Genomic DNA, 144,179 nt, shown 5'->3' with positions numbered 1-144,179 from the left:
GCTTGAAGACTTTTAAAGTTCAGCCCCGTTTCCGCGGGAATTTCTGCTTCTCCGCCAGAAATGCCTAACTTTGCAAGGTAAAGAAAGAGAGAGAGAGAGAGGAGGGACACTGTCTGTTATCTGTTTTAACCTCCGCCTTCTGTTACACTTTATTTTCCTTTTTGCAATAACCATTGCAAGCCTCCATCTCGGGAGACGCGCTTGCAACGAGAGAGGATGCTTTTAAGCCACCTGAGTCCCAACCTGCCTATTTTCTTTCGAGTTTATCTTGATGCAACATTTTTTTAGCCTTTCTTCTCCGCCCTTCCTCATTCTCCGCCCTTTGATTCGAAGGTCCGCCTGTCAGTCAGCAGCTTGACTTTTGCCTCTCCCCACCTTCCTGATGGAGTGTTGATGCCCCGCCTTCTTCCTCTGCTTTTGTCCAGCCTTTTTGAAATAGGCTCCGATTGGGTCGATGACGTGCTTGTCCTGCCGCCGGTCCAATCGCAGCTGTTTTGCTTGCCAACGAGCGAGCCGGGAACTTGCAAGTACGGTAAGTGTGCGACTGTAGGAAGGGAGCGCAGTAGCTTTTAGGAAGAGGCGGCATGGAGGGTCGTGGGAACGCGCCACGGCCTTCATAGCCTAGGAGAGCAGCCAGGCTTGGCTCCGAAAGTGCGGGAGAACATCACCAGGGGGATTTTCTGGGAATGGAGGCGATTGGAAAAAGGGCGGATGTACTCCAGGGTTGATATTTCTAAAATACATTTATAAACACGCGCAGAAACCCAGATTTAAGTGCCCCGTGAGACACTTAAAGGAGGCTGTCATCACGGACCCAATTTGGCAGCCATCCTCTATATCTCGTTCAGAGCAGGGCTTTGAAAGGAAGGGATTTGGGTTCTGAGCCCTTTGCTTCTCGGATTTTGCCATGCACGATTTCCAGACGTCCAACTTCTACTTAAGGAAATTCCCATATAGACTGATGGGAACCGGAGTGGAAGTAACCAGGGTAATCAGTAAAGGAACTCAAATAACTACAGACCAGCTTGATGAAGCTTGAATCAGCCCCAGTCAACATAGTCATTTTGACTACTAGGTAATGGGAGCATAACTGGGGAGCACTAGTCTATAGAAAGTTGAACAAAAACGTGTGTGTGTGTATATATGGGGGTGTGTATGTGTACATTTATTTTCATACACCCCCACCATGAGAAAGAGCAAAATACTTTTGATACAACAGGCCAATGGATGGATGGATGGATGGAAAATTTGAGTCCCCAATTCAAACTTTAAAAATATAGGATTACTTGTGGCTTGGCTATATTATATCAAGTTTCAAATGCAGGCATTTAATTTGTTGTAGTGTTTTGAGGTAGTTGCTTTTTCAGAGTTTATTATCTTGTTAATTATCTACATTAATTAATGTCCTTCTTTTAAAATCCGGATGCCTGCAGGCAAGGCTGGGTGAAGTATTGTCATATGCTGAATCTAATAATTGAACTTTTACATGAATAAAAAATTGCAGTGATTGTAATGGCAGTTCCTAAGCACATTGACTTGGAAGAATAATAGTGAACTTACTTCATTAAAGAATAACATTTGAATTATATACAGTATCAAGGATGAATACTACATGAATACAATTCTTTTACAAATAAAGTCAAATTGCATCACTGTATTTCTTTTTCAGTTCAGAAAAGGGCTTATCCATAGTTACTCCAAACTGTTGAATTTTAATGTATGTAGTTCTCTTTGGATTCAAGTAATGAATAGATTATGGGAGCTAGCTCTATAGAGCACACCGTGATTCTTCTATTAAATGTGATGCATATATGTTCTTTAAAACAAATTTCTGAGTGTGCATTTCTTTGAAAGCAGCATATTAAACATAGAGAGGGTACTGTGTTTATACAATCAGGCCTACCAAACAAGGAACCCCAGGATAATTGGTAAAATTTGTAGATTTGTAGAATATTAATGTTTGGCTTCCCTTTTGACAGCAAGGGCATAAAGAAGAGAATGGCTGGTGACTATGATTTTTTAAAAAGTCTGCAGAATAACTTGCAAGAATTGAACCATCTCCGGGCAAAATACTTAACATCAACGAAAAGTTCATCATCTGTTGGGATTAAGTTGTTGCTTTCTGATCAACAGCAACTGCCAGGGGAGAATATGAACATCCAGTCATTTGCTCCTAGAAAAAGTATTCGCCATCGTAATCCATATTGGCCTGATGAAGAAATACGGACTTTCATTGAGATCTGGGGTGATGACCAAGTCCAAGCCTCCCTGGCCACCAACTTTCGGAACGAGGCACAGTATGAGTGGATCTCTGATAGGATGCGAGAATATGGCTATGACCGGGATATGAAGCAGTGTCGCTTGCGTGCCAAGGAACTTCGACGAGGATACAAAGCAATTGTTTGTGGAAACAACTCTTCTGTGAGCGGTCAACGCGCCTTGCCATTTTATGATTCTTTGAACAGTTTCCTGTGCATGCACAAGGGTCTTGTGGTGTCCAAAGTTTCTCTATCTATAGATAGGAGGAATCATGAGGTCCAAAAATTGGGCTTCGAGCAAGAAAAAAATGAAAAGTTAAGTGTTGTCTTGGTTTCTGATGATGATGAAACATCCATCCCAGAACCTACAGATGACTCCAATGGCTATTTTCAAGATGCACGGATGGATTCCGAACCTGTAAATGCCCAGTCTCCAGATGATGAATGGGAACCGCATGAAGAAGATGGCCTTCTTGCGAGAGATGTGGCTTCACCTAGTTTCCCTAATACAAGAGGAGATGGTCATTCCATCAGCTCAGGTGAACATTAAGAATTAGCACCATTTTCAGAAAGACGGGTTTTCTGGTATGATTTAAGCTAAATTAAATTAGGGGAAGCTGTGCTTAATTTCTTTAAAGTGGATAGGGAAATACTATCATTTAATGTTGCATAAAATTTACTGACTTAAGTGCACAGGTTTGAATATTGCTTACTTATTAAAGTTTGCATCTGTTCAGAGGTTGTTTCTTTTCCTAATTTGACTTGCCCCCAGGTTAAATATTAATGAATTCTAGGGAGATTAATGTGGATTGTGGATTGTCTTTGATCACTTGATAACTCCTATTCCTTGTTTTCAATGTAGGCCCATCTGGCACTTTTTCCAGGGCATCCCTGGTTGATGCTGACAGAATAAGCAACAACCACTGGAATAGGAAACAAAGGAGACAAACTGAAACTACTTCAGACATAGTAGATGCCATTTCCCAAGTGGGTGACAGACTAGTAAATGCTCTGTCTGATTTGCACTCAAAACACAGTGAAACCTCTGAACTTGCACAGAGTAGAGCATGTGATTCCCATAAGGAGGAATTTACCATACTTGCCAATCATGTAAATCAGGCTGCTCAAAACATGGACAAACTGATTGCTCTCATGGAAACGTCTACCAGACGGATAGCAGAGGCCATGGACAGACAGACGGTTGCCTTGGAGAATCTGGCACAATTGTTTGCTGCAAGAGCACCAGCAATTTCAGTGCCCTTGGCATCCCAGGAGCAGTCTATGATGGTGTCTTCTCCCAGAAATTGTGTATCAATCCCATGCCCCCCAGCAGAATTATACAATACTGTGAACACTTTAACAGGAAATTGCACTTCTAATCAGAAAGCACAAGGTTTGCTTGCTGAAGATTCTCAACCAGTGGCAAAGAAAATAAAAACAGAAGAAGACTAATATAATTTGCTCAGAAATCCTCAAATGTTCTGTTCTTCTCTCATAAGATGAACATTTCTCCTTATCACTTATTTTTACATGCAGTTGGGGGAAAATAAGGAAAGTGGATGGTATAAAAATATTATGACTTATTTTTTTAATAAAAAGATTTATAGCTAGAGCAATATATTTGTAGGTGTATTTATATATAGCTTGGAAGGATGAATGCTGCCCATTGTGATGAAATTGTACAGTTCATTGACATTCCATTCTGTAGTTTGATTTTTGTTCTGCCGCTTAAGTATGCAACAGGCTGTTGTCCTGTGCACACTTGGACATAAGATATGTAGGTTTTATTTCAGATTGTGATTGCGGTCAGGATGTTGGCTTTGGACCTGAAGAACATATTCAGAATTTAAGCCCAGCCATGAACATAGTGGATGTTTTTTAGTAGATTCTACTGAGGCACAATTTTTTTGATCTCTAGATGGGTAATACAAATGACTTAAATCATTTGCTGATTCAAAGATAAACCATTTAAAAAGTTGTGAATCATTGTGCTCATTTTTACTGGCATAGAAGATAAGAGTAGAGAACTCTTTGTGTGCTATATAAATCCTGTTATTAAATCAATGAGATATACTACTACTATTGGGCTATTTTTCTCCCTAATTTCACTGAAGCCATGTGCCAGATAAATTAATTGGTAACACAAAATTTACTCCATTATTTTTACATACACTTTTTAATATTATTGTGCTGCTTTTAGAAAATTGCAAGCCAAGCCCCTCAAAGCCGTATTCATGCACCTTGAAGCTGAAACGAAGCCAAATGCATTGGGAAAGGAAGCATAGTTCCATGAGATCTATGCGATTGAAACACTTGTCCTGTTTTAAAAATGAGGAAACGATCTCATTAGTCGTTGAACACCATCTCCCATCACCAGCAGCCACCACATCCCATGGCAGGGCTGTTGAGAGATACGTTCAAGAGCATTTGAGGAGCCAGCTAACTTTCTCACCTCTGGACTGAATTCAGCATTTGTTTCTAATAGCAGCAAGCAAAGGGTCTTGGGCAAATCACCAGGAATGACAAACATCTTATTTCTATGGTGGATATAAAAAATCTATATACCCCTGTTAAAATGCCAGGTTTTTGAGATGTAAAAAAGTCAGACCAAGATAAATCACTCGAGATTTTTTTTGACCTTTAATATAACATATAAGCTGTACAAATCAATTGAAAAGCAAACAAATCTTTTTTGGGGTAATAACGAAAAATTAACAATGACATGATTGTGTAAGTGCATAAAGTGGCATTTTAACAGGTGTGTAGACTTTTCACAGTGCTGCTTCATCTAACTATTGCAAAGCTCTTCGCTTTTTGGGAGAGAACCCTATTGTGACTTAATGAAATAAGTAAATGTATTCTATCATTCTTTAGGTAAGGGAGCCATTTTTAGTATATTAATCTCGTGATTAATACAGTACCCTGAATGTCTTATTGGAGAGAGTAAGAATTATGGGGATGAGAGTATTTCCTGGTAAACATGTTATTTTAAGATATTTTGAGTTACACCCACTATCTTTTACTGTGGATTTCGTTGGTGGGGGCTAATGGGAATCAGGTCAACATCTGGAAGACACAAGGTTGACCATCCCTGACTTTCCCCATAAATGGGAATCTTATTAAAAGCTTTCTTTTCCTGAATTTGGGAAACTAAAATTGTACTTAAAAGAATATCAAGGCCTAATTAGTGTCATTTTTCAGACAACTAATTCAAGCAAAGTTTTCTCTTCACTTTTGTTCCTTTTTCAAATAAGATGCCAAAATTGCTTTCAGAAACTTGGCTCTTTTTGAGGAATATAATGCAGTCTTCTTCCTTTTCCTTCTACAGCTGTTTGGTTATGTGCTATTCCTCTAGCCTCCACTTTCCCCACCCAAAAAAACTATTCAGCGGCAGTAGGATAATTAGACATAAGAATAATTGTCCACTGATGGAATCTTTTTTCTCATCAACCTATTGCCTGACGGGGATGGGGAAGACATTGATTTTGTCCAAGTATGCCTTTCTGTAGAGTGCAACTTCATTTTTCCTCTGACATTGGAAACTCTTTTTGAAAGTCTAGTTACCTGAAGGGACAGTTTTAAATGTAACCCAAATGTGAATTCTGTAAGACCATAAAGATTAAATATATTCATTTTAACATAACCATCATAGCTCCTACTTAGATGTTGCCTCAGATGTCTTTGAGGAGGCCATTTTTGTTGCATTTCAGGTGCAGATTGTTTAGGCTACAATCGTATTTGACCTTTAATTGGCATGCTGAGGGTTGCTCTTGAAGAAGTGAAGAAACAAGGGAAAGAAAACAAGTCTTAAGCTAGAGTAAAATGAAGTAGACGTACATTGGATATGATTACATACATTCTTTTCCTCTTGTCATCTTAACAATCACAATTTGGTGGCAATTTTTGGAGGCATTCAATTGCATACAGAATTGTTGCAGGGCTGCATGGAGTTTGGGGTTGTGCTCTGATTAGAGAAAAGTTTGGAGTTATCACAAAAGTTGCAATATAGTGTAGAATGCTTTTCAGCTTGTTGTCTCCATCCTTTGTTCTCCAGATTTTTCCCTCAAGACTTATTTAGCATGATGTGATGAAAGGCTGATATTTAATACCTTGTTTTTAAGGCAGGAAGGAGGGGTTGCCTTTCTGTTTTGTTTTGGAGGAGTGTTTGCCTTATAATTTGTACTTCTGGAAATCTTAGGTTACCCCTCCAAACATCATGATTTCTCTCTTGTATTTGTCATTGGTTTCATGTTTATTATAATCTTGTTGGCAATGACTACTTGAATGTATTATTGGAGAGAGTAAGAATTATGGGGGTGAGAGTGTTTCCTGGTAGAAAAGAGAATAGAATATAGCATATATATATAAAACAATTGTGTGTGTGTGCGCGCGCGCACTATAATTGTCACCTGGGCAACAAATTTGGAGAAGATTGGCAATGCTTTTCAAGTCACTTCTATTTTAAAAGGTATATCTTTTTTTCTCCTCAAATGCCTATTTGAAACCAGGATGTGACATCTATTACATAAACTCAGAGTTATATATTTCCTATATATTTATATAATAGTTTTCTATTTAGCTTTCGGAAGCTTTCACTTTTTTGTATGCCTAATGTATCAGTAAAGTTGGATAATAAAAATTGCATTGAAGTAGCAAATGATAGTTTATTAAGATCAGTTCATATGTTCATTCCAAAATAAGTTATTTAGATAATTTGAGTTTTGTTGAATGCACATAGACCTAATGTTTTATAGGATTGTGATTTCTAGTGTGAGACAAGTTATTTAAAATATGAATGCAGAAAATGAGCAGAAGAGAATCATTTGAAAACAATTCCATTGCAATTGAGGTTGCTTTTCTCTTGGATTTATCTAGAGAAGAAGAGCAGTGAGCGATCTAAATACCGTTTGTGAAATCAGCCTACGGATTTCAATTAAATCTCATAAAAAGTAATGCTTCTAAGGGAAGAAAGAACATTTAACTTTGTTTATAATTAGGGTATAAGTGCAATTAAATCTACATATAATTCCCAATAACAGCAGTATGTTTTTGTGCAAGTAATAATCTACATTAAACTAGGACCTAAATTAAATTAACATATTCCTAATAAGTATTCAAATGTTATTTCGTAGCAGTTTATCAGGACATTGAATAGCAAGGGTTAATGTTAATTAAATTTGAAGGCTTAAAAACCTTTATCAGAACAACCTTTAAATATAATTCAAAAATCACTATTTTAATCCATGTAGACTGTCAAGGTATATGAGAAGCAGACATGGTAATTACAACTTTCCCACTGCAGCATTCTTCATTTTTTATATCAAATTTACTTTGCAGACATTGTAATATGCAGTTAGGCCAGTTCATCTTTAATGACTCAAATCATTGCATTTCTATCGGTATACGGAAAGTGTTTCTGTATTTTATGATCTGGGAGTTTGGGGCTGGAAGCTTTCTTGAGTCCTTTTGCTATCCAGTATTGAAAAACAGGCGGGAGTATTTTTCTCCTGACCACTTCAATTCACTGATCTCCTCCTCCTCCTCCTCCTCCTCCTCCTCCTCCTCCTCCTCACAAGAAAAAAGGCAATGTAAATGCTGAAATGAGCAGGATTGTGCATCTTCTATATTTTGCCCTATCTGCTTGTTGTCTCCGCTTCTATATTGCACAAAATTTAAATTCAGACAATTCAGACAAATACAAGGTAAGGATGTCGAATCATCTGGGTCACCCTGCCAGATTTTTAATTTCCTGGCTTGACCTGGCTGTTCCAGGATTTCTCTAGTATATCAAGTATAAAAAGAAGAGTTGTTTTGCTGAGCCAAGAGTGTATGCAGCAGGGTTTTTTTCATTTTACTAACACTTTTCTACCAAAAACAATGGCATGCCGCAGACCAGGGGTTCGTGCCTCCTGGTATAGTCCACAAAGATTTAGAAGGGTACATTTATTTTTAAATTGTTTTGAAAGATAGTTCTCACTGGCCTGGCTAGAATAAATATGTTCTGCCATGATGGCCTGCCCAGCAGATTGTAACTGATTTACAGGTTGTACTTTATCAAAAACACTGAGTCAGCCCATCTCCTCATATAACTACATTCATAGGACATATGGTTCAAGAAACCTAAAATTAAACACCCACCTCCCCAGATTTAAGCTTATAAAACTCAAGGACATCACTAAAGACAGAACAATTTTAGTTTTGCCCAGATTTTGCACCCCCAGAGGTTCTCAGTATATTCTCAAGCTGAAAAGCCTAAATCTGTTTTGGTGAATCCAGAACAGGACTTCATGTAGAATTCAGCTAGTCCAAACTAGAACAGATAGAAGAAAATTATTGGGTTTTCCCTTGTTACACATCCACAATCCTACAATTTTGAAGAAGATCCAAGGATTCACAACCTGTCAGACCCCAAAACCCTCATCTGCTCTCTCCTTCTATCCTTTTGCGTCCTGCCATTCTTGCTGGGGGGAGGGGGTGCATGGGGGATTCATAGTGTTAACTTTCACTTTCTCCTTTGGCCTCCTTTTGAGTATGGAATGTGTCTCCTTATCTAGGAGACAGTTACAAGGAAACGAAAGCTGGAGAAGACATTGAGATATGTGCCTACTGTGCTGGTCAGCTGTCCACCAGGCTACCTGTGGATTGGCTGGATTTCAAACGGACATTATGATTTTGATGGGAGGGGGCATATTGCTTGATTATATCGTTCACATGGGCTTTTCTTCAGATCTCACCTTAAATTGACTGCTATCACTAGTCCCTAATAAAAGTTTCCTTTTGAGACAATGCCTGTTTCAAGAGTTCTACTTTGTTGGGTGATTAGTTGAAGTGGGTCCTGACAGAACCCTTCAGCCAAATTTAGCCCTTCAGTAATATATGGGGCTGTACTCCAACATACCCTGACATCAACTGGGAGACAAACTCTGCACCAAGGGGAAAATCAAACAGATTCCTTGCAAACCTAGCAGACAACTTTGTCTCCCAAAAAGTAGAGAAGGGAACTAGGGGATTAGCCATTTTGGATCTAATTCTCACTAACAGAGATGAAATGATAGAAGGTGTTGAAGCCACAGGAACATTGGGAGGAAGTGATCATGCAATATTGGAATTCAACATTATGGAAGCACAAGTAATAGAACACAGTCAAACTAGAGTCTTGGACTTTAAGAGAACTAATTTCAATAAACTTAGGGCTTGGGAAGGATTCCATGGATGAGAATCCTCAAGGGGAAAACAATTCAAGAAGCTTGGGAAATTTTGAAAAGTGAGATAATAAAAGCCCAGTCTAGCACAATACCAACAAAGAGGAAAAATAACAGCTCTCAAAAGAAACCAGCATGGCTGCATAAAGAACTCTCTGATAAATTGAAAGATAAAAAGGACAAGTATAGAAAGTGGAAAGAGGGGCACATAACTAAGTCAGAATATCAACAAATAGCCCAAGCCTGCAAAGATGAAGTGAGAAAAGCTAAGGCTCAAAATGAACTAAGGCTTGCAACCAAAGTAAAAAATAACAAAAAAAGCTTCTTTCAACATGTAAAAAACAAGAAAAAAGTGAAGGAAATGATTGGTCCATTAATGGGTGAAAGTGGCAAGAAGGTGACAAGCAACAGGGAGAAAGCAGAATTATTTAACTCGTTTTTTGCATCTGTCTTTACACAAAGGGAAAAAAACAGACCAACCTACCAAAAATAGTGCCATGAAAAACAGAATAGAAACGCAAGTTAAGATAGGCAAGAAAACAGTAAGTGAGCACCTGTCCAGCCTAGATGAGTTCAAATCACCAGGACCAGATGGATTACACCCCAGGGTTCTCAAGGAACTGGCAGATGCGATCTCAGAACCATTGAACTATATTTTTCAAAGATCCTGGAGCACTGGGGAACTACCGGAATGGAACCGCATCTACATGGAGGGAAGTGTGTAGTGGGNCACTTTACAATGCCTTGGTAAGGCCACACTTGGAATACTGCATCCAGTTTTGGTCACCACGATGTAAAAAAGATGTTGAGACTCTAGAAAGAGTACAGAGAAGAGCAACAAAGATGATTAGGGGACTGGAGGCCAAAGCATATAAGGAAAGGCTGCTGGAATTGGGTATGTCTAGTTTAATGAAGAGAAGGACGAGGGGAGACATGATAGTAGTGTTCCAATATCTCAGGGGCTGCCACAAAGAAGAGGGAGTCAAGCTATTTCCCAAGGCACCTGAAGGCAGGACAAGAAGCAACGGATGGAAACTAATCAAGGAGAGAAGCAACCTAGAACTAAGGAGAAACTTCCTGACAGTTAGAACAATTAACCAGTGGAACAACCTGCCTCCAGAAGCGGTGAATGCTCCAACCCTGAAAGTTTTTAAGAAGACATTGGATGGCCATTTGTCTGAAATGATATAGGGTTTCCTGCCTGAGCAGGGGGTTGGACCAGATGACCTCCAAGGTCCCTTCCAACTTTATTATTATTATTATTATTATTATTATTATTATTATTATTATTATTATTATTATTATTATTATTATTATTATTATTATTATTATTATTATTATTATTATTATTTGTAGGATTAGGGCAGACAAAGTGGATAATATCAGCCCCCAAAAGTAAATATGATCTGATTCTAAAGCATAACTCCTATTGCTTCTGATATCTTAAGTGTTTTTCCCTCCTGTTAGAATGAAAATTAAAATTTTGATAACAGTTTTGGGAGGAGTGCTTAACATTGCATTCAGGTTTTCCAGTGTCTGTTTCATAAATCAATTTAGATTGTAGTTGACGTCTAATGACTTTATGAATATGTTAATGAAGTTCTCTTGTGAATAATATACAAAGTGGTTTGCCATTCCATTCTTGGATTTTTAAAATTTTTTCAGTCTACATATGATTTGCTAACAAGAGCTGCCTAGATTCCAAGTCTAAACGAGATCAGCCAATACTATCTGCTGAGATGGTTCACTGTGTTAATAGTGAAATAGATTTCACAGTTGTTCTCTGGCACACAATTCTGAAAAAATAAGGATTATCTACATATCCTCCTAGACAATGCTTTTTTTGGAAAAAAAAAAAAGTGCCGGAACTCACACATGTCATACAATCCGCCTTGCCTATCCTACAAGGTTCCATCCAAAAAAGGTGCCGGAACTCTGTTCTGGGCATTCTATGACAAAAAAAGCCCTGCTCCTAGATACAAAGTATTAGTCCTGTACCCTGATGATCATGAGGAAAAAAATGGAAGAATACATAGTTGACTAAACCTAAGACCATACATGTTTGATCAGAAACAATCATTAAATGTACACAGTGATTATTTTAAGACATGACTAATGATACTTAATTAAAAAGCCATGTAGAACATTTGTTGTGCAAACATTTTTAATAAAAGAGGACATGCAAAAATGAATAAGACTCTCCATTCCAGACTAGCAAATATTAATGATGGGTAAATAGCTGGGAGGACATGAAAGTGAGACCAAAAGATCAATTACCAAGATCAGTTACTAATCATTCTGATCTATGTAGGCATTGTAGAAGACCATTCTCCAATAACAATGTTCTTGGACTGAGAAGAAAATAACGTGTCCTATTGACTCCTTTCCAAAAATGAAGTGAAATTTTTTCATGACCTCTCCATGTTGTTAGTCCAAACTCTATACATTGTTCTGCCAAATAACATAAGACAAGAGGGGGGAACCAGAACATCCAGCTACTCATTCCATTCCTCTCCAATAATGAGAAAGTTTTCTTTTTGCAGCTGCTGTTCAGTCCAGGGGGAGGGGATATATTTAAGGAACTTCAGAAACAAATTATATTTGTACCCCTGCATGCTCCAAAGCACCTTTGGGGTTTCAAATCTGAGGTTCTCCATAGTGTACTATCTCCTATCAAAAGTAGAGATAGGGATGTTGGGTAATAGGATTTTTAAATGATGTAATAATAAAATAATAAAAATAATGAAAAAGTTGGAAGGGACTTCGGAGGTCTTCTACTCCAACCCCCTGTTCAGATTGTCTACCAAAAGCCCTTGACATGGAATTAACTAGCATAGATTACCTAGTTTCAATCAGAAGGTGACATCTAATAATTCTAAATCCAATATTATGTTTTTGAAGTTAGGGTGAGAACCTGAAATCCCAAAATTTTGCTGAACAACTATTTCACTGCTAGGGATGCTAGATGGGGCTCTTAGGACTTGTGATTTGGCCTCTGCCAGAAGACTGCATATTCACATTCCTGGATTGTCATCTTCAATCGTTCTAAGTTTCTATCCATGAAGGAAGATAGGAGCATTGACCTGGAAGTTGTCTTGAATCAGGAAACCTGATATACAAGGAAGTCCCTAAAAATAATCGCTGAACATGCCAATGGACTGGGAGCAATAGCAGGAACAATGCTACTGGCACATCTCTGTAAAACTAAACTCCACTAATAAGCAGTCTCACCCCTTCTCTAGCCTCAATTGTATCATATCACCCATGGGTTTAAAATAGGCTCCAGAAAGATAGAAACTGATTCAGCAGCCCAAGTGGAAGTGCACCTCACAAAGCAATATGAATCTTAGGTGCCATTTGATGATAAGTATATGAAACTCCTCCTCCGTCTGTAGTTAATCATCAATGGATATTATTAGAAGCAATCAACCCTCTTTGCACTTTAACCACTGCTGTGGTTAAAAGGACAATAATCAGAATAGGACTTTGAGACCCCCAAAATAGTTTAGCTATGGTTTATAAATTAACTTGCTCTTTGGGCTAAGCTAATTTTGGTTCAATTAATAATTCAAGTGTAGGTATTTGGTGGCTTCCAAATGTTTTATTCTATTCTTGCCCTCTTCCATTCTTGGTCTTCATTCACCTGTGCTGGTTTTCTTCTCCAAGGTCATCTCTGTGGTTTTCTACAGCAACCTAAACCTCTCCTAATTAGTCTGCTACCACCACAAACTCTTTCTCTCTATGAGGGATCATAGCAAATGAACTGTTCTTTCTATTCTTTATTTGCAGGATGGTAAGAGCACTTCACAATGAAATATTTCTTCCAGTGTTTATCATCTTTTCTTCCAGAGAATGTCTCTGCAGAATAAAAATGACTGCAGGGTGAAGTGGGTACTGAAAAACAAATTAAAGTTTCTGTATTTGAGCAGATCCTTGGCAGCAATAATGTATTTGCATATCCCTATATTGTTTAGCTTCAGGCTGGAGGTTACTGAAGACCCCTTGGCATAATGTGCCAGGAGGTTTGTAAATAGTAGGGAGTAGTTAATCGTTAACACTACATAATTTTTAGGTTACACAAACAACTCTAGAAGTTTCTAACGGACTTTGGAAAACTACGTATACTCAATTCGTCAGAGAGTAAGATATTACAACCTCATCAAAGTAACAAGACTTTGACAGTGAAACTTTAGACACTAATCTATAGGACCCTTTAATTTATGCCCTGATATTTTTTGTCCTCGTTTTGAACTCTAATGTCAAACTTATGTGCATTAATTCTTTTGCATGAACTTTGACCTATTTGTCCAATGTAAAATCAAAAGGGACATTGCTGGTAGATGATGGTGCCTAACACATTGGAGAGAGAATAAGTGAATGCAGCTCTAATTTTGTGTGTGATGATGTTATCCATTCAGTTGTGTCCAACTCTTGGTTATTCTATCGGCCAGATCTTTCCACATCTTCCGATCTTGCATTACTGCTTTGAGTTTTTATATGCTCTGGCTGGTGTCAGCTTTGATGGTGTTTGTGTGTAATAGTGCTTTCGAATATGGAGGGAAGTAGACATCTTCAATAGGTTGGGTGCAAAATCTGGTTTCCACGTTAGCAACATTGCTCTATTATGTCATGTATCTATTATGTTAGGTGAGAATCTGTTTCCAAGTTCAGGATTCCTGAGTTTTTTACTTCAGCAGAAATACAGTTAAAAGCTTTGGAGAACTCTATATAGTTAGTACTACATAGTTAGTATTCAGGTTTTCTGGTCTTCAGGAGATCAGTACTGATCAGTCTCAGGAAGTCTTTTTCAGTACAACAGTTCCTTGAAATGTTTGTAGAAATGATAGTCTGGGGGGCATGATTGGAGGTTTCCTGGTATGTGTCAAATAATTGGTTGCTAGGGATAGTTTTTATTTTGATGGGTCTATCTTGTCTGTTTGTTCTCTGGGGCTTGGATGGTAGATTGTATCCAGCTCCACAGATTTGTTTATGACCCAGATATTGAAGTGCTGGGCTTCTAGGAATGCTCTGGCTCTCCTGCTGTTTGCATATTCAATTATTCTAGTCAAATGTATGATTTGTATGAAGGACATAGGTAGCTGTTAAGAATTTGAAATCCTGGTTCTTAATTGCAGACATGGGTTCTTTAATTCTTTGATGCAGCTGCATACTATCTGTTCTATGTAGTGCAGGTTGCAATCTTAGTAAATTTTTCATACAGTGTTCTGTCTTTCAGTTTGCATAGAATCAATTTATGGTGTTCTTGTAGGTTTCTGGTGTGGTGCCTAATGGATGCTGATGTGTTCTGGATTTTTTATATCATCATTTTAGGATGAAGGCCTCTTCCACATGTTTCCAACCAATACAATCCTGAGCTTTCTTTTGCCAATTGGGCCCGCAATACTTGCTGATCCATCTTGTTTTAGGTCTCTTTCATGGATGCTTTTTATCAAGTGGGATCCATTCTATGACTGCCTTGGTCCACCTGCCATCAGTTCTTCTTGCTATATGACTAGCCCATTTCCATTTCAATTCTTTAACTCTTTTGATGATATTGTATATACGTTCGTTTGTTCTCTAATCCATGTGCAGGTCTTTCTATCTTGTCTTGTAATGCCGAGCATGCATCTTTCCATGACTCTTTGCATCACTCGTAGCATTTGTATCAATGTTATATTTTTGTGTCTTTTGTGTATATTTGTGTCTTTCTGTTGGTTTCTTTCCCAGAGCACCTTTAAATGAAATGAGGTTGGGTCAATAATTCTTGAATATATTTTGTAGGTGGTTAAGTTCTGCTTTCCTGAGTGTTGGTGAACTGCAGTGCATTTGGAAAACAAGTATTGTTGTTTTAAACCAAACCTTTAAACGTTAAAAGTAGTTTGACAGTGGCTTCAGCTATATTCATCTTCATCCTGGGATAAAAAGAGTAACTTTTCTTCCTGAAGGAAATTAATGCATCAGTGAACCAGAGTCTACTGGAGTAGATGGCCAAAACAACTTTAATGAAATAGGTTTTGTTTTCCATTTTGCACTTAGCTCACTCAGAAAAACAATCTGCCATATTTTTGTATTAATCTGATAAATAAAATAAATCTTTATTAAAATATTCATTTAGTATTTCTGAATACACTCTTAGAATGTTCACTCTTAAAAACACATTCTGTAAGATGAAATATTTCTAAATGCCAATTAATATTTTTTTTAGCCTAGAACTACAAGTTCTAATTAAGTTCCAAATCATCCCTGAATCCGAAAAATTTTGATCACCTATCAGAATTTTTAAGTACTCAATTGGGCATACTCCCAAGGCATTTTCTGTAGTTTCAGAGTATAATTATCTTCCTTCATCAGGATGTTTTCAGATAATTTCTGTTCAAACTCCTACTTTTTATCATTATATTTATACAAATCTCTTGCTAACAAGGACATCCACAGAAAAGCATTTCCTTGTTTTACTAGACTCAGAAAAGTTCCTAAATAACCGAAGCCCTACAGGACTGTTTTAGTTTCAATTTTTTTTAAAATAGATGAAAATGTTAGAATGGCAGTAATAAAGAACAACTCAACGGCATCAACAGCTTTAAAAGGGTATTTGTGACTTTTTAAAGACTGCAAAGTGGCTCCAGCAAGTGTAATTGACAATAGTGAATAGATGCCAACAATGGCCATACAATTACAATTATACTGCCACCATAGTAATGTGCACCAGTTAAGACAAGAATTATTTCTAGGTATACCCTACACAAGGCTGGGAAAATATCATCTTGCAAAAGAAGCACAGCTTGAATCTTAGGAATGAACCTGAGATATACTTTTAGGGGAAAACAGTTGAAAAAGATTTAATAGCACTTCTTTCAGACCAAATGTTGCAACTGACTGTACATTTCAACATGCAGAGATTTCAGCAATCAGGTGACTAGGCTTTTGTACATGCCCCCCACACTCTGGAAGGAAGCTTCTTGATGAAGGTGCTTCATTTATGATAAAACTATGACCATAGCGATGCAAATTACTTTTTCAATTAAAGTTCATAGTACTTATCTTTTTGTAGACTTCCATGCCCCTCCCTAGTTTTGCAGGTCACTTGGGCTCCTATAAGTTGTATGACCTTTACAATACAGATCTGTTGCAAAACATGTCTTTTGTATGTGACCAAGAAATAATAATTTATTATACGACATATTTTGTCATTCTTTGCTGGTATGCCTTGTAATAGCAATAGTACTTAGACTTTGTGGGAAGAATCCAGAGAAAAATATATTGGGAAATATTGAAAAGGCAAAATATATTTCTCCAAAGGAATAATGGAGAAGATCTTTAAAAGGCAGAAACTTCTCCTTCCTCCCAGCCAGCAAACTCAGCAGAAACCAGCTTTTAGAAATGCAGTTTTAATAATCCATTCAGGAAGATTAGGGCCAGGAAGCTAGAAGCTATGAGATTAGGAAGACAAAGACCTCTAAAATCTACATACTGCACCCAAACTCTAAAAGACATGACCTTTGGGGACATAATAGGATTAACCTACCAATATCAAAAGGGCACACTCAGACTCAGGTCAAAGTACATGACCCAGGAAATACAAAACCTCAGACAGGAACAGGAAACAACCTCAAGAGCCCCAGAAGGTATAAAAGTCCACCACTTCCAGCAATATGTGGTCAGCTTTCCCAGAGCCACACTTCTGACTTGCCCTTCAATAAATTCCAACCTTCTTTCTAAAACAGTCTCCATTTTGTTTATTCCCAGCTTGGACTGGACCCTGATGAAGATTTTTCTTTCTACAGCTTGTATACCTCTTCATAGTGCTTTACAGCCCTCTCTAAGTGGTTTACAGAGTCAGTATATTGCCAACAATCTGGGTCCTCATTTTACTGACTTCCGAAGGATGGAAGGCTGAGTCAACCTTGAGCCGGTCACAATTGAACTCCTGGCAGTGAGCAGTGAGTTAGCTTGCAATACTACCGTACATTCTAACCACTGTGCCACCATATACCTTGGCTCATAACTTTAAAAATGAAATCTTGCACATTAATAAAAGTATTGCATTATTATGAATTTAGAAAGATTTACTGTAAACAAAAGGCACAATTTATTTTGGGGTCAACAGTATCTCCTTATGAAACAGCTTACTAGATACTAAAGCAGATAGGTGGTCAGGGAATCTCACATGCACATCTGGGCAGAAACAAAGTCATGGGCAATCTCAAAAAGACCTTCTAACAATTGTAATCATTTCAAGAGAAGCAATCCTTCACTGCATTTAATTTATGGCAGATTAAATAAAGTATAATTTTTGTTCTCATTCTTTTTCAAGACTGGTCCCAATATGCTAAGCAGAATATTGTCTGATGCCACAAAACACATGTATCTTGGGCTTAAGCCATGTATTCTTACTCGTAGTCATTTATCTGAAAACATAAAGTGGCTCATCTTTATTCCGATCCTCATTTGCAGGGATCCGTTAATGCTTTCATATCCTTGTTTGCCTTTTCCTTAAAGCTCTCACTAGTAGTCCACATTTATGGTTTAAATTTCTCTAGCATGCCTCACCTGCTCAACATTCACTAAAAGGTAACCTGTCCGGCAGGTATAGAAAACAAAGCTAGGCAGACTTCAGGCAAGAAATATTCCCATTAAAAGTTAATTGTTTTTGTTATTAGCCAGGCTCTCTGCTCAATCCCCTTGAAATTTGCTCATCAAGTCTTCCTTTATAAGCAATAAGCTCATACAGCAGAATATGTTGGTGGAATCAGATTTGCAGAATTAGCAATAGCATTTAATGCTCCCCTTCTAATCTTTTAATTAGACAGCTCCAGCCCAAACCACCCCCACCCCAATTCTTAAATATGCATTGATGTCAGCCAGCTTTCCAATATGCTGGACTTCAACTGCATTGTTGCCAATTAATGTTTTTAATAATCAACTGGCTGGGGGGAATGTGTTAACTGAAGCTCAGCATATTTGAAGGCCCATCCCATAATGGTAAGAAGTCTCCAGAAGCGCTAATACTCAGCCAAAAAAAAATCTCTCCAATTTTTCCCAACCTGATCTAGCATTTGCATCTTAAATAGACAGCAGGATTTCCAAAGGTTAGTCTTGTTTTATTTGTATCTTTTCCATTCCTTCAGAGCTATACAGCTTGCCTCACAACAGCCCTGTGAGGTAGGTTATGTACAGAGATAAAGACTTGCTCAACAGCAATCATGGCAGTGTGGATTAGATTGCATAAATAATGAAAGAAATCAATGATACTGCTGGTTTTGAGGGAAATCCAAAACAGATTAATAGCTTAACTTGAAGACTTACAATTGCAAGCTTGAATTTTCAAGAACTTATCAGGCATGATTGATATAATTCCACTATTTAAGATGATCACCAGGCTTTGCTACTCGGAAGAGATGCCTTGTGGCTTTCCTTATTTCTATTGACTAAAGTTTCTGCATCTCACAGAAATGGGAAAGGCTTTTGATTTTAACTAATGAAATTCCTATTTTCAAAAATGAGAACTTAATTGATTCTTCCCTGGAATATCTGTATTTGATACAATCAATATCAGTTTAAAGACTCTCCCATATTCTTAGTGGTGTAACGTCATGCTAATGTTCTTCAGATTTCTCTCCCCATTTTTCCTTTCTTGCCTTACAAAAAGTCTTGGAAATTCAGACTTCAAAGGTCCCAATTAAGATATTGATTTACAGATATCAAAGACACGTATAGGGTGACTGACATTTAAATGCAAATGCATATTTAAAATGTTCAAGTAGTTCTGAGAAAGGCTTTCATACTGACTGAGGTTCATATTAAACATTTTGCAGAGGCAAGCTTAAGTATCTGCCACTGATAATAGAGAAGCGGATGTGGATGTACAGCCTGTTTCCCTTTCTATTGCACCATGGACATCAACCTGCAAAACAGCAACATGACCTTTTGCCCTAATAATACAGGTTTGCAATTAGATTCAGGCACCCGGAAGCTGATTCAGTTTACAAATATGATTGATTTGGCAGGATCTCTCCAATCACCATGATACACTTCAAATGAATAGCACAAGCCCCAAACAAGGCACAGCTTATCCCAGCCACTGCTGTGCCTGCTTTACTGTTCACATCAATGAGACCCATTTCATTTGCAAGAATATACCAATGTCTTCTTCTGCAGCAAAACAGTGTATATGGCTTTCAGACATTGTCAGAAGTAAATTTACACTGGCTGTGGCTTTTCTTGTGCAGTATGTCCAATGCCTTCAGCTTCATATATAAGTATTCCCAAAGTCTCCTAAAAGAATGTGCACCCAATACATAGACTGTTTCTTTCAGATAGCTGGCTTGTTCCTTAGGTGCATTTATTTTCGGCTGAGCTAGAGCAATAATGTTGACATCAGCGCCTTCTGGTGGACCCCGGAAATATTACACAAAATAGGTTTGTATGTTGTGGCTTTTTAAGTAATTCTGGATCTTAGTAAGGAGCAACAGATGCTGACAAAAGGGTAAAGGCAGTGATTTTATTAGTTTTTAGCCAGCAATGCTCTGAGGAAGTGGTTTCAATTTTTCATAGCATATCAAATCGTCTTCTGGGCTCAGTCTGCCCAACTCTGCAAAGCTGAACAGAGTTGGTGGAAACTAACTAGATCCAGACATCCAGGGCTGTCTCATCAGTGTCAATTCATTCAGCTCATAGGTCCCTCTTGTAGGTCAGTTGAAGGCAAAGACAAAACAGTAGTTGTTTCCACAAATTACGCAAATTACCTAGGAGGTACACAGGGATATTTCTTAAGGCTGCCACATTCTTGGCATTCTGCTAGGCCCAAATTTTCTACAACCCACTTAAAATCAGAAACTTAGTACAATTCAAATCTCAGAGGTCACAAAAGAGAAGTTGCACTGAAAAAGTAAGTCAGTTATTTTCTCTTCCTCTCTTCCCCCATTTCCATATATATATACTGTATATATATATAAGCAGAACTACATATTATTAGGGTTCTTCAAGATAGGATCAATGTTCGAGATGTGTGATTATGTTTCAAAACACCCAGGACTTGGCGAGCTTTGTCTTGCATGATCAGCTGATCTTTGGAACCACCACAAGCCACAGTTTTCCAAGCATTGGACATCTGCAAAACAGAGAATACAAAGACATCCATTGTACATGCATCTAAATGAATACAGATTTGCAAAAGACTTAATTTTAATGTATGAGATTCCAACCAATTATGGATTATCAACAGACTGCAAAATTAAGTTGACCACAGCTACATAGAATTTGTAAATGTCCCAAAATGATGTTATTTCAACATATCCTTATTTCTCTAGCAGATAATAGCAAATAAATTAAAATAACACATTGAGAATGTAACTGCCTGCTTAAAGAAATAAAATGGTTATTTTTTCCTACAGAAACTGACTGTAGGAATATTTCCATTTTTAATAGGTTGTTATCACACAACAGATTTCAAACCAGACCACACATCAAAATGGCAGGAGAATGAAGCTTATGGAATACACAGTGGCGTAGAAAGAAAAAAATAAAAACAAAGCAATGCATTTGTAATTGACAGACATGAAATTATTAAACAGGAAGACAGAATTTTTGCCGTGGAATTTTTGCCCAGTGGCAACCATTATATTGTATATATTTTTTATTTAAAAAATAATGGCTGACCAAACTTTATAATCGGTTTCAAAGTGCAAAAGTTAGTTGACACAATGACAAACTGCTTCCACATTGTGGCATAGAAAACTTCAGACATGTCTATTCAAGGCCTCAGGAGACAAGGTAAACATGACTGAAAGGTGACTTTACTCTTGATTCATAAATTTAGAGATGGATCTTATAATCGTATAAGTTGCTAGGAGCATAGTACAGATTTTAGCATCCCATTTTTCAAATCCCTAAGATTGTGGCATCTAGCAATGTCCATGACTACCTATACTTACTAAAGTTGGTACCCTGAATTTACTTTGGTTTCTTCTGGAAGATGAAACCTTCTCAGTCTTTATGTGCACAAATCCTCTGTTGAGTAAACTGTTGTCATTCTTGCTGCTTGACAAAGAAAAGTTTAGGGACTGCAAAGAAAATTTAAATATCAGTCAACCAATGAGAAAAGTAAGTTGCCATGAAACATACTTACTGATTTCATTCCAAGCCATTCCTATTAATACATTATAAAGCAAGCAGAAAGCATGCATTTAATGTAAACAGGAAAAATGTTTTATTTGTAATACTTTACTGTGTTCAAAGTAATAATTCATCAGCATACAGATAGTGCTTGACTTACAACCATTCATTGAGTGACCATTCAAAAATTAGAATGGTGCTAGAAAAAGGGACTTACGATCATTTTTCATACTGATGACCATTGCAGCATCCAATTTGTCATGTGATCAAAATTTGGACACTTGGCAACTGGCATGTATTTATGATGGCTGCAGTCTCCCAGGGTTATGTGATCAAGTTCTGCAACCTTCTGACAAGCTAAGTCAATGGGGAAGTCAGATTCACTTAACAACCGTATTACTAACTAAAGTACAGTGATTCACTTAACTGTGGCAAGAAAGGTCATAAAATTGGCCAAACCTCACTTAACAACTGTCTCGCTTAGCAACAGAAAATTTGGGCTCAATTGTAGTCATAGGTCAAGGACTACCTTATCTACAAGAATAAGAAATTTCATAATTATTGCCGAGTAATGCAAAAGGTCACATTTGTGCTTTATTTCAGTATGTTAACTATGGAGATCAATTATCACCAAAGCTACGCAACAGTACTAATGAACATAATAACATAAACAATACTTATTACCATAATTCAGAATAAATAATCACTCTCCCTAGAAAGCTTCACCACATTGGTTGCAAAACTGCCTGGGAATCATAGAAGTAGCAGGCTATGTCTTCCTGGTTTAGCAATTCATAAGGTAGCCGGGGCTGAGTAACTGTGGTGTGCACTTGTATCTCCAGCTTTAAAAACTAGTGTAATCAAATGTATTAATATGTTGCTGAAAAGGGCACAATAATGCATTTGTTTAACTTGTATATTGCTTTAATTGGACAGTTTTTTCCCCATCCAACAGCCCCAAGGACCAAGTCAAGATTCCATTTCCCATTCGATCCAGAGTGGAGATAATTCACCTGTGCTGGCAGATTACCACACCTAGCAGCTTAATATAGATTTTAAATGAAATAGGAAAGAAAGCTATCCTCTGGTCTACCAATATACTGGAGTATCTAATGGTTCAGCCTCTTCTCCCCCACAGCTACTATTGGAATTGCCTATTTAAGAAGAAATGAAAGCACTACAACATTGTGCCTTGAACGCCCAATCCTTGCAGGCAATCCAAAAGTATGCTGTGGTTGATGGCACCAAAAGCTATTGGGAAATCAAGCAGCATAAAGACGATTACACAGAGCACACAAGTCTCATCACAGCTGAACCTTGAGATGCCAATGCCCATGCCCATGCCTGGGAAAACCTAAATATTTCTACTTCCCCCAGGTTCTTCTATAAGTATTGTATCACTTTCTCCACAACCTTCCCTCCAAAAGGGAAAGTTTGGGACTGGACGATAGCCCTCTAACACAGCCACTTCCAGACATGAGTTCTTAAGCAGAAGGTGTATCGGTACCTCCTTTAAGATGACTGGCATATCCCTCTCGCATAAGGCTTTTAAAATTTTAGAAAAATAACATTTACTAAGGAAGCTGCTGCCTTATTAAAAGTAATGAATTGAATTCTTGTGTTCCAAGGAAGTTTTTGATCAAAATTTGGACATTTTGCTATTTTAATGAAGTTCCACAATCATTTTTCTTCAATACCATTAACATTTGCCTGTTCTACTCTTGAATCTGCAATCTCCCACCTCATTTTTTTTTCCTACCCAGAATGTGTTTCTTATATTTTTGTCTGCAATAAAATTGAGCCACTTATCTGCAGGCTGAGAGATGTGGTTGCTAAAAGCAGCATGGGCCCAACACAGCTTTCCTGAAACTCTACGGAGGCCAACTATTTTGCAGGATGGATGATAATAAGCTGCTGCCTTCTAATTTATAGCATTATAGAAAAGCACATTAACAAGTCAAGTATCAATTATTACATCAGAATTAATGGTGCACAAATACACAGTAATTATTTTTTTTAAAAAAAATCACATGGGAGTTTGTTGTATTTTGTTTGTTTTTTTAAAAAAATATAACAGTTTCAAGGTAATTCATTAGCACAGACAGATAATACTTAACAGTTCTCACTAATATGCTTAAGTGCTCTTACAGAAATTGTTATCAGAAGAAAATGTTTCATTACCATTTCTGGCACTGAAAATTGCAGGGAAACACAATGCACTGGTAAAGTACAAGCAACTGCTACAAGAATAAAAAAACTATCAATTCTCAAAGTACCTAAAAAAAGGGCAACTTTTAAAAAAAGGAATAGCTCTTCTTCATGAAATGTTGCCAGGTTTTATGTAAAATATAGGTCTTTTGCCACTATTTGCAAAATCCCAGAACTGAAAACATTAAGAGTTCCCTAAAGCTAAACTTCTGTCTCATGAAACAGGAAGGGTTTAAAGTGTGTGCATATAATTACACCTATACAACAGAGATCAGTTGTGTAAGAACGTATGAAATTGCCTTCTGGAGGAACAAAGACTGGGGAGATACCAACTTTCCTATTGCAATGAAAGAATATTGTAGCAAGCAGGTAAGCAGAGATATTTTAAAATTATTACCAGCTACCAACTTACTCCCCAGCTCACCTGAGTTCTTTTGAAGCAAATAGGGTTGGCCACAGAGGAAACAGTCAGCTTCAAGTCTTCATCAATAACGTCCAAAGCAAGGGATTTCCTGACCTTCTTAATTGGACTCCTGTGCAACTGAAAAAGCAACGGAATCAGGATATTTAGGTTTTAAAAGGAAAAATAAAACAAAAGGAAAAAGTCGGGCACCAAGTTATGTCAGATTCTAAATCTGACTTGTAGCGAATTATTGCAGAAACCTAAACAATTTGGACATGAATTAAGTTTTGGAGAATTAATTTATTTGTACATTGTCACTAAGATCCTTTCAATGCCCGTGGGAGGCAAAACAAACCCAATGCTAATAAGATTTTCTGAGAAATATCAGCACACCAAAGTGCAGTAATAAGTCAAGCAAACCACGAAGATTAATGTAAAGCCTGCCAGCTCCAGCATAAATTACAAATGGACAAAACGTAACAAGACTTGTTCAACGACATAAACTGAGGACTAATTGCTACAATTTAGAATTCCTGAAATTCTAAAATAGCCAATCATAATGCATACCTTTTGCAAATTCCAAACAAGTGTTTTTACCAAAAACACATACTCGGTGACATCTCAAGAGCTACCAGATTTACAAGTTGCACTTCTATATCAGTTTTTATAACACAGAGATAAAAAAAAGATATAACCTAGTTCAAAAATACTTGGGGCATAACAGATTGATATGTTTTATAACATAGTTTTCTTTTCCCCTTTGGCTGATCTTCAGGTAAGTAAGAATCCTGTGATGCCTTAAAGTAATTTGCCAAGTACAACTCATTTTCACATGTGAAATGCAGCTAGGAGAGAGCTAGCACAACTAATTTGCTCACAGAACATGCATTCTGGAATAGTTCTGGAAAGATAAATTTCAACTATTTAAGAGTTTAAATTTAAGAGTTTTACCTAAAGACTAAGACTGACTAACCCAAAGTCAAAGAGTCATTTAAGAGGCTATACCGATGCAAACAGAAGCTCAATAAGCAAAACTTATAATCCACAATACTAGAAGAACCGCACAATAAAATAACTTAGACAAACACACACCATTCTATATCTAGTCTGCTACAGACATGGATTTTATAGTCTTAGACGGGGTAAAAAGGAAGATTTTTGCTATTTCATTGTATATTGTGCATAATGAATTATGTACTAACCCAGGTGTCTTCAAACTCGGCCCTTTTATGTCTCATGGACTTCAAACTTTAGTTTGAAGACACCTGCACTAACCTGTCAGCAGATCCCAATTGCTTGAGGTATAATTGTTCCTCTTCCCCAAACCTGGACAGGTAACCTGCTGCCCTCAAGCTAATTTCAAAAGCCTATTAAATGCAAAAGTCAGACCACATCAGTCCAAAACAGTTTGTTCTTTCCTCCCTGGAAATTATTGTTCAAACCATTTCTTCCCTGTCTCCAGCCTCCTTCTTGCTGCGCAGGAAAGAAGTTGGAGAGAAAAAAAGTCCCCGACAGATGATCCACAAAGGGCATCATCAGGAATAAAGATTCCATAAGCCTGGTCTTCAACCTGGCTAACTTCTGCAACAAGAGTTCTGTCATGCAAAGGTCTCACTGAAGATAGAGAAGTGGAAAATTAATGCTATACCATGAATTTTAAATCAAACACCCCATGGTGCAAGTAAAATGGTGTGGGTTTGCACTTGTATTTTTAAAAGTGGCATTATCTGGGAAAGCTCATTGTGGCATCCAACCAGTATGGAGCAGATCTGGCTCTGTAAACTTTAAAAGTTACAAGGACAAGTAAAAGGAAATATAACGTTTAGCAGACATGCTTAATCAGATGCTTACACCCTGTTTTCTTCTCTGTTTCTCTGGCTTCACATCATCTTCTATGATCAGTTCCATTCCAGTCTCACTCCAGAGTACTTCTTTCAAATCCTCTTCAAGATTAGGTGTGTGGGCCTGCAGTTTGTGATACAAAGTTGGGTGGGGAGTCAACAAGATGTGATTAATAGCAGAATCATGACTCAACATTTGGCATTTTGTTCTTTAACCTGAAGGAGCAGTTCCACCCATTTCTAAAATAGTAACTTTGCTCACAGGTATGCATAAACTTTATCTTATTTATTCCTAAAGGGACATATTTGGAGAGGGAAAAAACCTTTGATTTCCCCAAAAAGAGGGAGATAGAAGAAAGCACAAGAGATTATTAGGTGGGATGGGCAGAATTATAAAGAGAAAATTAAAGGGATTTATATTAAAATCTCCTACCTATAATAATTATTATTACATCTTAAAACCAAAGCAATCAACTTTTTTGATCATTGGCCTAATTTCAAAAAGCCTCTGCAAATAATAAGTTCAAGTCAATGCCTTATTCTGAGAGCCCACCAGATGGGGAGATATGTGGAATTTTGGAAATGATCACAATGATCATTTAGTTCAATTCCCTATAATAAGTAGGAAAATTATTTAAACCAGCCTTGAGAGAACATAAACATGGAGAGGAACCAAATTTAATTCACAACTGGAATCCGTTCCTTATTAGCCTTACACAAGAAATCTTTTTTAGCTCCATTTCTTGAAGTATATTAGGGGACTATTACTCCAGCGGGGATATGAAATGCAAACATAGAAAGAATCCATGAATTGGCTTAATACATACCAAAGGCCTTATTGGGCCATATTTCTCTAGCGCATTCTTAAAAGGAGTTGGCGTATGAGGTGTATTGTCTGCCGTATATTTCTGATCAGGAGTTACAAATCTGAAAACATACATGCAGAAGAGTAAAGCACTATCATTTTTAAATCCAAGACTGGATTCAGGTAAATGACAAAAGAAACAATGAAAGTACTATTAACTGTTTGGGACCTCAGCCTGAGTTGATTTAACTTATGAGGCAGGCAGGACTGCAAAACCTAACACAGCATCCCCTACTAGCCCACATCACCCAATGCATTTATATCTAAAGGATCTGTAAAGAAAACAAATGCTGACAATTTATGTATTTATTTATTAAACTTATTTACTGCCCATCTCACAGCAAGGCAACTCTTAAATCATTTGTAGTAAGATATTTCCAATGTGCATTTCATTTTAAAGCATACAAAAGTTCCTCTTGTTTCACTCTTATCTCCTGTATGCTTTGCCTAAATCTCCTGGATCACAAGGTGCAACTTGGGAGGAGAAAGATAGAAAGAAGACTTACACAGAGGTCTTCTGCAGTAGTGGGGTCTTGTCCCTGTGCAGTGGGGTTGTCACAATCACCTTCTGGCTGCAAACGGGTGTGGAAGTTAAGGAGGGGTTCTCCAAATCAAAAGTGTCTTGTTTTGTCCATAAATTCAGGAACTACATGGTAAAAGAAATTAATATTTTATTTTTCATAAAGATGGAAGGGATTTCTCAAAGTAGTTTGGTAACAGGATCGAGGGGGAAATGAAAATATTAATATAATTCCTCATCTTACAAGAACTTCAGGACTGAGCAGCAGGTCTGATCTGCAACATCCTGCTCATTCTCATACCTGCAAGATATAAATTCTACCATACTTTCACACAATGTATAATTTCAATCCTCAGCATCTCACTCTAGCAACTCTTCTCTGAAACCATGGAGATAGGTACAAATGTATAGAGAGCAGTGATCTGACTCACTATAAAGAAACATTTTCTGTTCCTCGTATGCAGCCTGTCACTTCTAAAATACCCTAAAATTCATCTCGCTTTCAATAGAAAGCACTCAAAAAGCAGAGGAAAGGGAAAAAGGAAAAAAAAAGTCCTTTATCTTCATTTTAGGTTCCATCATATGCTACAATTACTGATGCCTTTACACAGGTCACAGTGAGATCTGCTTTGTCTCTGTGCTAAAGTGATAAAGCTATCTGATGGTGAGTAGTCTATTCACAGAAATATCATAAAAACAGGAATATTGATCCTTATAATAAAAAACCTTTCCAGACAGCAGCCTCTAGAGCTCACAAAAAGAAGTTAGTTTGGGGCTTATTTCCACACATTGATGTGTTTCCCCTCCATACTAATCTGGAACAATTGGTATAGAGGACAACTGTTACTTAACCTTTGCCCTTTCTCAGGGCATGTTGTCTTGTTTCCCAGTTGAGTTAAAAAAACTGCAAATAAGCCAAACTTTTTAAAATAGAGGGAGAATCCTCTAGGAATGAATTGTTCCCTCTTCTTGGCCTCAGGCCTGGATTAAAAAGCTATAGTTCAATAGAAACACATTAACAATTCCTGGAGATATTATTTGAAATTCTGTCAGTCGGTATTGGATTTAATAGAATGGACTAAATCAACTTATGAATAAGAAAGAAAATATATTTTCAAAACATTTATCTTACTTTTAGACATGGGAACGGAGGTAAAAGTATATGTGTAATCCAAAGCTAAATTTAAATTCCTATAGCTTTTAATACCAAATTCTGATTTTTAACTGATATCAGGTCTGCAAAGAATGCATTTTCAAATCTTAGAAACCGATATAGCAGGAAGGCTCCCATATTGGCAATAAACCTGACACAGGATGTCAGTATGAAAGCACCTGGTAAGAGTTTTACAACAAACATCCAGTAGCATTTGCCTACGTTCAGTCATCTGTAAGCAAGATACTCAGGGCACTTTCTATCTTAAAAGTTATTTTTGAGGCCAAGCAAAAACACACCTAAGTTGCTAGTGTTGGACTCATGCATTCAAAAAAACGCAAAATTACAAAACAAGGCTGGAGAATAAATGCCTAACCCAGTGGAATGGTAGGAATACATTCTAAGAAGTCCATACAGATTTTACATATGGAGAAAATCTTTTGTAAGCAGAATTTCAAAAGGAAGAATTTGAAAAATCAAATCCCAAATTGTCACTGAAGCTATTTTATCAGCCTTACAGCCACAAGCGGTCTGTAAGTCCACACATCTTAAAGTTGCTGAGGTTGAGGAACACTTCTTAGAGGTAAACAAAACAAATATGATGCAGAAGAAAACAGGTGCCCTAAAGTGAGAATCGGGCTCTGATGTAAGAGATTACTAAGGGTAGTCCTTGATTTATGACGGTTTAATGACCATTCAAAGTTACAACAGTACTTAAAAAATATAACTCGCAACTGACCCTCAAACTTAAGATTGTTAGTGTCCCCGTGAGTCCTCTGATCACTGTTTCTGATCTTCCCAGGGGACTTCCAACAAGCAAAATCAATGGAGGGAGCCAGATTGTTTAATGCAGTGGCCCCCAAATTTTGGGGCACCAGGGACCGGTTCCCTGGAGATTTTTCTGTAGACCCGAGGGGGTGTGGTTTCATGTGCTACCTGCATCCCACGGATGGGGCTTTGCTTGTTTGTGCAGACTGGTTTCTGGCATGAGGACTCCTAGCTTAATGACTGCAGCAAAAAGGTTGTAAAATTGAACACAATTCATTTAATGACCATACTACTCAATGATGGAAGTTCCAGTCCCAACTGTGGTTTTAAGTCAAGGACTACCCGAATTGTAGAAAAATTGCCTTGGCTTGCAAAAAAATTGCCATCTATTTCTGATTTTATCAGGATATAAGCATGCCAATTTCTAACAGAACGGTTTTGTGTATCATTTTCATCTCATATCAAGCTGAACTTTCTTTAAACTGATGCCCTGTGATACAATTACAACATCCAAAGTTCCCAATCAGCTTGGCCAGTTTCTTGTCAGTTAGCCATTTTAGCCAACAATTCTGGAAGGTGCAGACTACATCAAATTTTAAAAAAAACCAGATAGGAAAGGATGACTGAAACAGCCCAAAACTCTATATAAATTATATATGGTAGTTACTGATAACTGTTTTTCATTACTCTGAATTCCCCCCTTAAGCACACATCCCACCAAATAGAAACAGGATGCTACCAATTGTCAAAATTGACCGTTATATCATTAAACAAAAGAGGGCACCTTGGCACAACTAGCCTTTATCTTGTTCTTTATATCTATCTCATTGCCAGTTCACACCAACCTACCTGGGATGGGGAGAATGGCAGAGTTTTGACGGGGGTGCTTTTAACTGGTGTACTCTTGGGTGTCATGCTGTTATAGGAATCAAGGAAAGAGAGATTTGTACTGGTACCACCCTCTAAAACTGGTGAGAGACTAATTTTCCTCTTTTTTTGCCTCTTGAGCACAGCAGGCGGTGTGCCAAAGCTCATGTCTGTGCAAGGTGAAATGGGGATGAGTTCACCCTTGCTGCCTTTGCTGAGATCCGAAATGGTGTGGCCATCTAAACGGTACTCTGTAACATTCTGTGAAGAGCAGTAGGGTTTTATAGAGGCTTGCTTCTCCGGACTGTTGCTGTTACTTGCAGATAAATCATCGGGTAGGTCAAACTGGGAGAGATCACACCAGCCATCTGGGTCCTGCCAGAATAGGAATGTTCAAAATAAGATCCAGGTCTAAGACAAGACTGCAGACAATGAACACAGGAACAGGTAAAAAGTTCTGCTAATAGCTTTGGATTATGAGATGCTTTATTATCAGCAGCCAAAATCAATCCATAAACCTCTTATGGAAGATTATAGACCACTTTCCCACACTGCTTTAGCACCTGTTGGTAGATTTTGAGCACATTAAAGGCAACTGGGCCAAATCACCCAGCCGGCTTCTCTGTAAAAGATGTAGAATCTGGATTTTCCCACTCATAATCCAGTACCTTAACCATTATATCACACTCAGCTTATGGAAATGGATATAACCAGTGGTCACATATAAATCAGCAAATCACCAATAAATCACAAAACATTTAAAATCAACTCAAAATCAGCAAAGATATACTGTTTAGACATTCAAAGATACATTTACACAAAGGTTAAGCCATACAAAATGGAAATTAGATTCACTACAATATGTATCATCCACTGAGCCCCCCCTCCACCAAAAGGACTGTTTCCTTCAAATAATCTTTCCTGCCCCATTCTCCTTCTACCCTTATGTAGTTCACTGGTTTTCAAATTTGGCAACCTTAAGATCTATACACTTGTAATTCCTTTGCTAGCTGCGGAATTCAAGGAGTTAAAAGTCCTTAATTTGAAAAACACTGATGTAGTTTATCAAAATATTCAATTAATTCATTTCTTACAGATTCAATCATGTCCAGAGCTTCTGAAATAGCTGGGGCTGCAGCAGTACACAAATAATTGCCTTCAACCACCCATGTACATGCAGAACTCCCATCCAAAGGATCATCTGACACCATGATTTCTGATGCTCCATTGACACTGGGATCCACTAGGCTTTCAAGCATTGGCTCAGATGGCAACATCTGCAGGTCTGCTGGCTCTTCATCAGCAACTTCTTCCTTCTTTACTTCCAAAGTCTGGACGGGCCAGTTGGTCAAAAAATGCTGCTGTGAAAGATGAGTGAAGATTTGTATCACTATAAACAAAAACATGTTCAAAGTTGTAGATTGTAAAATCAGAAGTAGGAAGAACACAAATAAGACCTACCTTCTTCTTATCAAATACAGAAAACATTTTTGTAAATCCAGATGTTGGATTTCAACTCTGTCACCACCAATATGGTCAAAACTGATAGCAGCTTCCTATCATATTTCTGAAGCTTCCTATCATATTTCTGAAGCAACAGTTACTTCAATGATTTTAATTTAATTTTCTTTCTTGCGTCCAAATTCCACCTCCCGCCCCAGTCCTTTACAGAACTAAGCCTTGCAAAAAGAAAGATTATATCCAAATCTCAGCATTCTGGAGATAAAATATTCCATTCTACCTGGAAATATTCTGCTTTCCCCCCCAAAAATGTAATCATTTAGAAATTCTGAGCATAGCTTGTAGTTTTCTGGAATAATTCTTCAAGAAGACAAAGTGATTTGTGATGTTCCAAGCGTGACCATTCATACCATGAAAAATACAAAATATCCCAGCAGTACTTTACAATTCTATCCTTAGAAATGTTGCATTTTGCACATCCATATTTCATCAAGCACTATGATACATAATCTTCAAAACAGTTTGTTATTCAAACGTTCCATAGGCAGCTGAAAGATAAATGTTTTGCACTACCTGATTTTCCCCTTCTGATGTATTTTGTCCATCCCTGCCTTCCACCTCCACCAGCAAATAAAGGGGTTTGGATTCTTTTGCTTCATTAAGAAAGCCTCCTGTGTCCACCTTCCTTTTGATTGTAGAATTCCAATGGTTTTTCACAGCATTATCAGTCCTTTAAAAATAAACAATAAATGCATGCGCCATCAGCCAGGAGAAGCAGCAGCAGCAGCAGCAAGCACTGCTATTCTGAAAGAAGGCTGCTTCAACAGCTTTTCAAACGTACCTTCCAGGCAGCAGCTTGGCAATCTCAGCCCACCGGTTTCCAAGTATCTTGTGAGCCTCACAAATTATGCGGTCTTCCTCTTCTGTCCAGGATGATTTCTTGACTTCAGGGTTCAAGTGGTTGTGCCAACGTTCCCGACATTGCTTTCCTAGACGGCCTTTCAAATGCTTGGCTATGAGAGTCCATTGCTTTGTGCCATATTTTTTCACCAATTCAATGACCTCATCACAAAAATAAAATGGTTACATTTAGTTTTATTTACTGGATGCACTTTTGACCCTTGACATTCAGCCATTATACAAGGATCCATGTGGAAAGATGCAGTTAAGCAGGGCCATGCATTTTTGATCCACTCTGGGCGATGTTTGCCTAAAGACACTCATTTTTGTTTTTAGGGTCTCTTTAGAACTGGAGAAACCAACCCAACTTGAGGATAAGGGTTTAATATCTTGAAGGGGCAAAATCAGCATTTTAAGCCCCGCAAGGGATTTCAAGGCATAACTCATTATCAAAACTAAAAAAAACTTTTGCCCAATATTGGGGATATGATGGAGGCTACAAAAGGAATCTTGGAGAACCCAGGTAGTTCAAACTGCAATAAATCTTTGGATTCTCTATTGTACTACAAAATTTTATATAATGTGAAGGAGGCAAAATATCTGAATTATATCTCTTATCTTCCAACGGGAAGTTGAACTCAGATTGACATCCTTCATACTTGTAGATGTAAACCCAGATTCCTTGCCAATGTTCTGGTGGAAATTCTGGACTTGCTTGCGAATTATGCCCAGCAATTCCTTCAGTTGGGTTCATACTGAAGTTCCCTATCACAAAGAAGATAGCATTTCAACTCCTCAGCTCCAGAAGTAAGTACTGAACAATGAATTACCTTCTGATCTTCTTGTTTAGTCCATGGGCCTTTTACAAGAACAGGATTTAGCACTCTTAGCCAACGATACTGACATTGCTGTTCAGTGCGGTTCTATGAGCAAATTTAAATAGGTTTATGTTAAATGAAACAGTAAGACAGACAGAAATAAAAATCAAAAGGAACAGAGACATACGTTAGCCTTTAACCAGCAGTTAAATTTCTGTAAATTTAGCTTCCTATTGTTTTTGTTGATAGGGAAAACAAGAAGAAAATCTACTCAACTGAAAAACTCCACTTACAGGAAAATGGCTTGCTAGGAATTTCCAGTCATGTCCAAACTGTGTCACCAGTGAATTCAACAGCTCATCCTAAAAAGAGCAAGACTGTTAAGGATATGTCACAACCTAACACAAAATAAGAAATAGAATCTTGATTTTTTTTATGTGATTTGCTACCCTTAGGTAGCAAGTTACACTGCTACCACAAAGTATACAATGCAACAGAAATAGCACATAGGATCTCGTAGAAGCAAATACTTTAAACTCTGATGTATGGAAAAATATAAAACCTCAATTGCCCCCTGCCCCTTCAAGAACTTTCAAGATCCCAGTACTTGATTGTCCATCCCCAGATTATACAATAAATCTTACAGAAATTTGATTCATATAATGCAGGGATTTTATAACAGGAAGCAGAAAAACTGGATAGGTCTATATAATTTATCAGGAACTAAATGCCTACTTAACTTTTGCCCTGGGTTTCACTTCATAGACAAATATCCAAAATTGAGATTAAAAACTTAAGCTTCAAACAGAAGGAAATACAGAACTCTGGCAAACATTTACTATCCAAAGAGCTGATTAATAAATGCATCTTTGGTACTATAGATAATCCTTGATTTACAACCAAAATTGGGACCAGAATTTCTATTGCTAAGCAAGGTGATTGTTAAGTGAGGCATGCCAAATTTTATGACTTTTGCCAGTTAGTGAATCACTGTAGTTATTAAGTAAATCATAATGATTGTTAAGTGAATCTGGCTTCCCCATTGAATTTGTTTGTCCAAAGCCAGCTAAGTCACAAATGGTGATCATGTGACCTCAGACACTGCAACCATCATAAATACATGCCAGCTGCCAATTGCCTGAATTTTAATCATGTGACCCTGGAGATTCTGCAAACGTTTTAAGTGTGAGGATCAGTTATATGTCACTTTTTCCAGTGCCATTGTAACTTTTGATGGTTGCTAAACAAAGAGTTGTAAGTTGAGAACCACCTGCTTTTTTCACTTATAATTTGGTCAATAACAAGACCTGTTTGGGTTCAGCAATGTACTGGTTTATGAGAATGTTAAGCCTGTTTTCCATTTACTAATTCAAAAGCAGGCTAGTTCTGTTTATTTACTATATTTGTATCCAAAGTTGTCAGTGGATCTTTTCTTATGCTTTCACCTCCTAGAGGCTCACACCTGCTTGGCCCAAGACCAATCTCCCTGTTTTTCTTTATGAATAACACAATACATACTTCTTCACGAGACCACTTGACTTTACATCTGTTATCCCTTCGATCTGTCACATCTGAATCCTGGTAAAGCAGTTCTTCTTGCTCTTCACTATTATAAACAGATTTTAAAAGAGAAATGTTATAATTAAGCATTTACTACAAATACTAATTCATTTCTATCTAGTTTAGCAACATTCCAGCAAAATCTTCACCTGTTCTTCAAATCACTTTACACAGATTGGTATCCCTATACACTGGACTAACCCATACACTGCACTGGAAGCCAAAGGGGAAAAAAATACATACACATTCTATAGCCATCCTGACATTTCAAAATGTCTTCACAATGAAGCTTTAGAAACACTGATCTCATTTGTAAATGTCAGTTCTCTTCATGCTTGGAATTTTCTCTTTGGAAATTTGCCAAAGTCCATGCCTGAACAGCTTCCAGCTTCCTATATTCTAACTTGCTTTTTATAACCAGAAACAGGATAGAAATATTGACCTGCCCAGAGTCCTTGCAACAGCCTGGGAAATAAGGTCAAGTCAAATTCATACCTATCATGAGATCAGTAGCTAAGATATTTGTTTAATTTGAGAGCTTGAAACGGAGCTCTTCGCATTAGAGTCTAATGTGCTAAATCCCTAGTGAGAGCATTTAACTCCTTGGGATTTTAAAAAAATCTTGACTCCATCATTACAGCACCTCTTGCAGGCAGAGTTCTTACTATCATTTTGGTTTCAACTGCTTTTTTTTTCACCATTTCATCAAAACCCTAAAAACTGTAAACTTGAATCTAGTTGCCCCAGGGCAGCCTTATTAAGGTCATGAGCTAAGGCAACATTTTCACTCAGGAGTCACTCTTTGGGGATGGAAGGAGAAGTAACCAGGTTTGGAGAGCACTTCCCTTCTCAACCCCGAGCAATGTTTCCTAGACAAAAAGGGCCCAACCTATTTTCCTCTCCCTTCCCTCCCCCCCGAGCCGCAGCCTGGAGGGAAAAAAAAGGTTCCTCTTGCCGCCCAGGCATTTCACGAGAGCCATTTTAAGCTCCCCACTCCCCAGAAGCGCCCCCCCTCCTCCCCAGCAGATTGGAACCCTATGGAAACATCTGCCACGTTTGCTCCATAGGTTCATTCTCTCCATGACCCACGGCCGGGAGGGGGAGGCGGGATAAATGGACGAAAAAGAGCAAGCGCTTTCGGGTTGGGTTGGGGGGGGGAGAAGGAGAAGAGGAAGGTGGGAATTGGCTCCAAAAAAGGCGGGAGGGAGAAGGACACCCCCCACCCCGTCTCCGTAGCCCTCCCAAAATGCATGGGCTTCCCGCGACTCACCAGCGAGCCCGACGAGACATTCTGCCTTGCAGCTTTGCAGGAAAACCATAAAACAAGCCAGAAGTTTATCGAATGACTTGCTTCAGCGAAAAGAGCCACCGGGACCCGAGGGGCTTGCCGCCGCCGCCGCCAGGGCTGCGGAAAATGCCGCTAAACCTTCCCAAAGCAGAGCGCGCAACTGCAGGCGCGCTCACTGGCTCCCGCCCGGGCGCTCCAAGCAGACTTTTCTATCTCGCGCCAACGCCGCCGCAACCAGCCACCTTTTCCGGCGTGGTGACGCTCCTGATGACGCGACCAAGATCAGAGTTAATAGGAGGGCGGAGGGCGGGCTGGGAGAAAGTGGCGCGCGCGGGCAAGTTGGAGTGTTCGTATTTTCCTTTAAGAAAGAACCAAAACATTCCTGCAATGCTTGAAAAAAAAAGGAATTACGGCCTCTAGTAGCAAAGCAGTCAACCAGGCATCTCTGTAAAATCCATAGCTTCAGGCGGCTAAAATCGGCCTGGTAGTACGTAGCATTGTTCTATTCAAAAAAACACACCCACAATCCTAAAGCGGCCGCGTTGATTCTAAGAATAAGTAAAAAAGGCAAAAATTCGCGTCGAAACAATACAGGTAGCCCTAGACCAGTGTTTCTCAACCTTGACAATTTTAAGGCATGTGGACTTCAACTCCCAGAATTCCACAGCCAGCATTGCTGGCTGTGGAATTCTGGGAGTTGAAGTCCACATGCCTTAAAATTGTCAAGGTTGAGAAACACTGCCCTAGACTTACAACAGTTTCATTTAATGATTGTTCAAAGTTATAATGTCACTGTAAAAAGTGACTTATGACCATGTTTCACATTTACGACCATTGTGGCATCTCCATGGTCACGTGATCAAAATTCAGATGAGAAGGAGGAGAAGAAGAACCAGATGCTTGGCAACTGGTTCATATTTATGACCATTGCAGTCTCCTTGGGTCATGTGATCATCTTTTGGGACCTTCTGTCAATGGGAAACCAGATTCATTTAACAACCATGTTAACAACTGCAATGATTCACTTAACAGTGGCAAGAAAAATTGTAAAATGGGGCAAAGCTCACTTAACAAATGTTTTAACTTAGCAACATAAATTTTGGGCTCAATTGTGGTCGTAGGTAAAGGACTATCTGCAGTGATGGGATTAAAATATGTGAACCACGTTCTCTGTGTGGATGCCACGTCCTGAAGTCCATTCTGGGCCTGGGCAACAAAAAATTAGTTACCGGTTGTGCTGAACTGGTGCGAACTGGCTGAATCCCACCACTGACTACCTGAACCTTCAGTTACCTGAGTATAAGGTAACTGCAAACTTTTGAGTATTCTGGAACATTTCATCAAGCAATATTCATAAAAAGATACTTGTAACTATTATTTCAGTACAGCAATGGCTAGACTTCCAAAAAGAAGTATGTAGCACTTATTAATGCTAAATAATCGGTAAACACTGTCCTAAGCCGTATTTAAAAAATGGTAGACTACCAACTGCTGCCTCCACTCATCTTGTGCTGGGTGGGTGGGGGGTGGGGTGTTGATGGAAGCTTTATCATTTACTATATTTTTCTGTATCTGTTGCTTTTAAAAATGGGTGTCTTTCAGGGGGGAGGGGTTTAATGCAACACAATGAATAACGTCATATTTTGCAAACACAGTGCCTGCAATAACATGTCATATTTTGCAAACACAGTGCCTGCAAACACAGGTTCTGCAATATGCTAACCTAAAACCCAAAATCACGTATTAGTTTAATGTGTTGTGTGAAACCAGGCACAGGGTTCACAATCACCTGATAGAAGAAATGATGACATCCCATTTCCCAAATAATACAAATTATATCATTTGAGTAAATAACATGATTTATATCATTTATACGATGGCATCTTATCCATGTAGTATCACTTGCCCTCCCTAGTTGCCTCCCTGCTAATAGTAGCTCAGAGAGCACCATGGGCTCCCGAGTTTGAAGCATAAGATCCATATAAAAGGAAAAATAGAAACGGGCTTGCTGTTTCAAGATACTTTAAGGACTGGCTGGTGTACTTTCAATTTTGCAGCTGAACAGGAAATGCAAATTGTAAATCTATTCAGATTCATTTTGATGGTTTCACCTACAACACTGATTTTTTGTTGTTGTTGTTAAAAACTAACCCTCTGCAATCCTTTAAGCTGCTAGAAAAAATACTTCTGTTTGTTTTGCTTTTATTTTATTCCCATTTAGCAGCCGTAATTGACTTTCACAAGCAATTAAAGTGATGCAGTAATCCCATTCATGATAAAAAAAAATTGGCAGTGACAGTTTTATACCTTATAGAGCAAAATAGGTTAAAATTGGGCTAAAAATAATAAAACACAAATAATAAAACACATTTAACACAGAGAAGTGGAAAATTCTTCACATAGGGAACATAAGTCAAATTCACAGATAGATGATTGGGGATACCTGGTTTGATGATGCAGTAGTATTTGTAAAGAAAATCTGCTAGGTTTCTATATCACTCAAAAGGCTGGAGTCTTTCTATTATCCTAGAATGCAGACACAGAGTGCTGCTCTTAAATGAGAAGCCAGATTTCACCTGAATGTTAAGAAAAATGTCTACGCAACAAGAATAATTTGACAGAAGAACCAATATCTCAAAAAGATGGTGAACTTCCTCCCTCATTGTGTTTTTAAGCGGAAAAGGGAGGTTCATCTATCACAGATGCTTTAATTTGGCTTTCTGTACAGATCAGATGGTTGGATTTAATACTTAAGTGATCTCTTCCACAAAGAATTAAATCAATTCAGCGAGTTAAAATTAAACATATGTGGTGGATGCTTAGCTGAGGAAGGATATTTTTTTTTAAGTTCAAGAAACATGACATTTTTGCTGTTCTATTTGTACATCAGGATTGCATGCTTCTGCATTAAAATCAGTACCAAAACTCCTATGTTGAGCCAAAGATGTACACAGCATTTGTAAATGATTGGTGGTCTCTAGAACTCCTGTGAAAAATCAGTTGGCTTCAGGCAGTGCTACTTTAGCGGTTTCAGATAACTGAGAGCTGCTTCCACACATTGTCATCTAGCTGGAGGGTGGAAGGGGGATGCTTGACATGGAAATGACCCACAGCAGTTCCTCAATAGCTCTTAAGCCACTGTATCAGTTTTTAAAAGTCTGAATAAGCAAAGGCTGTACTGACCTTGACTGAAATTTGCATTGTGTTCTACATGTTAATGTAACTCACTTTTCAGTATCTCTTATTATCTTCCTCATTTGGCACCAGCATATAAAAAAATAAGTTCTCTTCATTTTCTAGAGCCATTAAAATATTTTTCAAGAATTTCTGACTCTCCAGAATTAAGTCATGTAATTTGGATTTCTACATTTAAAAAATAAAGTTCCTGAATAGGTAATTCTATTTAAGGTCCAATGTGGTTTGTTTAGTTTTAGTCTAGTATGAGGACCTTTCTATAAGCTTAATTCCTAATTACTGTACAGACTGAGCCAACTGAGGTTTTCAACGAGACTTTATTTTAAAAAATTACCACAATATGTGAATCCAGTCAATATTACCTTAAGGTCACAATATCACAATTAAAAATAAGTTTTTCATTGTAAGAGGGTAAACTTAAAACCTTTGAATACAGAATGATATCATATATCAATAAAAAGCATTTTCTTTTTTAAAGCAGTAAGATCAATATTCTTTTTCACTATACCATGTAAATGTAATTCCTAAGTCCTGCAGTGTTTTGTAATTTAAAAACATCTATTCTTACTTGGAAAGTTGTTAGAGCAGAAATTTTCTATTGATTATGGGCTTCAATTGAAAAAATATATTTTAGTACTGGATACAAACTATATATATTTCAGCAATCAATATATCCAGCAAATGACATAAGAAATTGGTCTCCTACAAAAGTATGAAAGAATGTAATACTTGCTTTAGGAATTTAATCTTTTTCTCCAGAATAAGCCATTCATATTTATAGCCACTGGGTGGCAGAGATGTCCTTTTTTAAAATAACATTCCTATTATTAGTAATGAAGAGAAATAATTTCAGTAGCTAAAGATGGGGTTAGATTAGTATTTTAGGCAATGAGAAAAAAGTGGAAGGAAGGAGCTCAAATTGTCATTTTGATTTTGGACTTCTCAATAAAATCTGTAGACATCAACAGAGTGATTTTCTGATAAGTATCTTATACTAATGTAATAGGAGAACTATGTTGCTCTATAGTAGTCAAAAATGTCTCGTCAAGCTTATTCCAACTAACACATTTTGTTAAAGACCCAAGCTTTAATGAGCTGTAACTTCTTCAGGTGCATGAAGTAACTAAAATGATGTAGGTATTAAATTGGGGCAAAGTGAGGAGACAATGGGATGGGTGCACCATTGAAAGATCAGGTTAGACACAGACAGACCATCATGGAGAAAATTGCAAAGAGTTAGCAATAAAACTTAAGGACACATAATGTGGGGAAGAAGGAGGAAGCAGGCGGTGGGTTATGCAGATACAATTTACATGTGAGACACATCAATGAGAGTTTGTTGTAATAGAATTTTCTCTCTAAGCATCTTCAGGTGGTCAGAACTTTCCAGTCTTCCAAACAAGCTTAATTGGAAAATTAAGAAAGGTGACGCAATGTATGAATTAGCTTATAAGAGGAATCATTAGTTGTTGTTTCTTGCACTTTTAAGAAATGGTTGTTGAAGATAAACAGCCTTCTTTGTAATTTATTAATGCTTCCAAAAAACAGCTTTATAGTTTTATTAGAACTTAGGTAAGTTCTAGCTTTGATCATAACAGCAGGTCTTCCAAAATTTTAATAGTTAGCTTGTATGAAATAGAAGCATAAAATCTGCATAAGAATAGTCAGGTTTTTTTTCCTTTTCCTGGGCAGAAAAAGAATTGTAGCTTAGTTTAGAACTATTTATACTGTTGGGTTTTTTTTAAAAAAAGCTTTTATTTCTTAGACTTGCAAAGGAGAGGAATTTCTAAGGATTTTCAGTGGTGTCTGAATAGTGTCTCTTACCTGTATGTCTTTTTAGGAGAATTAGAGCTTGATTTTGTTGGAATGCTTTGCTTTTTTCTCAGAAATTGATGAAATTCTGTTTTGTGTTGTTTTTTTTAGTGTTTCCCAGAATTACAATACTAAAATGCTTCCTCTGTTTGCAATACTGTGAGAGCTGTGTATTCTTGGAGAAATAGCAGATGGTACAATGTAGCAACTGAATCAGAAAATGCCAGGTGCAGGTTAACTAGTTATTGAGCATTGTAGAAAAAAACATTATGAACATGTAAATAGTCTTGTAGTTATATTCTGCAATCACTTAGGGAAACTTCATATTATTTCTGAGTTGTGAAGACTAGGATTCTTGCTGACCACTGGATACTAATGATAACTGCTGCTTATAGTGTTCTACTCAGTGTTTTTTAATTCCATAATTTTAAGATGTATGGATTTCAGTAACCAGAATTCTCCCAACCAGCATTCCAGGAGTTGAAATCCACACATCTTAAAGTTGCCAAGGTCAAGAAACACTGGTCTAGCTTATAAACTACCTAGTGTAAAAAAGTATACAGGTAGTTGGGGAAGAAGCTCCTGGAGTAAAATGGAGCTTGTATGAGTTAGTTGATGTTGGAATGGAGAAACTGCATTTTAGTTTTGAACAGATGGATCATTTCATTGTGGCATTTTAACATATGCTGAACCCAAGACAAAATACCCATGACAGGAGGTATTCTATCAATATTAGTGGCTCTTCCTGTTGTGACTTTGCATGATGTATCCAGCTAAATGTTTATGGGATGGTATGTTGATGAAGATTCTCAGTCATCCAGGTAGAATTGTCTGGAAGTTGAGTCATGGCAACTGAAAAATATGTTTATAGGTGATTTCCTAGATTACTGTACATTTTCTTCAAAGAGAGGAATGTGTAGTAGTGTCCTTTCTATCACTTAGGAAAATATGTTTTTGCATGACATGGTTGTCTGCTGCTATCCAAGGCATGAGCTCCACATGATTGGAAGTCCTTCGGCAGATAAGATCCATCAGTCCTGACCATTGCAAAATTGTTTGGAAAGCTGCTACTAACTGGAGTTTTCGGTGATACAATGAAATTATTATGGCTGGTTGCACTTTCAACTAGATGTTTAGATTTGATTCGACATTTTTGTCCATCTATTGAATTAAAAATAATATCCCAGTCAGGGTTGGCATAGCCATGGATGGAATAGGGAAAAACTTACCTGCAGTCACTTATTCTGTGCCTCTTTAGCCATTATCACTATGTGGGTGATGGTGATAATGAAAAGTGTAATATCTAGTGAAATCTAATATTTTCTCTATTCCACCAGCATGAGGAGATAACCATACCCCTCTCCTCTTATGATTTGTTCAGAAGAATGTTTATTTGGGAGAAGTTTATCTTCAAACCTAGCCCTTCTACTATGGATACTGACCAGATTTAGTTGTTCACTTAATGTGCTGACCCCGACTGTTTATGGAATCAGGCCAATCATTTGAAAGACTGGAGAAGAGAAAAGGACTGGTTCTAACCTGTTGACTTTTCTAGTTAGCTTATATCAATCCAAAGCAAAGGCATATCAGTTTCAAATGGCTACTGAAGCAGTTCTTCTGTGAAATTGGAAAGCTTGGTGTAACTGAAGTATTTTATTTACCTGAGGGGAAGATTATGGTGTTTTTTTTCAAATAATTACCTGTGAATTGGGATAAGGAGGATGTGGAGTTGGAAAGGGATGGATGTCAAAGCTAAAATGTATGCCTCAGGTGTTGCTTGCCTGTTGAATATAATCCTTTTTGTAATAATTGAATATGCTCTTCTTCTCATTCAGTTCATTTATCAAGTTTTGTTCTTTATACTTTTCTTCCCAGTACAGCTAAGCCAGTCGCTTCTTCTAGCTACATCTTGGTTTTATTTCCTTCTTTTGCTGTTTCTTCTTGAAGATGGGAATAGATTGTGTGAATAAGAGAGATTATAAGTATAACATTCTATGTGGGTGGAGATTAACTTTATAAAGTTATCTTATCACAATAGTTTTTATGTTTTATTTATTTTGGTGGGACTGTTCTTTCTTTTGGAGGGTACCTTTTGGTATATATATGTATGTATTGGGATTTTGGTGAGAAACAAACTGGCAACAATACTGAAAAGAGAAAGAATTTGGGGACTGCTCAGGATTTTTGTGCTTGCTATTTTTATTCACTATTCCTTTTTATGATGAATGTTACCTTAAATTTAACATAATCTTCCTTTCAAGTAAATATGATATATACTGTCTCCTGTATTTTAAATTTTAGTTTGCAAACTTTTTTCAGGGAAGGGGGTTATCCCTTTATACTTTGATAAATACTATGGTCAAAAACTACTCTTTATGGCATTGTTATTATGGCATTACGCTTTATGGCATATTAAATAATATCTTGGCTAATGCATATAAACTTCTGAAAAATCATACTTACACCTATGCTAAACAACTTTTAAAATACTAGGGCTTGCACTGCTAGAATAACAGTAAGTTGGTTCTAGAGTTGGTTGGTTCTAGAGTGACAAAAGTACAATTCCTACAGTAATGGAAAGATGGTTTGTCACTTCCCTTCTCAATTTGGCCCCCAAAGTTGGACTAGCCAGGTTTATATCTAGTAAAACATTTTTGGTGACCAGTACAGAGAAAATGAAATTTGAAAAGTCCATATCAATGTTTAATGTTAACATGGTTCTCTTTGTTATCAGGTACTAGTAGGATTCTGAACTAGAAGATGTCTTCTCAAAGCTGTCATAATACTTTGTTCCTGAAAGATATATTAGACAATGGATTTCTGATCAGTGCTTCCAGCAATAGCAACTCTCCAGGTAGCAGCTTATTTCTGGACATGAATAGTGCTCCCAAATCAGAAGTGTGGGACAGTAAAGAGAGTACTCTAAATGTCAAGGTTACAGAATCTTCTTCAGCTGGTATGAAGGGAGAGCTGCAAACTTCGTGTGACAGTGGAACATCTTTTTGTAAAACTCCATTCCAATCATCTGCCTTTGACTTGTCTAATTTAAGTTCTGCTAATAACAACAAAGCAAATTCCTTAGTGAACACATTCCATGATACTAAGTCATCTACACCATGCAGAGAAGACAAGGCCTCTGTACTAACTGAACACATGGTATTAAAAAGTTCTGAAATGAATGATTTTGTGGTCTTCAAAAAGCCACTTCCCCCACCAATATGGGAGATTTCTGGAATACAAGCCACTGTGGATAATTCTCTGTGTCTTGAAGCAAGCTTAGAAGATACTGGCTCTCTGGGTTGCATGAAAACAGATACTCCTTCTCTGGAGATGTCACATTTTGCTATGCCGCCTGATCCATCTATGAAGCCAGCTGATGCTTTTCTTGCTGTCCTTTCTGCTGACAAGTGAGCCATTTAAAAAAAAAATAGTCTGATAAAATATTGTGCCACAAAGACATTAACTGAAAATGACTTCATTCTTTTACATTTAAGGATCTGTGCATGGTAGCAAATAATTTAATTTAGTAATTGAGCACCCAAATTTAGAAATGAAAGCCAGATTTATCGAAAAATGCAAAACAACTATCTTACAATATAGCCTTTTTGCCATTCTCTGTGCATACCACTGAATGACTTCTTCCACTATAGTTGTTATGAAGTGTTGAAATATGAGCAATGAGCTATGGAAAACATTGGTGTAAAAAACAGCTTCAATCTTAATCAGGTGAAATATTACTTCATATGCATTAGTAGCAAATCTGTTGTCTAGTCTTTGTGGGGGTTAATTTTGGGATTGTTGGTTGAAATCTGAATAAAAAATATCTTGCTATTCCACAGACTGGGTTGAGAGGCCAGTACATGTAGTCCTTACGTTTACTCTTAGCAATCACTGGAACTAAATCCAGGAATCTCAGCTGTGAATAATAGCTTATCTCAGTAATGGCTTTGGAACAATTTTTATTGCAGTAAATAATTCTCAAAACTGGCCTTATCCTGATTATTAGCAAGCAATCCAAAAAAACTTTTAGCTAAAGGAATATGTTAAGACAGATCACACATTATCCTTGGCCACAACGTGGTTTGATGTAGCACAATACATGGACCTAATTGTGGATTAATGAATAAATTATGATTCACATTGTATGAACTGTTACTGCTAAAGGGGTAGCAAACTAAATATTTTCTTAGGCTTCAGAGATTCGAGGCTGTTAGACAGTTCATATGAGGTTCTTTATGGGAGGAAAGGGCAAGCGTGTAGAGAGAAATAAAAGTACAAGGGGTATCAATGTTTGCTTTGTAACCCATTGAATTAAAATAGACTCTTAAATCCACGTACAATTATTAAATTGGATTAGCCTAGTAATAGGACAGTTATAACAGGTTCCTCTTTTTTCTTATACTTTTGGCAACATGGATCACTTGATGACATTGTCAAAACAGAATTTGTTTATAGTGTACAAAGATATATGGGGATCTTTACGCTTGCTGGAAACCTAAACCAAAAACTGCCTTTTGCAGGAAGCAGAATGCAGACCTTTGTACAAAGTTTTTTCCCCCTGCTTGTCCACCTATCAGTAGTATGAGTTGTTTCCATTTCCTTGAAATAAGTTGTTACAGGAGGCTGGGCAGGAATACATGAAATTAAGACTATACCTTGTTTCTATAAATAAAGTTACCAAATAGAACAAAAGCACTGCTTATGTGTGGAAATTAGTTTTATTTCTTTCCTCTGAAATTAAATCAGCTATTGCCACTATCAAAGTCAATGCTGAATTTTAATACTTTTTGTTGTGCTGAGAAATTGGCCACATTAGTTGCTTACTGTTCTGCTTTTCAAAAGCATGGTATAACCCAACTGCTTGTTTTTCTATCAACACTGAAAAATCATCTTAGGTAGTTCCTTGACCTCACATGAATTGTGCTTAACCTGTTTTAACTGACCTCCTCATTCTAACTCAAAATGAGAATATCCTTGATCCATTTTTAACCATCACTTAAGACACAAATTTTAATACAGCTATCTCTACAGCTAAACTACTTAAAGGTCTTTCTGATCATGAATGGCCGAACAGACTTCCCTCATCCAAAGCTGAACCTGAAGAGACCTTTAAGACCTAATTCATGGAATTCCATCTGTTTCATATCTAGATCTTGCAATATAATCTTGCAATAGTAATCACTGTCACACATTTTCCTAGCCACACATTTTATTTGAATTAGGTTTAATATATTGTATGATCCTAGGTGGCGAACCTATGGCATGGGTGCCAAAGGCGGCACTCAGAGCCATCTCTGTGGGCATGCGCGCCGTCGCCCCAGTCCTAGGCTTTCAGCTGGGTTTTATAAAACCTTTTCGCTTTAGGCCTCTGCCGCCATGTGCAAAAAAAAAAAAAAGGTTCAGTCAATTTCAACTTCTCGCGGGGAAAAAAAAAGATCTTGCAAAGTTGGAATTCATTGATTGAACTTTTTAGTCCCACCAAGTCTGCCGTTACCATCACAGCCACGCCCACCCAATGGGCCACGCCCACCCAATGGGCCACACCCAGCCGGCACTCGACGCTGCATAAGTGGGTTTTGGGTTGCAGTTTGGGCACTCAGTCTCTAAAAGGTTCGCCATCACTGTCCTAGGAGATAGTGTTTTAGTTAAACATTGTTTGAAAGAAACCATGGCAAACAAAGCATGATGTATGAATCCCAAGTATTGGTGCAGCATACCTTCATAGATTTGTAAGAAATAGCAATGAAATTGTTTACAATAATGTAGTCTGGTTATTAATGCTTTAGTCTGAATTAAATGTAAGAGTAAAATTTATTAAATATTTTTTTCCAAAGATAGATATTATAAGGCCTCGTATGCAAATTGGGCAGCTCTGTGACAATTCCCATTTTACTTATTTTTATACAAATAGGTCTCATTATACATATTTATATTGCTCAGAAGCATCTGTAGAGAACAAAGTAATCAGAAACAAGAATTTCAAATTGTACAAATGATTTATTTAAAAACACATTAAATATACAATTATATATATATATATAATTATTGCCTCTAAGAGTTTCTTATTCAAATTTTTAGACTATCTTCATATTTACAACATAGTGTAGGTATAGATAATTGGCAGATAACAGTCAGTAATCATGTGCTTGTTCAATAAATTATAATTCCTCTTCTCCCAAAAAGGAGACATTGTTTATGCTTTGGATTGTTCAGAAACCACCCTGGAATCCAACTTCACTTGTATCTATATCATGTTCCTTTAAGAAGAGAGAGAAAAAATAAAGTACATCATACATCATCCCGGACTCTCCATTCCCAGTTTTTAAAATTTTAAAGATATCATTAGAAAATATTTTTATTATCTGAAATTGACTTTAGTAAACAAGAATATTCAGAGATACTTCATCAGTAATTCAGCTCATCCTATTAACTACCTAACTTTGTTTTTTCTCTGTATTGTACTGCCTCTAAAATTTTGGATATTCCCTAGTCATATAAATCAATGTACATAGAACTATTCTCAGGAATACTGCAGTATGGCATTTGCTTTTTAAAGAGAGAATAACCTTCACAAGGAGACCCTGGAGAGATTGGGCACTTCACATAACACTAGCCACTTCTGCATATATCATATAAAAATACTGGTACAGACTGTACTTTGTGTAGTGTACGGCTGTTTTCATAGCTCTAGAGCTATATTATATTATGTTCAGTTGTGAAATACTTCATGAAAACAACTTGAAATGTTCTGAGATAACCAGGCCTAAATATAAACACAAAATGATTAAGAAATTAGATGTATCTTGCAGGTTTTCTCAAATCATCATCTCCCTCTTTTAAGAGATAATCTTAATGTGTTCAACAAAACTAAAATCTAATCAGCTTATTTATATCTAATATGCAGTCACAAATAAAAAAGGCAATCTGGTTTATGCATAAAAGTTAGATCTAAAATTTGAAGAGGAAGGAAAAAATACATAAATGCAGTCTATATGGGAGCATCACTACATTCATGCATATGCAACTTTATTTGGGCCACATAATTTTAAATAGAGCTGAACTACAAAAAGAAATACGGCCACTTACAATGATTTGAAAAATCAGCAAAAAGCAAAATGTATTTTAATTCCCACATACTCAGTGATCACCATCCCTGCACATCTTCCCAATAAGGTTTAAATAAACCATAAAATATCTCCTGGACATACTTATACACTCACACACACACCTACACACAACATACAGTTATTTGGGGGTGGGGTGGGGACAATATTGGGTCAATATAAATATTGTATGATAATAATAATATAGCAATTATAACAATTATTATAACAGTATAAATATTGTTAATATTGTGACCCAATATTGTTTATATATGGGTCACAGATCCTAAGGAGATGGATATTGTTGACCCACTGGCTACAAGTTAAAGATTTAGATCATAAATTGCTGTTTTATAGAAGCAACAATGCATAATTATTTTTACCTTAACAAATTATCCAGTAAGTATTATTTCAACATTCATAATTTAAAATCAATCTATGATTTTATTATGCTACTTCCAAACTAGCATGCAAAGATCTAGAAGATATCCACTTTCCCAACAATATAATTTTATATTTTCCTGTCATTAATTGGACTGAACACCCCATTGTTAAGTGACATGGTCTTAAGTTGAAAAGCCATTGTCCACACCACTTAGCAATGGCAGTTTTGGCAGTCTCAGTTGTAAAGTGAGGACTACATGGGTCACATGACCACAACTTACGATTTTCCAGCAACTTCCCCATTGACTTTCACAAATCTGACCCACTGAAGGTCACAAATCACAATCACATAACTGTGGGATGCTTTAAAGTCATAGCTGCGAACCAGGTGCCAAGACTGCGATCATGAGTAGTAATTTACCATTGATCCTTGTACTTATGACATGGTGGCCATAAGTACAAGGATCAATGATAACTACTACTCATTCAGCACCATCATATGTTTGAATGGTTGCTGAACAGTTGTCATTAAATGAGAACTATCTGTAAAACCATTATATATGTCTAGAAGGAAAATGTTCAGTAATTACTTGATTTAGCTTCTTGAACTCCACCACTTGAAAGAAAATATGCTCCAGTATATGCTTGGCATCTTGCTGTTCCTTTGGCAGTTTATTAGTTACCCCAAGAATATCACCACATTTTCTGACATAGAATTCCAGATCATCTTCAGTACCTGATAAAATACAGAGAAGTATGGCTACACATACATGCAAATATTATCTGGAGCCATGGTACCTATTTCTGTAAAGAATTTATAACACCTCATCTTCTAAAGAGCATAAGAAAAGTAGTTTGAAGCATCTGTTTTATAACTGATAAAAACATTGTCACAATTATATGTGAAAGAAATAGTTAACATCAACTATGGTTTTTTCATATAAAACAGTAAGTGTTATCTGTCATTCCATCCAAAGTTCACACATTTGTTGCTTTGAGCAACAGGTCTATTTATAAGCAATAATAGCAATAATTGGTAAACTGAAATTGTTATTAAAATTTCTGGCTGAAAGGCATTCTGAAAGGATGAAAAGCAAATGAGTTTTATAAAATTCAATAGAGCCTAAATAATCTGATATATTTCAACCGATTTTCAACCACTCTCTTTAAGTTATGGACTTTGATATAATAGCAAATTATTAAATATTTTATAACTATTATTTAACTGAAGCAACATCAGCAATCTGTCATATTTTGCATACAAAACTATTTTTAAAACTTATTGCTTATGAGTTTGTTGAACAAATTCATTTGTACAACTGAAAAATAAACCAGAGGATTTAATGGAATGTCATAATGAAATATATTTTCTTCTATTGTATTCATTACATATAAGTAATAATAGGCACTTCCAATATAGTAGACAATCTCTGTTTCAAACACATTGGATAATTTTATTTTGTTTATAACACTAAATCATATGTTACCATAACTTTGCATGAGTTTTCTCTAAACAACAATAATCTACCTTTATTCTACAGATTTTTCTATTATCACAGAAATATTGCCCCAATATTCTATAATCATTTACTCATATAGCGCCTCATTATTCCAGTTTACTTTCATATTTTAAAAGCAACTCATGACCAAATAATTCCATTTATTTTTAAAATCATGAGAATGTTAGTGGAAATATAGTTAAGTTTAAAAATGAATTAAAATATATGCCTTAAAAGTAACACTACCAAGATTTAATAGAAGTCTTGATAGATGTTAAGAAATTATGTGAAACAATTAAAAATCACTTTGCTAGAGATTTAAAAGAGTACTTTAACCCAAAAGCCAATATGAGATGGTACACTGATTGCAGCAGCAGATGTACACATACTAATACTTCACATTTTTCTTCAATAGGTGGTCTAGTTACAATACTTCTGATCATCTTAAAAGCCCAAAGTGGTCTAACAACTCTGTTGATCTCTCTAAAAGTAAAGATAACAGAGATTTCCATGGGGAAAGTCTCTCTCTCCTGATCAAGAATTTATGACTTTGTTCATCGTGCTTTCTTCTCCAACTGCAAGATTTTGAAAATGGATTTTTTTTGTATCAATTATAGCAATCCTAAAATATAGGATCCCTAAAATAAAATGCCAAAATAATGGGTTCAAAATTACTTCTATCATAAACCCAGACATGGAGAAATTGTTCTTTGGATATTCACTATTTCTAAATTAACACTTCTAGAGAAAATAATTAAAAAAGTACAGATCCAAATTAAGCCAACCTTAGTTTGAAATCAAAGCCTACTGTGGAGGATTCAAGTTGCCGAAGTACTCAACCCTTCAGCAAATTAGCTTAGCAACCTCACCGCAAATGTTTGAACTACTCACACTTGTTTGTTATTTGGGCAAGTCGAGCTTTCTCAGAAGAAAAGGTTTCATCCAAATCAAACAAGTCCAGGCTGGGAGGAGGCAACTCTCTGAAGGCTGGTGGAAAAACCTAATAGCAAAAAAGGAAACAAACATGTCTGATTTGTCCTTATTTATTCTAAAGGAATATTGGTGTAGGATACTAATCAAACCATTTTAATATGCTTGAGAAAGCTATCAGCTGTTCTATTTATAACTTATTCAAAATATCTATTTCTGTTACCCTTTATCTGAAATTTTAGCCTTTCCCTCAAACACTTGATTCACCTTTGCTACATCTTTACAAAAGCTGGAAGTATGGAAATTGTTGAGTAGACTGAGCACGAGTACAACAAGATTCAGAGACACTCTGAACAAATGGGACTATCTAGTGGCTTCTGCCCTTGTGGTTATGGTGACATGCAGACAACACATATGTATACCTGCCCTTTGTGTCCTGATAAAGTACACTTGAGTGACAGAACATAATTAATGTTGTTAGTTTCTGGACAAGATCTGTTTCACTTTACATATTTTATTGTATTTTATATTTTATATCATATAGTAATCCTTATTTTAATTGTGATGCTTCTGACACGAATAAACAAACTTTTACTACAGGTATTCCTATGTCTTATAATGTGCTTCCTATCTATCTTTTGTAATACTCATCTCTTAATTTAATGGATGTACTCTGGCTACTTAATTATTTGTTTGCCTATGGATCAAATCTTATATACAGAATCAAAATACTTATTTTCTCTATACATGTATTTTACTATAGTAACAACAAATGACCCTATTACTCACTGCTGGCTGGAGTGCAGGTAATGGTGTTTCAAACTGTGGCTGAATTAGCTGAAGTGGTTCATATTTCACATTCAACTGTTCATAAGACCTGTAGAATAAAGTTAGCTTTCATGATCTGATAATAAATGTAAAATATCAAATTGACAATACAGAATATAATATTACTGAAGGTATACTCCTAAACACAACCACGAGGAAGTACATTCTATAGAACTGAATGCGGGCAACTTTAACTGAGCTTAAGAGTACGCTATAAAAACCCACTTCACAGAAGGTTAATACTTTGACACGTACAATTCAAAGTATTCCTAAAACACTTAGATTCTGATGCAAAACCAGAAACTTATATAGAATTTGAGCAGTGTAGCCCAGAAATGATCATCCTTAGAACAAATATAGTATCAAGCAACAGACTAATGAATCACCAATAGGAACTTTTGGTTTTAAAAAAGGTACAACTAATTCTGAGACAGATGTATAAACAAAGAAGAGACTGCTGTGCTACTTGCTGCACTGAGGAAAAATTGGTATTGGTGCAACAAGTAGCACAACAAGAAGACCCCTAGATCCAGGACTCTTTCTCACAACTCTGCTCAGAAATACAGTATTCTACACAGAGGAGAAAAAGATATAAACTTTCATGGCTGCAGCCCATTATTGTTTGCTTCCCTTTCTGGATCTGAGATGATATAGCTCAACATTCATAATCTTAAAAAAAATTCTGGTGCATACATGGAAGTCCATTAACTTATTTGCTTGCTTTCTTGAGAGTTTTCTGTATATTACTACAATTTTTATTACCACCTGTCCAAAATAGACCACAATTATAGATACATTGTAGATTTTAGATTTCTATGGCAATGCTTGCAATATTTAAATCCAAGCATCTTATAGCTAATGTTCAATCCCTAAAATGCAGGGAGTATAATTTGTTATTATGTTTTTTAAGAATAAGGTATTATTTTAAGAATAACAAATACTCTCAGATGCTGACTTAATAATTTTGGGAAGTGCTGTAGTATCTAGTTGGTAAATAGACATATCAAACAGTGTTGTAAAATCTCGTGGATTCTCATCTCCTTCTTGCAGACAAACTCGTAATCGTTCTGACAAAGTGGCTATATCAGGAAGCATTGTATAATCAGAAATCTGAAAAAAAAGAGCAAAGTAATAGCTGGGATTTAAAAAATGGGTGTTAAGATATTTACATACCTTAATATACAATTAAGATATGTAAATATAAAATAAGTCTATTTTAATTTCTTGTCAAAATGCTATAACTTAGCAGTATGCAGGTAGTCCTAGACTTACATCCACAACTGGGACCAGAATATCTGTTGTTAAACAAGGCAGTTGTTAAGTGAAGGGCACCCAATTTTACACTCTTTTTTTCCATAGATGTTAAGCAAATCACTGCAATTTTTTAGTGAATCACATGGTCATGAAGCAAATCCACATTCCCCATTGATTATGCTTCTTTGAAGATCACTGGGAAGGTTACAAATGGCAAATCACATAGCCCTGGGACACTGCAACCATTGTAATTACATCTTGGTTGCCAAGTGCCCAAATTTTGACCATATGACTGTGGGGATGCTGCAACGGTCCTGGTTGAAAATCACTTTTTTCAATGCTAGAGAACTTCAAATGGTTACTAAACAACTGATTGCAATTTGAGGACTACCTGTAATTCAAAACCAATCTGCTCCATCTTCAGATTATGAGCAAATACATCTCTTAATGCAAAACTTTTGAATAACAAACTGCTTTAAATAACAAAATATTTTGGTCAGAATATACTTGTGTTAACACTGATTTTAAAATTATTTTACTTTTTGTTGTGAAATCCAACTTGGAAGGGCGATAGTGAAAGGAAAGCATTGAACATTAAGTGAGATAAAGTACAATCATATATTTTGCTTAATCAAATAAAACTTTTTACTTAAACTGTGACAAGTTATTAATCAGGCTAAATACTTTTGGGAATCTGACAATATATTTTCAATATAATCTAAATGTCAAAGTTCATAACAAATTATTGAAACTTTGGACATGGTAATTATAATATTTCAATAGGGAATGGCATGATTCTCCCAGCTATAAAAAATTTGAAGCTATCCAACATGCCCTGTATACTGATCCTATTTTAAGTATATAAAAATAGGAAAGGACATACATGTGATTCAAAATTTCATTCTGAAGCATAGTTTTGCCCTTGGTAGTATGGCTAGAGCTTAGTCAGAGAAAAAAATATGTTTTCATTATATGCCATAGAGTAATGCTGCACAGGACAAAACTGAATACAGGGATAACACCTCCATTCTGAAATTTTCATGGGGGGAAAAAATTATTGAGACACTTTAGCACAAACATGTCTAGATGGATTCTTGTTGAGAGAAGATGTATTTTTTGAACAAGCAGCTCATGTTCTAGAAGTCTTCTGACAATTTGCCGTTGCATAATCTCATCTGCTACTGTATATTTCATAATTGTTTAAATTTTTAGATATATCATGGCCCCAATAATTATTTTAAAAGGCTTTTTGTTAAAACATTAACAATGTTAGATTAATGCCACTATTTTTTAAAGATTTAGAATTATACCAGAAGAGAAATTGCCTCTATGAACAATATGTTGTTGAGTTTTCTAAGACAAATGCCTGAAATCATCTATTCTAAAATAGTTGTATGTTTTTTGTAATTAAACAATCATCCAATAGATGACTTAATGTTAAGTCATTCAAATACTGAAGGAACTCTAAACCCCATGCCAATTATGTTATCCTAAAAGCACAAAAATCAGTGTCAAATCTCCATTTTTTTTCATTTCTTCAAAGGAATTCAATTTGCATCTGCAGTGCTCAAAGTTTTTTATGGACAAGGCCCATATTGAATTTCTCTTTGGAGCTCAGATGAGCTCATTCACGTCATTTTCCTCAAAATGGGCACAGTCCCAATTTCCAAGGACCATCTTCCAAGCCTCCCATTGCATTCCTAATATGGTACTGCACAGTAAAGTTCAATATTATTATATTATTAAAGCATTGACTTGGACATTTTCTGACTGGCTTAAGTTAGTCTTCTTTCCCACTGGTCTGGCTGCTCTAATTCTAGTTGAGAACTTTAATTCCTCTTGGAACCAAGTATTCTGTGAGAAACTAAAATGCTTTGGGTTTTCAAGGGCTCTGAATAAGTACTATCCACTCTTAAGTAGCCTGGTCTCGATTTAAATAATTACCTATTATCTTTGTTTGTGTTTCTGAGCAGATTTACTCATCTATTCTGCCCAGTAAAGTACTTCAACCAAGTAACAGACCCACATTCAGAAGAGTTTTTCTTTGATCGAAGTTAATGTCCTCCCAACAGTGTTACTGAAGGGAGATATTGACATGTTCAGCTTGAGGAAAAGTTGTACTCCTGCAGTGGAGGAACAATTCACATGATGAATCATGTTGTTCTGCATTACTTCTACTAAGATAAAGCTCGGCAGGAGTTGCTATTTCCATCCATTCTTCCAGCTGTTATGATCAGTTCAGCCTGACTCCATCTCACAGAATGTTGCTAAGTATATTGTTCTACTGTCTGCACAATATCCCTCAATCTGTCTTTAGGCAGTTCTTGCAACCTCCTTGTTGATTCTGCTGATCACTTATTTTAAAGAATTATGGTTAGAGATAAACGTAGTTATTTGTCTAGCTGATCATTTATACTTATTATGTTTTAATTAGCCTTTGAAATCTTCCTTTTATTTAGGAATTATATTTTTACCTGAAATGTATTCATTACATTTATAGCCTTGATTTCTTTAAGGCTTAGAATTACACTAAAAAGAAAATCACATGTAAGTACGATATGTTGCACTAATGTTTTAACTGTAATATTAAATTCCAAATATTTATCTGAAAATAAAGAATTATAGTTTGTCCTTCAAACTTATGTTTATGACAAAAGTGATCTATCATTTCCATTACATGATGCCTTATGAATTTGTAATATTTTTATAACAACGTATGGTTTGTGCAATAAAGCTTATGTACATCAACACATACACATATACACTTACTTCTGGATCTTCTGCATCTATCTGATTTAAGTGAATGTCGTTTGTTGTAAGCCACTGGAAAAGTACTTCCTAAGAAACCACATAAATTTGTTACATTTGTAAGGTATTTAAGCAAACAACTATTATTAAAAACCTGGCCCCACAAGTCAACTCCTTTATCTCTGTGAAAGTACCATTAATGGGCTTTAAAACGTTTTTAATATATTAGTGAATTAGCCTAGGAATCAAGTATTAAGTGTTTAAAATTACTTGAATTGCCTGAAAAATATTGTATCTGCATAAAATGCATTCTCCCCAATTAAAGTAACTGTAATGGTCAAGGAGCAAAGAAAAATGGTTTTCAGAGAAAAAATGTAATACAAAAATTGGCTGGCTTAGCATCAGTATATCAAAAAAGAACAAGAATATATTTGATTGAAGCAGCATATAAGTCCCATAAATTCATGCATGCGTGCATAAACACATAATAAATAAAGGTCTGAAGAAAAGGATAAAGCAGCAAACCTTTCTACTTGCATTGGTTTAAGTAGGTCCACTGTGTTACATTGAGCTTCCAGAAAAAAATTACCAATCTTTCATTTGAAAAGACATAACATTATAAGATTAAACAATGACTCACCATGATTTTGGTATTTTCTTCTTTTTCCAAATACTGATCACTGAACATATGACATGATCCCAATACTGCTAATTTGCCACCTTGAGTCTATCAAATAATAAATGTAGGACAGCACATGTATGAACCATATTTATCTAAGGGAACATCAAAAACATGCTATCTAGATTAAGTTAATTCAATTTTAAAAGTCAGGTATATTTTTTATAACATGTAGATGATATAATAAAGAGAACTACTAATCAACATAGAGATCTGAACAATTGCTGGTTATTGTGATATTATTAACATTAACATCACTTTGTTAGCAAAGATTAATCAAGATTTAAAGCACCACTTTTAAGTTTACTTTTCTTGAGCCAATAAAAAATTCAAAAGTATGAACAAAGATTCCATATTTTCTTGTTCGTTTTAACTGATCTGAGAAACAGACAATAGATAACACCATAAAATAGGCATATTAGATTTTTTTAAAAATAATCCTGCAACACTCACTTCAGTTACACACACACACACAAATGTGTAATACTACATCTCTCTCCCTCTTTCTTTCTCTCTCTCTCATACACACACACTCCTGTGTCTGTATTCTGACCTGGTTGACTGCAAATAGCTGACATCTAGGCCTCGAGATTAGATCTAGATTTTAATAATAATGATAATCACTATACTGTATTTTTATCAGGCAAAAGCTATCAGAACCACTTCTGAATAGTTTCAAACAAAAATATTATTGCTAATGCTCTATGCTACAAGAATCTCACCTGACTGACTGCATTCCCTAGGGAACAGTTAAGATAAGGCTTCAAGGATTCTGGAGCTGGTCAGGCCTGTGCCACTTTCTGCAGTGCAAAGACTCTAAACTCGGCTCCTTCTTAACACCTCCCTTCAGTTTAGCAGGAGATTCCACGACAACTTTACATTAAAGTGTTTTAATAATAGCAATATCTATTTCTAACAATTGCTAAACCAGATGGGGAAGGGAATAGGATTGTCATACTATTTTGAAATGGCAAAATAGAGAGGAAATATAATTTATAATAAAGAACTAAAGTTGGACAGAAGTTGTAACTCCGTAACACACCTTGTAAGGATAAAAAGCCAATATGGGTCTATTAAGAGGAAAACAGACAGAGCCTGTAGACAGAACAGCCACTGCAGGTTTCATCACATTTAATGTAGCACCAAACGGATATACAAACGTGAGAGCCCTGGAAAAAGGATGCAAAGAATGTCATAGCCAATTTTAAAATGTTGCAGCATTGTGCATTTCCAGATACAATATACTATAGCAATACTTCCCTATAACAAACTGTTCTCTCACTTAAAAAAAATAGCATGTGCAATGTAGCATACAAGATACTTACTGTGAATCATTTCCACCAGTATCTTCATCTATTATCCCAGTCACTGTTTTTCCTGCAGCTCTGCTGATTTCCCTTATTGGGGGGAAATACAAAATCAACTGAGATTAATATTTTATAATACAGTAATTTAAATAAAATTTGCCTGCAATGACCTATTATCCACAAAGGACTTACCGATTTAAAACTCCATTAGACACCAAGGCTTCTTTAGGATGGAAATATTTATAATACACATTTCTCACCACAGAATCTTAAAAGAAAAAAAAATGAAGTGCAATGCTTCAAGATAGAGATTCCATTTCATGACCATAATTAATTCTATTTCAAATCATGAATATGTTCAAGGATGGATATACAATTCTAGCAAAGTAAAAATATGCAGTCAAAATAAATGAGAGAAGTGTAGTGGCACAGGCACTCTCTTTAGTGGCCCATTTAATAGCTGTCTTTTGTTGCTTTCATGCTCTGGGCAGCTACTGTAACAAACATGCTGCAGCTTGGCATGCTATTCACTATAAACCAAGGCCTTCTGTTATCTCACACTGGAGCATATATGTATGGAGCATGGAATAGGTAGCAGGAAAGTTACAGCACAAATAGAATAGTTGTAGCAAATAAAGGCAGTATGGCAGAGTATGTTTAACTAAAAATCATACTTACTCTCTGTCCAATTACAGTGTAGGAGTGCAACCATAACAAATATGACATTTTCAGATATCAACTTAATATTTATTCAGATGTCAACTTATTTATTCCTTTATTTAATACATTTATTTCCTGCTCCCTATATTTATGTTTGTTTGTTTGTTTGTTTGATTCATTCATTCATTTCTAAAACTTATCTAACTACCTGAAGTCAATCAGATTCTAGGCAGCTTATAGAAATCGTTAAAAATACCCCAAAATTAAATTATAATATACAAAACTAAATATGTACAATTAAGAAGCATCATCACAGTATATCATACAGTGCCATCTCTAAATGGTTTACCACAACATAAAAGAAAACAGACAACAAATTGAAATAATATAAAAACAATGCAATGAAAAGGGGGTATGGGGAAAACAAAATCAAAACATAAAAATCACATACAGATAGTTATGTTCTTGTACAGGATTATTTCCAAAATCAACAGACATTAATAAAAAGGCTTCTGAAATCTACAACCAAAATTGTCTTTCTTTTTTAGACTAACATTATTAGTCTGGATGTGAAAATATAAAAGATGTTGAAATAGATATTGAGTTGTAATTTGTTTTCTATTTTGAACTAAGAATTTGGATACATTTTGAAAACTGTAAAAGTAGCAATCCTTTTTTTCATGTCATTTATTACCATTATTGACCATGATTCCGAACTCTTCTAATAAGAAATTGATGTTAGTATCGTAACGAGATTCACCACCTTCTCCCAGCATCACCAAGATATTCCCACCACTTTCTAGATATTTTTTCAGAACTTCAAACTGAGAAGGAAAAAAAGGCAGAAAAAACTAGTCTTATTGATAGAAAATTGATTTCATACTTTTTTCTTATTCAAGTTGCCACTTGAATATTAAGACAGTCTACATGAGTTGTAATATTTATATTTTTAATATTTCCAAAGTCCCATTTCCCATTTAAAACATATATCTGTTTTTAATAAAAAAATGATCAGATTAATCCTACAATTTTATTATATTTTAAAAAGTCAAATAGGAATTTATAAGCTAATAAAAAAATGTTTCTTGGCGCATAGCAAAATATGCACATAGCCCTTTCTTCTTTATCATTCTGTTTATCTAACAAAATATAAATCTTACGATTAATATTTGAGTTCTTCTCAATATTTAAGATATAATTAACCCATGGATAATAAACAGATAACATATTTAAAGCTAGCACATACTTCAGCAGCTGTAAACTTTTCTCTGGGTCCGGAAGTAATCCACAGTTTTACTCCTGAAAGTTTCTCTGAAGTGATTTCATCTTTTAAGCTAGGAATGAGTAAACAAGAAATCTTACTCCACCATTTAAAAAATAAAAAAAGAAATGCAATCTGTTTTAAGGAAAATTTTATGGCATGTATATTGGTTTATCAGATATATATCAGAAAAAAATATAGATTTCAAAAAACACATAAAATACTATGAATTCCACATACCTCTGTATTTTCCAGTTACCACGAAGTTTTTTTTGTAAAATTCTGTAACCACTGTTCATAGTAAAAATTTCCTTTTTGGAAGCATTGAAGATAATAATATTTCGAAGCTCTCCCTCCATAATTATCTTAAAGATGAAAAAGTACAATTACATAAACAAAGAGTAAATGTTATAAATATCAATTATTGTATATTGTCTATAGCTTAATATGCAGTATAGTATTTTTTAAAAAACAAGATTAAATTTGTTATCTTGCTTATAGCAATTCTAAAAACAATATTATTAGGCGCCCAGAATCACTTACTTGAGACAGGGAGTCATATATATTCAACAAACAAATGAAATTATGAGAGTAAAATTGATCTAAAATTTATAACAAATAGTAGTTAACATTCATAATATTTTCAATTATATTTCCTCCCTAAAACACTATATTTACATAACATATCCTCAAAGTCCTGCTGTTAAGGGAACCGAGTATGCATATGATTTGAAAGTGGCACGTTCAGAATTAGGATATCCAAAATTCTAATGTTAGGGGTTCAGTTTGAAATACATCCTTATTGCCCTTTGAAATTTTCCTTTTGGGGGAGGGAGGACAGAAAGAAAGGTGCAAAAACTCCTATTGCTATATAATTTACAAGAGATGAAGAATTAAAAATTCCTCTGTTTAAAGCAAAAAGCAACTTCCTTTTAAGCAAATGAAAAAACTTTATTTAAATATCATTTTTCCAGACATTCCACCAAGTAATGAACAAATACTGATTTAGTCATAGACAGCCGTTATGAAATTATCTCAATGACAAAAATATATTATTAGAACATAGAGGCCATATCTCCAAACAACTTCAAAAACTTGAATAGATTCTGAGAATTATAGCTGCAGGAAAGAAAATAGTAGATTCTTTAATGTAATTTCTCTGCATCTTCTCTGGATTACAATTCTTGATGAAAAAACATGAATGACATTGCCATACAATTCCACAATTTGTGCAATGTAGCTAGAAATTTGTGCAATTTGTGCAATTTGTGCAATTTGCAGCTAGAAAAATGTAAGGAATTATATTGATCAATCTATGCCTGTTCTTGAGGAACAGAATTAAAGGGTGGCTCATACATAATTAGGGTTACCAAATGTCCTAAAAAGGATGACTTGTCCTAATGTGCTCCATCTGGCCAGCATAGCATTAAAAGTAAACATTGTCTGGCTTTTTTTAGTATCTACAAACTATCTCTTCCTGAGCAGCTTTTCTCTGCAGCACAACCTTCCCTAAAAAATAGTCATTGCAACTCAATAAGCTCTGACTAAAATTGACCCAACTTTAATCAGTTACATACCAACCCTTTTCTTTCTCCTAACGGACTCTAGAGCATTCTTGACATTCAAAAACCTTTCTGATGCTAGAAAAAAATAATTTCATATTCATGTAGGCCACTGACTTTTTTTTTTTTGTCCCCCATGCCAAGAAAGTTAAATAGTGTGTTCTCCTATGCCCCTTTCTAATTGTCTGTGAGCAATTTGACCTGTTCAGAAATCTGGTAATCCTACAGGTAATGCATGGTGTAAAAATCTACCCATTATAGTTTATGATCTGCAACAAACCATGGTAAAAACCATCTTCAGCAATCCAAAGTAAAAACTACTGTTCTATATTAAAATTATTTATTAGATGTCCACACAGAGGGGGAAATTATCATGTTCTCTGTGGTTGTGTTCCTATGTTGCTAACGGGATTAGAGAGACATTCAACATGCCTACCTTCGACAGAAAAGAATTGCCCAAAGACACCTGGACTCGCTGAGGTTTTGTTCATCACACTGGCGTTAGAAACGAGGCTCCTTGCTAAGGAAGTGTTGCCCCATATTCTCCATCAAGGGGCTGATGAAAAAAGATTTCCTTCTTTCGGCAGGAAGAGGAGGCTCTGTGCATCCGTTTAATTCAGGAGTGGGGAATCTCTTGTTTTCCAAAAGTTGCTAAACTACCCTTCCCAGCATCCTTGGCGATGCTGGTCCGGTTCCAGCAGCAACAGTTAAGAGCCGACAGACAGTTCCTCAGCCACACTTTTAATATTTCAGCAACGGTGGGGGGGGACCGGGAGGAATAAAGGAGTAAACCTTACACAAAAAAAATGGGGGAACTTCCTCTTTGAGGTAGCGCGAGCATTGCAAAAATCATCTTCCAGCAACAGCGCCAAGCCCAAAGAAAGGGACGTTTGAGCCCTCCGCTCGAACGGGCTGTACACATCACAAGGCCGGCCCTGTTTTCCTCCATGTAAATGGACCACAGAGGCAAGGGCGGCACGTGGGCGCTTGTAGGGAGTCTGCAACATATGACTAACTCACCCTTCCCTTCCCAAGGAAATGTATTTACCTGCGGAGTCGCCACCATTTTTTTCGCGGTTCCTCGATTACGAAACCTTGGTGGCAGCAGCAGTAGCAACACCCGGTAACTAAGGGCCGCTCCACCCTAGCAACGCGATTCTCTTTCTGCGCGTGCGCGGAACGCGGCTTAACTGTAAAACTCCGGAGGGGGGACAAAAAGTGAGAGGATTGGTGACATCTGAACCGGGAGTTAGAGACTCGCAGACTTGGAACTGTTTCAGGTGGAATCCTCCACTGTTGGAAAAAAGGGGAGCCATCGCGAGAGGAGCGGGGAAATGCTTTCTTCGTCCCCGCCTTTAGCACGAACAAAGAACAATGAAGAATATTAATTTGAATTTAGAATTTCTATGAATCCTTCTAGCTTATTTACTTGAAAAATCTATAGCTGTTTACGCTTTCTAAGAAAAATGTTCCATAACAAGAGGCAAGAACTGTAAAGTACTGTACAGTAGTGGCCTGATTCCTGTATCCTATCAAAAACACTTTATTTATATTCTGTTGGAAGTCAGCACCCACCCACCCTCCTAGAGAAGGAAATATTTTGAGGGGATATTAAAAAGACAGAATATTATATTTCCCCAAAGGAATAATGAAAAATCTTAGGCAAAGACAACCCCAAGTCTCCCTCCCCCAAGCAGAAACCAAGCAGGCCAGCTTTTAGAAATGTAGATTTGATAATCCTTTCAGAAAGACTGGAGCCAGGAAGCTTGGAGCTGATGGCATTAGAAAGACAAAGATCCCTAGAACCAATAACCCCTCACCCCAAAAAAATCTAACACAGGACATAGCCACAGCCCCAGGGAAGCAGGACATGACCTTTGTGACACAATAGACCTTTTCCAATGAGTCCTCACTTCTCATTTAGTGGCCAAAGTATGTGAGCTTCAGCTTCAGTATTTGTTCTTCCAAAGAACAGTCAGAGTTGCTTTCCTTTAGGATTGACTGATTTGATTTCCTTGCAGTCCAAGGACCTCTCAAGAGTCTTCACTTGAATTCTAGCCAATATTTATAGACTAAAATATTGTCAGCCTTCCCTAATTTAGCACCTTATAGGAGAATTAACCATACTGTGAATTCTACAAGTTCAAATCCTGACGTAACTGATGGATTGATGAAGGCTGATTAAACTATAACATCCCACTATGATAAGACACAGATGTCAGGGCAGAAAAGTTTCTGTTGAAAATTTCATATTGGTTCCCACAGATATATTTTAAAATGGGCATACAAGTAATCCTTGTATAATGACACTAACGAGAACTGGAAACTCCAACATTAAGCAACATGGTCATATATTAAAAATCACATGACTGCACCACTTAGTGATGTCAGTTCCAGCTGCCATCATTAAATGAGGGCAACACAAATCATTAAGCAAGGACTTCAAGACTATGATTTCCTGAAGGTTTCTCCCTTGTCTTTGCTTGTGGGAAACTCTAAGGGAAGGTTGCAGATCGTGATTATGCAACTACGCCCATAACCACAAGGTCAGGTCATTACTACTTGCTCAGTGATGTCACAAGTTTGAATGGTCACTGAACAAGTGGTTGTTTCATTGTTTATTCTACAAACAAATTAGACAAAAGTTATCTTTATATGTGAAATATATACTTTTTATTATGTCTTAAAATTTTATCAGCATAAAGAAGTGAGAGTAGTATGTGTGTGGATCTACTTATGGAGTTTATCAGAAGTGTGTGTTTTTGCCTTCAGCTGATAGTAAGAAATTGGTTTTAGAATGAGCTTGTTATTGTCTTAAAGATTTTAGCTATGCAAGTAGTTATGTTTTGTATGAATTGCTACTCACTTTCTAAAAGATGAAAGAGGAATGCATAACTTGAAATTATTTAATGTGGTACAGAGTGGCTGAAAACAATGTGACATAGATCATTTGTTCTAAATCTAAAGAAATGAGACTACATACTATATTGGCATAACAGCATTGGATGGAAATTGTATCATTCCCTTTTTTATTCATAAAAATCATCTGGTCAACTTTGCCTACGTTTGAAACAATGTACATATTTTTGCCAAATATATATATATATAGTGTGTCCATAAAATTCTACATGGATACTTTATTTTTACCTATTCATTAATACAATTTTGGGCTTAACAGATTTATTCTGACAGTTTTTCTTTATAGGTTCTTAAAAATAATTTGCTTCTTTTGGATCTGTGCTGTTAAGAGGTAGTTATTATCAGAGTTTAACTTTCAAATAAACAGGAACAAATAAGCAAGATTATTAAATATATATATATATATAAACAGAGATCACTGGAGTATTTCCAGGCTAAAGCAAGACGATTTGGAATTCAGTAGATTGTATGATGGGATGGCTTGCTGTTTTCACCAATTACATTTTGTTGCAGTGCATTCAGAACTAAAAAGAAATACCTAAAACCTGACATGAAGCCTGGAGGTGTCAACTGATTTGAGAAGAATGAATAGAATGCCATGCCAATTTCATAGAAGGACTAGCTATGAGGACTGGGGTCAAGGAGAGGTAGTTACAGCTTTTCTGACTTACTCGAAAGATTTCTTCAAGAACATACACAATGAAAAGAAAATTGCAATCAAAAATTCATGAGCCATAAAATCTAGAATAAGAAAATGGATTCAACTAGTTTGAATTGGTAGTGCCCCAAACTTAAAATAAGTGAATACAAAATAATTAGTTGTTTAGAATGTACTAAATCTCTCTTAAACATCTTGCATTTTCTTAGGACCTCATCCATTTGGTAAAAGGCTGTGTCAAATAAAATTATTTTAACTACCGTGATTGGCAATGCTCAGGAAGAGGAACATTCACATTATAAGTCTCTGTATTTCAAAGTTGCAGTTTGGTTCTTTTCCAGTTAGAAGATTAGATTAGTATGTGATGTCTTCCTCTTATTTAAATAATGTTAAATCTAGATTTCTCAAGTCTTGTTTACATGAGATGCTTTAATCTTCATCATTTGGTGCATAAGAAAAACCTAGGAAAGCATTTGTTGCACTGGAACTGCTGGTAGCTAAATCAGGAGTTTGGATGATGGAATTGGGAACAGTTTCCTGAGTGAATTCTGGATCAAAATGTCGTAGATCAGCTGGCCCAGCCTTTAAAAAAAAACAATTATTTGTTTAAGTTTCAAGCAATAACAACAGTAAAGTAAACAGTCATTCTTAAAGCCAGAGGTTATAGAATGAGAGAAACCCAGCACGTTTTGGGATTATGCTGAATCCTACCAGTCCATTCAACTTTGAAATGCTGTTCTCCCTTATAGCGAGTTGAGTTTATGTTAGATTATATTAGGTTTTGTTTTTTGTTTTTTACATAAAACACTTTGAAGTCAATCATTACATATTATGTTTCTGAGATAAAGTGAGAGAAAGTCCCTGGGTTATTTGTCCCCAATGATTTTCCATTCACTGTTGGAGGATAAAGGGATAAAGGAAAGGAAGCTATTTATTTGTTCTATTTACTTATTAAGAAAATTTATATGACTGCCCAACTCACAGGAGTGCAGCTTACAGGAATTAAAAGATTACTATTTGTTTTATTCTACTATTAAGTACATTTTTTCTGAAACATACATTTAACACTATGTATAATTAGATTTTTAATTAGTTCTAATAGGCAAAAAGAGTAAATTGTGATTTCTTCAAGCCATCCTTTACCGTGCAACAATTTCCAATTTTGTTTCCAGGCAAATTGCAGTATCCCAAGACAAAATGCAAACCATGTGAATTGGCTCAATATTTCACATGTCAGGAAAGTCCACAACAAATTATAAAATGTAGATCCATAAACCTTGAAAAGCACCCAGAATGGTTAGCTTTTTCTAATATTTCTTCACAATTTCACAAAGATTGTCTACAGCATAATAAACCACTTACCACATTAGGATCAAAGGGAGGAGTGATCTTCTTACTATACAAATCATCCCAGTTTATTGGAGCGAAGAACATATGGTTCTTTATTTCAAGCTGCAAAAAGTAAAATAAAGCTGAGCAGCTATTTGCCAGAAGGATTTCCAAAACTGTATTGTGCACATGTTTATCTATACCTAGTCGCAGTGAATCATTGATCTAAATTTACATACTCTAAACGGTTTCCTAAAATACCGTTGCTAATTGTAAAGATAAACAATTGTAAACAATTGTAAATTGTTATACAGAGGCTAATTGTGCTCAGAGTGTACACAATTAAACCCTGGTATGAGCTCAGGCTCAAACCCACTCAGTAACAATAAGGGCAAGCTGCCAGTGTTCCTTTGCTCTTATTGAACCTGCAAAATGGTTGAACACGTGGCTGCCCCAATGTGGGCACATTGCTGCTCTTATTGCTCTTAAGTTCAAACCTCAGCTCATATCAGTGCCCAGTTGTGTTTACGTTCAATTATATATCATTTGTAGTATTTTTTTCCAATTACTTTTATCTCCCATAGGTTATCAAAAAAACAAACAGGTCACTAGAGAAACCACAGAAGTGCCCTCTCACCAAGTATTCTGTTTCTGTATTGCAAAGATTTATGAAGCAAAAGCACAATGCTTCCAAATTGTGGGGGAAATCCCCAGTCAATCCCAAATCCCCATCCCTCTGGTAACTCTCAGATTCTATCAGGCTCCTAGGAAGTTCCTTGCTTTTGCAGGGGTCCAGGAAAGCTAAAATTCTCAGTCTGAGTAGAAAGTGATCTGATCATGACAAAATAAAGATCAGATCAAGTATATATCTATGTGCATCAGATTTTGATGGATTCACAAATGGAGATTAGGGATTTACATGCTCTTTTTAGGTAACGGAGGTTGAAATCACCCAGAAACGTATTTCTTGAAGATTCTCTCACCAGCCCTGAGGTCCAGGAGCTCACAAAGGGCCATTGAGGCAATCAGGACACCCTAGCTTCTGTCTATAGCACAACTAACATACAAGCACGTGGAACCAGTCACCTCAGATGACTCAGAATTCTTTAGGGATTTCATAAGTTTTACCTTCTAACTAACATAACCCTAAATTCTTTACTTTAAAAGTGGCACAACTTTCTGAGCATACATTTAATTGTTTGCACATGCATGCTTATAAAACTCTCAAACAATTAACAATAATTTAAGAAGCGCCTTGATATACAGAATTATACTGAAAAGTAATCAAAACACTGAGATGTAGATGCAGAAGTGCATTAAATTGATACAGCAAAATGGGAAAGTTACCATTAACCTACTGAATACATAGCCCATTCTAATTTATTCCCTGTACTGATTAAATCCCAAATTGTTTAATTATTACAGCTGCTACTGCTACATATTTATTAAGCAGCAAATACTATTCATAGCATTCCAAAATGCAGAAATGATATTTTATAAAAGGAACAACAAATTGTGCTGGATGAAAGTGAAGATAATGAGGATGCCTTGAAAAGGAGTAGCAGTGATGGGGCAGAGAAAATAACAGTAATAATGTAAATAGTTGTGAAATCTCACACACACTTCTACAGGTTTAAAATACTGTCAAGTTGGATCAAGTTTTTAGCAGGACATGATGCTCTGGGTTCCAAGATTGAGCAATTATCACATACAAAATCGGTCTTGGCTCCAAGCCTCTTCTTCTGATCTTTATGAAGAAGTCCTTGTAGGATATCACAAGCTGCTATGGTCTTGGTTCCTTGAATATGAAGTGGTTTGTGCAGGATATTATCATACATCTGTGACATATCCCGGCTGTAAAATGGAGGCTGACAGTAAAAAATAGGAAAAGATCAATAGTATAAATTACAGTGTAAATATGTATCATGTTTAGATAAAATACAATTCATACTGATTTTTTAATGAATTTAATGGAAGGAATATGGTTTGTTTAAAATAAATTACTGAATAAACAATTCAAAAGTTGGACTACCATATTTGGGCTGAAAAATGCAGGGCAACCACTAGATGGCAGCAAACTTATACAGGAGCTATAGCTACATAAGCTATATGTTCACTGTTTAGGTTTGATAGCCCTAAAGAATAGCTGAAGTAAGATTAAATGTGTGTGCTCCACAATTAGTTCAGTTGTATTCATATAAATAGATCCAATCCTGCCTCTAAGCACAATCATCAGCATGGCTGATTTGCTGACAGACTTAACACATGGGAAAACTCAGGCACACTTTAATTAATTGATCAAATTAATTAAGACACTTATTAATTAAGACATTTATGAAGCAAAAGCACAATGCTTCCAAATTGTGGGGGAAATCCCCAGTCAACCCCAAATCCCCATCCCTCTGGTAGCTCTCAGATTCCATCAGGCTAACACTGATGGACACTGTTATCCAAGTTCCATCTATGCTGGAATATGGTAAACTCGGCTAATTATACTAGCACACAAGGATAAGCAGCCCGAGATAGGGTTCTATTAACATTCTAACACTTTCTCAACCTTGGGAACTAGAGTGGCTAGAGAATTCTGGAAGTTGAAGTCCACACATCTTAAACTTCCAAGGTTGAAAAATAATGTGCTAGGCTGCAGGGGTAGTCAACCTTGGCTCTTTTATGACTCGTGGACTTCAACTCCCAGAATTCCTGAGCCAGCACAGCTGGCTCAGGAATTCTGGGAGTTGAAGTCCACGAGTCATAAAAGACCCAAGGTTGACTACCCCTGTGCTAGAGCATTAAGCATCATACATATTTCCCAATATTTACCATTCTAATTAAACAGACTGCTAGGCTTTGATATTGGCTTCGAAACCTGATAATGCTTCTTGTCCCTTTGTCCAAAGAAATCAGCTTGTTTATACATTAGGACGAAAAGCCATTCCCAGGCCATTTTAGCCTCAACTTCAAAAGCAAAACTTACCAAGCCAAATAGCATTTCATAAAGCACAGCTCCAAGGCACCACCAGTCAACAGTTCGGTCATAAGGCTGCTTTTTAAGTACTTCTGGAGCCAAGTACTGTTAAATACATAGAAATTTTAATAATAATAATAATAATAATAATAATAATAATAATAATAATAATAATAATCATCATCATCATCATCATCATCATCATCATCATCATCATCATCATCATATATCATTATATACACAAACATTTGACAAAGGATTGCAATTACTTCCCAAAGGCCAAATTTATTTTCTTTATTGGATGTAGTAAGAAAATGTATATATTTAAGGGGTGATGATTCATTTATATGAATTTTTCTTAAAGTCTGCTCTGAGGACCCCTGGGGAACTCCCCAAGACCCCCTCAGAGATCTGTGAAATAAAAATTTGAAGATATTTGCAAAATTTTAAAACAATGTTTCTCTTCTCATTGTTATTTTTTATTTGTTAAAGATACAAGTTTTTCATGAAAAAATGTTATCAGTGTTAATATCTAATGACTTAAATACTATTAATTTACATGATTCAATAAATAAATATTCTACATGCATCAATTTTAATTGTTGATAGAATAAATATAGCCCATAGACACAAGCTCTTTTGGGATCCTCCATAATTTTTAAAAGTAGGACAGTTTCCTTGACAATAAAAAAAATAAGAAATGCTGTGTCATACTTCTGGTGTCCCACAAAAAGTAGATGTTGTTTCTTCTGGCTCCATTCCTTCTTTGCAAAGTCCAAAATCCGTCAGAACAATGTGACCCTAAAGGATTAGGGAGAAATAAACAAATAAACAAACATAAACCAGGCAAACGTGGGTCCTGAGCAGAAGAATTCTACAAGCAAAATGTTAGTTACTAAAAACTAGCAACTTGCACTGCAACTCATAAGCAGTGACTGGGGAAAGCCTGGGCCAGCATTTCACAAGTCATTTCTCACAAGTGGCAGGCTCTTAATTATATATCTCTCACACTTGACAAGGCATGAAATTTTTCATCATAAACTACTGGAAACTACAGGAAGTAGTTGTTAGAAATTATTAAACCTGGTCCCTCTTAACAGTGACAATTGTAATTTTCTCCACATGAGAGCACTAATAACATACCTGACAATCCAAAAGAATATTTTCAGGTTTCAAGTCCCTTTTTAAAAGAGAGAGAGAGAAAGGAATTGCAGTTTATATGATACAGCAGGGGCAGACAGAAGACAGATCCAGATCTCTTGCAGCAACATATAGATTCCCATTTAGCCATCCCAAAGGCAGTGCTGAGACAAAGAAACTTTAAGGCAGCCCTGTCTAATTTTCAAACTTGTGAGTACTGTATATCCTTAATGTATTTTTCCAATATGCTAGACTTCATTTCCTATAATACCTATGTAACATGATCAGATCATCTGAGGGACACCAAGTTGGGGAAGACTCTACTAAAATGATTGGTAAGTTCCAAATTATCATTTTCAATTAATGATTTCAGTTCACTCAGATGTCCATCTTGGAGCACACTTTGACATATGCTATCTGCTTGCTCTTTGTTTCTCTCTGTCTCCCTCTTTCTGTGTCAGGTTTTTATTCCTGGCAATTGCCCTGGACAAGTCCAGCAAGGTTTTTGCCAAGATTTCAAAAGTGGTTTGTCATTTCCTTCTTCCTAAGTCTGAGAGACAGTCACCACTCCAAGGTCACCAAGCTGGTTTCATGCCTAAGCAGGACTAGAATTCCCAGGTTCTGGTCTGATGCCTTAACCACTACACCAAACTGGGTCTCTATGACATGCTCTTAGATATCCAATATAGTAACACTTGGATTTTTTAGAGGGTCTTAGGGGCTTTTCAAGGACAAATATATTTCTAAATAAATGCCAAAAGTTCAGAGAAACTAGAAACTATTGTGCTCACAGGTAGCCAAACCTACCTATTCTGTTAATTCACATATTGATATGTTTTGCAGCAATCAATGGGAGCACTACCTGCTCTGATGCCAATATAATTTACCTGTATATGATATTCAGTGAGTGAAGGTAGCCCACCGCACTGGTCATTTCTGCTGCATAGAAGCGAGCTCGAGGTTCGCGGAAACAGCGCTCCCTTTGTAGGTGGAAGAATAACTAGAAACAGAGAGATAAAAACTTAGGCAAGTAGCACAATGTTTCGTAAGTCCTCTTTTTATTTAACAGAATCGAGAGACCTGAGTAGAACAGTATCATACACCCTGTTCAAACAATTTTTAGCAGTTTCATTTAGGCATTCCCGCTTGGAAAGTTGGAAGAATTATTTGGCCCACTTTTTAATGAATAGATTTTACTTTCATTAATAACTTTTAATATCTTGTGGAGCATCAATATTCCCCTAAGTGAAGACTAGAACTTACTTTCCATGCTCCTAGTTCAGGACATTAACCACTATATCATGATAGCTATCATTTTAATGTATTCTTTATTATGAGTTTGGCTGTTTGTTCTTTTCATTGTAAACTACTTCAAGATGCTTTGGCATAGGAAATAGTGCACATATATTGTAAATAATAATGATAATGATAAATATTATTTATGCAACCCCAGTTATGTAACCAGATCACTGCCTGATTTTAACATAATTTCATAGGAAACTGCTCCAGTATTTTATAAAGGTAGTTCTCAACTTATGACCCATCGCTTGGTGACCTTTTGATGTTTTGACAGACTCTCCCAAAGAGACTTACAACCTGGTTCTGAACTTCTGACCGCCACCATTACCCCTTGCAGTCACATGACTGCATTTTAGGTGCTTGGCAACGGGTCCCCATTTATGGCCATTTTCAGTGTCCCGCACCATGATTTGTGACATTTTTTATGAAAACTGATATTTATTTCCAGGTTTTGGCAAAAACACCGCGTAGTGAACAATGAGGTCACTTAATGACAACAGCATTTGTTTGATGACTTCAGTGTTTGCTTTACAGCCACCATGTTCACTTTATGACTGCTACAAAAAAAGGATGCTAAATGTAGTTGGTTACGTGGGTGACCTGCTTTATGGCCATCACAACATATGAGCATAATTCCACGCTCAGTTAAGGTTGCGAGTCAAGGGCTAGCTTTAGTTTTAGTCTTCTGTCCAAGGTTGATTCAGTTATCATCCACCCATGCACTGAATCGCTCATAGGAGTGAAGGAGAAAATGTCAATGTGATTTAGACTGAAAAAGCAATCTGCCAATGATGCTAGAATTTGTGAAAAAGAGCACTGACAGGTACTTGCCTCTCCTCCATTTACATAATCCAGTACAAAGTAGAGTTTCTCCTTGGTTTGGAAAGAATAGTGGAGTCCCACAAGGAAAGGATGTTTCACATTCTTCAAGAGCACATTGCGTTCTGCCATTATGTGGTTTTGCTGTCAAGAGCCAAGAAGGACAAAAATACAAATATGCAGGTTAGGTTTTTTAAATAACATGTAGCAAAAAGAACTACAGAAAGTGGGGGAGATTTGAATGAGGGATCACTTAAATGTTTTTACTTGCTACTTTCTGATGTCAAATAGCATCATTAAATGGTTTTTTTTTAAAGAGACTGTAGAAAGGAAGATTTTTTTTTAATATAGTACTCCTATGGCTTTTTTTAATAAATTGAATGTATTAGAGGAATCGATTAAAGGTGTATGAATGATACGGCTCTCACACCGAGTATTGTATGCAATCTGCCAGCTATTGATAAATTCTATATGCCCAATTCACTTTTCCTCCATATTGTTGTCAGCTTTACTTCAGAGGCTTAGAAACAGAACATAAGAAAAGCATATAGGAAAGTACATTCTTTCTGATATGGAGAGTTGAAGGAATTGAGAGCAAATCTGGTTTCCCGTGGTTGTAGATTGGGGGGGGGCTTGCAATGTGCTGTCATTGGATAGTAGCACAAGAACATGAGGGATCATTCCAGTAGTAAATGCAGAGGTTTTCTTATGCATGATAGACCTCATGGATAGACCAAGTTCCTAACTGGATCAGAAGAGAGTAGCATAAAATAGTTCCTAAAGCCTAAAAATTATTCTCATATACTACTAAATTCTTGATAGAAATATACACATGCAAGCATACATTTTTTATGTCTACCAACAAGATTGTTGCACATGCTAAAATATAATCAATATCTGTCATTTGGTTAAAAAAGATCATACTATATAGAGGAAGGCAGAAGTACCAAAATATTCTGCATTTGGTGTAAACAAAATATCTTTCAAACTTACCTCTTTTTTCTTAAGGATGGACTTTTTCTGCAAAACTTTTATAGCATAGAATCTTCCATCAGACTTGCGTTTGGACAAAAGGACCTGTAGTAGAAATGAGAGACCAAGAAGTTTCCACTTCCAGTTGGCCTGTTTTAAAAGCACAATGCTAGCAACAAAAAAATCTATAATAATAATAATAATGATAATGATAAAGTTGGAAAGGACCTTGGAGGTCATCCAGTCCAACCCCTTGCTCAGGCAGGAAACCCTATACCATTTCGGACAGTAATACTCCAATCAAGAAATTGCCAAAGAAGCCAACAGTAAACAGCCCAACCAAACAACCTCTAAGATCACTCCCACCAACACTGACAGGGGTAAGAAACTAGAATATAAACTGACAGTAAACCCCACTGCTCACTAGTGTTGATATTACCTAGTCTGAGTAATAAAAATCTGCACAAAAACCACCAAGCTCAGAGAGTACCAAGGACCTATAAGTTTAACCCTACTTATAAATATTTTTTATTAGTACTAAAAGGGTCAGGAAGGAGAAACACCTCATGTGCCCCATTCAGTCCCATTCAGTGATTTCTCAGGGACTGGAAGAGAGAACCAGCTGAGTCATGGAATCTCCTTCCCAGTATGAGTCTCACATAAAAAGCTATATATCTTGTATGAACAGGTATTGCACTACAGCGGTCAACCTTTTAGACTCAACAGACAGGTGGCAGCAAGGACGGGTTCGCATGCACAACATGAGCAAATGAAACTTTACACATTAAGCCACCACCTGTTGTACTGAGTTTAACCTATTTGCAACCTTGTATTCAAATACATTTGAAACATTTTATCAACAAATGAAACATTACATTTGGCCAAGACTGTTTTAGAAAAACCTTCAAGGAAAAATAGTAATAAAACCATCTGACCTACTATGGATGAACTGTTGACTGATGTGGTCAGCAGGATCTGTGGCATTTGATTCTCTTTGGAATCAAATGCCACAGTGATGTGGTATACATTAAAAATATAAGAAATATAAAATGCTGAAAAGAGTTTTTGTTTTTTTAAATCGTACCAAAAAGAGACGCCTGTTGTGAGGGAAGAAAATTGGGGACAAAAATCAATACTTAACTGAAAATATTTGGGATTATAACCTAGAAAAATAGCAGTAGCCTATGACTGGCTAATCTATTCCATTTATAAGTGCTTATTGCTTTCAACATGTCAAGCTAAACTGAGATACTCATTTTAAAAAGTAAAATAAATATTCTGGAATTTCTTAATGGAATTTAGGAAATAGGACTTTTAATATGGAACTGTAATTATATCAACCCAAGGCCTTTGCATAACTTCATCTGGTATGCCAGCTGTACCAGCAATGCTGTTTCCTGGATCAGGAGGTATTTCGTATAGTCTCTCACACCCTGTTTACCTTGCAGCTTGACTACTGCAACATACTCTATACGAGGCTGCCCTTGACAACCATATAGAAGCTTCATTTGGTCCAGAATTAGTATCAGCAGTGATTGCCATTATGGTTCCAAGAACAGGTAGTCATTGACTTACAACAGTTCATTTAGTGACCGTTCAAAGTTACAACGGCACTGAGAAAAGTGCCTTATGACCATTTTTCACACTTACGACCATTGCAGCATCCCCATGGTCTCATGATTTACATTTGGATGCTTGACAACTGACTCATATTTATGATGGTTGCAGTGTCCCAAACTCATGTGATCCCCTTTTGTGATTTTCTGACAAGCAAAGTTGTCAGAGCATGCACAGTCTTATTGCGCTGAGGTAACCCAGGAGTAAATTCAGTAAACAGTGGTCTGTATTAAATGGTGGTTTATATTACACTATCTAAAAATATACACTAGAAACAAGATACATACACATGGTCATTCAGCAAACTCCAATATACAGCAATTACCGCAGGAAACGGAGGAGACAGAAAGATTCAAGCAAGGCCTTCCCTTTTACACTCAAGCTCTTAAAGGGATACAGACTCCTGCTGAGTCATTCCTAACATTGCATCATTCATCTCATAGTATACAAGCTGGTTAGCTTCTAAATCATTACATTGACAAAAGTGAATGGGGAAACCAGATTCACTTAACAACCCTGTTACTAATTTAACAAATGCAGTGATTCACTTAACAAATGTGGCAAAAAAAGTCTTAAAATGGGGCAAAACTCACTTTAAAAAATTCTCATTTAACAACATACATTTTGGGCTCAATTGTGGTCATAGGTTGAGGACTACCTGTATGTTTCAAGATGCCAGTTATTACCTATAAAGCTGTACATGTAACATGGCTTGTTTACTTGAGGGAACACAAGTTTCCCGTAGTATCTCCCTGTGCAACCCAGTCTGGCAGTTTAGACATGATCTGGATTCCTTTGATTAAACAATGCCATCTATTGAGACCCCAGAGGTGCATCTTCTCTGTAGCACTGCCTGCCCTCTGGAACAAGGTTCTCCCCAAGATCTGGAGGGTCTTTACTTATTGGTGTTTCAAAGAGCTGTGAAGACTTGGCTCTTCATCCAGGCCTCTTGCAAGGGTAATTGAAGCTCCTTTCTGGGCAGACAGTGAAAAACTAGAGTAATCTGGTAGACATTGTAGGAGGAGAGCTGAGTTAGTCTATTGTGGCCAAAAGAAAAATCAGAAGTCTGGTAGCACCTTTTCTAACAAATTTTATTAAAAGGCATAAGCTTTTGTGAGATTCATATGATGAAATGAACTGCTACTCATGAAAGCTTATACCGCTTAATACATTTCATTAGTCAGAAAAGATGCTATCAGACTCCTGATAATAATCTCAGTGAACCTGAGCTGGCAGCAACAATAAAATCATTTCACTGGAGTATTGATCTTCTAGGAGCTCAATAATACTCTCAGAGAAATAGACAATTGAAATGCCTAGGTAAAACACCACCATCACCATTCCAAAAATGCCTATCTGAGTTATCAAAAGAGCTGATTTGAAATACAGAGCTTTCCTTCCTTTTATCCTCATGAGGTGAATTAGCCAAATGACCTTTTTAATTACTAATTGTTTGTGTCCCACCCTCCTTATGCTGGCCTATGACTGTAACAAAGATTTGATTTGATCTTTTTCTTTCTCATGCCTATCATTCCACATGTTTCACACACTTCCATATTTTACAATTTCTCCAGCACACAACATATACCCCTATATATACGGTGCATAACAAATAGCCAGACTCCTGGCTGACAAAAATATTGATCTCTTTTGACAGTTTGGTATCCCAGCATAAGGAGAAAAAGATCAGGTAGTCCAAGCCAAACTAACCATGATGCAGTGCCCAATAACTGGGCAAGGAGAGGGCATTTCTGTAGCAGATTGCTGGAACAATGGGAGCTGAGCAGTGCCCTGGCCATAATGACATACTTGACTTACAACCATTCATTTAATGACCATTTGAAGTTACAATGACACTGATGAAAGTGACGTATGACCAGTTCGCACACTTATGACCATTACAGCATCCACACAGTCATGTGATTAAACTTTGGGTGCTTGGAAACTGGCATGTATTTATCATGGTTGCAGTGTTCCAGGCCCCTGGGATTGTCATTTTCAACCTTCCTAAGAAGCTTCTGACAGACAAAGTCAATGGAGGGAGCCAGATTCATTTAAAGACTGCACGATTCATTTGACAAATGTAGTGATTTGCTTAACAACCATGGCAAAAAAGGTAGTAAAACAGCACAATTCACTTAACAACTACCTTGCTCAGCAATGGAAATTTTGGGCTCCGTTGTAGTCGGGACTACTTGTCATTTCTAAAGCACTCAAAACTTTACGCATGGAAAGTTTTATGTTGGGAGAAGAAGGGAAATACTACTTCCAAACTAAAAGATCTTTCTTTCCTTACCTGCCTCACTTGTTCTGAGGCTGCTTTCCATTCAGACACATTGCTCTCGCCAATGGCCCGACCGCCCACTTCAGCACCCTCCCTCTCTGAGCCTCCGGCACTCCACCTGCTGCTTTGGTGGCTCTGTCAGAGAAGAGAACTTCGCAGCTCTGCCTACAGAGCCACCAAAGCTGTAGCTGAATGGGCAGGTGAGAGGGGAACCTGCCCCACTTGTTCCACGGCTGCTTTCGGCCGAGCCGCATTGCAGCAGCATTGGGCGTAATACGCGAGGTGGCAAACAGTCGCGTCATGCTGAAACCAGCCGTTTGTCACCCCCTGCCCAATGCCGCTGCCATGAGGCCGCAGAACAAGCTGGGCAGTGGTAAGAAATCGGTATACCGGTTTCTTACCTCCGCCCGGCTTGTTCCACGGCCTCATGGCAGCAGCATTGGGTGTGACACGCGAGGCGACAAATGGCCGCGGCCGGCGGCAAACAGCCACATCGCGCTGAAACTGAGGGTCCGGCAGGCTGTGGCTGCTGATGGACACAGTTGGCCCCCATGTGCTTGCTGTGTGCGGGGGCCAATGGTATCAGGCAGCAGCCGCCCCGGCCCCTGCCTCACCTTGCCTTGTTCTGCAGCAATGTCACCCCTGCCCTGTCCCCTATCTCACCTCTCCTAACCCCGCAGGACGAGCCTCCTGCCCACCGTCCCACCCGCCAGAGACCCCCTGGATCTTCCCCAACCCTGCCTGACCCCCACAGGCATCCCTCCCCATGAGCAACAACGAGGTGACCACACCACCCGGCATCCAACAATAAATAAGTGGTGTTTGGTTTGCAGTTGGGCACTCGGTTCGCCATCACTGGCCTAAGGGATCCATTTCACTGGGCCTTATGATTGGACTATTCTGACTGGGAAAATAACATGTGCAAATGCTACATTAATTCCCAAAGGTAAAAAGCCATGAATGAAAAGCTATTTGGATCAACAAGTAGTCCACAAGAAAACTTCCCAAACTAGGTTACTTACTTTCCCAAAGCTTCCTTTGCCAATTATTTTTAGGAAGTCAAAATCAGTTGGCTTGGCACTATTAGGAAAAAAAAGAGAGAGATTAAATAAATACATCAAAGGCCTTCTTCTGTATTGGTTAGAACTTTCTCCTCTACCTCTAAATCAATCCTAATACATTTTTGCCGAGTGGATGATAAAATGGATGTACAAAGGGTGACAAGTTTAGAATTGTATTTTACTTTAATTTCTGTCCCAGTGTCATTCATTCCATGAGGGCTTATTTAGGGGTGCAGGACTCAAAGCACAATAACTCTTTTTACTAACCCCCCCCCTCCAATGGTTTCTCACTTTCCCAGAATCTGCTGCTCTAGTTTGGCAAAAGGTAACCCCGACATGGGTGTTCCCCTGCCCAAAAGCAAACAAGGAACATCAGGACACAGAGACTTCTTGTTATCTGTGAAGACAAATATGTATGTTTTATTGGCTGAGATGTATAGGTTTTATTTTCAATGAGCTATTACAATACAATTCTAAGGGAGAAAAATAATAATGAAGCCCACTACTGGGCTTCAGGTAACCTTTGTGTAAAATATTAACACAGTTAACCTTTCCCCAGGCTGTAATTTCATTCGGCCCATACCCTTCCCCATCATTAGGATACACTGCAGTCCCTGCACTTACTCCTTGCCTGTCCTACCAATGAATTATTAGCAGCTTATAAAGAGAAGGTTTTTACTAGAGCTTGAAATGACTAGCCTTAGTGGGACAAAATATAGATGTAGAAGCAGCCATTTCTTTGTATTCTATAGTGCTATGAATAGTCTTTTCCGTGGTCTTACTTGGGATTAGCAGATGGTCCAAGGTTGATATTGTCACTTGGTGATAAAGGCTATAGATAGAAAATAAAAAAATCATGAAGTTGAATAAGAATTCAGTTAAGACAATCCTTAATCTACAACCATTTGTTTAGCAACCAATTGAACTTACCATAGCACTGAAAAAAGTGACTTACTACCGATCCTCACACTTACAACCATCATAGCATCCCCAAGGTCACATGAGCAAAATTTGGGTGCCTGGCATGCATTTACAATGGTTGCAGCATCCCAGGACCATGGGATTGCTACCTTCCAATCTGGCTTCCGGGAGCAAAGTCAATGGGAGAAGCTGAATTTGCTTAATGACCATATTATACACTTAACAACTGCAGTGATTTGCTTAACAACCATGGCAAAAAAGGTCATAAAATCACTTAACAACTGCCTTGATAAGCAATGGAAATTCTGGTCCCAAATGTGGTCATAAGTCAAGGACCACCAGAACACTGGCTAATGCCACATCTATGGGAAAAAAACAAAAGCTATCTAATTGCTAGGAATGGTAAATTTGCAGAGAAACCTGTACCAGGGTAACCCAGCAGTCTCCTTAACCTGATGTTCTCTAGATCAGGGGTCCCCAGTCTCCGGTCCATGGACCGGCACCAGTCCACGGCATGCCCGAAACCGGTCCATGCAAGCAAGTGAAGCCCCATCAACAGGATGCAGGCAGCATGCAAAACCACACCCCCTCCGGTCCACAAAAAACCCCTCTCTCCATGGAACCGGTCCCTGGTGCCCAAAAGGTTGGGGACCTCTGCTCCAGATGTGTTGGATCTCAGCTCTCATAATCAGTAGCCAGTCAACAAATCCAAAGGAATCACATTTGGACAGACTGGCCTGTGATTGATGAAACTATGTACAGTAAATTGTAGTTTTTTCTCCTGGCAGATCTAAGGCAGCTAAGAAACTTTGCCCCATCTTCTCTTTGTTCAAAATTGTCCCATCTCCAATACTTTTAATAAAGATCTCAGCCCTTACCTGGCTATTATGCTCTGGGCTTCTGGAATGGTCCATTAAAACAGCTACTCTTTCAACACTGAGGGTTAAAACACAATGATTAACTGAGAAAAGTGGAACAAGACTGAGACACTGAGACTCCACCATTACGTCACAGATCTCATTTAAACCCTGGGGGGTTAATTTGGCTGCCATAGTGAAGAAATAAAACTTCTTATTAAACCATATCCCAACAAAGCCAGTACAGAGCTGTTATTTGTGATAACAGTTGGAATGGCATTTCAGCCATTTCCTGTCCTATTTTAAGTGGGGATTAATTAAAACCTTGTCAGCAAATTAATCTATTTTTTCCTGCTTTTATCACAGAATAGTTAGAATTGTAGAGGCAATTTGTATACGTTACACACTTTTACAATTAAAGCTGTAATTAGATCTTTCAATGTCTTTTTGAACTTTTCTTTATTTCCCCACCCAAAATCCACCCCCCCCAAGTTGCAATTAGCCTTTAATAGGTACTCCTGTTGTACATTTCTCCTCCTTGTTCCCTATGAAATTATTAGCAGACTACATTGAAAGAATGGTATTTTGTAATAAGGAAGGATTGACTGCATACATACCCTGCAAACTCTGATTCCTAACATTTTGGAGCAAACTCCCACAAACCAAGCATGAGACATTTTCAGATGTAATGCTCCCCACCTCTCTTAGCAAAGGCTAAACAAAAAAATATTTCGCAGCTCCACACTGCCCATATTTCTTAAAAGAAATGGTATTAAATAAAAGCACCACATTTCAAAATACCTCCTGAAGACCCTAGAGTTAAGTCTCATTTTCAGATATCTTGCTTAAGTACCTTACTTACATCTGCTTGACAAAAAGCTCTCCTTAGAAGCGGAGTAGTGTAACAAAGCCATATTGAGTAACAAATTCCAGTTTGTGCAAGTCGTGGTTCCCTCTGCATCCTGTCTGTGCCAGTCGGCTCATTTCACTGCTTATTCCTGGTAGGAGGGCATCCTCAAGCTGAGTTTTAAAGGAACAGCACCCGATCAACAGAAAGAAACAGATACTCACTAGGAGCACAGCCTGGAACTGGAGGCCTTGATGGTCTGTTCCAACTTCTCTCGACCTTGTTTTACGAATTCTACAGAAAAAGGGAGTGGGGAAGTAGGGAGGAGGAGAGGAAGTTAGTAAACTAAATAAACGCTTCAGGTGGCAATGCGAAACAAGAAATATACACAGAGGCACATTTGTTCTACAATGACCTTGCCCTTCTCATGCTTCTATCCATAAGTCAAAATAAGCAGTCTTTATGAGAAGCAGAGGCAGGCCTGTTTGCTCTAGGAAGGAGTTTCAAAAACAAATTCTGAAACCAGGAAGAGTCTATGTCCTAGAAGCAACATCCTACAGCCTCCCTTTCTAAGGACATTACTGGCCTGCTTTTCTGAGTGATACAGAGCACACGATAGAAGAGCTTCTCTTAAATGCATCATACCTGGCACATATCCTGTGCCTCTCATTCAAAACTTTCTAAGCATTTTATGAACACACATGGAGCAATATAAAACCACCACCCCCTTTATCTCAAAGGTGATAAGTCACTGGACAATTCCCAAATCAGATAAATGTGGTATTGCTGGAATACAAGTAGTCCTTGACATACAACTATAATGCTGTAATGGTCGTAAGAATGAAAAATGGTTATAAGTCACTTTTTTGAGTGATGCTGTAACTTTAAACAGTCACTAAATGAACTGTTGTAAGTTGAGGACTACCTGTATACATATATTATCTTGAAAGGGTATACATACCCTTTCAAGATAATATAACAGACATTAGAAATAAGCAAATCGACAGCCTTGGTAATATACTGTCATGTTTTAATAAAAGCGGTCATTTCCAGTTTGCTGTGACCACTATGCGTGCCTCTTAGATGGTATCTTGAGTCTTCCATGCATGAATCTGGTTGAGGTTTGTTCTTGTTTTAAAGTTGGTTAGAAAATAAACAATAGGCATTGAACAAAATAAACCATTGTCACAGCTGTTGATAACAGATACCCAGGATGCGTGCAGAAACTCTCCAAAAGGATCTGGGATATCGATTGGATCTCTAGAAACAATCTAATCCAGTTTGCGCTGCTTCTGAGTTAGATCCTTCTTTCTTTATAAATGGATCTTGAGCAAGATATTCTAAATATGGAGCTCTATTTCCCCACTGTCTTACACGGCCGTCATATTACTATTATTATAATAGGATGCTTTACACAAAAGCTAGACTTCATAAGATCAAGTGTGATAAATGTCATAGACAGTGCTGGCTAGAAGTCTCATCACTTCTATGGAAGTCGGTGATAGACATTTGCCTCCAAAGTCACAGCTTTCATCTCCCTGTGATAGCTGCAAATTTAAATTAATAGTAGTGAATGTAGAAGGAGGAACAGGAAAACATTCTTGCTTCCAAGAAAAGCAAAACAGACTTTTAAAATGTTTTCCCAACCCTATATACGTATGCAATAAACCATGAAGAAGAATTTGAAAAGTAATACAAATTTGAACTATCTTTTTAAAGTTCTGATAATTGGCCGGTAGAACTGCCAATCAAAGAATGGCAATATTCCAGTAGGAGAGGGAACCATGAGAGGGGGTCTTGGGAAGTTAAGGTAGAAGGACAGGTCTAAGGGAGCCTCAATGGCTTTATATTAACTGCCCCCCAAAATCAAAAAGCTCCTTTTTAACTATTTAGCAAAAGTCAAGTTGTTCCTTTCTTCATGTATACTTTGCTTGTCAACTTTACATTTGTCACCTGAACAATGTGTCTGCATTCCTATTACTTATTCAAACTTTTCATATTTGTAAAACATGCATTTGTTTTCTTAATCTTTCATTTGTTTGGAGAAATATTCTAAGGGACTTCAGTCCACCAAAAAGAGCTGGTATTGGAAGGAAAAAAAGAACTGTGCTTAATTTAATTTATAACATTTAAATGAAATGAAATCAACCTGGTTACTTCTCCAATATTTAAATATTAAAGAATTTCATCTTTCTGTCAGAAACTAGTAGATTTTCAGTGGTTTCGGGAAGATAAATTTGATGAGTCCTTATGCTGTATACAGTTAGTAATTGCTTTAATTTAAACTTGCACACATACACGCCTCTCCAAAAATCATGAATGCCATGAAAAGGCCAGGTTCAGCAACTTCTATATATTTTGGATTTGTATTAGTTTATAGTCCCCGTGAGCTGCTATTTAAGATAGCTCCGGTAAGGTGAACCACTACATCTGTTATCCAAGCAATTGTATTCCTGTAAGTGCTCTTCTCATTATTACAGGGGGTTTTTTAACACAAAAAAAAGCCACCAGAAAGATATGGAATCATCAAGGTGAAAAAGTCTATTTGGCTTTCAAATCCAACCTCCTATACTACAGTATACTGTTAGTAACACTGTGAGTCAATACAGAAAGGGCAGAGGGGGAAAAATCCAGGGAAATGTTTTGTTGCTAATGTTCTGCTGCATTCTATGTAAAAAATAACATCAGAATGACATATCACAAAATAACAGTTTTGTCTAAACAGATCAAAATCAAGGATCAAATGTAACAAAAACATATGACTCTTAATTGCAATAATACTGTTTGATTCTTGGCTCTGATTTCATTTTTCATGGTCATGGCATGAAGATTGGATTGCTCAAACTGTGACTGACCTACACTTGGCCTAGAAATTTCAAAACAAATGCAAATGCTTAGCACCAGTGACAAGAAGAAGTCATCAGCAAGGAAGGAGCTGATCCATCTTAGTGAAATAATGCAGTGCAGTAAATAATTAGCAAACTTCCCTGAAAGAAAATACTGGGTAAACTTTGTTTAGATCATCACAAGGAATCATTTGGAGTTAAAGGGAATCACATGATTCATGGCTGCATGCTATTAGCATCACAAAAGGTGCAGAAGAATCATTCCTCATGAATCACTGAAACTTACTTCCTCAGACTTCTCTAATTCACATCCATCTTTATGAAGATTCCATCCCAACTTAAATTTTAAAAATCATCCCTATCACCAATTAGTCTGCTGTCATATAGCTTCAGTACACTTAGTGATGTTTCTTTAGCCAAACAAAAGTAATTTTTTCTACTATATAAAAATCTTTAAAGCAGGGCTCCCTAACCAGTACTGGTCCATGGCCTGTTAGGAACTGGGCTGCACAGCAGGAGGTGAATGGTGGGTGAGCAAGCAAAACCAAAACCATCACCACCACCCCCTCCCACACACAGTCCATGAAAAACTTGTATTCCACAAAATTGGTCTCTGGTGTCAAAAAGGTTGGGGACCAACCACTGCTTTCAAGTACATCCAATCTAGTTATTAATGAGATGAACAACCTTTTGGGTGGAAGGTCACCATCAACATTCCTTCACTAATAATGGTTGAGGTTAAACAAACAGTGAATAGGACAAGAGGCAAAAATGGGTGGGAACATCCATTCTCTTTCTGAATCTTCTTCTATCTTCTTTCCAGCATTCTCTGTTTCAATTTGCACCAAAGGGCAGCAGTCCCAATTTGCAGAGTTTTTGAAATTCGGTCAAGAATTGTGTAAAGTTAGCATGAGGGCTGGGTTTAGCTCTGAAGGGACAATCTGGCCCCTTCCTATGTAGAATCAATTAAAAATAGTTAGGATTTTCAGCACAGAATGCAAATAGGTCCATATACCCTTTCTCTTTAGTTTTTTTTTCAGCAGGTTCATGAACTGGATAGGATGGGGGTGGACCAGTCTCACACCCTCCTGCCTAGTACTGCCAGCAATCATGTTGACACTGTCAGCAGGCTGTTGCTGAATAGTTCAGTTTCAAATATGCCATGACTCAGAAAGATTAGGAAGCAATGCCTTATGGTTAGCCAAGACAAAGCAGTACAGGCTGTTCTGCAACATAATTAATCACAAAAGATCTTGTAAAAAGAGAACTCTTTAATGATGGAAATAGCTCCCTCATCAGCAACTTGCTAACATAATCATGCCACCTTTGTGACAATCTGAAATTTGTCCATCCAGAGCTCTGGCAAAAGGAAATATCTGTACCTGAAGCAACGACCAGATTAGCAATCTTTAACAACAATTAAAAATTATGAGCCCCCATATGGGCTTTCTGTAATTCTGATTGTAAATGGAATCTATATTGTATTATATTTTGTGATATGGTTAGGGCTACAATGAAAATCAGGACATAACACATACAACAGATCCGTGGCATTACTATCACAACCCCATTCACTGTTTCATGTCATCCATGGAAAATGCCATTTTTTTCTGGTTGCTGTAATAAATCCTGAAAATGCCCCTCTGAAGGTGCTGCTTTAGAGGGATTCCACAGTTAGGGCTGCTCACAATCCTTCTATGTGGCTGGACAAGACCTGGTAGCTAGTCTCCTATGAGAGAAGGAAATTCTTTATTTCTTCTATTTTAGAGGACTCCAGAGCTGTTGCTGTTGCTCACCGCCTTCTCCTTGTTTTAGTCCCTCTGGAAACCATCACTCCCCAGATTGTCCAAGTCCAGTTTATATGGCTGGTCCTTCTCCTTTGCCCTAATCTGCAATATTTGAATACCATATGGCTTTTCATCTATACTCAGGACTTTTTTTGTCATAGAACGCCCAGAACGGAGTTCCGGCACCTTTTTTGGATGGAACCTTGTAGGGTAGGCAAGGCGGGTTGTATGACATGTGTGAGTTCCGGCACTTTTTTTTTTTTTTTACAAAAAAAGCACTGTCTATACTTATTTTTGGTATGCTGTTTAACTGCGCTAGTGGCTCCTTGCTTGATGGCTTACAGTTTGCTGTGCCAGACTCTCTCCTCTGCTTACTTCCTGAATCCTATTCCTTAAAAAAAATATTTTCTGTCCTTAAGATGTAACCTTTATAACAGTATTCTCAAAAGCTGGGAAAGAAAAGAGAATTGTTTAAAACTAGGCAGTAGAGAAACAGTTGGACATTTTAACTTATCTCTTAAGCCTGGAGATTCTGACAGGAAATCTAGGAAAAAGAAATTCAGACAAGAAGCCTGCCTTAATGCTGTTTTCTTTTTTGTTTCTAAGTTTCTGTATGCTAACCTCTTTTTCCTGTCATTACATTTCATAAATGTGATGGTATATGCATTTTGCTTTCTTGGTCATACATTGCTCTGAACAACATTAATCTTGCAAACCCAGTATAGTATTTTGTTTTCTAGACCTAGATCATGGCAACTGACCCTAGGGAACACTGCTGATGGCTGAACCGGTTACTATAATGTTATACCCCCTCCTTCTTTCCAGAATACAAAGCTAAAGAATGAAGACAGAAGATTTTTCTCCATAGGACAGAAAGAAATCTTAAGTCCTGCCTTCTAACTAGAAAATGTGGATTCCTGATAACTCCATCTTTAGTGACCAAGAACAGAGCTTAAACTTGTTCCTGGATCTGGATGAATCCACAGATGGGAGGGATCTGTTGGAACAATTCTGTTCTTCATCTCTGTTTATTTTGGAATAGTCTTAGCTATCTGCTCAGACACAGCTTTTTTTTCTTAAGTAATTATCCTTAATCCAACTCTTGAATATTTGAGTTATAAGAGATGCCATTCTGTTCATCATATTAATTATAGCTGCATGAAAGCCCCCAATACCTTCCAGAAACTGCATGTAGAGGTAAGAAATGATGGATAAAAGTATTCAAAATTCCTGCAGGAATTTTGACAAATGACGAATTAGAATTACATTATAGATAGCACAGTTAAAAAGTGATATACTATATGTAATCAAAGAGATAGTATCTATCCCAGCATGAAATTAGATTTTTACGCTGCCTCAATTGCCATTTTGTACTGAAAACACAAGACCATCTTTTTGGTACAATTTAATGCACTTTATGCATTTGCACAAGTCATATTAATAGCCTCATATTTCATCAACAGCAACCCACTACTGTGGAGAATATGAAATGTCTCTTTGTCCATCCATCATCCATCCATCCACAGGTAGTCCTCAGATAACAACCATTTGTTTAGCTACTGTTCAAAACTATGATGGTACTGAACAAGAGTACTTATGACTGGTCCTTGAAGTTGCAGTTGTCACAGAATTCCCATGGCAGTATTATTGCAACTGGTTGCAACCGTTAGCAGTGCCTCAGATAGAAAGTCCATACAGGGAATGGTAAGGACAGCTGAGAAGATCATAGGAAGCTTGCCCCCTGGTATTCAGGATACTGCTTATGAGTGCTATGTGCTTAGAGCTCAAAGCATTGTTAGAGACCCCACACACCCACTTTATGTTCTATTTCTGTTGCTCCACTCTGGGAGGAGGTTTCAAAGTATTTCTAGCAGGACTACCCAATTCTGTAATAGCTTTGTTCCGTATGCCATCCGTCTGGTAAACTCGCAAGATTCGTTTTTCTCACCATGCACATGTATACATAACCCGAACTACACTGTTGTTTCTCTGTGTCATATAATATGTGGGTATATGCATATTTCTGTATTTATTTATTTATTTATTTTTGTCATATTTATGTAGTGTATATCGGAGTCAAGATTATAGATTGTCATCAATCATAAACAAATATTTTGTTCAATCTAAAAGTAGTTTTCTTGGGCGCATCTTTAGCCATTAGGATTCTTCTGTCATCTTCATTTTTTAAATAAAAACATTAAAAATTCCCCAATTAAATGTTCAGAAATGGTCTTTTCATACCTCTTTCAATCATATCCATATTACTGTGAAATTCTACAACTTTAAACAAAACCTTGATATTTCTGAAGCAAAAAATGTAAGGCAAATATCTCTGAATCAACCCTTCTGGGCTAGTTTTTGTACGATTCAGGAATTTCATTTAACAAATTCCAGGTTAGTGTCGAGGAGGACAAAGTTGAATTGAGGATAGGCTTTTATGAGTCTAATCTTCTTTCTTTTTCTAGTGGGAGAGCAAATAAACTAACTCCAGCAGTTAAATAAATATTTGAGCTGTTACTGCTATTCCTGTACACTTACTAAGGAGACTGCCCAATCAAACCACATCTGAAGATTTATCACAGTGCAGGGAGTATTTTAGAATACTGAACATTTCTTAATATTAGTTGATGAGATATTTGAGAAGGAAAAGCTGCTGACTCTATGCTTTGTGGTAGGTTTCTCAGAGGCATATTTTGGGACACAGTTCTAAAAACCAAAATAATTTATGCTGGGTTAGATTGGTGAAATTGAGCAGGGCTGCTGGTAGAAGCAGGAGAGATTCTAAACTTCCAAATATAATTTATACAGATGCATCTTTTCCAGGATTTCCATGACTGCAGTTGACTTTGCACAGCTTGTTTGCTTAGGAAGCAAAAAAAGTAAAAGAAGCCATTTTCCAAAGCAGTCATACAAGTTGTAACAAGATAGGAATTTCATACATATTTACATTACAAACAAATCTTTTGAAGGCTCCACACAGCCCAAAGATATGATAACTGAATTCCTTGCAAACTAAGATACTGATAAAACTTTTTTTTTTAAAAAAAGCCTCTGATCTGTCCTTCCTCTTTTAACAGCTTTCTGATCTGGAGTCAGAGAAACCCTTCTCCACTCATAAAATATAATGTTTCCTTACAGGCAGCTGCCCCCAAACGCAAACTTTGCATTGTTTTTAGAATAATAATAAAGAAACCTTCTTTCCTAAAGCAGCCGGCCTCTGTATCTTGATTGCTTCCCAGCTTGGAAGGAATCAGGCAAATTCTCCCAACAATATGTAAAATATCTTCTTTTGTTGCTATGATGATTTTAACTAATATGATTTGTTCCTGGCTGACTTTCTATGCACATGATCTCAGAAGAATACATGCAGGAGGTAAGCAGGTGGAAACAGGGTGCAACAAAGTGCTTTGGAACAGACCTAGGTATGCCATTACGGTTTTCTTAACTAAATAGTTATTTCACTACAATGATGTACCCTGAGCCTGTGAGCCCAGGAAAAAAAATGCAACTTGTTAAAGGAGATACTATTAATTATCAATAAAGCAGAATATTGGTAACTCAGGGTTCAAATGAGGGGTCTTTGGTGCCTTCTAAGCTTGATTATTTTTTGGTAGCACTGATGATGTTACCTAGTTTGGGTAATGAAATGTCTGCAAGAAAACAACCAAGCTCAGAGAACACCAAGGCCCCCTCACTAACAAGTATGGTGTGTGTACTCAAAACTCCAAGGCAGCTTCTCTATTTTGTAGCTGAAGTGCTTCACACCCCTACCTTCAGGGAATACTTGTGCCCTAGGCCAGATTCAGAATCTCAAAGAAAACATACCAGAAGAAAACAATGGCAAACCACTTCTGCATTCTTACCAAGAACCGCCTATTAAATTACCAGGAGTTGAGTTCAGCTCAAAGGGCACTTACTTGCTGCTCTGACATTTCATCATTGACTTACATCATTTAAAGGACATACTTGTTAAATGAACTGGATTTTAGGAAATTATTATGGATGTGTGCATTGAATTTGGGTAAACTCCAGACTACAAAAAAAAAAAAAGATAATTCACATCAAAAGGATGGTGCGCTAAAGTGGAAAAGATCAGTCTGAAATCTGGTCTTGATTACATTTTGATAACAATTGTACCTCCGCAGCATTGCAATGCTTTTGTGATTTACATAAAGACCATAGTGGAAAGGCAAGGGATCGTGCCACACATCAGGAGAAGTGACATGAAATAGCAAGAAATAAAAAAAAATAGCTTCTTTGTCAAATTATTGGATATTTTAGAAAGCATCACTTTTCATGGGATATTTTCAGGTTTGGGGTATTTTTGGCACAAATTTTAGAGTTCTTTAAATACATCATCACAGTTGAAGTAAATACGGTAATAAATATTCTTCCATGTTTTATACTTTAAATACTTTATACTTTAATAAATATTCTTTCCATGTTTTATACTTTAAAAATCTATTTCCAAAGTTTTCTTTTTTAGCCACGTATCTGTACATATTGTATATTCACCATGATGTAGCAAGAGCAATGCTAGGATTAATTTCCATTCTAAGTCACCAGAATTCAGCCTGGGCAATAGCACCAGCATGCTAAATGAAGCATTATATTCACTCTTTAGCACGATTCAAGGTCATGGCATAAGGATAAAAACAGTAGAACCTGACTAGCAACTTTTCTCTATATCTCAAAATCCATTCCAAGTCTAGTAGTTACTAGTTTTCCCTCCAATGTCAACCGGTACACAACAATATGAAAGAATTCTGATGGATACCAGGCACAATACTTCTGGGGAGGACCAAAAATGACCATTTAATTTGTAATTAAAAGAAATAATAAGTTCAGCCATAGATTGGATTGATGGCCACCAAAATTTATTGGGTTCCATTCAATGGCAGCAGCTACTTCTACGAATCATTGCCCCCTTTTCTAGGGATACACCTAGAATGATGATAAAAGTAAATGTGGAGTTGTCCCTATGGACCTCTTTTCCAAAACAGCGTCAAATTCTTTAAATTGTAAATTATTTGGGGGTGGAGAAAGAAAAGTTAAAATTCCATACTCAATTTTTTTCCCCACTCCTCACACATTAATTTATTACAATCAAACTCATGCTACAATAAAATCAAGCTTGCTTTAAAAGGATATTAAATTAATTAATAAGGGATTGTGAACTGTTAAGTTTGTAGAAATAGGAGTCACATACTAGCCACATATTTAACAGCTTCTGCAGGAAGATAAAATGAATAAAATAGACTGAAATTTTGGTTGCCTAGAGAACTTGTCATAAATAAATCAATATTATTAGGGGACAAAAAGATGGAGATCTCAGGTCATCCAGATGTATAACATTTCTACAAAGTAGCTAAGGAGAAATGCAGGTAATTTACCTTTCTATCATTGTTATATAATACATTAGTTAACTGGACTAAGCTTAAAAGTCTTATTTTAAATGTACCATCAGTTTTTGATATGTTAAAAATGGGGTGGCTTATCTATAGTCCAGGGGTCTTCAAACTTGGCCCTTTTATGACTTTTGGACTTCAACTCCCAGAATTCCTCAGACAGCGTGCCTGGCTGAGGAATTCTGGGAGTTGAAATCCACAAGTCATAAAAGGGCCAAGCTTGAAGACCCCTGCTATAGTCCATGAACTACAGATAGTCCCAAACACTTTTTATGCAACTCTCAAACCACCCAAGATAATACTGCTGAGAATTCTGCAATAAAAAACAGTATTGACAGCAGAATTTTTTCCCAATGTCTGCTGGGAAATTTAAAAAAAGTTTTGTAAAGTTATGAAAAACATGGCATTGATTTTTATTATATTGAATTCCTAAACATTATTCTAGAATTACATCTGTCAGTATGATAGCATTAAGGAGAAAATAAGTAGCCCATTCATTTAGCCAAACCTGGTGACAGAACTTGGTGGGAACAACAGTATAATCCACTCACTCTTTTTCATTTTATACATTTTTTTGCTTAAAGACATTAAGACAGTGTTCTAAAAATATTTAAACAGTGAAGTGCTGAAGGCAATGCAACAAGTCAAGTAAAAATGCATACTATATGATAAACTTTTAAAAGTTCAAAAAGGTTAAAAACCAAGAATAGAGACTTATATTAGCTCTGAAGGCATTGCATACAGGATGATGTATTTAGTATTTTATTGGATTTTGTAAAGCCACTTAATTATCAAATTACTCAAGCTGACATATAGGATGAGTTTAAAACTTAGTAAAACAATAAAGAACAAAACTAAAGTGCATCAAATAAAATAGGTCTATAAAAATGCTTGTCTAAAATACTAAAACTGATAATGGAGTTATTTTAAAAATAAGGTTTTTTAAAGGCAGCTTTAATTATTTTCATTATCCATGCACCTGTACTCTTAATAATTCAGAATAGAGAGACAATAGTAGGTAGAAATGCCTCTCAGTGTAAACTTTCTGCTGATTTCTGCAGATAGTTATCTTTAAAAGCAAATACAAGGTTAATAGTTTTTTCCACAGTTGCCACTTTACAAATCCTATCACTTTAAAACACCATTTAAATGCATTGAAATTTAATTATCAGACTTTCTGTTATAAATCAAACCCCATTTCATTAATAAACAAACATACACTAAAATAGTAGAAATCAAGCCATTTTATCATTTTTAAATATCTGTGAAAAGAAATTATAATTAACCAACAGAGCAAATATTGTTTGAAATTAAAGATTGTATCAGATATATCATCTTTCATTAGTGGATGTGAAATCTGCTATACTTTACCTTTTGTCTTTCCCAGTGTTGTGAAGAGGGCTTGTGCCCTTGGTGAGTGCATCAAGACAATCTGGGGGGATAGAGGTACAACTTGAAGAAATTCTTTGACAAGTTTGTCTGTTGGCCACTATCCTGTTAGCTAGGAAGAGAGTTGTAGAATGAAGCTCCTTTAACTTATGTCCTCCTGCAAATGTTAAGATCAGCTCTCCTTCAGTAGGAAATGAAGCAAGATGTTATTATGCATTGGCTAGATGCCAGCAACATCACCTCTACACAGGTGGAATTTCACTGCAATACTCAGAACACCCATTTTGGGTAATTTACATATTTTTTAATAAGTTGTCTTTCAAACTAGTCTAAGAGGTGAAATGGGAGCTATCAGCTTATGGTATCGTTTCCTAGGTCAGAAGATGAGGTAGAGCCCGAAGATGCCAAGCACTAGGGAACACTTAAGATGCCAAGTCACTGTCTGCCATGCTTCCTCCAGAGGCTGAGCTCCTGATGTATCCTTAGGAGTACAAGAGGTGTAGAAATTTGATTACATGGGAGTAAGTTGTTACTCATAAGTAATCCCTCTGAATGATTAACCCTAATGAGTAGCAATTGGTACTAGATAGTAACTTTGAAGTTAAATTTATAGAAGCCATAAGGTAGGGCTATTAGGATACCTGGCTTTTGTACTCCTGAACGTCTGTAGTCTTGTTCTCAAATCTAATTGAACATGCCATGATAATCTTTGTTAATGTTGTCCTCATGACAGGGCCTTTTTCTCATCCCCAGCTAAAGCAGCTTAATATTTTTAGCTGTTGTTTTAAATGAGGGTTGTAATCAACAGAATCTAGAATACCTCATGTAATGAATGGGATTGGACTAGCTCCTATTGACCATTAGGCTACTACAAGACTTCCCCTCCCTTTCAGGCATTGGGAACTGCCTTCCATGGCCATTAAAGCTTAGGTTTCAGGACAGAACTTTAATGAGGTTGTATGGGCCATTTTGGCTTTTCCTATGCCATTGTCATTACCTGACAACTTCTGATACTGTCAGCCATACTGTTCACTGCCAGCACTGCAGTTCCTTTTGTAGTCTGCTTACCTTATTATCAATTGCTCCATTATTTCACCTGTCCTCTATGCTTGTGATCTGTCAGCTGGGTTATTTTTGGACACAGGTTTAACAGTATTTCAGAATGACACTAGGCCCTCAGTCAGGAATAGCCTAACAATTATTGTGAGTGGAGTATCTCTACACCTGCAACCTGTTAGTGTGATAGATTGCAAAACACGCTGTTCTAAGTACCTGCCCTAGAAGGAGACCTATTGATGATATATTTTTTTAACCATCTGTTGAGGCTTGATGAAAAGGGAAGCAAAACTTCTTTGACTTATTCTGTATTAAAATTGTAAGTACACTGTCACTTGCTAGCCTCATAACGTAGCTTCTCTAGTTGCTGACTAGATTGTGGTCTAGAATACCAACCTTTTTGTTTTCTCACTGTTGGATGAACTTGTCTGTTTCAGGTTTTTTTTTCTGTTAAGCCTTCTTGGTCTCAGTCTGACATTTTTGAAATAGTTTTCATGAAAATGGATATAAATGTTGTGCATATCTGTCTTAATGCTCATACTTATGTGCATGCCGTTATGTAACATTTGTATTTTCTGAAGCATTTCCTGTATGCACAATCTGGTGTTATTTCCTTATTTCTTCTTTTAGCAATTTGTGGAGAGTTGAAATAAAAACTCACATTGAATCAATTAGTAATTATATTCATACATGCTTATATAGTATTGTTATGTATTGTGGGAAGAATCCAGAAAAAGAAGTATTTTGGGAAATATTAAAAAGGCAGAATATATTTCCCCAAAGGATCTTAAAGACAGAAACCATTCCCACCCACAAGTCTCTCTGCCCCAAACAGAAACCAGGTCTGCAGAAATGCGGATGTGATAATCTTGTCAGAAAGATTGGAGCCAGGAAGCTTGGATTAGAAAAAGATCTCTAGAATCAACAATCCCTCACACCAAATAATCCAACAGTCATCAGCCACAGCCCCAGGGAACCAGGATATGACCTTTTGGGCATAATAGGATTAACCCACCACATCAGAATACCAGAAAGGCACCCTCAGACTCAGGGCAAAGTTCATACCACAGGAACAATTCCAAACAAAAACTCAAGAAGGTATAAACACCCACAACTCCCAGCTACATGTGGTCAGCTTTCCTAGAGCCATCTTTCTGTCTGGCTCTCCTCTTCAATAAATTACAACCTTCTTTCTAAAGCAGTCTCTATTTTGTTTATTCCCAGCTTGGACTGGACCCTGATGAAGATTTTTCTTTCAACAGTATGTTTCTTTATATAGACATGTTTATAATGGACAGTTTGAGATTCATAACTATCATAAGTGTCTGTTAGAATCTGTGATAATGGCAAAATGCTGTTGTGCATATCATAAGATCATGATGCATGTGACATCATTTTTCCCCTTGCAAGTGCTATTCTGCTATGCAAGTGCATATTAGAATTTATCCTAGTAAATAAAATCAGTACATCAAGGCTAACCATCTACCCTCACTGACAAAAAGAAATAAAGGGCAGAATGTCCAACTAGGAATCTTTCTTCCATCCTATTCCCAAATTCAAAGTTCAAAGCACTCCCACTAATATAAATTACGATGCCTGCAAAGCCAGTGAACATCACGTCATTAACAATAAAGGGAGAAGAAGAAAACCTTGCCAAACCAGTTCTACTATTAAGGCCACTAAGACAGTATGAAATAAAATATTGTTAGATTATCATTTATATATGCTATTGAGTTCTATATTTGATTATTTTAAAATGTCAAATAGTCAGAAAAATAAAATAGAAACATGCCTGGTCTATGAATGGAAGATAATTATGTAAACATAACTCAAGATTCAGCCCGATGTTGGCAAAAATAGTAATAGTACTGCAGATTGCTAATTGCTGTTTAGCAAAAGGTTGACTTTTTCCTCACTAAATCTAGTGAAAGAACTGTCTGTATTTTCTAGGGTCTTGTAAAATATGGAATGTCCTTCAATTGGAGATATAGTAGAAGGTTTTCATTGCAAGACATAAATACACTCTATTTTCAATTTCCCTGTTTGCAAAACTAAAGCACATGCATTTTTCTCTAGCATAAAATGTGTTTTTAGTGGACATGTTATAACTGGGACTGTGTTGTTGCATTTAAAAATATATATCTGGACTTCAGTGGTTTAGGGACAAGTATTACTGCCTGCCCTCTCTGCCACTATGCAGAGTTTGGAGCTATTGTTGTTACCTGCCACTGAGATGTTTACTTTTTATATATAAAAACAAAAGAATAGGATATATTGAGTGAAAAGAAAGAAAAAAAGCAACAAAAAGGAAAAGAGAACTACCAAACAGTTCTATTCCATCAACTCATTTTCTAACTAGGCTAGAAGTTAACTCTGAGTGCCAAATAAGCCAAGAGCAAACATTAGTGCATGCTTCTGCATTAGTGCTTGACTTTTGAATGGAACACAAGATGACTACAGTCCCAAAAGAACTGGATAGCCAGGACCACAGGAAAAACAAAAGAACATTGGTTAAATTAAAATTAAATTAAGCTATTATGATTATTTCTCAGGCAATATGAGCCCCCTTCTGTCAGACTAACATTTTAAATTGGTGGCTGGTTTGCAGAGATTTGAGAGACTGTATTTAGGGCTTCCACTCTTTATAGGCAATCCTAGTCCTTCAGGTTGGACTTGCACTCTAGCCACAAGTTGTTCTCACCTATCCTTGAATAAAAATGAAGGTTTCCCCTCATTCCAGCTCCCAAACAGCATTTTTTTTTTTGCACTCATATCAGAAGCACCAAGGCATTTCTGGGTTGAAAGGATTAGATGGTGACATCACTGTTGCCCAGGGGCGGCCAGTTGGTGGCTCCTTTCATGTCCCCGGCAGGAGCTGGAGTAAAGGACGAGAGCTCACCCTGCCCCATGGCAGCACTCGGATCTCGAACACAGGCTTGCTAATCTCCAATCTAGCATCCTAGCCACAAGAGCCACTGTGCTCTCAACACCAATTGTCTGTCTATATACATTAAAATTAGCAATAAGAGAATTCTCAATATAGAAAATGAGCTTGAAAAGTGACTATAAAAGTTAGGTCAAGATTTAGAATACAATTGCATTTGTATTTATCAAGAAGGAAAGACACAATGCTCTCTAGATCACAGCATAGATTAAAATTTATACTGGTGCAGTTCTGCTCTTATAATAGCCAACAAGGGATGGAAGATAAATACATTTCCATCATATCAAGTTTAAGCCCTAAGCAAAATGCAGGAAGGGGTGGGGGAGAGAAGTCCTGCTGTTCAAATAAACGGATATGAAATCCAAGAAATTATGGGATACTTTGAGGTTTTTATCATCTTCCTGGCTACCTTATTCGTATCATATTGTGAGATCTAAATGTCATTATAGATAGTCTTCACTTACTGATTGCCTAGTTCAGCCACCATTGAAACTTACAGCAGAGCTGAAAAAATAGATTTATGACTGGTCTTCAAACTTGCAGTCATTGCAACATCCCCATGGTCGCAACTCACGCACTTGGCCACCAGCATGCATTTACCACAACTGCAGCACTCTGCGGTCACATGATCACTATTTGCAAATTTCGCAGCCAGCCTTTGACAAGCAAAGTCAATGGGGAAGCCAGCAGGAAGTTGCAAACTGCAAGTGTGTGAGATCACATTTAATGACCAATGGAGCACTGGTGATTTGCTTAATGACCACAGCGGAACTGATGTCACAAGTCAGACATGGTGATAGGTTGCTTCACTTAACAAGTGTACCCATTAGTGACATAATTGCTGATCCCAATTGCGCTAAGTGAGGACTCTGTTTTCCATTGGTTACACTGTTGAATTGTCCATAACTTTTGGTCTTTTTTTTAATGAAAATGCTGCAACAATGCATTTTGATGTCTAATACTGGAAATAGCATTAATCTGCATAGCAGGACATAAGTCTCTGAGACCTAAAACCAGCTTATTAAATTGTGGAACAAACTGTTATCAGAAAGGACAGTATGATATCTAAATTCAGGTACCATAGCTCAGTTCTAAGTAACTGCTCTATCCTATATATTCCATGATTTTAGAATTAGTTTCCCCAGACCTACCACTTTCTTAGATCTTTCTCCAAAAATACATAAATATGAAATACAGAGATAAATCCAAACCTTACCTGCTTATGGGGATACTGCCAGAAGGATAGTTCCTCTGTGTCTTTCTAAAAGCAAAATAATTCCATTTTCTAACTATTTTGCCCTGGTTGTGTCCTCCTTTCCTCATGTTTTTGTTTTTATAAATTAGTCTGAAGGTCAGAAAAGTATGAGGAGTGGCTTATGCTGGGAAGTAAATTATTACCCAGCTTTTGGCTCTGAGGGAATGAAAATTGAAGATAATGGTGATGGAGGATACTTGTTCTCACTGGAAGATTAGAGGCCAACTCAGCTTTCCTGGGGAAATGATAAATATTTAAGAAAGGTTTGCTTTCTGGAAGTAATTCACATGCTGGAGCTGAGCTATTAAAATATGTGCTTCTTTATAAATGCCACAAAATGGCAATCTAGAACAGGGGTGTCAAACTCGCCACATCATGTGAGTGTTGCAACATATCGTGACTTTTTTTTCCTTGCCGGAGCTCGGGTGGGCATGGCTTCCACGTGACACATCCAGCCCGTGGGCCGGCAGTTTGACACCCCTGGTCTACAGCAATGTTTCTCAATCTTGGCAACTTTCAGATGTGTGGACTTCAACTCACAGAATTCCCTGGCTTGGAATTGAAATCCTCATAATAGAAAGTTGCCAAGGTTGAGAAATACTGTTCTAATGAGTCTGAATACAGGTAAGTCTCAATTAATGCAATTCATCCCATGAAATGTTCACATTATTCGAATATGTACTATACGTTTTGAGACAGTAATTGGTTCAAAGGCTGTACCATGCCACACTACAAGCAGAAATACAATGTTATTGTTTTGACAAGCAATGATAAAATCATGCATACTAAATTAGCTTTATAATGTGTTGATAGGTTTTCTGTCTATTTAACCTGTGATAAAATTGAGTTCAGGTAATAAAGAAAGAAAAATACTTTCTGCCTCAGGTAAAGATAAATACTGCTCACACAATATCTAGAAAGACTTACATCTTGAGGAAATGTTGACGGTATCCTGTACTTCAGTATTCTAAAGCAATAGCTTAACTAAAACTAAACTAAAATGTTATCTGTTATTTTATTGTCATTTACTCTTCTTTCACTTCCTTACAAAATATGCATACTTGCAAGACTTGTAGCAAGTGAGACCAGCAGTTCCAGGCCAGATATGACTATTACACCAACATGTAACAATTGCTTATTCTGAAAATCAGTAAGAAACATTTTGCCAAGTACTGTATCCATTAATTTGGAAGAGCAGAAGGAAGAAACCTCATAATTTAAAACCCTCAGAATATGTGTCTATATTTCTGCACTAGCATTGGATATTCAACTGTTCTATATGGCTTAATTCTTGTAGGCAATAAAGTCTGTAATCTAGCCAAGTACTGAAGAATTATTTTAATCAAGTAATATCAAGGAATCAAGCTAAGGCATGATGTGCCAAATTCATGATTTACTACCAAATCCAGATCAAGAAGCCTGACAGTATCATACGGGGATTAAGTATTTGGTAAATCATGGTTGCAATTCACTGTGTGTGTGTGTGTGTGTGTGTGTGTGTGTGAGAGAGAGAGAGAGAGAGAGAGAGAGAGAGAGAGAGATTCTTTTTAACCTTATATATATTATCAGCATGTCAAATCACTACTAATGGGAGATGAACTATTAACACAAATAAGCCCTAAGGATTTTACCTGGATCAGAATGTTAAAGTTAAAATGAATGTGATTGAGTGCTGGTTATGTCTGTAAATTTTCCACGTTTCTGTTATGTTCTAACATTGCATTTGAAAATAAGTGCAAATGGGACTGAAACATGTGATCATTTCTTACTTGCAGGCCTAATTCCACCTAGTACTTTTAATATACACTCATGGGATAACATTTCAAGACCACAGATAGACCTTGGATTAAGGCTATGTCATTTCAGATCATATGATGATCAAATATCACCTTGCTATTATTTCATCATCAATAGTTTAATAATAATAATTTCAAGAATAAAAGTGCAGTGGTGTGTTTTTATTGACAGAAAGCATGCAGCATATAACCTATTAATAACTATTTAAAATCTGATCAGACTCCATCTAATCCAGAAATGAAAAATTTGTGTCCCTTCAGATATAACAGAATTATACTCAGCATTCTTGAGTATTAATTATGCTGATTTGAACAGCTAGGAATCATAGTTCAGCTACATTTCGGTAGTAATAAATGTTTTCAGTAGTTGGCAGTGTAATTGATTTCAGGCAGTCTTTGACATGAATTATTCTAATATTACTGATTTAGATTATAGGTATATCTTGAAGATGCTGCCAGGTATGCAGATATACTAATATCCTTGGACCCCGATTGTATAATCTGATGAGGGCTGGCTGTCAAAACATAACTATGTCTAAGACACCTGCATGGTGGCACTGCCTCTGAAGAATCAAACTGCTGTCACCATTTAATTTTCATATAAATACAAAAATCTTTCTAACCTCGTACATTCACTGTGTAGCAGATTAGGCTGAAATGGTGGTTGGCTAAAATGAGCTTCACATCTGGGCATATTTAAAGAAGTTTTCTCAACCCCAATACACTTATATTTGGCATTAAAGTACTACTTACTAGAATTCTCAGGTTGATTTCCATTCTGTAAGTTATCTTCAGTAAAAGCAATGAAGGCTTAATTTGAACCATGTGCAGAACAAACTTATTGTGCATGAGTGGTCCGGCCTTGGACTCATTTTTATTTCTAGATTATAGTTCCATAAGGGAAAAATAAACAATGTAACAAGATAATAGTATAGAAATAATCCTTGTTTCCAAAAACATAGTCCATGTGAAATCAGAGGGTATTCTAAAGCTGTCAAATTTATGTATTATGTACTTTAATTTGTTAAATGATCAAACTTTGGAATTGCTACAAATCTTCAAATGCATAATAGTCAACATTAAATGTTCAAGGATTTTACTTTGTGTGTATGTCGAGATTCATACAGAGTAACATAACTTGGCAGTTTAAGAAAAAAAAGAGTATTTTATATTTTTGTTGTTTTATCTTGTTTTGTTTAGGGAAAAAATGTTCTCCTGAAAATGTTCCCTTTTCTGGCTCTTTCTAACTACTGTTTTTAATTCTCAGATACAGCTTCAGCATTTTGGCCTCCGAGTGGGAACACAGTAATTGAAGAATCATATAATGCAGTCTGCCCCAACCTAACGACCTCCAAGTGTTCTTTCTATAACCACAACTCCCACCTTTTCAGGCTAGCATATCTGGAGGTCACTTGAAGAAGGGTAATATAGTGCATGAAATCACAGCCAGATTTCACTTCAAGGTTACTCAAGCACATTCACAACATGTCTAATGTTAACTATGCTCCAGCAGATCTGACATGGAAGGCATGTTTCAAGTCCCATTCTATCATGTCAACTTACTGGACCCAGGAGTTGTACCTTTTCTATAGTAGCACTTCCCCCACAGAGGTGCTTCTTTTGCTCCAGTGAGCTGAATTCTATCCTTTTAAACATGTAATAATTCTATTAATTGTATTCATTTTGTTCATTTTATTTTACATACATTATTAAATAAATGATTCATAAAATCTGAACAACAAAAACATCCATTCGACATCATTTGAATAATTCCATAATAACAATAATGTAATAAATTATTGTTATTGTAATACATTGACAAAACATATCACATCTTGCTTTTTCTTTTAGATTAACCTTCTGCATAATCAGGACACAGTGTTCCAGAATAGCTGCACTAGATACAATTATAGTTATTTCCATAATGAAAAGACAAAAGTGCAAATATCAAAAGACAAACCGAACAAGTGCAAATGAATGAAAGTGCAAAAAAGCTTCAATGTTATGAAAACATTTTTTCTAACAACATTATATTTGCCTATTATAAAGGCTACTGCCTTAAATAAAGGATTCTGCAGGATTTGCCATACAGTGACTGCCACCTATCTGATATTTCCACTTCTCTCATCTTTACAATAATTCAGGAGCCCAAGAAACATGAGAAAGCAAGAAGGTAAAGGTATTTTTTTAACTTTTCTGTTTTCCATTGCACTCAAGCCCAAAATAAGCCTAGATACAGTAGTGAAACTCCCTTTGCAATTGGAATTTGGATATCATGTTTTAAAAGTGCTTAAGTTAGAGAGTCAAGACTGGATTGGAAGGATGGGAATAATGAAGATTGCAGGAGAAAGATTTTTCTCCTATCTGAGACTCATATATTATATGACTCAGACAAGAAACCAAAGAATCATATGGTTAAAACAGGGCCCTGTATATTCTAATGCATTATGACTCCTCAGGCTTTAGTGAAAATATAAATATCATTATGATTTTTGCTATGTGAAATAAGCCTAAGCTGCCCTATATTTAAGAAAATGTCTGATCTCCAGATAAAGAGCTATAAAGGAATGTCAGTGCGTTAATTGCTCTTAAGAACATTTTCAGATTATCAGTTTTTTTTAATAAAAGTAATATATTTCTCATAGTTTACTAATCTATCAAAACATTTTCTGAATTTTTAAAGTAATTGTTTGTGGCTGACAAAATTTACTTAAGCCATTTAAACCCCATGTTTCTGTTGTTAATGCATTTTTGGGTCCGTCTTCTCCTCTAGTGAATAACCATGATGAATAGAATCAAGTCCCTGCACACTAGTTTGAAAAGGAAAAATACGAGTGTACAAGCACATGATAAGTTGATAGTCCAATTTTGAAATAGAACTAATCAAGTACCGACTTGGACAGGAAGCAGTAGATTGAATTTAAGCTCCATTTCTACAACTTGCCACATGTACTGTAAATAGGGTGAAACAATTGCAAGAGCCCATATATGCTGTAATTACAGATGAGTAATAACATCACTACAACATATGCTCAAACATTCACCATGTTGTGAAGAATTTGTTACCTCTGGAACCTGTGCTACTCCTTGCTATATTACTTCTGTGCCATAAACTGGGGTGTTGTATTACCATCCAGTATAAAATAAAATCAATTCACTAGATTTTAGCAGCTCTCTCTTTATTTATAATTTCTCAACAATTTATCCTAGTCTACTTTCCACAATATTTTAATTATGGAATTGATGCAATTTATGTTTGTACTGTACATCTTCAATTATATCCATAATTAGTTAAGATGATCTGATCCATTAGTTCCTAATAAACAAAAGACAAAGAAATTGAACTGTGATAAATAATTCCACCAGTAGCAAAGCAATGAAATAACAAATAAATAAATAAGGTTGTTATGAAGCCTCATAATGGAATCAGTTAAACTATCTTCACCACATATGGAAGATGGTCTCAGCTCTTGGGCCTGATGTCTGCTTGATTGTCTTGCTTGGTCTTAGAAGATATGACCCAAAGCTTACAATGGAAGCACAGTTAGGAGACAAACATAGAATCTCAGGTTGCTGTGGAGTTAATTAGCTCGGGAGACATTTTAGCTGCCACTGGCTCCTTTGAAAAAAATAGAAGCCATTATTAAGATGCTTGAGACAAAATAACTCCTAAGGTGCCTGATGCTGAGGAAAACATGGTCTATTGGAATGAGGTTTTTAAGAATTAGCTTGACACTTTGGTAGTATCTGGATCTGCAGATATCTCCTGATGCCTAACTAAATTCAACTGCCCAATGTTATTTAAGAAAAGAGTATGAAAGGACCGGCTAGACCAGTGATCAACCCAGCCTGTACGAACTATTCGTGGTAGTAGAAGCTCTCCAAACTTTCTGGAAGAAGTCTTCATTGACCTTGCTCTTTGGCAATTCTATATAATTCTGATGAGGCCAAGCTATTTTTTTATTGACATCTGCTATCTTTTAGAGCTAATCCTCTATTACGCTATATATATATATAGCGTAAGTAGGAAACCTTTTTGGACTGGGGGCTATATTTGAAATTTTGAGAAATGTCACATATACACTCAAAATGGCTCAAATATATTTTGTGTATTCACAAAACTGCTGCCACAGCCAGCATGACTAATTACAAAACATCCATTTACCAGAAGCAAACAAACCCTCAAAGAGGCTTTCTGCCATGCTGGTAGCATCCTAGATGCTATAATATTGCCTGTCTTGCTTAATAGTGCTCACCTTCTTATCAATTAAAGCCATTTTCTCTCTCCTGTACAATCACTCATGAAGAAAAGCACAATCACCTGTTAATTAAACAAAAATATTTCAGAAAGTCAAAGAGGAAATAAGAGTTTGAAATCTAAGGACATTTTCCCTGAATCCAAACTACAAGATGAAGAATGTTTTGTACCAAAAACCATAAGTAGTCATATATTGCAATTGTTTATATACATAAGATCCATCATAAACTGATTTCAACTGAAAAAAATAAGACTTCAGGGGGAAAAAATGGCAGATTAAAGATGATTCTGTGAAAAGCAGGGCTGATGACGGTGAAAAAAAGTCAGTAAGTAGACTAACTGTTCGAAACCTCTCTGGATAAGGAGAGGATGGGAGATTGCCCACATGTGCTCTGAACAGTTGCTCCTCATGAAGAGAGTTCCCAGTGGGTTTTTAGCAGTGGGAGATGACAGGAATAACCATCATGCTTATAATCAGAGTTGGTGCACTTTAAGCCCTAAGTTTGAAAACTTCCTTTAGTAGTCACAATGAGAAATTGCTTGTTAACTATTTTTAAGCTATCAGCGGCATTTCGACTGAAAAGTCTGAAAACAACAGGTGATTCATTCAATCCTTAATAAAAAAAATTAATCATAAGATTACGATTTTTTTTAAAGCTGAAATAAACAGCAAAAAGCTAAATAAGACTTTGATCCTAGAAAATTTTAAACAGATTAAGGCTCCAGATAAATGTGGAATAAGATTTTGGAATTAATTATAAAGAATCCTTCCCATGGGAAATAGATTTGTTTGACTTTTCAGGACAAAATAAAAATAAGCAATTTTAAAAATTGGACATTAAAGGGAACTAAAGATTTTAATTAAAAGAAAAAATAAACAAGCCTGATGAACCATGAATATTGGGAATGTGTAAAATGGTGCAAAATGTTTCAACATTAAAAATACTGAAGCACACTTTTGAACAATGGAATCAGAAGTTAGTTATCACCAATGTCACTAGTGATGTTTGCTTTTATAGATAGGCTGTGTCCTGAAGATATTATGGAAGAAATGCCTGATGAGGAACAAGTTTTATTTGACAAGTCAGAGATGCTATTGAAAATGAATCTACAAATCACGGATCACAACTGAGCCAAATATATCTAAAATTGTTGAAGAAGCAGAATTGAACTGTCTACATTTGACATCACTTTTGGTGGGATTATGATAGTAGTACCAATTCAATCAAAAAGGGCCTTAGCATACCCAAGCATTTTTGAACCAGCGTCTCCTTCCTCAGTTTCAGGTTCAAAGATGAATCCTTTGTCATTCTCAATAGGCCCCCCATACAGCTCTAAATTTGTGTCTTGCTATCAAATTCAGGAGAAATGCACTTAGAAATTTAACAAAAGTTACTAACAACAGAGTAATTGCTTTTTTCTTTTTTGAAGGATTTACTTCCTACAAATGGCTGCCTTATGTAACTGCACAGCAAGCAAGATTTAATCATGATTATGTCAAAAACAGGACTTCAAAGTCCATATCCTTTGTTAAGAATCATCTAGGTATTCCAGGAGGGTCCCCCCCCCCAGGGATAAAAAGTTCTCTTTGGATATAGAAAGAGTTTGGCACGTTCATCATTGGCATTTTTTAAAAGAGTTTGATAAGAGATGCAAAACCTCTTTCTTCTTGGCATCGTACCTCTTAGGAACTACACATGATGTTAAGATAGATAGATAGATAGATAGATAGATAGGTAGGTAGGTAGGCAGGCAGGCAGGCAGGCAGGCAGGCAGGCAGGCAGGCAGGAAGGAAGGAAGGAAGGAAGGAAGGAAGGAAGGAAGGAAGGAAGGAAGGAAGGAAGGAAAGAAGAAAGGAAGGAAGGAAGGAAGGAAGGAAGGAAGGAGACCACTCAATATGAAAGGGGAAAACTGAGGTACACATTTGTTACAAACAGCCAATAGCCAATACTTAAAAGAAAAAAGGCAAAAATGTTTCATAATTTAAAATGCTGCATTTCCATAAGTATTTTGTGTTAAAATTAAAAAACACATTTCAGAGACCGCATTAATATCAAGCCTGTTGGTGGCATATACATGATTAAAGAAAATCTTCCTTGTCTTCATAAAATGAAGTGGAAGAAAGGGGGGAAGTTAGATCTAAGAAGACGTAAGAGATCTTACTTTGGCCACTAAAGCCTTAGTGCAGCCACCATAATCAGTGCAATAATTCTATTATCCAGGACCGCTGACAAGTTCATACAAGAGATAAAAAATTGAAAGGAAAAAATCCCAAAACACATCAAATTGACTGAAATTAGAAGAAATCCAACAGGACCATTCCAAAATATTTGGGCACCTAACATGGAAAATTCATATAGCTTTCTAACCTTCACAAAAGTAAATGCAACAACAATAAATTAAAATCCTGTATTTTGATGAAATTTAAACCCTACTATCTTAGGCCATCTTTTTCCCTTTCCTAAATGGGAGACTGGCATTACAACTCCTGCCTATCCACGTGAGCACAGCATAAATGGCCCAACAGAATGTCATATGTTAGTCATTATCAAGAGGGTATAGAAAAACTCTATGCAGTTAGCAACAGAATTATTGATTAATTGAATGTTTACCACACACCTAATACTGTTAAGGGGAAACTATAAAAGGTTAAACTTTAAATAAGAACAGTTTCTAATCTATGTTGTGAAACAACAAAATATAAATATTTGGCACATGTTCAGTAGTGACTGATGGGACAAAGTGGATGCAATCAAAGAATCTGAAAATTGCATTGCACAATATTTTTTCTTCATTTCATGTATCTCATAGCCAATATGACAGGATAAGGTCAGCTAGTTCCGCATAACAATTAGTTATTCTTTGACTGAGAGGAATGTTTTCACTTAGTGCAAAGTATTAATATTGTTATTTTGCTAATGTTGTTTTCTATACGCCTTCTACCGCTCATAGTAAAATTTCTGATAATTAAGAAACTGACTTTTGCCCAGAAAAATCAGATTTCAAAATCGCTTCCAAATACTGTACATGATAGCAATATATCCAGAGCAGTGGATATATTGCAAAACAATAAATACTAATCCAGGCACACTGTGTAACGTAAGAGTTCAAGCAGTCAGAGATGATAGGTGAAAGCCACAGTAGGTTAAATTCAGTAGCAAATCTGATCTCAAACCCATGTTGTGTGCAGTCATAATCAACAGGAGAACTTAGCAGGTTTTCTGGCATCAAGCAAGTCATTCCCAGGAATTTCTCAATTAAACATTACCAGGACAGAATTCAAAAAGGCTGAGATAAGGAGGGAGGGAGAGAGGAAAGAGTTTTGCATGTAAACAAAAATGAAGACTCAGAGAGAGCAAGTTGGCAGGATTTTACAACTGCAGCAGTTAAGAAGGTCTCAGTTCATCCAAGACAGACAGACAAAAGAGTCTGGCAGTTTCTGTGTGGAGGAAAGTCAAAAGCTGTGCTGGCTAGTTCATTTTAAGGTATCATCAGCATTTTTGAACATAAGAATGGCATTGTAGATTTTAAGTGCTGGACCAAGTTTTACGCTCATGATCTTCACAATGTCAGCCTGAGTCAGCAAAAGGAAGGCTTCACCATCAATCATCTGTGGAAGAGATGTCTGTTTTAGTGTAATGCATTTACAGCAACAGATTAAACATCCAATGATTTAATCTCATTATACTGTTGGCAGAAGATGCAAAATAAGACAATTCAGAAAGGTAAAAAAGTCCAAAAACTTTACTGCATTCAGATTTACTATAAGCAGATTGAATTGTAACAGTAAGACCTCTTTAATGCATACTTCAAAAAGGATTCAATAGTGAAACATTTTATATTTATTCAAGATCACATCATAAAAAGTTAAAACAACCAAACTCAATCTGAGAATACAGCAAAATTTCATTAATTAAGTGAATACTTCTGTTATTATGTTTGAACACAACAAAACTTTACTCCTGGGCACAGAACTTATGGAGTAAATAGGTGATTGCAGGTTGCATTATCTTTTAGGATTTTTTTTATATAGATAATCCTCACTTATCAACCACTTGTTCAGCAACCATTTAAAATTGCAATGGCAGTGAATGAGTGATACTTACAGCTGATCCTCAACGTTCTAGTCACTGCAGTGCCCACTGCAGTCACATGATCACATGCTTGGAAACCAGTTTGTATTTACCATGGTTGTAGCATCCTACAGTCATGTTACTATTTGTGACATTCTTTGCTGGCTTCCCACAAGCAAAGTCAATGGGGAGGTCAACGGGGAAGACTGTAAGTCATCCTGCTAAGTGCCCTCCAGTCTTCTTACTCCACTTGCCAAGGAATTTTTTATTTTATGAGACTATATAGAGCGTTTGATGCAGTGCTAAGGCATCAGGCTAGAAATAGTCCCTCATTAGACATGAAACCATCTGGATGACCTTGGCCCAGTCACTCTCTTTCAGCCCTAGGAAGATGGCAATGGCATACTACTTCTGAACGCACACAAAATAGTCCACTACACTACCTCATCTCTGAAGAGTTTTGCTTGATCCTCACAACCTGTTAATGTCTGTACAAAGCTGAAAACCTTTGGAGAAAAGACAAAGACAATAATTAAAGAAAAGAAGAGAGAAAAAGAAAATGGCAGTTTTCTCTATACCAACAATTTCTAAACCTTACTTTATGACCTATTTCACCATTATAAGCTCCTGAATCTGATCTATTAACCAAGAATTGGCAATACACTATCCCATCTCTAATGGGATCTGGAAGATAATGAACAATGTTGAATACAAAATTATTTAAATTTATTACATTAAAATAAGGTTAAGGTTGTTTAAACAATATTTTGGACACTCTTACCTCATCAATTGTCCATTTGGCCACTGTGGATGCTGTGATGCCAGCTACTCCAGGCAGAAGCTTACAATGCTGTTCCCAGCAGAGGGATAAGGAACGGTCAGGATGTGCTGACAAGGCTGACATAAACAGAGACTGGTGCATACTATCTGATGAAATGGCTGATAATAAGATTTATCACATGTCAAATCACATTGGGAAATAGAAAAAAAATTAAAAAAAGGCAGAAGCAAATGTCTTCAGTAACACTGTCAAGAAAAATGTGTAGATGCAATAATCAGAAGCTGAATTCAGCTCATGGGTACCACCATCATTCTGAAGTATGGTGAAACTGGCTTCTTCTCCAAGCTTTCTGATAACTTTCCCCTATCCAATATGTTGAAATTACACTGCCCAGAATTCCTGATCCCCCATATGATAGGTACCCCCTTAGTGATATGTTATTTCTGACTTTTGATGGGATAATTCCCAAACAGAGCTGATGAACAATTTTAAGATCCTCCTGGACATTCGCCTCCTGCTCAATACGCTGATGGTAGTCATGGGTGGGGAATATCTGTACAGATGTATCTGTACCAACTGCACCAATTCCTGAATTGGGAAAGCTTGCCCACAGTCACTCGTTCCTTAGTCACTTTCTGCTGGATTACTGTAACATGCTGTATATGACACTGGCCTTGAAGACCAACCAGAAAATCCAACTTTTTCAAAATATAGTAGTAGACACACAGTGTTGAATGTCATTCAGTTTGCCTATACTACACCACAGTTATACAAGATGCACTGACTCCCAATCTCTTTCTAGATGCCAATCTAAGGTGGTAATTATGACTTTTAAAGCCCTGCAGGACACAGAATCTGGTTATTTGCATGATAACCCTTCCCTGACTATTCCACCCGTTTGAGTAGGGTGGGTATGTTTAGGTCCCCTTCTTGAAATGGTTTAACTGGTCTGCAGTTTCTGAGCTACTGGCTTAGAAACTGCAGACTGTGAGTTCTAGTCTCACTTTAGACAGAAAGCTATTTGGGTGACTTTAGGCCAATCACTCTCTTTCAGCCCTAGGAAGGAGGCAACAGTAAACTACTTCTGGAATCTTGCCAAGAAAATTGCAGGGACTAATCCAGGCAGTCACCAGTCATCAATGACTTGAAGGCACAATCAATCAATCAATCAATCAATCAATCAAGTGGGACCTAGAAAGCATTTTTTCATAGTAGCTCCTATCCTATGGAATCCCCTTTCCTATAGAATCCAGCAGGAATCACAAATATTTTTCGCTCTCTCTACCCAGCAGGCAAAGAGAAAGAAAGGGGCTCTCTTGTCAGAGATCAAAATGGATTACCTATAAGCTCTTGAAACTAGCCAAAACTCCAGATTGCCCACCTATATTACAAACGTGTCTCAATAGCATCAACATTTTTACATTAACAGTTTCATAATCTCTTCCACATTATATTTGAATAGGATATCCATCCCTACAGATATATATAACATTAATGCTGAAAAACACAGATCAAATTTTAACAAAGATGCTGCTTAAAACATAATTTAAATTCTATCAAGTTAGTCAGCTCCAGCTATACTTTTTATATATGAAGACTCACTCAATAATTATTTTGCTACTCTTGTAATATTGTTCTTATAGGATAAGTCCTTTTTTGCTTGCCACTTATAGGAAAAACAAACTAACATACACTTACTTTGGAAATCTTCCTGCTGGATTTTCCTGTATTTAGGAGGTCGCCCTCTAGAGAAACAAAAAATGTTTTGTATAGGTCATAGGGTAGTGACTGGAAAATGCACTATGGTAAATCCTATTAGCTAAACCTTAAATCATATATTGGTGGGGGCAGAATCATGTGAAACAGACATCAGTGAACAAAAGTAGCTTGGAAAATTGCTATTCAGATAGCTTTCACTTACTGACTGCAGTTGGGATAGACAAATCCATTGCTAAGCAGCACAGTCTTTAAGTAAAATGTCATGTAACTACATGGATTCATGATGTCAATTCTGGCTACAGTTGTGAAGCAAATCATTGAGGTAACTTACTGCCAACTTTCCCATTGAGTTTACTTGTTAGAAACTGGCAACTACATGACCATGAGATGCTGCAATCATCATAAATGTTTGCTTGGTGACCAAGCACCCAAACTGAATTACATGACCGCAGGGATGTTGCAATGGCTGCAACTTCAAGGTTGTTGTTCAGTGCCATTGTAACTTTGGACAGTTACTGAATGAGTGGTCAGTAATCAAGGACTACTTATATTTGCAAATTTACTCCCAAGAACAAGTAAAGATGCATGGATTTCAAGAATATATATCTTTTATCAAAAAATAGTTCTCAATGAATTCACAAGAGAAGAATATTATGTTTGTTTTAAGATGATAGATCAAATATCCATGTCCAGAAATTTGCCTGGAATATTTAGCTGATATTTTTATTTTTTGTTTAATTGCTGTATTTATTGCATTTATAGCCTGTCTGCCATGGATAGTGGAAGTATTAGTTGACCATAGTTTTGAAAAAATGCTGGATCTAGATAGTACTTGGGTGGGAGATAACTAAGGAATAGGCTAGACTGAGATATCAAAAGAGAAAAGACAAAGGTAAATCAAAATTATTTTACTGACAAGTAAATGAGTGCAGCTACTATGAGTTGAGTTTGGTTTGAGTGTTTTTTTAACTTTTTCTTTTGAGAGCTCATGATGTATACTCAGATGGGATTTCTCCCTTCATTTTCTCTTCAGAGCAACTTATGAAGTGAGTTGGACTGTTTCAGCCCCATTAGGCAGATCAAATCAAGAAACTAACTCCACAGGAAGACTAAAACTATTTTTATCAAGAATAGCTACAATTACAGAACCTTGCAAATTCCTCTTCCTTCAGTGAATAAGGGAAGTGTCTGTCTGTGGACAGCCAAGAAAAATAAATAAATGGATTATCAAACAAATCAACCCAGAATTTTCACTTGAGGTACAAATAATCCAGTTCAAATTAATCAAAATTTTGGACACATTATACAATGCTGAGAAAGGTAGAAGGAATGAGAAGAAGAGGATGACTAGTAGCAAAGTGGATGGACTTAGTTGCAGTAGAAATGGATGCATCATTGGAAAGCCTAAAAAACAGTTAGGGATAGACAGTTGTGGGAAAATCTATTTATGTGACTGCTAAGAGTCAACAATGATTTGATGGTCCATATTTAATCACACTGAGAGCAAACTACCGGTATATGATCAAGTGAGAACTTGAACCTGGATTTCCATGTAGTTCAACCCCTTAATCATTATTATATTTCTAATGGCTATGTCAAATATTACTGTGGTGGAGGGGGTATATATTCTTTCATCAATTCAGTGTGGTTCTTTCCAAATGTGCTGTATTAAGATTTATGGAGCTAAATCAATCCCTTTGTTCTATGCATTTCCTTGTATACAGCTTTAAGAGAAAGTCACATGCCTGTTAATCTTCATTTTAAAGCATCTTTTCCCCCACAGCTCAAGGAAGCACACACAGGGATCATCTGCTGTTTTCTATCTAGCCTCTTCTGGGCTTAGATACGCTTAGCTTTAAGATGAAATGTATTATATGACTTCAAAATTATGCCAGGATATGTTCTATTTTAATTTTTAATGCCACAGTTGATTAGGACCCAACTCACAGATCTCTGCACTCAGAAGCAAGTTATTCTGCATAATATTAATAAGAAAAGATTGTAAAAACAGAGATTAGTTTAGAAGATGACTCACAATCCAACAGTCCAAGAGAATAATATATAAAAATAGATATAATACCTGAAGAAGCACAGGATTAGTAGCAAATCATGCACAAACTATGAGAAATAGCCATAAGGCAAGTACTTAAATATGATTGGTTGTAAATTACAATGGCACCCCTCAGTGTGATCATCCCAGTGGATTAACACTGGCTGTTCTTTTACCTTCCATGATGGCGAGACTTCTTCTTCTGGGAATAAGCAATTAGGTTTCTCTTTCGAACAGAGTTTTCAGTGTCTGAAAGCTCAGCCTTTACCCTTCCCTGGTTTTTCTCTGCCAGGGGACATCCTGAGATGCAGTAATGAGCTGTAAATCTCCCAGTCACATGGCCTGAGCCATCACAACCAGGTGTTGGACACTTTCTGGAAAATAGAGATTAAAAAAGCACACAGTTATATATGTTAGCAGATGCTAAATAATAATAACATCATACTATCCTGCTCAGTATTTACCTACCAAGCCAAATGAAATTTAGCAGCTGTGAACTGAACCTGCTCAATTTTAAAAGTTTCAACTCCTTTTTCAGCCTGTTGCAACCAACAATAAAAACATAAATTGCCACAAAAGACTAGTAGCTGGACTGATCTTGATGAGGTGTATTTTATACAGGCTTCACCCTAGTATGTTAAGTTGATTAATTCCAGGCAAGCTGCACAGACACTGAAGTAGCAGTTGTTCCTGAACAACTCTTAATGGTATGGCCTATGACAGTGATGGTGAACCTTTTAGAGACCGAGTGCCCAAAAACCAGCCCTGCCCCCACCTTGCACCCCCTGCCCTGCTCCACCCCCTACTCTGCTCATCCACAGAACCACCCACCACCTCCACAGCCCGCCGATTGCCCAGGTGGCCCAGTAGCACCATGGCAGCTACACCCTCCACCCGCACCCTGCAGCATCAACTGCGCGCGATGGGGTGCCAGGGTGGAGTCTTGTCCCCGCTGCCTGGAGGCCATGTCCTTGCTGCGCTGCTCCATGTGGGCTGCACTCGGGAGCGACTCTCCTCCGGGGGGGCTGCTGATGAAGGGGCCGCAGGGGGAGGCAGGGGGGAGGCAATGGCACACATGCCCACAGAGAGGCCTATGACAATTCCCCGTGGCCAACTTGCCGCGGCCAACTTGCTGCAGGATAATTCGCCACGGCCAACTTGACATAGGAGAACTCGCTGCGGGACAAGAGTTACACTAATATCAAAGAAATGGTGGAACAGAATCATTAAAGAAAGGATGCAAAAGGAGGGACAGAATGAAATGTGAATAGCAAAAATTAAAATATTTTTTCATTTATTTTAAATAATTAAATAGAATTGTTATATTGTCCTGCAGCCAGCTTCCCTGTGGCGAGTTGGCCATTGCGAGTTGGCTGTGGTAAGTTGTCCCATTTCACTTAGTGGCACCTTAAGTCCATAATTAACAGGATATTGTACCTTATGGTGAGCGCTCACCTATGAAAACTGTATTTGGAACTCTTGGTAGCTGGGAGGGTTTTACAGGCCAAGGTCGGACAGCTTCCATTGGTAGAGGAGATGGGTTCCTTTGGCCCTGCTCAAAAGAGAAGAAATAATTTGAATCTCAGGCACTTTAATTTAAGACACAGGTAATTTCCATCTTCATGAAGTTACAATTAATTTTCATCCTTTAAACAAAATTTGTATACTGTAAGTTTTTCTCCTCCTGTCTCCAAACAAATATAGTTTAAAATTTGAGTTCTAATTAGTAAAATTTGCCTCCTTTCTATGTTGCATATTGAAAATATTTTACAGTTGAATTTCAGAAATACCCAACTACACCAACATTCAAAACTGTTCAGTAGATATTTCTCAAAAGCAGGAAATTGTACTACTAATCCCCATCTTTCATTTTCAATGGGTCAAAGGAAGTAGTTATGTATTACGTATTTGGTTTAATGTTTGAAAGCCATTCTTATAATATGGCTTATGTAAACATATTAAAGTACGCTAAATATTTAGTTAGAACAACGAGTTAAAACAGCAACCTAATCCAACACTTTTACAGTAATTTATCATTAAAAATCATCAGAATTATCTAAACTAGCATCCATATAGAACCACCCTAAACCTTTAAGAAAGACTACTTGAAATAAATAGGTTTTAGAAGTTTTCATAAAGCTTAAATTGAGGGGAATAAATACACAACTGTTGGAAGTGTGCCCACAAATTTTGAACAGTATGTAATAAACTGATAAGTTATAACCTTTCTTTTGGAAACTAAACAACTTTATAGATTCATAACTGCAAAAAAGAATATATGAAGGTCAAGTCACAGAAACCAAAGGAAGCCTTGGGCAAGGTTTTCCGGGATCATGTTTTTATGTCTTCTTGGAGAACTAAAAGGTCCTTCACATATAAGCACTGTAGTTCCAAGGCAAAAGAATTAACACAATATAAAGTGTTTGTGTTACATTTTCATCACCTGTTATAATTATAAGCTAAAACAGTGTTTCTCAACCTTGACAATTTTAAGGCATGTGGACTTCAACTCCCAGAATTCCACAGCCAGCATAGCTGGCTCTGGAATTCTGGGAGTTGAAGTCCACATGCCTTAAAATTGTCAAGGTTGAGAAACACTGAGCTAAAAGATACTACCCTGTCTACTATTTCACAGGGTCTGTGCTGTCTATTTCTACCGTCACTCGATTATCATGAGAATGTGGCAAGTATTTGTGCAACATGTAGTTATTGTTCTTACTAAGAGGAGGCTGCAATGGATGTCCAGTTTTTGAGCACCATCCTACAGGGTGGATGTCTGGGTGATCTGAGTCAATCCAGAAATCATAAATATGGCTCCAGCCATCGAAATGAATCTATAGGCAAACATCAATAGAATATAGTTAGATTTTGGAAATCATTCTTGTATCATCTGACCAGCAGAGACAAAGCTCAATGCATAAAAGCAGTTTCGCATGACACAGAGGGAGATGGTTCTCCATATTTCCATTTCAAATTGATCAATGATTTGAGGAACTTCATATCTGAAGACACACAGTCAACAGCTGGAGGCCCTTAGGTCATCCCAGCTTTGAGGGATGTGCCTCCAAACATACAGAGTAGACCTAGTCAATTCATGGTGGAAAGATGGAGATCCACTTTTCACTTTAAATATATCTCACACTTCTAAGGCACCATACTTCACAAGTGGAAGTATGAGTCTTTTAGGTGCATGCAACATTCTAAAAAAGATAAGAGCATGAAAGCTACTGAATTGCCAGATCTCACTCCAAATCCATTAGTGTGCAGGCAAAACCAGCATAGCTGGAATTCTGTTCATTCTGGAGTCTGCTTGGTCCATGGCAGCATGGAATCAATGGGTAAGTCTCAGAAAAAAATGTTGTAAACATTTAAAGAACTCCTGCTCCTTGATTTACAGAGGCCACATTTCTATTGTCTGGGGGTGGAAACTGAGTCCACATCTTCTGTTTCCTATTCATCCACAAGTGAATGATGGTGCAGTTTTTATAATTATACCACTATATTTTACCTTCCGGCTTGTTCATTTGACCTCATCTCTTCCCTTGACAAATGCTTTTTCTTCTGTTATCTAAATAAAAAGTACTAGGGGATAGTATTATGAACACTAGTTGTGGGAAAACAGTGGCATCCCACTGAAAATAGAAAATTTTACTGAGTATTAAATGCACAATTCTTAACCAGTGTTAATAGAAGCATATCAGCTATCTATGACAGCATGCCTATGCGCTGTGCATGAAAAGGAACAGGAATGGACATTACTACAGTTGCTTAGCTGTTGCCAAATCTTTCTGCATTAACTTCTGTACCTTCCATATTGGATTTACTGTTGGGTTTGCTATTGCTATTACTATTTACAGATGCTGACAACATTATTACCTGATACTATTTTCCATTTTCATAGGTACCTGCGAGGTGACAATCATTAACACAGAAGAACTTTAGAATTGGTGTGTCTACTTACATTGATATCTGTTGCTATAACAAATTAAGCAGATGCTATAGAATGACATTTGGCAATATTGGCCCTGAAATAAGGGGGAAAGTCCCCTCAAAGTTGAACCAGCCACTCTTCTAAAGTGACTGGTCAATTACCCGATACTGCTTTTTCCAAAAGGCAACTGGATTTTTCTTGGCTTTCTCTTTGAAAATGTTTCACTTCTCACCCAAGAAGTTCTTCAGTTCTTTTTTCAAAGAAAAAAACCAAGAAAATCCAGTTGCATTTTGGAAAAAGCACCTTGGGACAACCATGACCTGGATGACTGAGAATCTCCATAGACACTGGCCAATTATGTCTCCTTGCTGCCACTACTCCTTTCTCCCTTCCACATCAGCCCTTTGGGGGAGGGGCTGAAGACCTGTACTGGTCTGGGGCTTGTTAGGAACCTGTGTGGACGGCAGGCGAGCGAGAGAAGCTTCATCTGCACATGCACAGGATCTAGGTTGTGCATGAAGCCATACCACCACCCCCGATCTATGGAAAAATTGTCTTCCATGAAACCGGCCCCTGGTGCCAGAAAGGTTGGAGACTCTGTTCTGGAGAACTAGGGAGGACTGAAAAAGAAATCCTCACCTCCCCCTGAATCTAGCTAAATACAGAAGTATACAGAAATACAAAACAAAAACTTTGAGGTCCGTAGCTCAACCAAACTCAGGCAGGTGTCAAGAGGCAATGGTCAGTTCCAGGATTTAAACAAAAACCAACTTATGTCAAATTATAAAATAGGTTTACACACACACACAACACCCAGTTTAAATAATAATAATAATAATAAATAATAATAATAATAATAATAATAGTAGTAGTAATAGTAGTAGTAGTAGTAGTAGTAATGCCACCCTAATTCAATTCTATCTAAACTAGCTTTCAGCCTTGCCTGAGGTAACCATTGCATCCAGCATTCCAGCTAACTCCTTCACCCTAAAGCCACCCCAAACTCTTTCTGCAAAAAAACCTGACTGAATCCCCTCCTTTTGCTTTCTTGGCCTCTCAGGGATCATGGGAGTCCCTCTGGGCACATCAGATTGGCTTTTGATTTAAAGGGCCAGCCATTCCCCATTACAGGCTCTGTATGTTCTTCACAGTTATACATTAAGGAAAGCTGTATTTTACAAACAGATAACAATTATAGTAAGCAAATAAAGCTGCTTATTACTCTTGTTAAAAGGTTTATTCTGCTTTTGCTTGTTGTAAGAGCCAACATTGAAATATACATTAAATTCTCAGATTTCAGCAAGCATTAAAAGTTAAAGGTTTTCTTTATAACCATAGGGCTATAAATACTTTATATAATCTTATGAATGCAGAATTTAAATCCAATATATTATTTTAGTGCATAATATTCTACATTCAAAAACAAAGCCCAGGCTTTCCAAAGTTATAGATGAAAGGAATAATTAACTGATAAACAGGTCTTTGTACACCATGCAATCATTTGTAATATGGCTTGTTCAATTTTGACTTAAATCTGTTGTATGCTTTAGTCAACAAATTATGGCTTAGTACAGTGTATAAATTCAGTCAAACTATTGCTTTGCTTATACAAAACTCCAAAAGCCATTAGAAGGTGTATCTTCATTAGACCAATTCAGGGTTACAAAATAACATTTATACTCTTGTATTGTATTTTTTTTATCACAAATAGACTTTGGGTGATTTTTCCCAATACATTTCATTTACCATAAGGAAGCACATAAATTACTGGGCAATGCCATCAAAAAGAAAGGCATAAGCATAGAGCAGAAGAAAAGCCCACCTTTATCCTATAGTCTTCTACATCCTCTACACTAGCAACTCTGATTAGAGAGGGGGTCCTTCGATCCACTGCCTCCAGTTTCATGTTGATCAGAAAGCCGTGGGGCTGTCTCTAGAGTGAGACAAACAAAAAGAAAGGAAAACAAGGTAAGGAAGGTGGTGTTTATGAGGTAAAATCACATCCTGCACAACTAACTTTCCCCTGGCCTGATTCATATTTTTATATGAGAGAGAAATAATGCATGGTTTGTTTCTTATTCCCGCATCGAAAACTTTCACCATTCCTAGATTCTAAAACTGCAGGTTACCAAAATAGCTTCCCCTGAAAAGGGCGATCAGAGGAAGAATCACTATCTTTTGAACATTTATTTAAGTATACATAAGATTTCCCTCCTCCCCTCTATACTTCTGAAAAACATTAAAGCCTGTATAGCAGAGATTTGGAAAAAATACAAACGACTCACCACATTAAAAGCCCAAGTTGGCGCTGCAGAAGCACCTGTCTCTGACAAATATTTTTCCCAACAGAAGTTCTCAGGGTCAGGATAGTCTGGAAATGAAAATATCTGGGAGATGAAAAGGTTTTGCTGGAGTGGATTTATTTAGAATAATTCACTAGTAGCAATAGGCTCTGGGGAACTCAAATTGATCATCAGTGTTAGTTACTACTAGAAACAAATCAATGGTCAATTCAAAACAGGGATTGATTATGCCTGGCATAAAAAAAATCAATGCCTTACCATAAATGTCTTCTCCAATACAGATGCCCTCGAAATACAAGGACTTCAACTTCCATAAGTCTCAAAAATGGTCACTGTGCAAACCTCTAGAGGTTTCCAGGTTGGGGAAGGCTAAGCTACAAATTCATGACTGATTTATAAAACATTCTTCTACAGGAAGGTTGAATGCTATTTGGGGTCTATATTCCAAAAGGTGGGCAAACTTAAGGCAAAGAAGTGGGAGAAACAAGGACAAAACCATTTTATGTTATGTAAGTTAAGTAAAATATTTTTATTTCAGCATTTAGTTTCAAAACTTCGTTTCAGGAAATCATAAACTGACATCTCTTTTAACAAAAATCCTTCCCATGATTTTATTGTACTTGTTTATTATTGTATGTAAAAGGGTTTGTGTTTTAAGAGTAAATAGCACTGTGAATTCCAGTATCTATGATGGAAAGAGTAACCAACTAGATGGCTCATAGTATTTCCTGTATTGGAAATGCCCTTAGAGCAGAGTTCCCCAACTTTTTGAGGTTGGCGGCCGGAACAGTGGGAGGGGGAAAAGAAGGGATGGTTTTGTGTGTGGGGGTGAATGCATGCGCACGTGTGTGCACACGAACACCTGTTGCTCACACGCATGGGGCCGCAAGCATCTGTGACACTCACAGTGACGCGAATGTGTGGAGCTGTGAACACCTGCGATGCCTGTGGCAAAGCAAACACGAGTGGGACCGCGAATGCCCGCAACGACACTTGTGTGATTGGGGCCGTGAACGGCCGTGGTGACACTCATGCGAGTGAGGCTGTGAACACCCACGGTGCTCGTGACGATGTTCATGTGAGTGGGGCTGTGCGCATGCACCGGCCAGCCACTCATGCAGCCCAGTGGGCCATGGCCCACAGGTTGGGGACCTCTGCCTTAGAGCATTCCTCTATCTTTTTCCTACGGCAAAAGATGGAGTAGACAACACTTAGGGATTATTCACCTTGTGGAGGAGTGAGAGGTTTTCCGTGTTCCTGACACCAACCAACAGGATGAATGTAGGGGCTACTGGGATCACACCTGCAATAAACATATGTGGTGCAGTGGTTAGAATGCAATACTGCATGCCACTTCTGCTGACTGCCGGCTGCCAGCAGTTTGGCAGTTCGAGTCTTACTGGCTCAAGGTTGACTCAGCCTTCCATCCTTCTGAGGTCGGTAAAATGAGGATCTAGATTGTTGGGGACAATATGCTGATTCTGTAAACCGCTTAGAAAGGGCTGTAAAGCACTGTGAAGTGGTATATAAGTCTAAGTACTATTGCTATTATATAGTCTATCTAAAGGTTACTGTGGGGAGTGGGGGAATCAAGCATTGCTTTAATTATGTGCAAGTTTATTACTTGTTTAAAAATAATAAGCAAAGTCTTTTTTAATAAAGATCACATGGGATAAGTTTTACATTTCCAACACAATCTTGGCAAAATGCCCATTCTTGCCCTGCACATAACAAGTAGCAATAGGAAAAAGTCTTCTTTGGGGCCAATGGTACCACTCCTTGTCTGATATCAAGATTTCAGCAGCAAGGTACAATATCCTGCTCAGAGTGAAAACTCAGCGAAACAAAGATTATGGCACAGTGGGAGATGGATAATCCCCACCTTCTCAATTCCTGAGATTTTTTTACTAGATAAATGTTAATCTTCTTCATCAAGAATCATTAAAATTGGCTTTCATGTCATCATCCCATGACTTTCAATCGTTGACCACAGCAGATAGAGTATTATTGTTGGCATTCATCTCTCACCTACCAGTAGTCATATGTGTCATCCCAGTTGTCAAAGTGCACCAAAAAGCGATTGTCCACCACATCTGTCACTGTGGCCACGCATATCAAAGAAGGATTCATACGGTCCACTGCTTCAAGTTTCATCCCTACTTGGAATCCTATGGGAGCAGCATCCTAAGGAATGAGAAGACAGAACATCAGGCACTTTTTACTCATGAAGCAGGTGCTGTAATCCTATAATGTAGGTGTGGCAGCATATGTATAGCGCAATTATGTATGCCAAACTATTTATGTGAGACCGTATCAACAGAAGTATAAAAAGGCTACAGTGAAATGGGTGGCATATAAATTTAATAAAAAAATAAATTACTTGGAAATGTGAACAACTCCATGTAGTCCTAACCAGCCTATTAATGGTGAAGGGTGATAGGAATTGTAATTCAGTAATATCATTCTAAGGGATAATATATTCTTAACCCAAGTTTATGCTACCTGGAGATATAAAGGAATTTTATGAGGTAATCCTATGATAGGTCAACAACTAACTGTGGCCAGAACTGTTATGGAATTGCTTGTGATGCAGAAAAGAAGTAATGTTTTCAAAAATAGTAAACTGGGAGATATAATGGGTATTTAAATATTTCAATGAACTTTCAAATGGTTAAACATGAATCTGAATGAAATTATCTGTTATCTTTAGAATAATTTGTTCCCAATGTTAAAGGAGTCATTGTTAATCATAAAGATGTAAGTTACAAGTTCTGTGCTGCAAAAATCTGCATAATTATTAGATGGCAGGAAAGGGATGCAAAAACACTTGACTCTCTGCTGTCATCTAGTGATTCTCTCAATTATTTTCTCAGTTTAGATATGTCAGCTCCAAGACATAATTTGATCCAGTAATTGATCAGTTACAGCCCTATTAATTTAATGAACTGATTTAATTAGCTGATAACTTTAATTATTACTGCAGATATGTCCAAATTGCTTATTTTTTAAAAAATTGGATTCAAAAGATCAAGTGAAGTATTATTGTGGAATACAAGTCAGGCTCTCTCTTACTGCTATTTTAGGAATGAAAAGGGATTGATTTGTAAAATAAAGTAGCAGCCACTCACACTATCTGGACTTGCAAAGAGATGCTTGGGAGCTGCCTGAGTTTTGGTAATCTTCAGGTAATTGGCCCAGCTGAATTCATCTTCCTTGTAACCTAAACCCCGTACATAAAGGAGACATAAGAGAAGACATACCAACAGAAGTCCGTAGTGTTTCATTTTAGCTACAGCAGGGATCACCATCCCTTTTCAAGTGCCAAGTAACTGCCTTATGGTATAAAATGATACTAAGATCATTTTTAAGTGATTAAAATCTTGTGAAATTTCAGTAATTTCACAAGCTGTTCATGTTCTCACTCGAAAATTGATAATATTTCTGGTGAGAGCTTGAACATCTGAGATTGCCATTTATATTCTGAAATTAACATTTCATTGTGCACTTTTATGAATGTGACCTGGAGGGCTTGCAAATACCACATTGTGCCACCTTTGTTCTGCAGCAATAATGAAGACAGTTGTTTCTAAGGGCACCTTCAGTATATTGACTTTCCTTATCATAATATGAGAACCCCAGAAGACATAGTTTTACAATAATAAGATATTCCAATCAAGTCTCTCACAAGATTGTTAGGATTCTTCTGATATATACCCCCACATTAAGAGAACGACAGGAGGGGACCCATAAAAAGAAAAAGGAAGGGTGTGAGCACGAGGGAAGAGGCATCGCTAACAGCGAGGCAATGAGAACGAATGGGGAGGCGCGGTTTGCGCCCCCGATGGCCCGGCACCAGAGAAATGCGAAGAGAGGAGTAATGGTCACACACACACTTAGGGATGAAGGACTGAATGGCGGTGTGAAGGGGAGAGAAAAAGAAGAGAGATGGTTGGAGGATGAGAATGAAGGAGTGGTAAGAGTGGTGGGAACATGGGTGAGAAAGAAGACAGACAGCGCCACGGGGAAAGAGGAAGAGGGAAGGAAGGTGGGATTGCAAGTGGTCAGGGGAAAGAAAGAGGTTAATGAACAGCAAAATGAAGTCCTGAACGAAGGAGTGCCGCCCCCTCCCGATGAACAAATAGGACAGGGGAAGAGAGGAGGGGGGAAAGAGAGAACCAGGAACGCAACAACTCGCAAAAGAACAATCAAGAATGCAAAGCAGGAGGACTATCTGGGCCCGGTCACGAGATCGAGGAGTCGGGTGCAAAAGGCACCACTCCCATAAACACAGCCACCCACTGATGGTTAGCCACCCTGATGAAGCCGGCAGCTGTCGGGTCCAAGCTTAGAGCCTTCCCATACAGACTGACTACTTTTGGTTTATTCCAATCTTTATCGATAGAGTCATGAGGGAATTAAGAAACAATCGTTAGGTTTAAAACTTTTTGTATATATATATATATATATATATATATATATATATATATATATATATATATATATATATATATATATATATATATATATATTATATATATATATATATATATATATATATCTTTCAATTATATGGATGCACACTTGCAATGTTTATAGCTTTCATGATGTGGAGTTATAAAAAATTTGAGCATGTGTAGTTAGTATAACATCTCAGTTATCCTAATAAGGGTATTGCCTTTGTTGAATTTGTATTTGTATTTCTCACAGGTAACACAGTTATAACTGCATTTTATGTAGCACTCTGAATTCTATTTAACTTCATCTCAAGAATCTGAAGAATCAAAATTAAGTTATATTTCCTTATTTGTTGTTATCTCTTATTTTGGGTTGTAATACTCCAGTCAAATTAACTATATTCATAACAGAAGTTTAACCAAACTTAAACAAGAATGGTTCCCATATATACAATGTATCATACAGCATGACACATTCATAGTTTGGCTTCTAAGGGGGCTTAAATGTTGATAAAAGTTGTAAATTAGCAGAAGCATTAAAAAGGGAAATTAGAAACCAAACAGCCTTTATTTTCTATTATTTTTCCTTTTTTGTTTCGGTTGCCTGTTTTTCTTTATCTATTTTCTTCTTTTCTCAACATGCCTAAACAAGTAACAATACAATGGAGACCTTAGTATTTTGTAATCAACTGAAGACAGAAACCTTTATTGTATAACAAATATCTTGATGTAATATGCAGCTGCTTCTTAATGCTATATCCAGTTTTAGTTGTAAATGCTAAATTACCTTATGTTTATTAATATCAACATTTTAAATCATAGTTTATATTTATTTTATTTATTTATATCTCACCTTTATTGTTTTTAAAATAATTCAAGGTGGAGAACATATCTTACACATTTTCTATTTTCCCCACAACAAAAACTCTGTGAGGTGAATTGGGCTGAGAGAGAGAGAGGGTGATTGGCCCAAGGTCACCCAGCTGACCTTCATGGCTAAGTTGGGAGTTGAACTCACTGATATTGATATAATGTCTTTTCTTTTTTTTAATGTTAATGATTTAAATTGCCTAAACATTAGAGTATTAATAGTCTCTTGTCAACACTGTATAAATACCACTGTGTCAAAATAACATAATGTATTAATCATGTCTTATAACAACATATATATATTATTACAGAATAAGAATGACAGAGTTGGAAGGGACCTTGGAGGTCTTCTTCCTCAGGCAGAAAACCCTATACCATTTCAGACAAATGGCTGTCCAATCTCTTCTTAAAAACTTCCAGTGTTGGAGCGTTCACAACTTCTGGAGTCAAGTTTTTCCACTGATTAATTGTTCCAACTGTTCGGAAATTTCTTCTTATTTCTAGATTGCTTCTCTCCTTGAACATATTGCTTGCCAAAATATGCTGGAAATTTTTTCTTGATGTTCTTGTGGGTTTTTAAAAGAGTTACACAGTGATACAAAAACAGAATGAATCTGACTTAGCAACTTAGCTTTGGAAAAACTAGAAACCGAAACATAAGAGATTCGTCCACCTCTGCAAAAGGAAAACCTTTTGGACATGAGCCTCTAAATGCACTGTCCTAAACGACCTACCTTTGGGAGGTTGAAGTTTATGTCCCGTTTTCTCAAACCAGCCAGCAGGATGAATATTGGCAGAGTCAGCATTCAGCCAAAAATCATGGCATTCAGAATAGCCATCAAAATGAAGTCGCATCCTGTAGCCACATATCTGCATGCAGAAAAAGCAACAGAAACACATGGACTATCGAATTAAATTAGCATGCGCTGCTTTTCACTGATATTTTATGCTATTTTATGAAGATGACAACCTTTTGCCCCTATTTTTAGTTTTAGTGCTACCTGCAACTAGGTTGCATAGGTCACCCTAAAATGAATGGAGAGCTTTAAAATACATAAATGAGAGAAACTGGGGCAAACAAGAGAATAACTGAGCTAGAACAATATACAACAGTATAAACTCATCTCACCTCGGCTACAGTGAGAATAAAATACATTGAGGGGTGCTGAGGATCTATCCCTTCCAGTTTCATTCCCACTTTGAAACCATTCTTATTTTGGGTAATCGACTGGTGCTAAACAGGACAAATCACAAAAAAATGTAAGAGGTACATAATTTCTTCTAATGACACATTTATGTTATTAAATGGAAATTACTGCAATAAGACAACAGAGATTAATATGGCACCTTAACCACGATGGCAGCTCCCATGTGATTACAAACTTTGCCTCATGTTTCTGCTTCTATTAGAAACAGAAGTTCAGTACACATGTTTTGAGGACTTGAAATATGTCAAAATAATAAACCTATCTCTGTACTTTTACTCTCTGTTGTGATAGGTTCAGCACTGGTACAGGTGGTACAGGTGGTCTTTAACTTATGACCACAATCAGGACCAGAATTTCCATTGCTAAGCATGGTGGCAGTTAAAGCAATTGTGCCTGATTTTACAACTTTTTTTTTGTAATGATTGCAAGCGAATCACTGCAGTTGTTAAGTGAATCACAGTCATTAAGCAAACCGGGCTTCCATCATTGACTTTGCTTATTGGCAGCCCAGCTGGGAAGATCACAAATGGTGATCATATGATCCTAGAACATGCAACCATCAGAAATACATGCCAGTTGCCAAGTACCCAAATTTTAATCATGTAACACTTGTAAGTGCAAGGACTGGTCATAAATCATCTTTTTCAGTGTTACTATAATTTTGGCTACTAAATGAATGGTTGTTAAGTTAAAGGACTACCTGTAAAAGAAGAGAACCTGATTTCATTTTTTTTCTTCCAAAACAAAATAACCTGCTACCTTTAAATTTCAGTTGACTTTCCAATGCTTAATGGCCCTAAAAAGAAAACTACCTTACTGTATCTATATTCCAAAATGCATTTTCTCTTTCCTAGATTCATTATTTTTCTTTCTTATGAACATTACCATGAATGTTTTTTTTCTTTCCTAACTTTGCTTTAGACTGAAATTTGAGAAGTACATATGTGTAAAGGAATAAATCTCTCTAGTAAAAAGAGGTTCCTACAGTAGCCATTCAAACATCACTGGAACCAGAAAGAAGAATCAATTCTCTTAGAGAAAAGAATCAATGATTACAGCATAAATATGTTGATTGACAGAAAAATATCAAAGCTCCGTAAAGATAGCAGATAAAAGAATACTGTAACTCACTTCTTGGAACAGATTTAAAGGGGCAGCTGTGGCTTTTCGTTCTTCTAGGTATGATGCCCAGGTCCAACTTTCTGCCTTCTCACTGGAAACTAAAAATATCAGAAAATGGAACAAATGAAATTTCTAAAACTTTGTTAAGTGACATTTAGACATCTAGGGCAAAGTTTAGGATACTTTTCTTTCCAAAATTATAGCCCTCATCTGCTTTCAGCTATTGAAGACTGGATGTTGTATTTTACTCAAAGGCATCATGTTCTTCCTTTTATTCTGCACTTGTACTTTTAGCTGCAGATACCAGCCTGTAGAAGGGACAGGCATAACCAGACTGCTTCTCAAAATGAACAGATAAGAAAAGCATAACCTCTGCCAGAACATACTGTTTCATATTTGGGGATTATTAAAGATATTATAGTTGCTCAAAGGAAGGCATGCTATATACTTACCAAGCTGAGTGGCATTCCATTCTTCGTTACTATTATTAGTAGCAGGAAGTTCTCCTCCTGAACCATTTATTTCCTCCTGCTTTAGTTCCTAAGACACACAAACAAAATCTCTTACTTATGGGGGTACCAGGAAATTTGAGGGAGGCTTTCTTAGAAGGGGAACACTACACACTTGGGAGAAGGGATAACATAATAATTAAAAGTGATTAAATTCCAACTTAAGTTACATTGAATATATACAAATAACATTATTCCTCATGAATGTAATACTATGGTAAAATGTATTTTTTGGCACCAATATTTTTAAGACCTCTGTATTAATTCCCAGGGTTTGGATGATGTGTTACCTGCAGTCTTGGGGTTTCAGATTATGTCCCCTAGCTTTATATGATCGATTTCAGGTTACCCTTTGTAATAAATAAAATAATTTTGTGGCACTCTAAAGACAAACAATATTTGTGATATAGGCTCAAGGCATAAGCTTTTAAAATTTCCTTCATCAGATCTACAAATTGTTATAAATGCCTGTGATGGATGACAGAGACTGCAAACAGGTCAGTGGAAAATAAAACACAGATGTGAGAATAACCTTATTACACTGGCATTCTCAAAATATTTGCTGGATATGACGCAGACATTCTCACATTAGTGAGTTGATTAACACAATGCAAAGTGTGAAAAAATCTTGATTCCTCTTTAAGCCACAGGAGAGAGACTTGTACCTCTCAATAACCCCAAGAAGCTTTGAAGGCACCAAGAAGAATATTGTTGACTTAGTGGTGTCTACAGGCTCCATGTTGGTGATCCAGGACTTATTATAAATTTGCTGTTTTTATGACGCTACAAAACTCTTTGCTTCCATAAGATCAGTTCCACTGTGTTGATACAAAATGAAAGCTTGTACTCCAGAAATCTTTATGTTATAATGTATCTATTTGTAAATTTAAAAATTGTCAAATAATAAGTTATTTCAAAACCACAAATTACAGGTAGGCCTCTTTCAAATGACAGCTAGCTTTGACTATGTCCAAAATTACCAGCACTATTTTTATTTCTGCACAATGAAGCCTGACTGTCCTCACCTTCTCCCCTTGATCCCTCAGAGCTTTTCCCTGCTGGCCAACAGAAAACTATATGAAATGGCCTCTACCTAGCACTCTACCTTGTTTTCCCCATTGTTTTTGTTTTTTGCAAAGAGTCAAAATATAACTACAAAGAAAAACCAACAAAAGTTGATGTATCTGGTGCAGCAAAGCTGTTTCTCAAAGCATCCAGTGGAAAATAGGGGAATAATGGCAAGGTGCCATGGCACATCCAACTTAGAAAAAGAATGGATACCCCAATATTCAGTACCATCCTTATATCTAGAAGAACCCATATTTAAAATATAACAGTCACTTAGAAGCGGAATCTTGATCATTGAGGAAATGGAGGACAGATATGAACATCTTTTTCTTCTCTGGAAGTCCTATACATTACACGTGCAAATAAATATGCATATGTTATGTCCTACCTATGCATCATTCTTTTATATATGTGGGGCACCAAAGACTTTAAGGCAGCTGTACCTCCCTCCTGAACTAAAAAATAGTTGCCCATCCCTACTCTGTAGTGTCCACTGGTTACAGCTATGGCTCCAGGGTCTGACTGGCTCTAATATAGGCCAGTCCAGTGAATGAGCAAGCATGCATACCAGGAAAAATATGCTGCTATCAGATTCTACTGCAAATACATGCAAGAACATCCCAGTCACACCATTTGCTCTGATTCTTCCTCTTCCTCCTCTGAATGGCTTTGATAATCTTTCCTCTTCCGTTTCTTTACTGGCTTGAGAAGTTCAGTAGTGTTGGTGATGCCAGCAGAATTCTCCACAATGACAGACCTGCAAAAACAACACCCAAACTTGTAGATTCTCCAGATAATGTTTCTCAAGCAATGAGAGTTGGGTTATCCTTAATACCAGAACATTCTACTGCAACAACATTGATATAATACAATAAACATATTTTTTCAAGAGACACACTCCAATGTTAACATTTTTAAACATTCATACTACACCTACCCACGGCATTTCCACTAGAGGACGCTGCAATAAACCTTAGATAAAATTGATTCATGCAATTTAATTGTTTCTCAACCATCATTTTAATTGGAAAATCAAAACTAATAACACTGATAATAAGTCCATGCTTGACATTCATCGCTACAAAGCAATTTTAACATCATATTCTTATACTTACACTATCCCTCTTCTAAACAAAAAAAGAAATCAAAATGCCTCAATCTAGATGAAAAATATTTGGAATTGGGAACATACATTCTGGTGAAATTATAAGAAAATATACTTTGGCAAGGTTGATGTGATTCCTATACAGACATTCCTACACCCCTTGCAAAATCCTTAGGTCAAAAGACCTACAGAGAAAGTCCACTTAATATATTTGCAGGTTGTCCTTGTCTACAGAGTTCACTAACTTCTGGGAGTTGAAATCCATACATCTTAAAAGCTGATAAGGTTGAAAAACACTGATGTAACCTAACTTACATAAATTTGTCTATATTAATTATTCAGCATTAATGGATGCTCTTTTGCCCAACTGCTCCTTTAAAACAAGATTTACAGTATTTCTTTCTGTCCATGGAAGAAAGGGAAAAACAACAGAAACAAGACATAAAAAGGTGCATTAATTTTTCTTCTCTCCCTTTCTCCTCTCCCCACCCCCTTTAAAGACAACATCTTTATTACCTTTCTTTGAATTGCCGGTGACAGTTCTCACTACAAAATGCCCGGCCTTCCTGGGTTGATCCAGAAATATTTCTTCGGCCACAGGTATTGCAGTGGTATAGGTTGTCTACCATTGGAAGTTTAAGAGGCTCTGAAATATCTGATTCTACAGAAAGCAGAAAGTGAAAAGCTCAAATAAATCACATCAATATTACAATAATGAGAACATTTTCTGGGTCAGGCTAAATTGCAGAATGACAATCCAGTAGGCTGAGCTCCGGTTATGTTCTGTGTGCCAATTATTCAGTCATATTTTAGGCCAAGGGTGCAAAATGAAAATATAACAACCTATCTTTCACAACTCAGACCATGATCAGAGTAGCAGAAGCTCAACATCTGGAACATCTCTTTTACATTTTTCAGTGTTTGTGGGGCTTTAACTTTCAGAATGACACCTTACACTTTGCAAAGGTTTAAGGAATTAATTTTATCACTGAAAATTCTAAAATTCCTCTCCACAAATGGTCCCTGGAATCATCCATTCTGAAATTCATCCCTTTGCATTTTGTACAAGGTCTGGCGAAGCCTCAAGCAGATAAAAAAATATGTGGGCTTATGATTAATAGTTATAAAGATTATCACATAGACAAAATAGAAATATTATGGATTCTGGAATACTGTCCAACTCTTTAATAGCAGCTCCAACTTGACTATGAGGGATGAAGGAGTGGCCTTAAGAATGAAGCAATTAGCAGCATTCTAAGTTACTGATTGTCTCTTTCCTAACTGTCTATGAAGATTCTCAGTCATCCAGGTCATAGTTATCTCAAAGATGCTTTTTCACGAGGCAACTGGACTTTCTTGTTTTTCTTTGAAGATGTTTCGCTTCTCATCCAAGAAGCTTCTTCAACTTTGACCCTGAAGACACAGATAAGCCTCCAGGTAGCTTTAATGTCTTGCTAAAAGAGTGCAAATGAACAGCTGTCTGCAGGAGTATAAATCTTTCCAGACTGAAGAAGCTTCTTGGATGAGAAGCAAAACGTCTTCAGAGAAAAACAAGAAAGTCCAGTTGCCTCGTGAAAAAGCATCTTTGGGACCTCTTTCCTAACATTTTTACATTAGCCATATTTTTATGGATTTATTTTATGAAACTGATATGGCAGGAGAGGATTAACTTTAAAAATAGTTTGGATTCAGCAAGGCGTTCTTGCTGAATCCAAACTATTTTTAAAGTTAATCCTCTCCAGCCATATCAGTTTGGTACATTTTTCTTTGTTTTTCAGAAAGTAACCCTGCTGACCAATAAAATGATGGATAGGTTATCTGTGACCTATGCAAAATTTATTTGCAGCATTCCTTTGGGACTGGAAAGAACTAAATGATACACAAACACATGTTATCCTGGATAACACAGAATGATCAGGACTAGAGGAAAAGAGTGCTTGAGGAATTATAACTAGAGGATTCACACTTCCCAGGAAATCAGGACATCTATGAAATTCATGAAGTATTAAGAGCAATTAGTTATAGCTTTTAACATGCTTCACATTGCCATGGTTTAGTAGAACCTATTCTTGTGGAAATTACCGTATTTTTCCGTGTATAAGATGCTATTTTTTCCTGTAAACACCCTCTTCAAAAACCAGGTGTGTCTTACACAAGTGCAGCATCTTATAAACGGAAAAATAATGGTAACCTCCGGAGCCCAGGGCATGCCTATGTGAGTTGCCATGCTGCCTGGTGCAGGTGTCAAGCCCCTGTGGGCTTGCCACTAACGGGAGGGGGGGAAGATCGTTGGCCGGCCGAACTTCCGGATTTGTCAGCTCAGCTGTTCAGCGGAGAAACTCACCTGCCAGAGCATCTTATACAAGGGTGTGTCTTATAGACAGAAAAATACGGTATATAAAGGTTTGTATACTTCCCCCCCTTCAAATCCTCACCTGGAGTCCTGATGGGATTGCCCTTGCAGGTAAGTATCCCTCCATCATCCCCATTTCTTTCTGGCTGACACTCTTGTAGGGGCTCTGCAGGTGAAGGTTTGTCAGCACTAACTACTTTCACTGTCCCATATTCATTTATTCGAAACTGTGTTAATACAAGATGGAAAGAAAAAGTTAATGGAGGAACAAGCAGAAAATTTGGGGCATGACAATACTGTGATGGAGTGAAAATAAACTGCTCTTCTTTCACTGAGTGTAGGAAAACATACCTAGAATCATCTTGGTTTACCTTCAGAGAAACTTTGTAAAGTAAGCTGGACTGCAAAACAGCAGCTGAGTCAATGCGTGCTTTGGGTATGTTCATAGGACAGGCTAATATGCATGACATCAGGAGTTCAGGAACAATGGGGATACTTGCAAGAATATAGATTTAATAAAAGAATGCTGTAATGGATGATCACTAGGTATACTGTATTTAAGAAGCTGGCCTAAATTCCTTTTAAAAATGTTCAATGATAGATTCTAGATCTCAATTAAATAATCAATCTCAAGTTCGAATTGCAGTTTTATTTAAGCATATAAATGCTATTGAGGGTACCTAGGAACAAGTGTCATTCTTCAGCAAGACTCTGAATGCCAAACCCAGGTTCTCATCATGTTTTCCCTTTTTGTGTGCTACTGAAAGGCCTAGTATGGATAGACCTTGACTTATGAACATAATTGAGCCCAGAACTTAAGTTGTTGCAGTCACTAAGTTAGTCATTTTATGACTTCTTCTGTGCAGTAGTCATTAAGCAAATCCATTTTATCCAATAGGCATTTTTTGTCAGAAACCGGAAGTAAATACCAGAAATTGTAAAAAAAAAGTCAAAAATTGCATTCATGTGACTGTGGGGAGATGCAACCAGCCATAAAAATGAGATAGTTGCCAAGTACCCAAAATGTGATTGCAGGTGTGTGTGTGCATAGTCAGCCCCCGTAAGTTCAAAATTGGGTTATAAGTAGCTTTGGGGGGAGGTGTCTGTCATCACTCTGAATGTTTGGTAAGTGGCTATTCATAAGACTAACCTGTATACTATATACCAATCGAGTCCTACTCCTGAAAATTGCTCATACACACCTGAGAACAAAAAAAAAGAGTCTTCATTGATTTACCCTTAGGTTGCTCCCAGGGAGAGTGGCAATCCCATCTTTCCATTCCAGATCCCGGATGGTGTTGCAAAGCTGCACTCCGCTGATCTGAGGGATGACTGTCGCTGTGATGGGCTCATTCCCCACACCCTCTCTTGGCCTCTCGGTCCCCATGTTTTTCTGGGCTTCTCGGGGGAATCGCTGGATTTCTAACGTGTTCACTGGAAGGTTTATAGTAGTTGTGGTTGCTTATGAAGAAAAAAAGCAATATAGTATAAACATGCTGATATACATACAGGCAAATAATTACCTTTGAGCAAAGGTCACCCAATTTTATTACAGAGCAATATAATCCAGATATAGCTGAGTGCTGAAAGGGAATATGAATGAAAGTGGAAAATTCCTAAGCTTTACAAGTAGTAGAAAATCAGTGAGCTGCAAATATGTAGCTTGAATAATCCCCAGCATCCCATTTTGGCTACAGAGTCTTCCTGCAGTGAGGACAACACTTTTGCCTGCTGTTTGGCATTTTGGGGAGGTTGGAAGCTTTTATCCCTTAAAGCCCCTCTCCCCCCCACCCAATAGAAATGATTTCCCTCGAACATTTTCTCTTTGGCAATTCCAGTGTGTTCTGATATCATGAGAGCATACCACGTTCTTGTATGGCCTCTGCACTCTCCAAAAAGCACAAGAAGTTCTCGTGTGATTTTTGGATGCTCCAGAGGCACAAAAGAATATGGTATGCTCTCAGTGACCTCCAAACTCTCTGGTAGTTGTGTGAAAGGTCTCTGACCTCATGTGGCTCTGGAGCATCTGAAAATCGAGCAAGAATGGGGTATGCTTTCCTGCTCTTTTCAGAGGCTACAAGGCTACACAAGAGCATTCTCGGAAGTTCCAGATCTTGTGTAACCCATAACTGCCTCGGATAAGCAGTTTTTTCTGAGAGACAAAGACAAATAGAAAAATATTTATAATTATGTAAGTTTTTTAAATTTATTAAATTTTTATGCTGCCTATCTCATTATCCCAAGCAGCTTTTTGTTATAAATTGTTTCTCTTTTGTCTGTAGTGGGGTGACAGTAGAGTCAAGTTAGGCATTTCCGAATTTTTGACACACTGAGCCCCATCACTGTCCTAGAGCATAACCTCATGATTTGTGATAGATAGAATAGATGTAAGTTGTAATCCAACATGTCTGCAGATGTTAAGTTGTTTAAAATCAAGATATATAACTGCAACATACTTCCTTCTCCTACGAATGCTATAGTAAATAGGGGATCTTTAGCTTCAAAAGCAAATATTTGTAATATAATGATAAAATAACATGAATGCTGAAACTCCTTAGGTCTGTAGCTTATAACTGTAAATAATAATAGTAAAATATTTTTGGTGTAATTATGGTACCCATTGTTTAAAATGTATTTGCAGTTTGTGAGTGCATTAATTCTCTGTACTTTATGTGCTCCTATACCTGGGGTTATGTGAAAAAGATCAACATTCAAGCAAAATACATTGTTGCAACATCTTACAGCTTTCTAGAAATATATTTTTATTAATGTAAGATCAACTTGAAAAATATAGGACCAACTCAATGAGGAAAATCGACTTATCTGTGTATATGATCTGACACTATAGGCATAAAAATGGAAAAAAGGAACTCCAAAAGTACTAGAGGCAGAAAAGTAACAACCTTCAGCATTTGAGCACTCACCTGGTATGATGAAGGTAGTTGCTGGTAAGTGGGCATTTTGCACAGTATTTTCACTGGCTACCAAATGAACACTGACCTCCCCAGTTGCATTTCCTTTTGTGCTTCTTATCACCTCCATCTCTGCTCGCCCATCCATCACTTACCTAAACACACAGGATATAATTGGAATCAGCAAGTATAGATCCCATGAAACCACAGGAGAATTAGTACATACCTTATGCCAGCCTTCTCTAATTTTGTGACCTCCATTTTATTAAGACTGCAGATCCCAGAATTTCAAGCTAGGATAGACAACAGAGAACTTCTCTATTACAAAATAGCTGCCAAGGTGAACATTGCCAATCATGATAATTGAGGGAGAGGGGAGGGGGTGCTTCACTATCCCTTCTAGTTCCACATTTCTCCTTCACCTTAGTTTTGTCTCTCCTGGACAGATGAGCCTACTTTTAAATAAAGAATTAGGCTTCAGCCCACCCACTAGTTTTGTTTTCTGTGAATGCCTATAAAGCCATACTTGGAAATGAGGCTGAAGCCTGGAACTTTGTAGCATGTCAACTTTCGCCTATTTTTAAGCATCTAAAATAAAAAAAACATAAATAAAATTGGGGGTGGGGGCTCTCTAGGAGCACCACTTTGCTCACTCCTATCATAAACTGTCTTCATATGTATGCATAAATTACTGAATGTGACAACCCTTATTTTTTCAGTGCAACAAGACTGCTGTTGAAGCTTCTGAGAAATTGACTCCATTTCTCTCTTCCAGAGAGACTTAAATAGATGCAATGCTGGTTTTATTTTTCAAAGCGCAGTGTTAATGTACAGTTGCTTATTATTTCTAACTTCTCATAACCTACTGAACTGGGAGCCCACAATTTACTATATTGTCTATCTGTAACTATTCTGAATTCTTGCAAGCTCCTTCTTATCTTTTTAGCTACCTAAAGAAAACTAGATTATGTCTTTATCATTCCAGCAAGGCTCATTAAGAAGGGTTTAATTACCACTTAATATCTGATTAAGACATAGCACATCAGAGATTTTCCATGACAGGGCAAAGCAACAATGAGTCTCTTCAAAAACACTGCCTTTCACTTCTGTTTTATATTCTGTTGCATTTGAGCATAGTTCTGAAAACAGAAAAATGTTCAGGCAGACGGCCCAGCTGTTCTCTCCTGCTATCCTTTCTTCACTTTGATTATGTGCTAATCAAACACTTTATTTAAAGAGGTAATAAATACTGACTTTAGCTAGGATAATTGTACTTATTTGGAAATCACTTCATGTGGCAGTTGCCCTCCCTTGTTTTTCATTTTCTTCAATAAATTCCACTTTTATATTTAGAGATTTGGCTTCGTTTGCCAAGGAAATTTCTCATTAAAATGTTGTCTCTGTGCAAAACTGCAGGAATACTCATCTTTTGTGTTTCAGGACTGGCACAAGATTGGTTAAATTCTGTATTGCTCAGCTTTGGCACAAGATTCAAATACTGTTCTTTCCTAGGGCTGGGTTGAAGGGAAGAGTCCTAGATGAAAGGACTAAAAACACTCTCTGGAGAAATCTGGATGTTAGGGAAAGTTCAACTCACATGTTGGCAACCTATTTTAAGTAACTTGTAGCACAGAATTCTTAAACAAAAAGATCTGTAAGTATTTATTTTTTTACACACTCCCCCATTTTAATTTCTTACCCTATTTCTTTTTTGTATTTTTTTTCTTTTGTATTTTTTTTCTTTCTTTTTTATAATAATTTTTATTATCATTTTTCTTTATACAGCTCTAGTACATATTCAGCAGACTGTGTCATTTTTATATACTTCGGATCAACATTCTATACAATATATACACTATATACATTCAATATCTAACCCACAATAGCCTTATGTATATTTCCAATTTTTGTTTCTATTGTCTATCCAAGTATACCATTTTTCCCAAACTGCGTAAAATTCCGAATCATCTTTTTCTTTTAATTCTAGAGTGAGTTTGTCCATTTCGGCACATTCATATATTTTCTGAATGATCAATCCCTCTGGTGATATATTGCGTTCCTTCCAGTATTGCGCGAACGCAATTCTTGCCGCAGTTAATACAGTACATGTAAAATCAGATATCTTATTTTCCTATCAAATTTCATTTTTGTAATTTTTTTTCTTATCCCTATTTGCTTTTGTAAATTAGACTCAGTTGGAAAGAAGTAAATAACAGGTTTCCTAACATTTAGGACAAAAGCTCCATTGATAACTTGTCCAATGGACAGAGCAACAGGTTATAAATTGAAATAAATGAAATAAAACTTTTGGATTCAGGAACACACAAAGAATAAATTATAACAAATGATCATCAATATTATAGGGTTTTTAAATTTTTCCTATAATTAAATTATGTTGGTATTCTCTTTGGCGTTTTTAAATATAATTTTATTAACAGATTTTTCCCTTAATAAAAGATGAATATAAAATATTCAGAAAAAGAAGAAAGAAAATAGAAAAAAGAACAAAATAAAAAATATTTTGAAAAGCAACTTCTGATCTCTTTACAACAGCTACAAACTTATCACGTCACCTCCTTTAAAACTACATTGTATAGTTTCTCTAGTTTGTTTTTGACATTGATTTGGATTCTCATCATACAAACTATCTGAAAAGAGAAGTCTATAAATACAAACTAGCCTAAACCATCTCTTAACTCAGAGGCAACAAACTGCTTTGCATCTGTGTGCAGAGCTGAAATTGCCTGACTTTAATTAAGAGCATTTGATTTTAGAAATGTAAACAGAACCAGACTCCCTGTAGTGCCCTGACTACAAATGCAACATGACATCTGGATTTAACAATGCTACAATCATTATTATTAACACCTCTTAAATCATGGTTATTCTATGGTCCCTGCATGAAACATAAAATGACCCAGTACCTATTCTGAGGTTTCTAAATTTCTCAGAAACAGGGACCAAGCCTTTATGTGGGTGTCATATCAACTGCTTTAGTAAAAATCTCACAGGTATACATATCACTCAATGAACCTCTTTGGAGCCTCATAAAAGCGCCTATTTTGATATAAAGAGGTTCATACTGTGTTATACACCCATCTGTTAGTAGGATCTAGATCCTGAGAAATCAAACTGATTTAATTAATATACAACATCCGATACATTTCCAAATAGATATTTTGACTGTTCCAAATATAGTCAAGATGAAAGAAGACTGCCATGGAGTGTATTCAGTTTAGTAAACTGTTATAACTGTCAGTTGTATTCTTCATTTCTTGCTGCTCTACATAGACGTTTTCTAAGAAGATATTGTGTCAATATTTGCTCCCTCAAAGTTATATTAGTTGATTTTTACTATATTGATTTTATATTGGCTAATCTTGTTTACTCTAAACATTTTAATTGGTTTTGTTGATTATTATTTAGCGTGAATGTTTTAAAAGTTGATTTATTTATGACTACAACCACCAACATTCGTCGTAGATTTGATGGTATACAAGTGGTTGAAACAAACAAGCCAACCAACAAATTATATTGTGCCGCCATAACAAATTTGGAATAATTATTTATATGATTTATATTGCATCATAGGGCACTCAAAATGGCTAACAAGAAACCACTATATAAAGTAAACTATCTAAATTATCACCAAAACAATAAAATGACTTATCATGAATAAAGTGTCCTTTCTTGGCAAACAAGCTCAGTCACTCTATACATCCACAAGAGATCTCCTTTGATTTCATCCACTCAGCCTCTTTGCCTAGGCTTTGAGATACACCGTTCTCTGTTTGTAGACACTATATCACTACAATAGGCTGAAGGTACTTCAACAAGGATGATCTGGCAGGAAAGTGGCATTTTCCATTGGAAAAGTCTGCAAGTCGGTCCCTGCCATCCAGCTGTGGCTTTCTATGCCTCCAAGGCTACTGCTGCTTTGGCAGCTCATACTAAAAGAACTGGAGAAGCTTCTTGGATGAGAAGCAAAACGTTTTCAAGGAAAAACAAAGTCCAGTTGCCTTTTGAAGAAGCACCTTTGGGACAACCATGACCTGGATGACTAAGAATCTTCACAGACCCTCATACTAAAAGATGCCTGCAAATTCATTAGCACCCACTTCTCTACTACTGGGAGAATTCCCAACCTGGCAAAATTTTATTCACCACAATCTGCTTATTTTATTTATTTATCAAATTTAGAAACCACCCATTTCCCTCACAGAGGGACTCTGGGAGGCATACAGATAAAATATTAAAACTTAAAAACCGTACATGAAATTTTAAAAGAGGCAAAGATGGCTAAAATTCAATATTAAAAGTTAATTAAAAGACGGGAGAGGGTCTTCAGGGTGGTACTGCATGCTCCTCTGCAAGCCCCAAACAAGACAGCAGAGCCATGTTTTCAAGTCTTCCCGAAAGGCCAGGAGAATGGAGCTCTGCCTCACCCCCAGAGAATATTCCAAATGGAGGGGGCTGAGAAGGCTCTCTTCCTGTTGCCAAAGATTTCTTATACGATGGTCAACTGGCAAGGAAAAATACTGGATTCTAGCCTGGCGTCCACCAGTATATACAGACAAAATGGTAGGAACTGTGCCAATGAAGCTCTGCAAGGGACAACAGCAGCAATTCATCCCAAAGCCACAACAGCCCCCAATACAAGCAACAGCAGCAGCAGCAGCAGCAGCAGTAGCAACTACCTCCCTCACACATGGACAGTGACTATCAGCTTTGTTCCAGAGAGGTGGTATGAGGAAGACTGTGGGTGTTTTCAGACCAATGTTTTCCTTCATCTTGAGGATGGAAAGGAAATACATACTGTACTTGAGGGTTGTGTGGATGAGCCCTTAGTCATATATATATAGAATGCCATTAACCTACCCCTTTATGGAGAATATAAGGATGAGTTTTAGTGCTTGAGGCATATACCTCCAGAGAAGCTACATGAAGAGTCTGGATAAGGAACAGGGACATGCCTTTCAGAAAAGTTTGGAATCTCCAAGAAACTGAACTAATGCATATACCATGAAACAAATGATCATTCAATTTCAAGAAAAAATGACCTGTCTGACCAGGAATATTCCATTCAGATTTTAATTTCTGTTTACTGTGTGCTAAATCTAAGATTCTGTATTTTTCTGTACAAATTATGGAGTATGTCAGCCTTACAACACACCACAGGATGTGAATTACAGTTCTGACAAAACTCTTCTACCTCACCATCCCAATCTTCTTTGCATGGCATTTGAACACTTTCTGTGGAGAGAAATTCTCCATTACTCATGGACATCTTTGACACACAGACAAGGCCAGGAATAGAGGCATAACTTTCATATTTACCTTGGTTCCCTTAGGCTATAGTTTGTTCTGGTTTTTTTTATATACACATATATTGAAACCTGATTCTCAAACTTGTTTCATAAAGATCAATTATCCCAAAATATTATACTGCTTGAATGTACTGGGCCCAAAAAGTCATTCTTATAGTATTTCTGAGATCTCTTCTGCCTTTGTTTTTGCAATAATTGGCCTGCACACAACTCCGGGTGCAATTTTGGGTGTATTTATGTGGAAATAAATTCCACTAAAATCATTAGGATATATTTTCTGCTTAACATTACACTGTCAGGTTAATTCCTTATGAGGTTGCTGCCATCTGAGCAGAGAGCTAAAAACTAGCAGTTTGGATAAAAAGGGAAGCTGAACATAATCTGTTTAAAAAAATACAATTTGTATGCCTATTATGAATGTCTTAATACTAAGATCTAGAAAATTCTATTATTATTATTTTTAAAAAATGTTTTGTCTTGCCTACTTTAAACAACTCTTCAGGTCACTTTTTCCCTTGAAATCAATGCATTGTAGTGAATAAAAAAGGAAAATTATTCATTTGCTTTCAATATATTTATGAGCTAGCATTTTGGGTAGCACTATTCTGCCATAGGGCACAGCAGCACATAATCAGCTCATTACCCTTTAGTAAAGTGCCAGGCACACTGAGTGTGAAGCCTGTAGCAATTCTGGACAATTCCCACAACAGGAGTTCTGTATATTTAATATTATGTCCTACTTTATGCACAGAACAGTCCTAGGTGAAGGACTGTCCAGTTCCCCCTCCCCCCAAAAAAAGAACATGGGGGGAGGAGAAAACATGCTTTGAAGGTGTTCCATTAATTGTTAGCAATAGATAAAGCAAGCATAAAGATAATTGTCTTCTTTATACTAACTGGATTCATATGTCCTACCAAGCCCTATTTAATCAATAAATCATAAATAGCTGAGTTCACACAGCATGCTATAGTAGAAGCAATCCCATCATATACACTACTTGGCTTAGTGTGAAATGCCAACCAGGCGCTTTTAGCCAATTTCTACTTGAATTACATAGCTCAAGTAGAAACTGAATTGTAGTTGCATATTTAGAAATTTCTAAATATGAAGCTACATTTCACTGATATTTATAAATGCTATGGAAATCTGTATTATCTTTTTGCCTTCTTCTGACAATGTCTAATTCCAGCAGAGGAATAGTGATTGCAGTATAGGCTACGTGTGCCTGGTTTAAGACTATTTCAGGGCAAAAGAACTATCAGTAATCCTGCCCCATCAAGAAAACAACAAAAATTACAAGTCAACACATACACAAATAAATATTAAATATTCTCCTCATCCCCTAAAAACTCATGTTTGTAGAAATGCAATGATATTTCAAACCAGAGATATGAAATGTAAAGTTGTTTTGTTTCATATTTGTTCTTGCTTTGTTTTTATTTTTGTCCTCTGATTGGGCTAGCCTACACCTCTTGTAAAATAAGTAATAAAGTCCAGCTAATTTTCCCCAGACATCTTTCCCAGGTCCCTGGAGTTTGGTTCTCACTGAAAATGTTCATACCCCTGTCCTTCTTAAATTGGGGCAGTATTGCATATTGGCTGTCATAAATGGCAGCACATTTATTACTGCTGTAGGATTTTTATTATAAAAATTAGAAGAAGTGCTCAAAGGATTTGCTGCCCCAGATAAGTTGCCTCACATGGGTTTTATGCAAGCAAAGTGCCTAATCCTAGGGACTATGCAATGTGTTATGGAGGGTGAAGAATGTTAATTGCTGCTCTACCTGTAATAGTGGAAGTACTCCATAGGTAGTCCTTGACTTAGGACCATACTTGAGCCCAGAATTACGATCCTAAGTCATGCTGGTTATTAAGCAGGCCATATTATGACCTGCTTAACAATGTCATGAAATCATTGACTAATTTCTTTCTTTACGGTGGTTGTAAAGTGTATCCCCATGGTCATTATGAGAATCCATTTTAGCCAGTGGACCCTTTTTGCTGGAAACCAGAAGTAAATGCTAGTTTCCAGCAAAAAAGTAATAAATAAAATCCCCTGACTGCGGAATACTACAAACAGCAGTAAACGTGGGCTGGCTGCTGAGTACCCAAAATGCAATCATGTGACCATTTGAGGGGAACAGCCATCAGAACTTTGAATCTGGATCATAAGTACCTTTTGGAGGGATGGTTGTAATTTTGAAGGGTTGCTAAACAACTAGTCATAAGTTGAGGACCACCTCTATCCCATATTTATACAGCTAGGATTGCTGCTGAAGTGCTGTTATTCTAATCATTACTCTTATTCCATACCATGTGTATCCTTTAATACTATATGTGGGGTTCCAAGAAATCACAACTGAAGCATTCTTTTAAAAACATTCCTTGAAATGAAAGATCCCCCCCATTTTTCATATCAGTTGAACGTTTTGAAATTTACATTCTACATCTTAAACATATTTATTTAAAAGCAAAGCTGTGCTGCTGATTACACCAAGATTCACTTTCAAGCAATAACATTGGCACTGTGACCTTTACAATTCCTCTCTCTAAATGTTCATTGCAAATTACTGATCTTTTGCATTTTTAATACTTCTCTAAAAATTAAAACAAGTATTATGAATTATCCTTTTTTCTATTCTCTGCTAAACTGCTTTACTAAAATCCTGTGATTTATATTATTATTACAGATACCTAATTAGTTATGTCAGTTTACTTTTGCAATGACTTCTGAGTGACAAGTCTGGATGCTTTACAAGCTTTGGAGCTCCTTCTTTGTTAAACCTTATAATGATTATGTGAATCCAACATGCTTCTTCTACACAATTCACTCTACAAGTCATGTGGACTTTATTGAGTGTCCACTCTACCCTAGTAAATAAATATATTCTGTACATCATTTTCAGACATGGCAAACCATCAAATCCACCTTCTCTCTGCTTCAAGGTAAGATTGTGGTGCTTTTTCCATTTTCACTTACTTACGATACCACTGTACTCTAGTAACATTTTTTTTTTTGCAAGTTCTTCTAACGTTGTTTTCATCTTGTCCCCAGTCCATAAATGAGGCAGGTTTAAATTGCCCTTCAGTGTACAATTTAAAGTATTATCTTTTAAAGTACTATCTTTTTCACTTTTCTGACACTTTTCAAGGGCATCTTCCTGGTATACAAAATGTTAAGTTTAGAACACATTATTTTATAGTTAAGTCAGGTGACACCAAGACTTGAAATAGAGGCAAAAGAGTGGAGAAAGGCTTGGAATTAAGAATAGCAAATTTTACGTTTCTGTGGTTTTCTGCCAACCCAAGGATGGGCAGAGAACAGTTGAGAAAGACTGAGTCTAGTCGTGGGAGCTTTCAAATATTTCAGAGAAGATCACAAAGTTGAACTCAAATTCTGCATCTATCTGCAACTCAGTACACAAATGTAAAACAAATCTTGTGTAATCCAATTATTATGTATTAAAAACAACTGAAATTCAAAATCACAAGAGTCCCCATATAATACTGTTGATGAAAAAGGGACATATACATTCATTGTAATGGAACAATGACACCTGCAGAATTGTAAGATTTTCTGTGTAACCAGAATATCTAAAAGTACTTTTTAAAAATACAACACGTGCTTTCTCATAATTCTAAAAATATAGTGTTGCTTCTCTTTCTTCATATCCTTCTTGAATCACATTTTAGTAGAATGAACATTGAATCCGGATGCTTCCCCCACCTAATTCTCATCCATCTGGGTTCCCATCTGCTTGGAAGTCACATCCTCTGATCTTGAAGCTTTTAATTTCCAATTCCAGAGGTGTGAGACTTAGTTGTACTAGATCCTCAGTAATTAGAGAAAGCCATGTTCCTCTGTATATGCTCAACAGTTCTTTCCCTTATTATGTCAGATTTCTGAATATGTAAAATAATCAGCATTGAATGCCCATCTGGTTTTTCATCCCCACTGTTCACAAAATCAAACCAGTTCAATTTTAACACAACCAGATCAAATCTCATGCAGCCTAAGGCTATAACATAATCTATCTTGCAAATTTTCAGATTTTTCTCTTGCAAAAGAAATTTCTGCTTTCTACCTTATTCTCAAGAATCTTGAGAATTACTTTTCAGTTCTCTTGATGTTGTTTTTAGTTTAACATGTTGGTAAATATGGCACATCTTTTGGTCATTCTGAAGACTCTATGACTGCCCAAGCTAGAAAAAAAAAACCTAACAGCAGATTCTTCATGACTTCCTTAGGAATTTAATTAGAGTGTGGAAAGTGTGGAAAGCCAGGAATGGTGCATAAAAATGATTGTATGATAAAACACAGGACATTCACAGGAACCTTCCCCCACTATCTAATAAAAAAGTGGAACACTGCATGCTACACATGAGAATTTTACCAGAAGTCTGAAAAGTTAGAAAAACACAGTTCTATATTATATTTACAATGGCAAAGTACAAAATGTGGATTGAGTCTTAGTCTATTAATTTCTGCTCTATATTTGATTCATAATGCCTTGCAAA

General features: G+C 36.8%; 5 protein-coding genes across 8 annotated transcripts; 1 reads left to right on the top strand and 4 right to left on the bottom strand.

Moving 5' to 3' along the window:
* The first annotated feature begins 59 nt into the window (after positions 1-59).
* Positions 60-3,833, top strand: LOC107290471. 2 transcript variants are annotated; one of them, XM_015819351.1, is made up of 3 exons: positions 60-77; positions 1,980-2,797; positions 3,121-3,833. In XM_015819351.1, exons 1-3 carry the CDS (start codon positions 61-63, stop codon positions 3,708-3,710), a joined length of 1,425 nt encoding a protein of 474 aa, XP_015674837.1. In that variant the 5' UTR covers position 60; the 3' UTR covers positions 3,711-3,833. The 2 variants fall into 2 exon arrangements, with proteins under 2 accessions (XP_015674837.1, XP_015674836.1); XM_015819350.1 differs by lacking the exon at positions 60-77 and adding an exon at positions 915-1,075.
* A 16,572-nt stretch (positions 3,834-20,405) lies between these two features.
* Positions 20,406-36,228, bottom strand: MYBL2 (MYB proto-oncogene like 2). Its single transcript, XM_029284755.1, has 14 exons — positions 36,209-36,228; positions 34,897-34,984; positions 33,672-33,740; positions 33,391-33,483; positions 32,502-32,722; positions 32,234-32,390; positions 31,294-31,560; positions 30,182-30,574; positions 27,398-27,537; positions 26,854-26,953; positions 26,037-26,150; positions 24,195-24,323; positions 21,394-21,522; positions 20,406-20,570 (listed from the first exon to the last, which is right to left on the bottom strand). Exons 1-14 carry the CDS (start codon positions 36,226-36,228, stop codon positions 20,442-20,444), a joined length of 2,049 nt encoding a protein of 682 aa, XP_029140588.1. The 3' UTR covers positions 20,406-20,441.
* Positions 36,229-47,260: 11,032 nt separating this feature from the next.
* IFT52 (intraflagellar transport 52) lies at positions 47,261-62,577 on the bottom strand. Of its 2 annotated transcripts, none has more exons than XM_015819346.1 (14): positions 62,497-62,577; positions 60,127-60,251; positions 59,872-59,959; positions 59,320-59,449; positions 58,158-58,233; positions 57,984-58,055; positions 57,701-57,827; positions 56,620-56,706; positions 56,001-56,069; positions 52,933-53,087; positions 51,939-52,026; positions 51,111-51,219; positions 49,311-49,456; positions 47,261-47,490 (listed from the first exon to the last, which is right to left on the bottom strand). In XM_015819346.1, exons 1-14 carry the CDS (start codon positions 62,512-62,514, stop codon positions 47,443-47,445), a joined length of 1,338 nt encoding a protein of 445 aa, XP_015674832.1. In that variant the 5' UTR covers positions 62,515-62,577; the 3' UTR covers positions 47,261-47,442. The 2 variants fall into 2 exon arrangements, with proteins under 2 accessions (XP_015674832.1, XP_015674833.1); XM_015819347.1 differs by lacking the exon at positions 62,497-62,577 and adding an exon at positions 61,885-62,152.
* A 1,763-nt stretch (positions 62,578-64,340) lies between these two features.
* Positions 64,341-93,036, bottom strand: SGK2 (serum/glucocorticoid regulated kinase 2). 2 transcript variants are annotated; one of them, XM_015819344.1, is made up of 14 exons: positions 92,549-93,036; positions 81,361-81,430; positions 80,311-80,368; positions 79,294-79,343; positions 78,473-78,530; positions 73,571-73,654; positions 72,590-72,721; positions 71,347-71,459; positions 70,463-70,499; positions 70,034-70,120; positions 69,329-69,424; positions 68,067-68,222; positions 66,388-66,477; positions 64,341-65,607 (listed from the first exon to the last, which is right to left on the bottom strand). In XM_015819344.1, the coding sequence occupies exons 1-14, from the start codon at positions 92,598-92,600 to the stop codon at positions 65,455-65,457; spliced, it is 1,236 nt and encodes a 411-aa protein (XP_015674830.1). In that variant the 5' UTR covers positions 92,601-93,036; the 3' UTR covers positions 64,341-65,454. The 2 variants fall into 2 exon arrangements, with proteins under 2 accessions (XP_015674830.1, XP_015674831.1); XM_015819345.2 differs by lacking the exons at positions 81,361-81,430; positions 92,549-93,036 and adding an exon at positions 81,152-81,346.
* A 14,314-nt stretch (positions 93,037-107,350) lies between these two features.
* L3MBTL1 (L3MBTL histone methyl-lysine binding protein 1) lies at positions 107,351-134,481 on the bottom strand. The gene is made up of 22 exons (XM_029284754.1): positions 134,346-134,481; positions 132,659-132,882; positions 131,504-131,648; positions 129,585-129,729; positions 128,594-128,720; positions 126,839-126,926; positions 126,396-126,484; positions 125,186-125,290; positions 124,791-124,926; positions 124,166-124,174; positions 121,861-121,952; positions 120,765-120,916; positions 119,959-120,035; positions 118,715-118,800; positions 118,252-118,362; positions 115,218-115,332; positions 113,954-114,050; positions 112,675-112,872; positions 110,428-110,474; positions 108,730-108,887; positions 108,392-108,454; positions 107,351-107,485 (listed from the first exon to the last, which is right to left on the bottom strand). The coding sequence occupies exons 1-22, from the start codon at positions 134,479-134,481 to the stop codon at positions 107,351-107,353; spliced, it is 2,535 nt and encodes an 844-aa protein (XP_029140587.1).
* Positions 134,482-144,179: the final 9,698 nt, after the last annotated feature.

This window comes from Protobothrops mucrosquamatus, unplaced genomic scaffold (genome assembly GCF_001527695.2).
Source record: "Protobothrops mucrosquamatus isolate PMUCROS unplaced genomic scaffold, P.Mucros_1.0 scaffold903, whole genome shotgun sequence".
In the NCBI taxonomy this organism is placed as follows: Eukaryota; Metazoa; Chordata; class Lepidosauria; order Squamata; family Viperidae; genus Protobothrops; species Protobothrops mucrosquamatus.
This window is presented reverse-complemented; position numbering and strand designations above follow the sequence as displayed.

Coding starts and splice junctions, on each gene's coding strand:
- LOC107290471 (XM_015819350.1), top strand. CDS start 1,029: ATGAAGCTTGAATCAGCCCCAGTCAACATAGTCATTTTGACTACTAG. Junction 1,076..1,979: donor ATAGTCATTTTGACTACTAG/GTAATGGGAGCA, acceptor CCCTTTTGACAG/CAAGGGCATAAAGAAGAGAA. Junction 2,798..3,120: donor TGGTCATTCCATCAGCTCAG/GTGAACATTAAG, acceptor TTTTCAATGTAG/GCCCATCTGGCACTTTTTCC.
- MYBL2 (XM_029284755.1), bottom strand. CDS start 36,228: ATGTCTCGTCGGGCTCGCTG. Junction 33,484..33,671: donor TCCTAGCAAGCCATTTTCCT/GTAAGTGGAGTT, acceptor ATTTGCTCATAG/AACCGCACTGAACAGCAATG. Junction 26,954..27,397: donor CTACTGCAGAAGACCTCTGT/GTAAGTCTTCTT, acceptor GTATGTTTTCAG/ATTTGTAACTCCTGATCAGA.
- IFT52 (XM_015819346.1), bottom strand. Junction 56,707..57,700: donor TGGCTTTTTATCCTTACAAG/GTGTGTTACGGA, acceptor ATTATTTGATAG/ACTCAAGGTGGCAAATTAGC. Junction 51,220..51,938: donor TACCTGCACTCCAGCCAGCA/GTGAGTAATAGG, acceptor TTTTGCTATTAG/GTTTTTCCACCAGCCTTCAG.
- SGK2 (XM_015819344.1), bottom strand. CDS start 92,600: ATGCACTCACCAAGGGCACAAGCCCTCTTCACAACACTGGGAAAGACA. Junction 69,425..70,033: donor CTTTTTGTGGGACACCAGAA/GTATGACACAGC, acceptor TGTATTTAACAG/TACTTGGCTCCAGAAGTACT. Junction 66,478..68,066: donor TTGGAGCCAAGACCGATTTT/GTATGTGATAAT, acceptor TACTTTTTGCAG/CTTGAAATAAAGAACCATAT.
- L3MBTL1 (XM_029284754.1), bottom strand. CDS start 134,481: ATGGATGGGCGAGCAGAGATGGAGGTGATAAGAAGCACAAAAGGAAAT. Junction 129,730..131,503: donor CAATCCCATCAGGACTCCAG/GTGAGGATTTGA, acceptor TGCTTTCTGTAG/AATCAGATATTTCAGAGCCT. Junction 108,888..110,427: donor CCAGCAGGAAGATTTCCAAA/GTAAGTGTATGT, acceptor TCTTATTATCAG/CCATTTCATCAGATAGTATG.